Source organism: Echeneis naucrates, chromosome 21 (assembly GCF_900963305.1).
Source record: "Echeneis naucrates chromosome 21, fEcheNa1.1, whole genome shotgun sequence".
NCBI classification, from domain to species: domain Eukaryota; kingdom Metazoa; phylum Chordata; class Actinopteri; order Carangiformes; family Echeneidae; genus Echeneis; species Echeneis naucrates.
The window spans coordinates 18,415,972-18,560,150 of record NC_042531.1 but is presented as its reverse complement, the minus strand read 5'-3'; the positions used below and the strand labels follow the sequence as shown (position 1 = coordinate 18,560,150).

At 40.2% G+C, this 144,179-nt stretch overlaps 3 protein-coding genes across 4 annotated transcripts in view; 2 read left to right on the top strand and 1 right to left on the bottom strand.

Moving 5' to 3' along the window:
• The first annotated feature begins 47,625 nt into the window (after positions 1 to 47,625).
• Positions 47,626 to 85,854, top strand: tfpia (tissue factor pathway inhibitor a). 2 transcript variants are annotated; one of them, XM_029530733.1, is made up of 7 exons: positions 47,626 to 47,808; positions 68,717 to 68,920; positions 79,536 to 79,712; positions 80,404 to 80,484; positions 81,224 to 81,277; positions 84,446 to 84,634; positions 85,063 to 85,854. In XM_029530733.1, exons 1-7 carry the CDS (start codon positions 47,721 to 47,723, stop codon positions 85,143 to 85,145), a joined length of 876 nt encoding a protein of 291 aa, XP_029386593.1. In that variant the 5' UTR covers positions 47,626 to 47,720; the 3' UTR covers positions 85,146 to 85,854. The 2 variants fall into 2 exon arrangements, with proteins under 2 accessions (XP_029386593.1, XP_029386594.1); XM_029530734.1 differs by having other exon boundaries at positions 47,627 to 47,808; positions 80,407 to 80,484.
• Positions 85,855 to 86,993: 1,139 nt separating this feature from the next.
• On the top strand, positions 86,994 to 115,371 carry calcrla (calcitonin receptor-like a). The gene is made up of 13 exons (XM_029530710.1): positions 86,994 to 87,146; positions 102,728 to 102,828; positions 104,172 to 104,325; positions 104,694 to 104,804; positions 105,008 to 105,120; positions 105,711 to 105,802; positions 105,896 to 106,022; positions 106,225 to 106,378; positions 106,498 to 106,558; positions 107,632 to 107,698; positions 108,168 to 108,386; positions 109,064 to 109,105; positions 111,460 to 115,371. Exons 2-13 carry the CDS (start codon positions 102,754 to 102,756, stop codon positions 111,679 to 111,681), a joined length of 1,437 nt encoding a protein of 478 aa, XP_029386570.1. The 5' UTR covers positions 86,994 to 87,146; positions 102,728 to 102,753; the 3' UTR covers positions 111,682 to 115,371.
• Positions 115,372 to 142,393: 27,022 nt separating this feature from the next.
• Positions 142,394 to 144,179, bottom strand: part of LOC115062285 (uncharacterized) — a 3,513-nt gene continuing 1,727 nt past the window's right edge. The window contains exon 5 of the mRNA XM_029530915.1: positions 142,394 to 143,422. Within this exon, the coding sequence (XP_029386775.1) occupies positions 143,141 to 143,422 (282 nt within the window). The 3' untranslated portion in view covers positions 142,394 to 143,140. The remainder of the gene's footprint in view (positions 143,423 to 144,179) is intronic.

Here is a 144,179-nt window from a genome sequence, read left to right as displayed (position 1 = left end):
AGTGTTGCAGCTTGGAACTGTCATTGGCAATAATGCTGATGCCACAGTTGGAGTGCTGAAGGGAAACTGGCTTTGTCGTCACCTGGTCGCTCGTCACTGTACGTGGGGTTTGGGGAGACCGGAGACATCAATCTGCACAAAACAAGTTTCTACTGTTCACTGTGGGTGGTGCTTTTAATCCAGGAACACGGAGGCAAACTGAGCCCTAAAAGCCATCAGTCAGGTCAAAGCTGACGTGGTCTGAAACATGCACTTCACGGGTCTCGTGAGTCTGTAGCCAAAAAAAAAAAAAAAAAAAAAAAAGCTTCATTTTATCCTAACACCTTCTAGTTTGCTCTCAACTCAAGAGACAAATGAAAGGGCAAGCCACAAATATTCATTATTCCCCCGCCTGCCTACCATTTCAAACTCTCCACATTTAAATGGATGGAAGATGAATTATATATTTTACAGAGTTGTGTATTGACACTATCGAAATATATCTATTACTAGAGAAGTGATTTGCATTACTAAGGTCTGTTTCATTGGATTGCCTGTCATTGATGTCATATTGTCTATACTCATGTGTTGTAATTGCAGCTGCCTGCCAGAAACTCAAAATTAATTTTTATCCAGTTATTTATTTATTTTTTTTTATTTGTTTACTGGGCAATTATATGTGATTACTGTGCATCGTATATATTTATATACGAATATATTATATGTGATTACTGTGCATCGTATATATTTATATACGATGCACAGTAATGAGAAACAAATTAACGTATTGCGTGTGCCCCTCACTGTCCTTGGCCCTGTTTAATCATACTTTGTTCACATCTGTGTTGCAAATGTAATCCTGTCCCCGGCCAAATTACATGCAATATCGTCTCAAAACGGCATGGTAATAAGTCACTGCGCATTTGGAAACAGGACAAATACTGTACACACCATGCAAAGAGCAGTTATTTTAAACTGTCGCGCTGTGTAATCTATTAGGTTTACACAGCGTGAGACGTATTTGAACAATACAGAAGTTAAACAATACTGGAACCAAATCCTCACTTTTTCTAATGCACATTAATGTAAATCACAGTGCACACAGACTAATCAACCATACTGTAAGAGTGTGACTGCCTGCTTAAATTTGCGTAGGTACCTTGTTTGCCTTAAACATCCCTGACCTGCCAAGAACTCCACTCGCCCTGTGAATCTGAATCCAGCCCATTCCACAGATGCTGGACTTGATTGAGATCTGGAAAATTTGGAGCCACGTCAGCACCTTGAGCTGTTTGTTTTTCCTCAGATCATTCCTGAAGTGTTGTGGCTGGGAGCATTATCCTGCTGAAAGAGGCCATTAGGGAATTCTTTTTCCATGAAGGGCTGGATTTGGAGAGAGCCAGTTGTAGGTCTACACTATGTCTCAAAGCAACAATCACATGAATGGCAGGACCCAAGTTTTCCCAGCATATTATCATTACGCTGTTGCCAGCAATTTGTCTTCTTGGTGCTATGTCTTCCCTGGCTAAGAGACAAACACACACACATTCGCATGATGCTGAAGAAAACCTGATCCGTCAGATGTCTTTGGTTCAGCGTTTTTCTTTCCTTGGACCACTTCTGGCAGACCAGGAACATTTCACAGAGCTGCTGTGTATGAGATGTGCTCATGCTGTGGTGAAAAGAGGTGTTTTAAAAGAATCAGGTAATCCAGACACAGGTGTCGGATAGGGAATGTAGAACCAGAAAAACAACACAACAACACACAATGTGACATGTTTCTTATACCCAAGACGTGCTACGTGTGTGCGTTGTGTGGATAGCCTTCGCCCTTATCTTGAACTTCAGCCATTTGATTGTCAGCACTATGTGCGTGTGTTGTGTTGTAGTTCTCTTCCCTGGCACTGAAGATTTCTTCTACTTATTGTTTTGACTTGTTTGGCACCAGAGCAGGTCCTGATGACCTTACTCTCATATTGACGCATGATCAGAGACAAGGCCTCCGGACCTTGTCTTTCCCCGACACTCACTCAGTGACCTACAAATCACCATTTGCTTCTTGCCAGAGTCGATCTCATCCTCACACTTTACCGTTATCCGACTTCAACATCAACTTCAGGACTAAATGTTCCCATGCTGCCTGATATACCCACCCACAGACAAGGTGCCCTTGTAACTACATAACCAATGTTCATCACTTTATCTGCCAATGGTCATAATTTTATGGCTTAAATGTATATCTGCGCACAATGCACACAGACATCATTATACACTATCTGGACACAGTGCTGGACTCCACAACTCATCACGGGTGCATCGCTGATGAATTGGCGTGGACTCAAAACTCCCAGTGGCATTTAGCTCCTACCTCCAAGAGAGGGCGGCCCTGAGCCAATTCACATGCCTGGTGAGAAAATCATTACAAACTTAGTAGCAGTGGAATAACATGCTAAACATGCACTAGTACTTAAGTGCTTAGGCCTAGATGTAATACAGGGAAAATTATGACAAAGCGGAGATAAATGTAAATGAAATGTGTTTCAAAATGTACTCATTGATATCAATTAATGAATAAATGACCATGATGACAAATACATCTCCCATGTATGTTAAACAACCTTATGAATGCATGCAACAATATATTTCCAATATATTTTTGCCATGAAATCTGTAATATTGACTCGTGCGGATGACATGTTTTAAGACACAGAGTCTGCAATGACACTTGTCATACACTGGACTATAATTTTGTATTAATAGTTAGAATTCATGCTTCCAATATGCAGGACTTTAATGTAAATGCAACAGTCATGCGACATGTTGAAAAATTAAGAATAAATAGTGAACCTCTATTGCATGCTGTACAGGAATCTGAGTGTCGGTGGCAGTAAGTAAGTGGCTGATTTTCAAATTCAGCCCCTTTAAATTCATGTTGCATTTAGGTGCCGGGCTAAAACTCTGCCACGCAGCTTTTAAGTGCATTTAAAGAGTGTTTCTTGACCTCGGAGACAACAAGCTTGAAGATCTCAACAAACCAACACGAGGTTTCACATCTTGTTGCCCTCATCAGTAAACTGAGTCATCATCCTTTCTCTTTCTCTGTGTCCCTTCCCTGACAAGTTCTGCCTTGACACCTATAAGATATATGGCCATACGGAAACAACTTAAAGGGCCCTATAATCACTGTTTCATAAGACCAATAAATCAAGTGAGACTGAGAAAACAGAGTAAGTGATTGGGCTGTTTCTCGGTGTAGTCGGCGAGACTGTGATTGATGTGTGGCAGATATCAGGTTGTGTGTAATGCTGTCATTATCTCACTGCGGTGCTCGACAGCTGTCAATGACTGCTGAGTTTGATACCTGATACTTTGAAACTTGGAACTGCCGTTTGTAAAAGCACAAGGAACAGACTCATGACCAAACTACAGAGGTAAGAAGAGCATCAATAATGCCAGTCATACACATGAGAGTAGAAAACATCTCTATTACTGACTCCTCACCAACAAGTGGATGGACATTCTAGCAAAAGCTGCCCGACTCCCCCACTGTGGAAGAGAATTACCGAAAAATGAAAACGGATAGCAACAAGCTGGTAAATATGGTGAGTCTTCTGGCGGCCGAAGAGCCAGTAGTTTGCCTCTCGCGAAAATTTTGGTGACGCTGGACTTCGGTTCATCAGGTTGTCATAAGCAGTCCACATGTCGTTGCTTTATCAATGCCATATTTGTAAGTGGTGACTGTTTGTGACAGTTATATGTATATTTTTTAAGCCTTACGATGCTGTGTCGCTGACTCCTTCTCTGTTGGTTCATTATTTGAACCATCCTGATTATCATTGTTTTGTTATTGCAATGTGTTATAATGTTATTGTCATTAGTATCATATATTATTCAGCCCTCAACCCACACGATGTCACCCATTGGTGAGCCATCAGCACCAGAGCCTACAGAATGCAGATTTATATGTAGAGTCTGTGATTTTGTTATGTTATTACTGCTCCATGTATATGCCTGTGAATACATAATTAGATAACACTTGGCTTTTATCATCATTTATTTAAAACATTGTTATTAATTCAATGTACAGCAGATTTACATAATCACCATAATGTTTTGTTTTGGTTTTTTTTTTATCGTGTAGCACATATCTGTTTTTATATGGATCATCTCTGCTTCACTGACTAGTTTATGTGAAGAAGTTTATGGGGTTATAATGGAGTTTGTATTCAACGTACTCAGTACAGGGTTTTCACAACATTTTGACAAGGAGTCACAAGTAGTGACAGTGAGTGTCCAAAATGAAACAACATAGCATTATCTTCAGTGGATACACCTGTGTCTGAGGAGTCCAAAAGTTTTGAAGTTTCCAAGTGCAGTGTACAGCTCCCCGATGCCGGCCCACACAAACAAAGTTGTGACAACAGCAGCTTCAAGGTGTAAATTATCTCCACACCAATGAGAGACTCACAGCGCAGCCCACGAGCCGCTGGTGCCGTAATACCTGCCAGTCACTTGACGCAACCAATCACACTGCCTACAATCCATCACACCCACACACACACACACACGCTAAACAAGTAATGGGACTTCAACTTGGCAGACACCACCACAAATATGAAGGATTCAACACAGGACTGTCAGATCAAAAGATGTTTGTTTTTTTTCTCATAAAACTCATATGAAGTAGAAATACAAAACAACAACAGCAACAAAAACTGGAAAAAAAGAGTTGACTGTGCATTGTCCTGACTGGAGTCATACATATGGAATAGTGTTTCCATGCATATAGATGCTACTCTTCCCTCGGGGGACAGAGGGAGTTCAGTGATGCAGATACAGGAAATCGATGCAAGTGAGACGCCGCATCATGATGATGTGTTAGAAAGGTCCTCATTTACATACTGTACAACCATGTAGGGTTCTCCATTTGTATGTGTCGTGTGACAATGTTTTTTATCCACTAATTCTTTGTATTTCTACGCCTCACAGCTTCGACATGAAGCATAGAAGATAAAAGTAATGGGCATTTGACTAATTAATAGATGAATAAATTATGTAAAATGTTCAGTTTTGTGTCAGTAAATATTTGATGAACCTGCAGAGTTTCTCTCTGTTTGGTGCTCAGCCACTTGTGTGTGCATTTATTATCTTTTAAGTGCACAAGAGTGCAGCTTGTCCTCAAAGATCATTTAAGTAAATTCAGATGTAAGTGCATCCTGGCCTGTGTTTAGAAGGGCCGCAGCAAATCTGCCTTGACCCAGGAGATTTAAATAATGAAGAGAGAGAGAGAGAGAGAGAGAAACAGAGAGAGAGCGTGTCCTTTCAACAGTTGCCATCAACAATAACACGTAGCAGCTAGCAAGAGTGCACTTGTTATTCAAAGGAAGTACGCTATTGGACACAGGTATAAAAAAAAAGCCCAGCATCTGCCTGCCAAATCCAACACTCAGCGTGACACTACAACTAACAAAGAGGCCTTATTTCTGTTTACACACTATCATGTGGTGCCGCAACATATTTGTGGTGTTAAGACACACATCACTCCGGGCTTCCGCATCATAGCAATTCACGATCAACATACTCATGAGGAGCCTACTGCTGAGCTCAGAAATGCACAATCTAATCTTTGCCAAGAACAAAGTGCATCGTTAATTTGGGGATTTCCTGGAAGAATAATAAGAAACATCGGAGCTTCTGAATTCTTTTCAGCTTTTGTACCACTTTGATTTGGAGTGTATTTTAGAGTCAAAGCTCTTCGTGTTGGATGTATACCATCTGGTAGTCCAACGTGACATTAACCTTCCGTTTATGACATGCTTGAACTTTTAGCAATTTAGCTGGTGCCATTGTGAATCCAGAAGAAACCATATTTGGAAGAGTGAGTGTTGGATCCTCGTGTGGGTGCAGTCAGGCATGTTTTACAGGGAAGGGGTTGGCAGCATTATGTTTTGGTGGTTACTTTTTATGTGCAGATGTGTTGAGATATTTTGTGTGGGTCAAGCTTTCTGTTGTTTAATATCAGATATGTTGGGTTGTATAAACCTCATTCACTGTTAGTGCAGCAAAGACTGAGCGAATGAAACCTGGTGTGTAATTGAATAAAGCCTTGTTGTTGAGAGGGAGAGACCTGTTTCATTAAAACGACCGCGTTTTAATGAAACATCTTCAGTCTGGAACCTTATGTTGACATTTATTGATATATTAGTATTCGGGTATAAGACTCAGCCATTATGAATTAATGAATGCTAATGAAGACAGAAAAATAAGACCTCCTGCAGTCTAGATACACACTGGTGGAGAAAAACAGGCCAGTGGAAGATGGAAGCTAACTCTCCCGGACAATCTGAAGGTCATGATTGTGATGCAGAAAGTTTATAAAATAGTGGGCAGGGAATATTTAATTAAAGGATGAAGGTGAGGACACCACCCAACAAACGTCTGGTCTGAGAAGCAAAGGCAGGATGATGATGATGATGATGATGATGATGAAGCTTTGTGAATGGAAGGGTCAGTGCGGCTTCATGGAGAATTTAAAGTCAAGACAGGAAGAGACATGACACAGAAAGCAGCAGACTTTAAAGTTAAATGACTTTTCTCTTCAGTAGTTGTGTTTTATTGAAACTGAAATGCTGCTGCATAATGAACACCACAGTGAAAGAGTGGGAAGCGCACATACATTCCCCACTGTGGATTTCCATTTCAAAGTTTTGCCGTTTTCTTTCTTTGACTCATGTAATGGAAATTCACCGCAGGACTTGGGGCTACAATCAGTTTATGTTATTGTGGTCCCTTTTAATTATTTCCCCAATATTATCAAGTTTTACTATTTACATTGTTTTTTTGTTTTTGGGTTTTTTTTAGGAAATAAGAGCTGTTCCTGCTTTTGTAGTGTTGCTGTTATGTAAATATGAGCCTCTGCACATGCAAGCCAGGTTTGCCTAATCAACCTAGAATAAACCTTCAACTCACAAAACAGCTGTTAATTCTGTTATTTTTCTATTTGTTTTTGTAAAAACCGACTGGGAGTTTTATTCTGCAGGAGAACAGAACAGAACATTTTCTAACTTCAATGATTGAAACGTCCTCCTATTTTTTACAATAGTATACACTTAAGCTGTATTCCTGTTGAGGGGGCTGCAGCCTTCGGAGGTTGCCTTTGAAGAGACTTCATCACAGTCAGCTTGACAAGGCTGTCCCGTTTCAAAAGCTCCCTGCTACCCAAACTGACAAATGTGTCATCCTTTTCCTGGCTGGATCCTTTGCAGCTCAGCCTGCTCGAAAACACAGTCAGCATTAACCCCAGGACCATAAAGAAAAAAAAAAAAAGTGTTGTCAGGGTTGCTTGGTGTTTGTAATGCTAAGGTAAAGGCAGGAATTGACGGCGGTGGAAACCCCGCCGTAGACCATCCATGGTGTTTCAATTTGGCATTCACATTTTACAGTGGTTAAACTCACGACTTGGTTTAAATTCAGCTTTTTTTTTTCTGTTCGAGCTGTTTTGTATGTCATATGTTTGATTATGATCAAATATAATTGTGTTTCTTGTTTTACTCACTGCATGCTGTGCAAGTGTTAAAAGCGGTTGAATGAAAGTTCAGGTTGGGCTCCAGGACAGATTGAAGATGTCCTTTTATGTCTCAGCTGAAGACACATTTTTAATTGTAATTAAAAACATGTGATAAGGTTCATGACTGTTGTTTCCCAGCTGCTTCAGGCCAAAAATCTGCAGGGGCATTTGAACGAGGTGACTATAGATCAGTCGCGTCTGGTCACGTGTGAATCACATACATGATGTCAGAATGTCTCATCCTGTGGACGCACTCAAGTAGTTTCTATGTTGCAATGTGTAGCGACTGAAAGAGTCGTCACAATTACTAGGGAGAGTTGAAGGAATTTCACACTGGCCGGACATAATGAGCTGTGTCTCCTAAAAGTTAAAAAAAGCGAAACAGATGGAAAACAGCCAAAGCTAATTGAACTTATACTGACTGAATATGATATTTTATTAGGCAATGAAGAATTTCATCAGCTCTTTGACCTACACTGCTGCCTATTCAGACAAACCAATCTATATCATCAGTCCTCAAATGAACCTTCTTATCCCTGTCATCCGTCAGCATTGTTTAAACAGATGAAATATGCACCATTTCCCAAAAATAAACAAAGCTGAGGTTCACTGGGGACACAGTAATTTTTCTGAAATATCAGCTCCACACTATCAGGGGATGACTCTGGCTCATAACAAACTTTAGTTTTAGTTTGTTGCTTTGGCCATCATTTCTGTCTGTTCAGCTTTTCATCCCCAGGCAATAAGTCAATCCTAGACAGATCCATAAATAATGATCACATCAAGTGTTAATGTTCAGCATCTTTTATGTAGGCTTTACAGAGCTGCAATTTGAGTTTATCTTTTTCTTAAACCAGGTTCTCGATCTTAAAACAAACTGTTAGTTGTCCACCTGCACTGTGTCTATCTACCAGTGTTTTCCATAAGCAAAATGGTCATAAAACTTCAATTACACTGTTGAAAGTACTCATTGAAGAAATGACCAATATCACCACTTTGCATGGCGATAGGTTTGTCCCCGCTGTATAGCAGTTAAAGCAAAGTTGTTTACCTTCTTGTAAAAGACAGCAAAGAGAAATGGTACATCCATGAACCAGATGGTTTGTTAAATCCATCAGAATTTACAGATTATTGCCGCACCAGCTGTATTTATGCACACAGCTTTGCTCTTGTGCAAAGAGAGACTATTGGCATCCTCTGAGTTGTATTCATTCTGTTCTATCTCAAGATAAACTGGCACTCTTGGCTAATTACAACATTGCCTTCATTACAGTGATGTGAATACATCTCCTGCCATTAGAATCAATTTGTTAAGCACCAATCGGAATGAACAAAACGCACTTATCTTTAAACGTTAAAACGTGACCTGACTGAGCATCCAGGAATAAGTACTTTTGTTATTAAGTTTAATTTTATTAAGTGATCAAGATTGGAGAGTAAAGCTCAGTTGTTTAAAGAAGCTTTCAGCTTTCAAAGAAAGTTGAGTTGAGCAGCTAACTTCCTTCCTTCAGACCAGGAGCAAAACTTGTACCGGACCTGCATCCAGACCTGTATCCAAACCTGTCTCCAGACCTTTAGAGAGATACAAAAGTCACTTTTCAACGACCTGTCGGACCTGTCTCCAGACCCGTATCCAGATGTGGAATGAAACCCTCTTGTATTGCTTCTATTTCTATCGCTTCTTTTCCTCTGCTGAAGTTAATATGCTGACCAGCTAGCCCTGGTCTCGCCACTCTCATAATGGCCTTCCCTGCATTAAGCCCTGAAGGAGCAGCCCTACTCGGCAGCCATTGTCTGTTCTCGTGAAAACATTAGCTGTAATTCTGGGGAAGACTATTCAGTGAACAGCCTTTAATGTTAATGCTGGCTGTTGCTTTTTGTAAAAGAACTGAGTATGACTCACCACAACAATCTGAGCAGAGTCTTTTAAAACTATTTTGTTTGGTGCGTTTTCTGAACAATGGCTTTTCTGTGATCTTATTTTTGCCTATGTATGTTTACGTTCATGTAGAAAATCAATGGTAATAACAACGCTCCATGTGCATGAAGTGTATTCCACTGAGTGCAATTAGAGTCTTTTAAGTGTTCTGGATTTAATGTGCTGTCAAACACATTAATTACACATTGCCAACAAAGTGTTCCAGCCCTTACAGCCTCAACGTCTGGCTGGTGATGTCAGGACGAGCGCAAGGCAACAGCTCAGACCTGCTGGTGTCAGAGGTGTTTGGAGGTTAACACGGAGGCTCTGGCACTGCATTAATCACTGAAAGGTCAGCTGGGGAAAGGCCATACCGAGCAAATCACTCCTGGCTGGACTTCATGTGATCTGAATACCCATGAACCTCAGTACCAAATCGATAGGAAAATGATATGACTGTGATGAACAATTTGTTGCTGTGCATTAGCTACATTGTTCACTCACTGATTTAATGATGGATTAGGACAAGGGCAAGTGTATATGATTATATCTTGGCTTTTTACGGTGTAAGGATTTCTTTACAGATACGGGACAGCAGTTGTTTGATCAAATACTGAACAACACACAGCGCGATACATTTTCAAATCTAGGGGTTGGTCAAAGTAAGAGGAAGGAGGTCTTCTTGGTTGAACAGCAGCGGTAAAACTCAGGCAGTAAAACACAGATGTCACATGTGCCAATCACATTCATGTGCACTTCAGGGACTGGTCAGAAAACATATTCCATCCATCTTCTACCGCTTTTCCGTAATTCCAGCCAACGTTCCAGGAGAGAGGCGGAGTTCACCCTGGACAGGTCACCAGCCCATCACAGGGCCAACACACAAAGACGAACAACCACCCATGCAGACCTATGGACAATTTAGAACCACAACTTAACCATGCATGTCTTTGGACAGTGGGAGGAAACGAGAGTACCAGGAGGAAACCCACGCAAACGTGCAACATGCAAACTCTGCACAGAAAGGACCCAAGCCCGGAATCGAACCTGCGACCTTATTGTGGAGCGACAGCCCTAACCACTACGCTGCCGCGCTGCCCCAGAAAACATATTGTCTGAGAATATTACAGGGAGAATATGCAAAGTCCGCACAGAAAGGACCCAGGCCGGGAACCCAACCCGCAACCCCTGCAGCAACATCTCCTCCAAAAATGGTTTCTTAATGGCAATGGACAAATGACAATATATAGTCTCTCAGACCACTGGCTAACTTCACTGTAGATTGCCACATGAGTTGCGCCAGGTTAGGACACTGCTGCAGGTAATAAGACAGCGAGTCAGACAAGCAAATGCTTGCAGCTAATGTTCAATATTTGATTCCTTACATGTGTGCTCAATTTGTTTTTGACACCACTCATCAAACTTTTATAGAACAACCAGTGCAGCCTAGTAAATGTTCTCTTTACAGGAGAGGTGGTGAGATGACATTATATGGAACATATTAATTTAACAATTTAAAGTCATTCACGGCTGCTTGGTGGTAAAGTGAAAAAGGCAGATTACTTTAATATGAGTATGATGGCCTTTTGATGGACTGGTGACCGGCCCAGGGTATACCCTACCCTCACCCAATGGGACCGGGGATCGGCTCCAGCACCCACCACAATCAGGAAAAGGATAAGTGGTAGAGGGTGAATGAACTCTCCTATGAGAAACCGCGCTTTGTGTCCCATCACCAATTTTTCTTTTCACTGTGACTATAATATGTTCCTCAGCTTGAGAAAGCAATTGCCAAATTCAGTTTTTTCATATTTTATACGCTGTGGCTCGATAGTGAGAGGGGCTTCGGTGATTCCTGCTCAGCCAAACATTTTAAATTCTCCAATAGATTAAGAGGCCACTTGATTCTGCACGTGAACTTCAGGCAATATATAATATTATAATGGAACTCTATTATAAGCCATTCAGCCTCATGAAAAGAGTAAAAGATTTTGCAAATTTTGAAGCAGAAAGATTGTGTACCAGTTGAAGTCTAATATTGACCAATCACTTAGAATAACTCAAAGTTTGATAAGTCAGTTTGGAAGGAAATTTTCCGTTAAGTCATTTCTCTAGAGAAATGATTCTTCTGGGATAATAGAAGGAGATTTTTTTGTGTGTTTTCTTATTCAGCACATCTGCTCTATGTCTGGAAATGAGCATCATGATTTTGCGGTGAACCTGAGGTACAGGTGCATGTGTGTTTCGAAAAAAAAAAAAAATGTAAAATTAAAACTTATTACTTTGACATTTAGATTTTCTTCAACCATACCTTTCTTGGTGATTGAAGCTGCTCACAACTCCAGACCTGACAGAGGAAACCTTTCGTAAAGTTAACTGTTGTGAAGATATATGCATATTTGACTGCAATCTTTTTCTTATTATTTCCAAATGTCACCATCTGGGAGAAAACGACAAAAAAACAGCCTTTACCTGAGGACATTGCCATAAGGTAGAGAAAGTCACCTGAAGGGACAGAAGCACTGAGGAGAAAACCTGTGAAAATATTTGGCATTTCCCATGGCCAAAAAGGGCACCATTATCCTTCAGAACTATAAAACCTCTGAAGCCACTCATAGCAACACTGCAATAAACTGCTTCCACAACAGCAGTCTCTGATCACGTGTGCTGTAGCTTGTCCCTTCTTCTTATCTATGTGAGGTGTTTCAGACAAAAAAACAAAAAAACAAAAAACAAACACAAATATTAAATACAGGCTTTAATACCCTAAATCAATTTCCCTGCTGTAACATCAAGAACAAGTAAGTTGACAGCATAAAAAATCACTTACCACTTAATGTAACTATCATAAAGTTACAATTCATAAAGAGGAGTCATAAAGAACAACCTCATAATCTAATATAAATATAAAAATGGCATGAATAATGTCATACTTATTTTCAATGTTAGAAACAGCGGCTTGGATTAGTGCATGTGAGTGAGGCTTTGAGCGCACCCCTCCAAATTGCGACGTCTATTCTAATCTCCCATACTTTTTAATTCATATCAATTTCACTTTGTTCTCTCTGTTAAACGTCGGAGTGTAGATAAACATTATGACTGGTCAGCAAACTGTCTATCAGGTTTGTGTCACACAAAAGCAACAGAAGAAAAAGGCATCACTAATCATTGTGGACAGATGATGCTTATCTCTCTAACTGCCGTGCTCACTGTTTGTGTGTCTCTTTTGTTTACCTGGCTGCCTGAGACTTGGGACGTGGATTTAAATGGCCCCTATAACTGACTGAGACATTAACCAGGAGGCTTAAATGTCAGATGAGACATGCCAGCCAGCGAGATAAATGGATTTCCACTACATTGAAGCTTTTTCTTGTTTTTTCACATGATGTAATCTTTGATCAGCTCAAGGACACATCTTGGAATGGAATGTGAACTCACAAGGTACTCAATCACTGCAGAAAATGAGTCTTTCAGTTCACCCTAAGGGGACTGCCATTTCCAGTTAAGATCTCATTGTTCAGCTCTGAACTCCTCAGAATCTAGTCGACTTTTGCCTCCAGATAAGCTGTGTTTTTCTATTTTCTTTACAGGAGCATTGTTGATGAACATGCTATTAAATATACGTAAACGCCTTTTGATTGTTTGATCGACATCCCTTTAAGTTGATGACAGGGCTTGCTTAGAAATACCTGTTGCAGTTGTGGTGCTAATCAATTTTCTTATTTTGCACGCACCAGTTTTGTGTGAGTAATGTTGTGGACACTGAGCAGCTCAGTGTTTCAGGGAATACAACATTACGTTGCAGTTGTTTTGGCTTCCTCTCTCCACCAGCCACCTCCTCTGTATAATTTTTGTGGCTGTAGCGCACAATGCAAGCATTGAGAGTTCAGGTTGCAGACTAAACACATGAAAAAACTCCAACAAAGCAAAAAAAGTGAAAAAACACTTTCAACCATAAACACTGTGTAAACAAAGTGTAGAGTCCCGCCTTGTGAAATGTAAAACAAAAAGGTACAAAAATGCAGTGACACATTTTAACTCCCAACCATTTGGATGTTGCACTGATTAGGCAACCTAAACTTAAAGGTGCAAATGTACGTTCAGACATAAAAGACATGAATGGAATGGAACTGACTAACTCTCCATCATGGCACCTGTTCGTGGATGGGGTATACTAAACAGGAAGTGAACATTTTGTACTCAAACTTAATGTGTTAGAAGCAGGAAAAACGCGCAAGCATAAGCATTTGGGTGAGTTTGACAAGGTCACCAGTCAGAGAATCTCTGAAACTTCAGCTCTTGTGGGGTGTTCCCGGGCCGCAGTGATCATTATCTATGCAGGAAGGAACAGCAGTGAACAGACGACAAAGCTCACTGATGCTCGTGGGGAACGGACGCTAGCCTGTGTGGTCTGATGAGGAAGTTAATGCTGGTTCTGTTAGAATGGTTCAGGAATTGATTGAGGAGCACAACAACAAGTTTGAGTTGTTGACTTGGCCTCCAAATTCCTCAGATCTCAATCAAATTACATTTCTTTGGGAAGAGCTGAACAAACAAATCTGATCCATGGAGGCCCCAACTCACAGGATTTAAAGGATCTGCTGCTCACCTCTTGGCAGCAGACAGCACAGTACACCTTTAGGGGTGTCCAGGCCTTGACGAGTGAGGGCAGCAAAAGGCGGATCAGCACAATACAACACAACACAACGGTGTATGAACTCTCCATACAACAGCGATACACAACAGAAAGCGTTAAGTGAGGTGACAATGGGAAGGACTGCAGGAGGGTGCAAAATATATATATATATATACAAAAAAAAAAAAACTTCACTAGCCTCACTACAGCAGCTGAAATAAAACTAAATCTCTCAACATCACCAAAATGTTTGCTTCAGTTGGGTTACTGTTGTCTTTGGTGATATGAGCTGAATCCAACACAGACCACACAAGGTTAGGGTTAGGGTTAGAGACGGACATGGAGTTGCATGAAATCACGGTCGCAGTTTCACAGTGGCAGCTTGTGATTGGTGGCTGGGACCTGCAAAAGAAAACAAAATGAGAAATAAACACAGAGGGATGAAGGTGCTGTGACTAGGGAGAAATCCCCCTGGAGGACCAGGAGACGTGTGGTCCAGGCCTAATTAGCAAGGAAAAAGACCAAAACCACATTTAAAACAACAGAACATTTTCTGTCAGCCCACCCTGCTCAGAAACGTCTTTCGTCTCTTGCCAGATTTGTGAGTCATTTTCATGTTGGTTTTTGTGGATTGTGACTGCGCACTAAGGTTTTAGCCTATTACTGTTTGTCTTTAGCCCTGCTACAGACTCGCAACTGTTCGGGGTCTAGCCCGATCTCGCTCCTGTGATGGGCTCCAGCATCCCCTGTGACCAGTACATATAAGGGATAGAAGATGAGTTAGTGGCTGAGTGAGTGCTTGTCTTCAGTCAAGTAAAGGCATCACATAACTTAAGGCTCTGGGCTGAATTTCTTTGCCAATGAGTTTCAGTTCTTAGCAGAATTGCCGTGAGGATTTTTTAAAACCACTTCAAGGTTTTTTCAAAGTCTTTTAGTGAAAACGGACCTTATTGTCGTTGGCTCGTTTTATGTGCAGGAGCGTGATAGGGGGTTCAGTTGTGCGTACAGTGGCCACAGCAGAGCATCCACCCTGTTAGCTGGATGAGAAACTACATTTGCGGAGGAAATAAGTTGCTGTTCTGCGGTGAAACTTACAGATGCGACAGTTGCTGGTTACATGCTGAATGAAGACAGACTGAGCTGCCAGCTGCCCAGCTAGCTGGATAAATTTAACGTGTCCTGTCTCATCCCTGAGTTGATGATCCTGTTAGAGTGTCCGTGTCGGCTGTGATACTGTGTTTTTAAACAGGACTGTAGCTGCAGTTATTCCCAGGCTCAGTGTCGCCATGCTGTCACCGGGGTGGACTGGTGTGTTTACAGTGTCTGCGTTACAGTACAGAAAAGAATGGCAATGATAATACTGCGTTTGCTATTCCCTTGGTCACATAGATGTGTTTTTAATGTTTTCGAGGCAAAAAATAAATGAAGAAGTGCTACAAAGGTGGTATTCTAAAACTTGGAGCAGCAGAGTGATCCAGGGTGGTGCCTGAGTGAGTTTCATCCAACTTCCCCTCGCAGTCCAAAGACGTGTTGCTAATGGTTGGCTATAAATTAAACGAGGGCATGAATGGTTGTCTTTTTTTATCAGTCTGGCCACAGACTGGTCCTTGTCCAATGTCAGTTGGCATTAGCTTCGTCCCCCCATAGTTAATTTCTATGGCAAAAGGATGACGGATTAAAAGACCTTGCAATATTTCTTGTAATTAAAACTTTCCTTCTGAATTGTTTTAGAATTTCTTAACATTTTGGGATTAGTAGTTATCTTTGTACTCTTTCACTGTGTGTAATAAGAACAATGAGTGATTCTGAGCGTGTCTCTAAACCAATACAGTTAGTTGTGTCAGTTCAGTTAGTCTCAACTGAAGATAGAAGGTATTCCTTTCCTCTACGGGTTCTCGCTGGAGTAATCCCACCCACTTATGAGTATTAAGGCACAATTACCTACGGCAGCTCTGTTGGTGAATCTTTATGTGGAGACAACAGTCACATCAAAAGAGCCCCATTCAAAATAGCATAAACGCCGCGAGAGCTCCACTCCAGATAAGACAATCACGAGAGCCCCACTCAAGATAAGTCAAACCTCTGAATTTTCACAAATTTTTCTGCAGTTTCTGCTGCATATTGTTCGGCATGTTGGATCCTGACACATCGAGAAACCCTTCACACTTTATCAATTCAAAAAAGTTGCTGAACAGGTGACAGTGTTTTTCCCAAGAGACGTCACAGCGGGGGAGGAGGTATGTAACACATGCCTTGGACAGTGGTACAAACTCAGGAGAGCCACCCTCGATCTGGACAGTAAATCCAAGATGCTGTGTTCATCCAGCTCCACACTTTGCATACAAACAGCGAGCTTCCTCTGACAAAATCTTGATTCCTAGTGGAGGTGACGGAGGCAAAAACGTAAGCGTGATCGGCTGTGATGTTCAACAGCTCAAACACGCCCACCTCAGCTGTGACCTGTGCCTAAATGCCAGGTTCACAACCCCGAATGGACATTTACATTTTTCCATGTAATTATTGAGAGATTGCATTTATCCAACGCAATTTACAATTCTGACATCACAAAATCAGTACAGCAATAAGAAACATGGGTAATGAGTATTACTCAGTAATGCAAGAAGTGAAGTGAAAGTTCATAGGTCTGAAGAGGAAAGTGACTTTGTGAAGGGTGGGTCAACGTATCGCATTGTTAATACAGGAGACTGCCACAATGCTTGCCTCTTGCCTTGGCCCCATATTTTAGCAGCTTAGCCTGAACAAAAGCTGATTTTTCATCGCCGTGGAACCCAGCTGTAACCACAGCGTAGCTCTCATTCGATGGCATTTTTCAGACAAATCACTACAAAAACACCGGATACCGCAGAACATTTCCCATAGCTGAAGCTCGCTCCCTCTGAACTCTGCTGGCCTGGGGGTCACAACAATATGTGGAGGCTGCAAAAGCTATGATCTGTTTCAGCTGTGTTTTCTTCCACCAGTTGATGTCGGATGCTGGTGGAGGTTGTTTATGGAAGGGTCAGCGAGTTTTCTCTCTCGCGCTCTCTCTCAGTGGCCCTTTCCTTCATTTCCATGAACCAAACCATGTGCAGGGTCAGTCCTCCTATAGTGAACACACATGTAGTGTGATTACTTGTTTAGTCCTCGACGCTCTAAATCACAAAATGAAAAACCATGCGCTGGGATCACACCAACCCTAATACCTGTTGATATTGTAATCAGTCTGAGCAACAAGTACTTGTGTGATAAAATGGTGATAATTATGAATACTCAGCACTCAATCTGTAACTTTTGGTTAGATTGGTTACAAAATCTTCAATGATTGAATCACAAAATCAGACCACAGACGCAAAACCTCAAAGCCATCTCCTGTAGATCTTAGCCGAGCCGCATCTTGGCATGGTGACACACGCAAACAGGCGCACACAAACACACATAGACACACAATTGCACAGATTTTTGAGGTGGTTGTCCATGGGTCTGAGTGTGAGTGTGAGGGGTTGTTGGTCTCTGTCTGTCTCTGTGTGTTGGCCCTGTGAAGGACTGGTGACCTGTCCGGGGTGTACCCTGCCCTCACCCAGTGTGAGCTGGGATTGGCTCCAAACCCACAACCCGGAAACAAATAAGTGGCAGAAGATGAATGGATTAAACAAAAAAAAAAAAAAAAAAAATTGTTTCACTGAAGAGTTTTACCTGATTGCTCACACACATACAAACCTATTAGCTAGAAAACATCATGTATGGTGCTGGACCTTCTGCTTACTAAATCTGTTTTAATAGTATGGTATGACTCTAAGGGAGGTCGTCCTGGCCACCACCACGGCTGTCATCTATTAAATCAAATTTAATAAACAATCTGTGGTCAAAAGTTTGGTTGTTTTATTTTTCATTTTCAGGATTTTTTTTTGTCCCAAAGATACTTTTGTATCTAATTCATTGTTTTAATTATATTTTCCAACATGTTTAGAATTTGATTTGAGATTTTGGATGATCTCTTTCAGACGGCAAAGCACTGAACAGTTTACTATCAAAGTTTTCTGTCAAAGTACAAATCAAAGGGAAAACCTTTTGTTTTAAGAGACGATTCACTGTAGCAAACTGTGTAAACTCCTTTTCATAAAGGTTATAGCAAGAACTTCAGTACTGACCTTTTCAAACATGCTGCTATCCAGCAGGACATGTTGCCAACCTGTCAGCCAGCCCGAAAGCAAGTAAATAAAAAAAAAAAAAAAGAAGTACTCAAAAACAAGACTCACTTACATTTGGCTACTTTCTCTTTTCCCACTTCTGATGCAGAAGTGGGAGAAGAGAACATTTCTAAACATTCTCCCCAGCTCTCTTAATGCTACTGAATCCTGCTAATGTGTATAAGAGATGGAGCCCTGAGAATCTCATTACATTCACTGTCACTTCTCTCAGGTGTGGTGAGTAATGACGCCTCAACCACTGACACTGCAGAATCCACTGCTGCCCATTAAAACTGGCCCAAGTGAGAAATTGATTCCTAAGCTCAGGTTTGGAGCCGTTCCCATCTTAATTGAGATAAAGGCCGACGCATCTATGTCCTGCCTCATGGCATCCCTGATACATGAACCTCACTGAAGTTTAGACGTGTCCTGTCCTTTAATGGTTAGAGGATAGACCTGTCAGCCAAAGAGACGTCTCACGGTTTCCCAAGACTGTCACATTGTGACCCAGATAAAAAAATATTATTTTCAGTAATTTTTTTAACATAAAAAAATTTGAGTTAATAGTGGGAAGGCGGTTAATACTTATATGTATCAAATATACTGTGACAAATTCGATCCCCTGGAAACGCCTCATATCTTAAATACGATTTTTGTGATTTGATGGTTGATGATTTGATGATTTAATGTGCATTAGCCACGCTTCTTCCTCTGCACTGTCTTCAAGTGTTTGCTCACTGATCCGCTTTCGGGTCGCTGTAATTCTGAGTGCCATAAGATTGTGTATGTTATACCACGAAATTAAAATTTTACTCAGCTGACTTCATGATGATTGACGGCTAGGCTGGCTGTAGGTAAATTGTCAGCATCATCCCCAGTTTATGAACCAGGTAGACACGTGCTTGTTAGTTAGCACTGTAGCAAGGTCAGCCCCCTTATTGCTTGCCCACTTGTGTGCAGGGCAGCTGGGCTGGGCAGACGTGCTGGCGGAGTGGAGGGACTTGGGTTAAGCCTCAACACCAGAGTGTCAGACTGCAGGCCTGCTGCAAGTGATACTGGATGCCAGCTAATGGCTCTCCAGAATTTTAACCCTGTGCTTCAGCTCCTGCACAGCCTCTGACCGACTACTCTGATTGCTGTGTGTTTGTGTGTGTGTGGTTGGTGTGAGCTTGCATTAAGAAAGATGAAAAGACTTCCTTTACAAATGGGCAATTGCTTTTTATTTAAACATGTTTCCACAAGCTGATGGATGGGGAAAATGTTTAAGAATTCAAACGGTACATTTCATCACATTCTCAAGTCGCTAAGAAATCTGAATTAATGTTATTATGTAGGGAAGCCCACGTGGCTAATTAGCAGGAATAAAGAAAGCTTTGGCAAATGGAACAATTCAATCAACTTCACATTTTCAACAGCTCTTTGATGTTGATACTTGAAGGGCTTGGTGTATGCCGCACAACATATTCCACATGAGAGCAAACTTTTCAAAAATGAAATGTGCTTCTTTCATTTTATGTGTCTACGAGCATAAATTTGTATGCAAACAAAGGGATCAGTCAAATCCCAAATGTATAAAAGGTAAAGCCAAAAGTCAAATACTGAAAAACTAAGGTTTGTTTTTTAATTCAAACTTTTCCAAATGCTTCTAAAGTATAACAACATGAAACATGTGCTAGGGGCCAGGTCTGGTCTTCCCTTTACCTTATTTCTTGCATTTCCTCTTCCTTGTGTTTCTGTTTGTCCCTGTTATTTGTTTTTTATCAGTGTGTGTGTGTGTGTGTGTGTGTGTGTGTTTGTGTGTGGTCATCTTCCAGGATCATCTGGTTCCAATCAACTGATCAACCGCGCAGCGCTGCAGGATAAAGACCCTGGGGTTTCCATCCTGACTTCAGCAGTTTGCTCTGTTTTCCTATAAGGTGACACACTCTGGGCCCACTTCCCTTTTCTTTTTTAACTCCTTGTCTACTTACCTCATCGGAGACCTATATTTTACTTCTAGTCATCAGTTGGTCTGCCTTACATTGTTTCTGTCTCTCGCCTTGGCAACTCTCCTGATTCATGGAGGCTTGGCCCCGACCATTCACCCTGCACACTGGAACCAGCTGTGCTCACCAACTGTCTCATCCCGTACCGCTCTCCTTTTCCCTGCGAAGTCACGTTGTCAAATGAATCCTCCTGTCAGCTTCTACCTCGTCTGTGTTCCTTTTCTGCAGTTAAAAACCTTTGAGTTGCATTCATTACAACAACATGATTTAATAAGCTGTTGCATTCCAGCAATATTTGTGTGTGGCAGAGAGGAGCTGATTTAACATTCGCTTGATTTTGACTTTATGAAGGAAAGGTCCCCACGCAGGGGCAACTAAATGGGAAATTATGTGAGAGACAAACGACGAAAGGAACGAACAAAGAACTTTCAGATTCTGTTGCAAAACTTTTACGATCTGACCGTCTAATGAATCATCCAAACTATATTTAAACATATTTACATAACATATGTGGCAAAGTATTCAATATTTAATAGGGAACATATTTCATTTGCTTTAGTGACTACAGCTTTGTTAAATTGTGTTGTGATTGGTGCTGCTTCCCTTGCTTTGTTTTTGTTTCTTTTGGCTGCAAGTATTTTGTTGTTATGAAAGGGCCTCCCTTTTGGTTTAACTGCTCGTGACAGTTAATTATCTTTGAGGGCCATCAATCTGGTACAAGTCAGAAAAGGTTCACACACAGCAGCCTTATTCATAAGACCAAGTGTGCTTGTTTTTTTTTATTATTATTATTTTTATCTCATCTACATTCAACCACAACCGCAGCCTGTGATATACTTATACCAAATGAGGCTTGACAAAAACTTAGTCAGGGAGATGACTTTGCTTTATGTCTTAAACTTCACGTCCTTGTTTTCAGCCAATCACAACTTGAGATGATTTGCAATCACGCTCTTGCGAAGACATCACATCCCAAGCTCTATTCCTCATCAGCGCCACCAGTGTCCAAGCTCAGTACTTCCACTGTGATCTGCTTCTGCTAGGTTGTAACTTCCAAAGTGAGAAGTAGATATTCCTTTTCACAGGAAATTAATTCACTGAACTTAAATTTCCAACATTGTCTTGTTCTGCTAATCACTCTGTCTGGGAGACCCAATGCCCTTCACAAATCAATCCTGCCCTTTGAATGGCCACTGTCATATGTTGACTCTCTGTTCTTTCGGGATGTCAAAAACAACATAAACAGGCTACAATTTAGACAGCGTGACAGAATTGGGAAAACAACCAGTTCATACATAAATAAGACTGATGATGACAGGGTTGCCACATATACGACATGAGATGAATAGTCTGGAATAATTCAGGGTGCACAGGAAGAAGCCTGGCATTCAGTGCTGACAGCCCGCAGTTTGTTCACAGATATAAAATCTCTTGTCCTTTGTCCTTGTTTCTTCACTCCTGCTGGCAGGTGACAAGAAGCGACAAGTGATACACTGAGGCGGTGATACATGGCCTCGGCAGGACAAAAGCAGAGTGAGTGGCAAGGAGAAAGGCAGTGCACAGTCCGCTCTTAACAGGGGAAATAAAGAATTCTTCTTCATGCATTTCACGGTGCTGGGTTGTGTATCACTTCCTCTCAGAAAGCACAGTGTGTGTCCGCAGACTCAAGCTGTTTCAACACTGCAGGATTTCACTATCCTACTGTTCCCCTGTGACACAAATAAATCAATTACTTTCTCTATATTTATTTCAAATTGTGAATCCTCCACAGAACTATGACCACTACACACATCAAACCGGAGGGGGATAACTGTGAGATGACGGCTCTTCTTCAGCCTTAAGCTTCTGAAGCCCGGGGTGCTGGTCCGGAGGAGCGAGATCCAGGAGCATTACTATCTACAGTTAGCATCACTTTTAATTCGCCAGATACTCCGAGTAACTTTGAATCTGAATTACGAGGCTGTAGGTACGAAAGATAGTAGGCACGCACAGATCCACCAGGATCAGAAGAGTGCACATGTTGAGGTTGATTGTTTGAAGTTTTCCCATTCACTTTAAATGATGGTTTTAATTGAAACCACAGTCTGCAACTGAACAGGGCAAAAGAGAGCTGGGGAGGAAAATTCTATCAAAAAAAAAACAAAAAAAAAAAACACATGGGATCCAAAGGACTGTCTCCTGAAACAGTGCCATAAGGGCAGCTGGTGAACAAGACCTTGTAACGGTTGTAATGATAAACTCACAGAATGTGCCAAGAGCCATTTACCTGCCATCACCATCATGGTTACTATCGCCAAGTTCAACGCTTGGTTAGGTCAGAGTGAAAATCATGGTGATTTGGTTTTAAATAAAATACTTTCTCACTATAAGAAAATCTCCGTTGTCATTGGACGAAAGCTCTCCTGCGCATCCATGTATCCGTACGTCCTCCTGATGTCGACTTTGTTGCTCTTTAAACTACATCACCACACTCTCATCAGTACAACTGCTACATGTTGCCTAGCAGCAAAACCTCCAAGTAACCAGGGAAACGCCTCCATCTTCCTGCTTCACAATCCCGCCTTCTCTTGCCAGTGTTTTCTGTGATATGAATTTGTTTTATTGCCATATTCTCTTCACTTGAGTGAATTCAAATAAATGTATATAGGGTACAAAGTGGTAGCAAGTTATAACTACAAGTGTATTATTTACAGTTCATAATAATTGCTTTTCGTTTTACAAAAATTTTAATTACATTTCATCCAGAATCATGTGCTTTCAATGGCTTTGGCATCCAGATTGATTGAATGTAAGAAAGTACTGATAGTATGTATTAATGCAAAGGGTTTTGAATGGCTTTTCACTGGAATCTCCTCTTTGCTGCATTTCCAGAGAAAATGAGCCGATGGGATTCATTTGTTTGTCTCATTGTTTTGATGGAAATAGTGTTCATAGAATTCTGCAGCCTTTGTCAAAGTCACTGTATCTTATTGTCCCTTGTTGTAAAAAGCACATTGTTTGGCTCCAGGGCACACAGAAGCTGTCAGCCAACCTTAGAAAGAAAACATAGACTGAAGTCGTCAATTTGAACATGTCCCCCTTTCCAACTGAACAGCACGGTGTCAAATGTGTTAATGAAGTCTAGCATCAGTTTCCGTTGCCCAGTGGCAACATGGTGTTCACACAAACAAACACACACACGCGCACAGCAGATGGCATTTACTGACTTTAATCACAGTCCCCAGTTTTACATAAGACTATAGGTGGGTATTAAATTTGAAACTTGGCACTTTTAAAAGACAAGCATGTTATTAGCAGAAAGTATTTAAAGTGTCCATGTAAAAAAAAAAAAAGTATGTCATGGTCTGTTTCTTGTTTTTGTTTTGCTTTTTCCTACTGTGTTGTGATCCTCACCTTAGTCTCGTTTTCAGGTGTCTTCACCTCCTGGTCTTCCCCAGTGTGCGATTGTCTGCCCCATCCTAATGTGTCATCTGTCTCTGATTATCTCTCCTGTCTGTGTGTGTACAGGCCGGTGACTTTCCTTTGCTTTGTGCCGGATTGTCTCTTCCTTTGTGCGAGTGTTCTGGTATAATTCCATCTGTGTTTTGCCCGTGGATTCTGACTGGCGTTTCACGTGCCAAACTTTTTGCTTGCTTTAGGAGCCTTGGGCCTTAAAACTCCTGACTGAAAAAGTGCTTATTTAGTGCAAATGCTGTCATGTTGGCAGCTGGTTGATCACTATGATCTTTTGATTGCAACAATCTTGTCCAAGAATATTTTATGAATAGCATTTCAGATATGACAGGAAAATATCCTGGCACGCCCAGATATGCTTATTTCAAGGTTAAGTGACTAAAATGCACTAACTTTCGGACTGAGGTACAGGCAGACAAATGACCAAAGGAAAAGGATGAACAGCTGGCATCCCAGTGGCTGATTCTGTCTCATCAGTGCAGGTTAGACAAAGAGCTTGTGTTTGGCATGACCTCTCACTCTTCATGTTGGGCAGACAGCCACAAAGAAATGTACTCTGACAACAAAAAAGACAAACTGACCACCTAGCAAGATGTAAAAAAAAAAAAGAGAATCAAAACAAGGGAGACAGAATGACCATAAAAAGAGAGAACGCAACCAGAGAGACTAAATGATCACAAAGAGGCAAAAGAGAGGTTGTTTTGCCTCCCAGCAAGGCAAAATTACCATGAAAAGACAGTCACCACAGAGACAAAATGAAAACAAAGAGATACAAAATGACTATAAAGATACAAAATTAACACCAAGAGACACCATGATCACGGAGACAAAATCACCATTAAAAAAAAAAAAAAGTTACCACGGAGACAAAATGCACAGAAAGGGATACATAATGACCACACAAAGAGAGAGAATGACCACAAAAAAGATATAATGACCACAAAGAGAAACAAAATGATCAAAGAGAGCCTAAGCTACCACAAAAGGAGATAAAAATGACTACAAAAGGAGACAAAATAAGTCCAAACTTGTTTTGCATTGGTTAGACTGCAGGAGTTTTGTCGCACTGTAAGAGGGGGTCTCAGAACTTTCACTGGTAAATAGGAGAAGAAGGTATGACTGGACAACACAGTGATAATATTCAGTCTTAAATGCCAGCATTAGTCTCTCGTTAATCCAAAATGATCGGGTTTTAGGGGCCAAATAATGGCCTTGGATTCTGGTTTAGATGAAGCAGAAATATCTACTCTGGTCATTTTGTCTAGCCTGTGTCACACTGTGAGCTGTGTGGGTCGTATTAGGTACGTTACATTAGTATATGGTGATCTCAAATGTCTATAACCATTGACTCGAACGTGATTGAAGATTTCCACAGAGACTTGGAATGAATCAGTCAGTCTAATATATGGTGTGGATGTGTCCTCCCACGGCCAGTTCCATTTATATATTAAGTCACTTATGGCAGCCGTCATGTTTAGGACGTCATTCGTTTTAAATATGAGCTGCGTTTCATAGACTGCAGTTTTCCCTTTCACTCCCCAGCTACTAATGCATCGTGATGAGGCCTGGCTGATACGTTTAGGAGGCATAACCTCAAAATGGAGCTTGCAGCAGCTGAGCAGCTTTTCATTTAGCAGAAAAGACAGGGAGCGCTGGGAGGGGGGGGTTAAAAGAGGAGGGAAGGGGCTAATTTATTGACTTCATTAGTCATGTTGTTGAGGATGCTGACAGTTAGCAAACAAGGGATCTAGCAGAGTATTGACAGCGCGTGTACACAAGATCCCATCAGAACACTTCCAGGAGCAATCCATGAAACATGTCAAAAAGAAAAGAGAATGCAACCCCGGGTGGATGAGCACGGCATTACATCAACTCTGTAATACCATGAGAAATGTGTGCATTCAGGTACATATTTAACTAATGGCAGCGCTGAGTGATGGATCGATGCGTCTTTTCAAGTTTCTAGCCATGCTTCCAGCAGTCGCGCTGACAAACACACTGTGTCCTCCCTGCCTAGCAGCATAAGGGAGACAGGAAATCAACAGCAGGCTGGTGAGCATAGCGGAGCATTTAGCGGCTAAATGGCCAAATATTTGTCGCGGGAGCCGATGCATCAGGTGTTAAGGCTGCTGAATTTGTTGCAATTATTCATCAACCAATTGCTTGTTTGTGCAGTGCAGTGTAGTGATTATTTTTTATTCTTACTGAACAATTAAATGAATGAAAAAAAATTGTAAAAAAGAAAATCAACATCGTAGCTTTTCAAAGAGTGATGTATAAAACAATATGCTTCAAGGAAACCTCTGACCTCTTCTGACTTAGAGTCTAATATTCCACCTGGCATTTACAATTTTCAGATATTCCAAGTGCGAATCAGAGAGTACATGTGCATTGTGTGCATGTAGCATGCTATACACTAAGTTTATGTGTTTCGCCACATGCATATCGAAATTTAGTGTCAACCGTCCATGACAGCTCCCGTTCCCATTTTGCAGAATGTAATTTGGCTGATGCCACGCTGGTTTATTGACAGCAGAAGAAACCATATTTGGAGGAAAAGGTGGAGCTGAGGAGGAGTGAGGGCTGGATCTGACCTGGTCTCCACTCTTTCCTGACTATGAGGCAGGTTGCTGTGTTTGGTGCAGTCTGTAAATCATACATCAGCCACACCCCAATGTCCTGCATCCGTCTATGGTTTATTTTATCATCAACTAGTAAATGGAGATGGAAATCAAGTGAAATGTAAGGAAAATTTCACATAAATTCAATACCATCTGACTTATTTTTACAACCAGTGAAGTCACCCCCTGATGGTCACAATCACCTTCCAAATCTGGAGTCTACATTCTCTTTAATATAGTCTTTGACTTTAGCTAACTAGATCACCCACTCACTCACTCATCCTCATGGAGACAATCCCAGCTCACATCAGGGGAGGGGCAGGGTACACCCAGGACAGGTCGCCAGTCCATTGCAGGGCCAACACACAAAGACAGAGACAAACAACCACTCACGCTCACATTCACACCTATGGTCAACTTAGAGTTAACCGCATGTCTTTGGACGGTGGGAGGAAACCCACGCAGACACGGGGGAGAACAAGACCTAGGCCAGGAACCGACCTTCTTATTGTGGGGCAACAGGGCTAACCACACTAACTACGCTGACCTGCTGCCCTAGCTAACTGCTGACAGTAGAGCTGCGTCAGTGCAATTTCAAATATGAGGCAATATATTCAAGTTGACACACGGTCAACTGCGTTCTGAGCTAAAAAAAAAAAAAAACACTTTTCCAGGAGGAGACATTATATCATGTGCTGTTTGTTGAAATAGATCTTATCTAAAATTAATTTCATGGCAATAAAAATGGTGTTTCTCACCAACATTTTGTTACCCTGCGCATCTTTTTCTCACTGGCGATGTTCATCCAACAGTAGCAGCCGGTTTCTTCGGCTCAGTGGATTTTTCAGCAGCATCAAGAGATTTCCACTTTTTTTTTTCTTCTCCGCACACACACACACACACACAGTTTAGTCTGCAAAGGATATCATAACAAGTTATTGACATTTCAGACATCCTTCAATCTGTACAGCTCTGGGTATGTAATAACTGTATTGTCTGTGGCAGACGAGCCCCTATGTGCAGTACACAGTGTACCACGGTTAAAGAGAAACAGCTACCACACAACCCAGCAAGAAGCCCAAAGGACAGCAAAGAATTTAATTTAACTCTATTTACTGGATAGGTCACAGTCCATCTCATCATCTTGCATTAGGTCTAAGCAGAGAGGGCTTAGGTAGTAAAGAAGGAAATGATTTAGATGTGAGTTGCCGTTCCAGTGCATGCGATGATTTCATCATTTCAGGAGAAGCCTGTTTTACGTGCAGCTGAGCAGATTTGCTTTCAACAGGGAAAATCCCTGCCATTTCTGCCGATGTCTGTGAAGAGGATAGACTTGATTGACTCAGCCTTATTAGGATATCCTGCCTCGCTGAAAGGCAAACTGCGGTGATGCACATTCCCACACTAACCGGTGTCATCAAGTTTGTCATTTATGAGTCTGACATATGGGAAAGGTCAAAGAAGGACAAGGTGCTTAAGGATCTGCCAACAGAGAAATAAAAAAAGGCCGGCCAATAGTTCTTTCCACTGTACCTGTTAAGAGGATGAGATGAGTTGATTTAATTGTCAGCAGCGGTTGCAAACGACAGGAAGACAATATAACAAATTCATTGAAAAACAAAAACAAACTTGAAAAAAAAAAAAAACACAACTCGTTTTTGCCGTCGTAGCTTCTGCATCACAAACAGTCGTTGTTAGGCCTGAATGTTTTCTAAACAGCCCCCCCCGATGAAGAAAAAAATTATAATGGCTAGTCTTTAAAATAACAGTCCTGGAGAGGGAGATGAACAACCACTCACACCAACACAATTTAGAGTCACCGAACAACCCAAACATGATATCATTGAAGAAAGGCCCCAGGCTGAGAACCAAACCTACAACCTTCTTATTGGTGGGCAACAGCACTAACCATGATGCCACAGTGCTGCCACTAACAAATTACTGTTGAGCAAAAATATCAGCATGTTCCGATTCCTCTGTTAGGTCTAATTATCTAAAATAAACAACGCATTTGTGTCAGATACTAAGTGTGTCTGTCTGTGTGTGTCTTTGTGCGTCTTTGCAAAAGAGTTTGTGCTCATTAGAAGTATGACAACAGGGAAGATCCTGTGAAGATTAAAATATCATGTTGTTTTGCTTCTTTGTTGTGCCACCTCTATAGGTTAGTGCATTTACCTGCACCAGCTGCAGCTCATCTCCCAGTGAGAAAACGAGCGGGAGCAAAAATAAGTTGCTCTGTTAGCTACTTAAAAAATCTCCACAAATCCATTTTCGGTGTAAATGTTTGCTCTAATTTGAAAATCTTCAGAGAATTATCTTTCTCTCAAAATACATAGGAACACTTTGTGTTATGCTGCAGCTCTTCTGTTTGAATCTGACAGAGCTATGGTTCAGTGGGCCTGCGCCTGGCAACACAGTACTTCAGCAGTCGAGAGGAGGAGGACATTTGACTATTTGACTGCAAGATGACAGTGGAAATATTCAAAATCAAGCAAGCACTAAAAACTGAACCTGATATGTGCCTTGACTTGACCCAATGTCAGGTAACCCAAAGCTAGCAGCTAACGGTCTTCCATACCTCAGTCAGTGTTCAAAAGGGTTGAAATCAGAGTCTGTGCTTGGACTATAGTATGTAAAATCAAACTAGAATAAGAATAAGAAAAAACGTTTCATGAAACTCAGTGTTTTCTGTTCAAGCAGTGTTACAGAACATATTTTCCTCTGTGCTTGACTACAGTTATTGTGTGTTGGGCTTTAACCACTTCCAAAACCAGTATTGCCCCAAAAGCGTTAGGAAATAACATGATGGAACGCAGATGTGCTGTGGGAGAATAAACGACTTGTCCTATATCTGTTGTATTGTTTAATCTTCACTTCCCTACATTTTTCTGAGTGATGCTTTTTCCCCACAAAAACAAAACCATATGTGACATGAATTGTTTATGAAGTTGGTGTGAAATCCTTGTCACCCTATTTCCACTCAAGAAGCGGTTAACACTGGAAATTAGAACCAATTTAAGAGATATTGACATATGTGATGAGATTATAAATGAAAGCAAACTGCAAATCAGATTAGAGTTGCAAGAAAAGTTCTGCTGCAGCAGAACATCAGATAAATGATGTAATATTAATATCACATTGGCATGTACAGGCTATGAAGATGTATTGAAAATTATAGCAAACAAAACCTCTGCCAGCTTTATTCTTGGCATTGCAGCAGCAGCAGATATGAAAGGACAAAAAAAAAAAAACAAAACATAATAGGATTAAACATTCAAATCAAAGGCAAATAACAAGGTCAAAATACACTGCTGAGCACCACTGCAAATTTCCTATTGACCTTGACACTGGATTAATATAATTGAAAAAAATAGTAATATTCTCAAGTCAGATGTTATTGGATCAATACTCAAAATAGTCAAAATGGTGGAGGATTTTTGCTTTTTTTTTCATGCCCAAACGCTCGCTTATCAACAAAAGTTCTAGTATTCAAGCAGAGAGAAATTTCTCTTCTTTTTGATTCGGCCCTGATATTTAGTCTTGCTCATCCTAACCCTGTCAGATACATTCTGTGCCACAACATTGTTGTGCTACAGAGATGGAAAACTCCGGACATAAAGGATTGTGCCTGTCCGGTACAAGACACAACACAAATCAGATTACAAATGCTCATTCATTGGGGTCTCAGGGGCCCGAGCCAATCCCAGCTGAGACTGAACAAGAGCAAGGGGACATCCTGGACAGTTAAGCTGGACAAACTCATCTGACAGCCAAAACTGAGCCACAGTGACCTGAGTGGCCAGACAGGTCGCTCAGTGTCTCCTCCTACAGTGGCTTATATGGAGGAACTTTGTTGTTCCAAAAATAAACACGTGGGCAAATCCATTCCAAGGACGAGTTGCTGTTTTGACTCCCAGCCAGCTGTGAGCCAACCCCCTTTTTCTCCATCTGACTTCCCATCAACTAATAAGATCATCAAATAGCCAAAATTGTTATTTCTGTTTTAGGCACAAAATTACTTGGCTATTTGAAAAGGAGTTGTTGAGCAGCTGAAGAGTTTAAAGAAACAAAAGTAACCATTGGGAACTAACCTTCATCAGGTGTGACACTTTTTATGCTGGTAATAGGTAAACAAACAACATTCTCCTCATTCACTGGATTGAAAAAGTTATGCCAAAAGATTGTCACATTGCTGAAAGGTTGATGTGCCGGCTCGCTGCCGAGGTTTCCCAGACTCTCAGGATGAAAACAATATAGAAGGAAGTCATTTTCTTAGAAGAGCAGATGCCCAGAGGCACTAAAACAGAGACGGTGTTTGTCCGTGTTGTGCTATTGAGGGATGTTTTTTCAAAGTGAGACTTTTATGAGACTCCTAAAACACAGATGAAGCAAAAATAATTCACCAACTTCATCAGTGCTTTCATGCATGAATTTTAATCTTGAACTTTTAGTGTTGACCCATAGCCACGGTGACATTCTTACGTCAGGACAGAGAAAGGACGCTAATTGTAGAGCAAAGCCGTTGTGCTCTTATTTCTGTATGAACTAGGAGCTAATAATATAATTCTGTGGGGGGGAAATGCCTGTTGGCGCGTTTCTTTGAAAATCCATTTTAATCAAGTCTCATTAGACTTTCATTGTGCGCACACCTTATCACCCATTCACGCTGAAAGAGAGGGATTTTTAGGAGAATGTGTCCTTCCTTGTAGCTGGTCCAGATGCAGCTACAGATGTTTCTGTTGAAAAGCGCTGCATGGTAAGATGACTCTCCCTCAGGAGATGTCTCACTCAATGTGCAATGAGGGAAGACTGCGGAACTGCTGGACTGATTGAAAATTGTTTGATTGGCTGCTTTGATTGTTTGATTTAAAAAGTACCACACATTCTGTATTATTATTTCTTGAAGCCTGGAACTCATGCCTACATTGATGAGGAGACCATCAACGAGGGCATGAGGAGATTCAGGACTTTCTTCAAAGTCCTGCGTCAATACTGAAGTCCTCCACTTTTAGTGTTGAGTCTAGAACAATCACAAAACGGTGTGTGTCAGACATAATGCCATTAACATAAATACATAAAACAAAACACAGCTTGAACATCAGCTCGAAGTACAACAGCAACAGTACTATTTTGAATTAATCATAATACAGCAGCACGGTGGCATAGTGGTTAGCATTGGCCACAGTAAGGGTTAGGGGGTTAGGTTAGGTTAGGTTAGGTTAGGTTGTGGGTACAGGTAGGTACAGATAAGTACTTGAAGATGAATGAATGAATAAATAATATTGAATAATTTCGAATAATTCAATTTATAATAGTCATCCACTGAGGTCTTCCTACATTGAATGCTTTTCATTTTTATACATTCAGTACATTGCCTGCAAGCATTACTTTACTTCGGTGACATTTTCATTCTATACGCTATTTTCATAATGTGGTGTTCGTACATTTACTTTATCAAGAGCTCTGAATACCTTCCCACTACATAGTGCCCATGCTTATATATGAACTGGAGTTGAAACTTGTGTGAGTATGTACTTTATACACATTATTAATTTCATTATCAACTGACAACTCTCCATATCTCTCTGTCTTGCTCCCTCTGTGGGTGAGTGATTGTGCTACCGTGTAAAGCAGTAAAATTCCACTAATGCTGGCCATCCATCACCAACAGATAACACGAGGCATTTCTAATTGTATATTGATTTTATACATCAAGATTAAGACAACCAACCAACTGCCCGGCCAGCTGTCTGCCAGTCCACAGCTACAGCTCAAAACCAAGGCATTCAGGGGTTTTTGGGAGCCATATGCAAAACACAGCAAATTTTAAGATTAGTCAAGTCTTTAGGAAAGACAATCCTTCAGTTTAATGGTGCAAAGCTTCACTACTAACCCTCACCATTTAACTCCATTAATCAGCAGTTAATAGCCACAATTCTGGCATTCACTTCATTTTTCATTAACCAGGGACACATACAATACTTCTGTCATATTTACCCGTGGGCCATAGTGGTTGTCACTTCACAATAAGAAGGTTGCGCAGTGCAGAGTTTGCATGTTCTCCCCGTGTCTGCATGGGTTTCCTCCCGCCGTCCAACGGCATCACGTTTTGGTTAACTGGTGACTCTAAACTGTCTGTAGGTCTGAGTGTGAGTGTGAGTGGTTGTTGGTCTCTGTCTGTCTCTGTGTGTTGGCCCTGTGAAGGACTGGTGACCTGTCCAGGGTGAACCCCACCCTCACCCTCAACACCTGGACACGAATAAGTGGTAGAGGATGAATGATTAAATATTTGCCAGCATCAAAAACCAACCAATAGAGATATGCAGTAGAAGGGTTATGATGGTTTTATAGCTCTTGTATAAAGTGTAATCTTAGCAACTATAACCTTTATAACTTTTCTATTATCAGCTTTTTTATTGGAATACACACATGAATGCATATTTCAACAATGGTGGCTATGAAGGGATTCTGTCCAGCCATACAGAGGACAGAATTAAATAATATACTTTGTGTCATTGGTACTGAAGCCCAAGTCAAATAATTTTTAATTTCATCAAGTCGCGTCAGCCCTAAGTCTCCGGCTTTGAATATACATGACACTTGCATTCCATTTATATTCTGCCTGTTGTCAGCTGCTTATCTCTTACTCGCTGTACGAACCCAGCTGCTCTCATTTGCATCTTTTTCTTGTTTCTGCTGTCAGACAGCAAAACAAGTTTGAAATTGTGACAGAACCGAGGTCCATTAACACCGTATGTTAACCAGGATGAGAGGAAATAAAAGACCCACCATGAGAATATTATACATCAGTCTGGGTTTTTTTTTTTTTTATCACAAAAATCACACATTCATTTTCTTAACATGAACAAATGATGAGGATGTGAATATTGTAAAAATGGGAAATTAGAAATCAAGAATTCAACAGAACACACACACAAAAAAAAATACAAATGGCGGGAACCAACCTGTACTCAAGTTGTTTTTCTCTTTTTCTGACAAATAGTGTGTATTTCAGAGCAACATACTGCGAATGAGAATTGATTTATTTATGCTTGTGATTCAAAGTCCATTGCTCTGTAAACGCTGCTTTGAAAACTTTTTTTTAATTCCCACCAGTTCTGTTCAGGTCACACGTGTTGTTGTTGATGTTTTTTAATGATAGGCAAGATATTTTGATAAAATGGTGTTCTCTTTTAAACTAATTTTGATCATTTTAAAAATGAGCAGCAAACAGGTGACTAAAGTGCAGCTGGAAGGCAAAGTGTACACAGAGAATCAGGAAGATAAGCACAGAATTAAAAGAAAAAAAAAAAAAAAGCACAACAAAGTCATGGGCCGGTTCTTCCACTGTCTGGGGGCCATGATAGGGAAAAACTCCGCCTCTGTATTCAAGGTGAGACCTTGTCTGACAATCTAAGGGCCGTGAATGTAGCGTATTGGATTGTAAGGTCTATACTCTTTGGGAGGGATGATGCGTTAAGGTTTCGAAAACAAACAAATCAATCTCAAAATATATCTAAAAGAGAATTTGCAATGAATCAGGAGAGGCCAGGAATGGCGAAATATGAATCCCCCCAATGGAACCAGTCAGAAGCCGAGCCACACTGTCTCTGACCCAGAATGAGGCCGGCTTACTTCAAGCAAACAGTGATTTAAAGTAGCAGAGGTTTGAGGATTTACAGTGAGAGTATGCATGACATTAGCATAGATGGTCAGCATGAAGTGAAGTGAAGCATCCCCTCCACTTTACACACAATGGGAGCACCACGAGGACGGCGTCCTCACCTCCCTATTGTACGGCATCTCCCGTGGGAGCGTAATCTATTTGGTCTGACTGTGGAGTACTAATAAAACACAAAAAAAATGGCACAATGTGTTTTAAAGGTAAACATAAAATACCGTTTGTGGTAAAATACCACATCTCATTTGGGCACAGTATCTTTTCTGTTCAGATCATTTCCAGTACTAACTACTTTGCTCACTAAATGGTCTCAGCAGCCAGTGTGCACAGCTATGATAATTCCCATTCTGAATACATGACAGGCAATCAATACCTGCGCCGCTTAGTGCAAACAAGTTTTCTGACGCAGCAATTAAAAGAGTAATAACATAGTTTTAAGTGGCACATGCTTTATATGGCTCTTTACATTTGACTTCTGACCTCATGCTTATGGTTGCTTTCTGGAGAGTGTGTACATCAATGCTTGGATGACTCTGCCTAAGCAAAGCCTTGGGAGTCATCATGGACTTCTTTCCGAACGTTGTTGTTTATCTCTTGTACTCATGATTTACCTTGGAGCTCCATTTGTCATTCAGGCATTATTACCTCCTGCCTAAGTGCGTCCTCAATGGCACAGGACTGTATGACTTCATCTGAGTTCATGTGCTTACGACAAACACAACCCACTCTACCAGAAAATACTGAAAAACAAAACTGCTACCTCTTTAGAAAATCTAAATGAGGTTGATATTATTAAGGTTTCATTAAAAAGTAACATCAGAAGAAGGGGAAGAAATGTTCCCTTTCTTTTCACTCACTTGAGTGAAGAAATAATAGATCTTGTTACAATGGTTTTTTTATTTTTTAATTATTATTATTTACAGAGACCCAACATTACCCTCAGGGCAAGTTCTCAGTGACTGTGTTAAGGATCAAAACCTTATAGTCTCGACCTTTTCTGTTTAAGAAAAATACTGCACTGTTATAGTCATGAAATATGCAATTATTGTGTGTTCGCCGTGGTCCAACTGGTCGTATGCAGCAAACCCCGCCCCTTTTATATGAATGCGCACGGATCTAGACAGGAAAACCTTAGTGAGTTCATAACCTGCATCATGATCTTATCTTATCTTATCTTATCTTACCTTATCAGGATCTGGATCTCTCGGTAAGTGAAGGCAGATAACCAAAAGAGATCCAGCCATCCATCTATCTTCTACCGCATATCTGGGACCAGGTTGCTGTTGGGATGTCTGACCTTATGCTACTTACACACTTTTGTACGGTTGATAATCAGGCTGTTTTAACCTAATGAATCACATATTGTTTTAATATCTGATTTTATACCTCTTATATGTTTTTATGCTTTTATTATGCTGTTTGGATTTAACTACTACTTATGATAGATTAAGTAGTATACACTGGGGTTGTGGACTTTGTGGTTTGTGTCTGTTCTCCTTTCGCTTGTACAAAAAACAGGGACCTGCAACAGCTGCTAGGGGCTGATTGTGGGAATGGAGCCAGATAATACGAAGAAGAATGGTGCACTCTGAGGAGGACTACAACCAATACCTCATTTCCTTTGTGTAAACATACCAAAAGCTGGACCATTGAAAGATAGAGCATCAGACTTCATGAACTGATGCTGGAGTTGCCTGCTGGTCAGGGAAACATCTCAACAATCTATTTTTTAAAGTATAATTTACTGTTAGTGTTCAAATAAAATATATGGAATTGATTTGGGGTGTGAGTGCGAGCATGAGTGGTTGTTTGTCCCTGTCCTTGTGTGTTGGCCCTGCAATGGACTCGCGACCTGTCCAGGGTGAACCCCGCCCCTCGCCCAATGTGAGCTGGGATTGGCTCCAGTAGCCCCGTGACCCAGATACGGATGAAGATGAGTGAGTGAGTGAGTGAAATTGATTTGGACGTCTCTTGCATCGTTCATCAAACGAATGCGCGAGTTCACTTCGGGAACTCAACAAGCAGAGAAGGCCAGACTTCCCTCTCCCTGGACATCTCCTCCAGCTCCCTCCAGTGTGTCCTGGGTTTTCCAAAGGGCCTCCTTCCGATACGGACGCCCAGCTGGCTCCTTTCAATGTGGAGGAGTAGCAGTTCAAATACTGTGGTACAGGCTTTAACACAATATGGGGACTCACATCTAGACATAAAACGACACAAAACAGCAAATAAAATAAATTCATACTCAAACTAACACAAATCATCATAAATATGTTTTGATTTATGGTGAGAATTGCAGTTTCCTCAAAAGTCCTAAACGACAAGGACACTAACATCTTTCACAATCCTCAAATATGGGCTCAGGTGGCCGGGGGACTACTTTAGCCTGAAAACCCTGGAGAGGAGACACAACAGAGGTGAGTGACTTAAAACACACACCTACCAACTACAGCATTACAAAATCCAACAGCCTGCTTTTACTCCACAATGAGCACCTGATTCGTTATCACAAGGTAGCAAACAAAGTGTCTGATTACCTTCAAATCAACACTCCTCAGTGCACTACCTGATCTGCAATATATAAGACACAGCAAGCTACTGAAATAATATGTAATATAAAATAATATAAACTAAAATAATTTTGTTCTTCTACTTTTTGTATTAGTTCTCTTACTATTATTGTGCGGTAGACCAATTTCTCTTTCTGCGCAAAATCAGGAAGTGTAGAGAACCTTCATTACACACACGCACACATTAAAAAAAACACAGTCTGCATGGTTAGGCGAAAAAAACGATAGCAGAGATTTTTTCTTAAACATTAAAGAAGACATGGCTTCGACCCGGAATCTTGGTGCTGGCCTTATCCTTGTTGATACTCAGATATACTTAAAGTTGGGAATTCCTTTAGTGTGAACTTGTGGCTTGTCACACTGTAGGCCACTCACATGCACAACCAGCTATATAAAAGGAAGAGAGGGAACTGAGAAAAGCACAGTAGGTTCTCTTTAACCCTCGTGTTCTCCTGCGGGTCAAAAATAACCCACCACCATGTTTAGCTGAACACTTTTTTTTTTCAACTTGAAATTTTATGACTTAAAGGGACCCCAACATTAGAAAAAGTGAAACTCTGGTTTTGTTTACATTTCCATATGGGCTGTGCACCACTAGGGTCCTAAGATTGTCTAATGGGCCATTTTTGACATGTGTGTTATAAAAGCATTTACATGACAGAAAAAAGTTCAAAGGCCACATGCACAAATTCTCTAACACACACACAGACACGACAAAGAAATGAGTTGAACTTGAATTTGCACCTGCGCCTGCACCTCTGACCTGCAGCTAACCCCTCACATCACACAAGGTCCCAGACAAAACAAAAAAACATAATGTAAAACATATTCAGTGGAGAGGATATAAAGATACCCCTGACCGAAGAAAACCTCAGTTGGTTCCTTGCTGAAGCCATGAGTGGAAATTTCACTGTCCAGCAGGTCCTGGACCAGATTTTTTCAGAGGTTCAGGATGAGCAAGAACACTATGATGTGGAAGACGAGGTATCTGAAGAAGAAGATGAGGAGGAATACAGCACAGACCATGAAGGCTCTTCAGATGAAGAAGAAATGACCCAAGCTGACAGAGAGACATTTTTATCCAAGAACAGCAAAATAACTTGTCCTCATCAAACATGGACGGCACCCCAGAAAGAGCTGCAGCACAAAACATCATTAGGATGACCCCAGGGCCAACGAGATATTCAGCTGCCCATGCCAAGGGCATCTCCTCCACTTTCCTCCTGTTCGTCGTACCAGCCATCGAAAAGATCATACTGGAAATGATAAATTCGGAGGGTTCCCGTAACTATGGAGACAACTGGAAAAATATGGATCAGACTGACCTGCGTGGCTACATAGGGCTGATCTTAGCAGGTGTCTGTAGGTCTTGTGGTGAGGCTACATCTAGTCTCTGGGATGCAGAGAGTGGAAGGGCAATTTATTGTGCCACAATGCCGCTGAAAGTCTTCCACACGAGAATGCTAAGATTTGACAATTATGAGTCAAGACCAGCGAGGCGATTTTTTTCTGACACTCACACTCACTACTGATTGTAATCTTTGTCTTTTTTTTTATCAGGTCGCTGTCCTTTCCGGCAGTATATGCCAAGCAAGCCAGCAAAATATGGCATCAAAATATGGGTGATGGGCGATGCAAAATATAGAATATGCAAGTCTACACCAGGAAGCTGCCCAGTGGAGCACCAGAGAAGAACCCGGGGATGCGTGTTGTAGTTGATTTGACGGTTGGACTGAGGGGGCACAATGTCACATGTGACAACTTTTTCACCCCCTATGAACTCGGCCAACAGCTCCCGAAAAGGAAAATGACCATGGTTGGCACTGTTCGCAAAACCAAGCCTGAACTCCCCCCTGCACTCCTCGAAACAAGAGGGAGAGCGGTCTTCTCGACAAAGTTTGCCTTCACCCCCACCACCACTCTTCGTTCTTACCTCCCAAAAAAGAACAACAACGTAGTTCTGCTGAGTACACTGCACAAGGCAGCTGGAATCACTGATCGTGAAGACAGGAAGCCAGCCATCATCCTGGACTACAACCGCACTAAACGGGGAGTACAGCTGCAGAAGGACGACTGCACGCTGGCCCCTGGTCATCTTCCACAACACCCTTGATGTCTCATCATACAATGCCTTTGTGATATGGCAGACGATCCACCCAAATTGGATGGCTGAGAGGAAGAACAGGAGGAGGATCTTCCTGGAGCAGTCGGGAAAGGCTCTTGTCACCCCATGCATCGCAACCCTAACCTCCCCCCGCACAGAAGCCTCTGCAGCAATTGTGAGAGCTGCTCAGGGAGCTGAATCTTGTCCTGAGCCACCTGAGGCTGCAGCTGGGTCAGGCAAGAGAAAAAGAGAAAAAGATTTCTGCCCCTGGAAGAAGCACGTGTGAGAAATACTTCTGCAAAGCCCATGCTCACCTTTGCACATAGTCCCACATGTGCTAATGTTTAATGTTACGCAACCTTTTGCCGTTTTGTTATTCGACAAGAGAAGAGAAGAGAGAAGAGATGTATTTGATAATTCACTCCCTAAAGAATATTAACAAAGAATGAACTGTTGGAAAAGTTCCATACTGTTGACTGTTATTTTTCCTTTCAATAAAATATATTCAATAGTAATAGTAATCGTAAAAAAAAATAATAATCACCAAATAATAATTCACTGGTGAACGTCTTTTTTTACTGTTAGAGAAAAAAAAACATTTGATAAAATTGAATAAAATTGAGTTGATTTGATGTTGAAACGGGATGTTTCATCATACAAAATAGATATTGGATTTAAAATTCAATTAAGCTGCTTTATTTTTGGGCTTTGGTGAAGGCGGGTCATTTTTGGAACCGCACAAGGGCTAAGGTCAGTGAATTGTTGGATTGTGTGTCAGTAACACACTGTCCTCTCAGTGTGTTTGCTCTGGCTCAGCTCCACCAATGTCATGTCATGTAATCTGGATAGAAGCTGTCTCTGCTGCTGAGGCCTCAGAAGTTACCAGTGCAATCAAAACAACCCGCAGGAAATATGTTGGTTCCCTAAGGATAGAGGAAATGACTAAGAATGAATGTCTATGATAAAAACAATAAATGTTACTTATTAATTTCTTATTCGGAGTTTAAACTATACTTGAACGTGTTTACTGTTAATGAATATTTTTCTTCACTCTGAAGGTAGCCGACTGACGGACACAAAAATGAATGAATTCATTTGAAAGTGAAGAGAGAACAAGTGACCAATTACAGTAACAGACAAAAGACTGCTAGGTTAAAAAAGGAACCCAACGCTGACCCCACTGCAGAGGGATTATTGGACAGAACATGGGCTGGGTGCTATTATGGAACCTCGACCCCACCCTAATTACTGGGTTACATATTAACCATACACGGGGTTCTTTCTTGTCTCATTACCTGATCATGTTTACACTGGAGCTCCTCTGGTTTTAACCACTGTGCTTCCATTCCTCTTGTGATGCTGTTACCTAGAATTTGAGTTTTGCTTTCTGCTCAGTGATCTAGTGTGAATCATCTTTGTTGTAAGTTGATTTTGTTTTTCAATAACCCCCCCTGTGCATGGCTGCATTTGGGACCACAAATCCTACCCTTTTGAACTAACCCCAAGTTTGAGAAACTCCCAAATGGGGAGCCGTGATTGGTGCAACTGATGTCAAAATCTACTGTCACCAAAGAGGAGTCTGTTTACATGATGTGGAATAAAATAACAGCAATGAGCTCCAACTCAAACTGACTATTTTCTGCATTTTGTAAACAATAGACCACATCTTTCCCCATCTGCCAACTACATATCCCTGACTAGATTAGCAACAGCATTCGTTATTCATTCGTCCATCCATCTTCTACCACTCCATTTACCACTACCACTGGAGCCAATCCCAGCTCACTCTGGGTGAGGGCAGGGTTCACCCTGGACAGGTCACCAGTCCATCACACAGAGACAGACAGAGGCCCACAACCACTCACGCTCACACTCAGACCTACAGACAGTTTAGAGTCACCAGTTAACCCAAACATGATGTCTTTGGAAGGTGGGAGGAAACCCACACAGACACGGGGAGAACATGCAAACTCAGCACAGAAAGGCCGGGGACTGAACCCACAACCTTCTTCTTGTGGGGTGACAGCGTTTAGCACTATGCTGCCGTGCTGCCTTATTGCATATTATTATTATTATTGTTGTTGTTATAGTAATAATCATAATAATTCCTCATTTCAGTTCCCTTCAAGATTAGCTGAATGTGACAAAAGCTAGAAATAGAACATTTTCTGAAAATAAAAATTTAAAACAAAATGCATAAAATAAATAAATAAATGCATTTATATTCAAAATCAGACTTTGTCAAAATTATTTTGAAATGGCACTTTGGATTATTTTCCGATCATTTTAATTTCATTAATATTGAAAGAGAACCCTAACTAACCCTGCTATAGGAATGATTGATGATTACAGCTCTTACTGATGAGTTCAGATGATCTGATGCAGCTGCATGTTAGTGGACCTCCTTAGTGGTGGATCTGAACTTTACCTTGCAAAGGGATAGGAGAAGCAGAACTTGAAGGAAGATCCTAGCTTTCTCAAAACAATCTGAGTGTTTCATTAACACTTAAAGAGTCTGCTTCATATGTCCAATCATACTGATATTTGTCTTTCTTGTCTTGCATTTGTACATATAGTTTTATTTAATAGATTGTGATATTAAAATAATTCACAGACCTGATCTTCCAGCTACTCACGCAGCACAAAATCTTCTAAGGAGTCTGTCGTTGATAGCAGCCCAGTTTTTAGCCTCGGGGTAAATCTGCAGGAGTTCCTGTTAAGAACTTTGGAAACAAGTAAAACAAATGAACTTAAGTGTTGAGATGAGCCTGGAAGGAAGCACCTGTTGGGAAGGAATAATAAGATGTCTGTTTTATAGTTTAGTCACACATAGAGTGCATTTACAAGTATTTGATTTCCTTTTTTGTGATGCAAAATTTTGTCAGTTCAGATTTCATCAATCTTTTGTCGCTACCAGCTTGATTCCAGCTGGATTTTAGCATACAATCCTCTCTGAAGCTTCTTCTCAGTGTTTCTATAAAAATACAAAGGAGAAGACAAATCAGCAGGACGCAGTAAAACCTCTATCAAACAAATCAAGCCAGGCTGCTGGATTTTGGAAGTCATATACAGTAGCTGTGACAAATGGGTGCTTATGGTTTTTTGATTTTCCTCTTTCCCATGAAATCATTTCAAAATAATTTTACGATAAAAATCCTCGGTTTATTTATTCATTTATTTATTTTTGGCTGTATTCATGTTAAAATGTTCATGGTTTGGGTTCCTTTGAATGGAAAAACTGAAATAGCTAAAATGGATAGATAGATGATAGATAGATTTATATTGACCTGATCTTTCCAGAGGGAAATCAGCAAATGTGCTTTGTTTCGAATATACGCAAGACTTTTCATTGAATGAACATTTACAACAGGTAGGTCAGCTATGACTTCCTTCAATGGACATTTTTGATTGTCCTAAACATTTTTCATACTAATTTAAAATAGAATAACAAGAAAACAGTGTAGAAGATATCCTTGAAAATTTGCTGCATTTCATACAGCTATAGAATAGTATGAGATAAAAAGAATTAATGATGGGAGAAGATGGTTAAAAATAGGAATTACTTAAGAGTTCGTAAGTGCTTGGATATACCACGTTAGCGAGAGGGAGAAAGCAGTTTTTCTTTTTCAAGGACAGATCCATAGTGAACTCAATGCCACAGTTTATCTTTTGTGTTCAAATGACTTCCCAGCCCAATAAGCCTTTGAAAACCATATATGTTCCTTCACAGGGTGGTGAAGGTGTTAATATGACTGATTCTTCATGGCTTTGCAGATGCTATACTTACTATCAGTGTTTGAGTTTGCAAGTTTTCACTTGCATAACTTCAATGTTAATTGTGCAAAAGAAAGAAAATCTAATTAAAATAGCCTCATCCATCTTTGCACTTCAATCTGTCGACTTGTGACATTTTGCACAGGAAGCATTATCGTTTTTTTATTTTTTACATTTTTTATTTATTTTATTGTTTATATTCTGGAGTGCAAATACAATATTAGTTAATCTCCTTGCAGATATAATATGACTCATCACCTTCTGGAGATGCAATTAAAGCAACTCATATATTCAACTGAGACTCGAGAGTAATCTAAGCAGGTTTCAGATGATGTACAGGGAACGGATGTACTGGGATATAAATGTGCTCTATGTGTTATGTTAATTCTCCCAAAATATCCAAACAACGATATTTGTGTTTCAGCTCCAGGTGGGGGAACTTCTGTGTATCTTTTTGTGAGGAGCAAAGAAAACACGGAGATGGATGGTGTGAATTGTTTAGACCGTAATCATTGCACCATTTCACATCAAAGAGAGCCATTTATTCTCTGGCCCCCGGGCGTCCAAGAAGTTAGAGAGATTACATTCAGACAGGTAATGATGTGCACCAGGTAGTTACAAAATCCAGAGGGAGGTTCAAATTAAAACCAGTAGGTGCTACAGCTGTGAGTCATGTTCTGTGCTCAAACTGTATACTATTGTAAAATGGGGCAGCTGGGTGGCAGAGTGGTTAGCGCTGTTGCACCACAATAAGAGGGTGGCGAGTTTGGTTTCTGTGCGTAGTTTGCCTGTCCTCCCCGTGCCTGTGTGGGTTTCCTCCAACCATCCAAAGACATCATGTTTGGGTTAACTGGTGACTCTAAACTGTCTGTAGGTCTGAGTGTGAGTGGTTGTTGGTCTCTGTCTGTCTCTGTGTGTCGGCCCTGTGATGGACTGGTGACCTGTCCAGGGTGAATCCCGCCCTCAGCCAGTGTGAGCTGGGATTGGCTCCAGCACCTGCGACCTGGAAATGGATAAGCTTTCGAAAATGAATGAATGAATGAATTTCTGTATTCAACCCACACATTGCTACTCAAGGACCATTCTTCATATCATATCACACTCAATCAAATGAAGAGTTCTAATGAATCATCCATCCATCTATCTTCCACCACTTTTCTGTTTCCTGGTTGTGGGGGGTACTGGATCCAGTCCCAGCTTACACTGGTTGAGGGCGGGGTACATCCTGGACAGGTCACCAGTACATCACAGGGCCCTACTGAATCATTAAATAGTTCATTGACCTGAAGGTTAACTCACTGTAAATCGTTGGCTGCTTTGTTTCACTTTACCATGGGGACCATTTTTAATTTGAACGCTGGTGAAAGAGTCATTATTCTCCTTTCTGAATCACCCACCATCCTCTGACTACTTTTAACCTTCCATTACAACTTGAAACAGTGAAGGCTCCAGTGGAGGATTTCTTATGGAGCTGAAGGACTGCAAATGTTATCTGAGCTAAACAGGGCATCCAGAAATGAAATGGTCTTCAGTAGGGCTTAATCCAAGTCTGTTGGGTAGAGCTGCAGTAAGACAGAGAGGGATGGCTGTAGGGCTTACTCCTGCCAGAGGAGAAGAAGCAGAATTACAATTACTGTATATGTGCAGGGGGAAATAAGAAAAAAAAAAAAAATCTATCACCACATTTCAAGCATAAACTTCAGGGAATTGGCTTGGAACTCCCATTGCCTGGAACTCCTCACAAGGGGCATTATGTTGGATTTTATCATATTGGCCACCCCTTTGAAAGGAAAGTATGTAAATTCCTCATGCCCATCACCTCTTGTACTTTTTTCATTTGGAAATCTGGAAACCCAGGAGTACCATGTCTCTGTGAAGTAACCAGGAGCAGTCAATGGAAAGACAAACAGTGAGGTCACTTTACTCTCTGTAACACACAGAGTGTCCCACTCCACTCCAACACACTGTTTTGAGTCAGAAATATTCAGGTCATGATATCGTGGGAAAATTACTGCATAGGAATTTCCATCAGTGCGGATTTGACCATGTAACTTTTACTTTCTCCCCCTCTGCAACTCTCCACTCTGGAGCTGGTGGGGGGAACCACAGATGCATGGTTTCCCTGAATAGAGTGAGTAATGGTTCTACAAGATTAGTCTCACAGACGAACACATTCTTGCCAGTTGACATCCCACAAAAGGGCACAATTGTACCACCAAGCATTCATGCTAAGAAACACAGAGACACACCATGACACACCACTAGGACTCTGGTGTGTTTTGCAAGTCATTCAGTCTAATTTCCAGCCCTCAAGACCAACTTTCTCTAAGGTGGTGAGATTATTCTGACTAAGTACTAAAGACAGAACACCATTCAAGTGTACATTTACCTATTTTTTAATTGTGATTTTTTTTTTTCATTAGATTTAAATTACGTCCTATTACTGCATACATACATACACCAGAGTAATACAGTTTAAAAGAAATATCCCAATAAAAATATTGTGCAAACACTGCACCTTTGTAGCCAGCTCATTTGAAAAATAATTGACAGGGGCATATATAGACTGTTTATAGAGTGAAGAGTTTGGGTCTCTAAAGTGAACCAATGGTGAAGAGCTTTAAATCTTCATTTCATTTAATAACCATCAGGGGCAACACCACGGGCAAAAAACACACATCCAAAAATAAAACCAATAATTGCTTTCACACAATTGATTACTTCATTTTTGTGATGGCTAGTGCACCTGCATCAGAATATGAATCAGAATATGACTCAATAAAAAGGTAACAGTCATAGTTTACCCAGGGTGGTTGATCTGATTCAACTGAATCACACCATCTACATAAAACTATCACATTCAATTATCTTAAAACCATCTACATGTTTTATTATTTTATTGTACACCTTTATTTGCTAAAGGGAGGTGGACCAAGTCTTTGCCCTCTCCCTCTTCCCTATCGCACTCACATTGATACCTCCTCGGAACTCACCAGTCCTGCATGACCGCCGTCTTTTTCTCCTGGCCGTTAAGTTGTATGAGTTCCATGAGAGCAGTTGTGGTTGGGGATGCTGGCTTGATGGTACCTCAGCTTCCCTCTTGAGAAAAGAAACAAATATTAACCTTCCCTGCGCAGATTTTCCCAGCTGTTCTGGGGAACTGAACCAGGACCCCCCTGTCACAGTCTTGTCTGGAATGACAGGTTGTCTTGGCAACAGAGCATGGTTATTACTTTCTGAGCTATTTCCAATATCTTTCACTTTCCTTGACAGCATTTGGAGTTTGTACGGAATATAAATACACATTTTTTTTAACAGCTTTACAATTAAAAGAGACACTGTTGAGGACCAAGCAGTTAAAGAAAAGAGAGGACAAAGGATTTTATTTCACTCAAAATACAGTAGAAAAGAAACAGTTGTATATAACTGGAACTTTTAACTGAGCTCAGAGGGACAGAAGTCTACTCAAAAATTACGCCCAAGAAATCAGAATCTTAATTTCATTAAACTCAAGATGTTAAGCTAAACATACATACTGGCTGATCAGCATGTTAGAAACACAAAAGGGAAAACAACCCTGTCTTTGATTCAATCCATTTATTGGGTCTCTATATTTAATTTGGCTGCACCATCAAACATTAGTTTGGACCGAAGCAGGAAGAACTAAAACAGCAGCCGTGGTAGTTCAAAGAGAAGCAAAGACAAACAAAATAACTTGAATAATCCAAATTGATGATGATCCAATTTGTTCACCACATTTATTATGTAACAACAAATGCAAATCTAAACCCAACCAAATTCCTCTGCTCTGTGTAGAGACTGCAAAGAAAACAACAAAGCCTGCGGTGATGCTGTGTTGGTCTGCAATAGTTGGAAATGACAACTCGTCATTATGCTGGTGTAGTTCTGAAATGAAAAGAAAATGGTTTGAAAGAAAGCTGTTCAAACCTAGATATGTGCTGGAGGGGGTCTCCCCAGACTGTGGAACTGTGACTGTAAACCTCCAAATATCCCAATACAGTACTTTCACGCTTTTGGCCTGATTTTCTTTTGTTCCATAAATCATATCAGAAAACGGATGCAGACCTTAATCCTGTGTTATATAAAGGAAGTGGCCAGGTTTTCAAAACCTTGTACTGTTTGTAGCTATGTGGAGGCTCCGGCATGAGACAAAGCCCTGTTTACTGAGGCTGCTATGGCACTGAAAACCTGAACACCAGTCAAGTACATTTTATTTTTAAATCGTCAAATTACACATTTGTTTCCGAAGGCACTATGGTCTGTTCAACAGATGAAACCCACCTTTAAACCTTGATAGAGAATAAGACTTCAGCGCAGCCATACATGAAGATGAAAGCATTTTTTCTTATTCAAATTGACCTACAGTGAATGTAATCCTCAGCTTTGGCAGCAGTGCAGCCATTTCTACTTAACATAGTGTGTTACCACAGAGAAATTCAACGTGGTATTTAACACAGTGTAATGGACTCATTTAAATTATGACAATGTGAGGTGCAAAGGTCATGGCAGAGTACAATTTCAGTGTGTAGCCTATGTGGCGAGCAGAAATGAAATTGCTCTGTGTGTCACCTCAGCAGAGGTCTGGAGGAGCTGAGAGACCTTTCAGACCTTTCCCAAAGCCCATTACTCAGGTACGAAGTTTCCTGAATGAAGAAGACAGCTGAGTCCCACTAATGGGCTTCAGATGAAAATTTCCCTTCACTCTGAGATGAATTGCTATGGATCAAAGTGTTGCTGAGAGCCCGAAAAGATGCAACCTGGGGCCAACACTGCACAGTTCATCAACTCCCAACAGAGACGGAGAGATGATGTGTGGATGCTTAGCAGCGGGATCAATTACCCCATGGGATGTCTTTGTTTTCTCCAGCTATTATTACTTTCATTGTTGTCATAATTGTTATATCAGCATTCCGCCTTATGCTCATTTGGAAAGAATGTAAACATGTAATGTGATAAAATAACATCTATACAGATCTTTTGTTGTTGTTGTTGTTGTTTGTTTTGGTTTTTTTTTTTTTTTTTTCATTTTCAGTCAACGTTCTGACTCAGGGGAAATTTGATTGCCCATCCAGGAAATTACTGGGAATATCAATTTCACTGTTATCAGACGGAAGTACGCACCCACACATACACTGTCACGCAGTTTCACTCCTGCAGCTTGATAAGTTGAAGGCTTCAGTTTCACTCCAGGCTTTACATTGAGCGGACCGGTCCTCCCTTCAGCGCCATGATTCTGCCCAGTTACCGGTGGCTCCTGTGCGCCTTCTCGCTTTCCTGCGTCGCTCTTTTGGGGACGTGTAGAAGACATGGACAAGGTAGGAAGAGTGTGGAAACAACATGTTATTGGGTTTCTTGGGCAGTGAGAGCCTGCCGTGGTGCGGCGGTGGGGCGAAGTTCTCCACCCCGCAACTCGTGCGTAAAGTTCAACCGAGTCCAAATGTTGCGCTTCTACACACTGCAACACCCTCAAGATTCAGTTTAATGTGCTTTGAACGGTTCATTTGGTGTGTCAGCCGACAGTATGGGTTATTTTTGCTGCTATATTGGTATAATGCCTACCCCTCGTTCTTCAGTTGCGCTTCGGAGGGATTCGTGAAACTGGCTAAAAGTAAAAAACCTACTGTTTTCTGCAGCTTTGTTCAAGAGCTGCCTTATATCCCATAAACTAATAACGCATGTTCTTCTACTTTAACTTGTGTTTTTTAACGGAAATTCCTCTCTGTATCAACACCACAGCTGATTTACGACTTAGTTTGTTTTGTTGTGTTTGGAGGCCTTTCAAGTTCTTGTTACTGTGTAGAAGGATGTGGCGTCATTCAGGGCCAAAGTCCAGATTCACAGCAGTTCTGACACTAAGACTGGACCACCTGACACCTCCTCCCCTTCTGCCATGCTATAACCACAGCCTGCAGGCAGTAATGAGGCTCCTGGAAATGGGTGTCACACAGCCAACACACTGCAAAAGGTCTCAGGAGAGGCAGGTCTGCTCCAAAGTTGAGGAGAAGCTGTAATATTCCCTTCTGACATCCCTAACAGCAAACACTGTCCAGGTCTGACTTCGCTAATGATAGCCGTGCGGCTGGGAGGAAAGTACAGAGAGGTTGTTGTGAAAGTTTGAAGGTCATGTTTTGGATTCAGGTCTGGTTGACGAACTGTAGCTTTCACTGTACGCCTTCAGGGACAATGTGTGCCGGGTTTTATGTTTCATTGTGCATTAGGCTTTACAGTCTATGAGCAGGATTTGTAATCATGAAACTCTTTATCGAGGCAAAATGCGATATGTCATTGTCTCTAGCAAGAATTTCCAAATAATTCATGTAAGCATTGTCCTGTAATCTTCTCAGTAATTCCATATTCCATAATAAGGACCATTGTATCCAACTGAATGCATAAAGTACAGTCAAGCATGTTAACATTTATTTTCCCCTTGGTCAGGCCAGCTTTTAACTCCTGTTAGCCCCCCTGGACCCAAACTTATGAGTGGGCCTTTTTTCCCACAAATTGCATGTCAGAATGTGGCACAGTCTTGATGTGCTAAAAGACCCATTAGATCCAGTGCACAATGCAGAATAATAAAGCAGGCTTATCATACTGTCGCCAAAGGCCAGGAACCAACTGCTATCTCAGAAATAATCAAGATGATCCGCATTGTCAAAGTCATCAAAATACCACAATAACATTTCCAAAGCTAAATACCTAATAAAAACTAATGACAAAATAATGATTGTAACAATAGTAAGTATATAATTGTCAGATCGTTGTTCATGTATAGAGTTCTTTGGTAGAAAGAATAGGGGCAAGCTGTTTGTCGGCTCCTCCTGTTTGTGTACATATGCAATCATATTTCTAAAATAATTCCAGCTGCCAGTGCAGTGAAGATAGTGCTGCTGTGATGTGTTTGTTGTGGTGTGTATTATGGCTACTGAACAGTTAAGAGCTGCACAAATTGAATTAGGAGGACATAAAACGTGTTATTTTCTGTTACTAAGTGATTTGATCCAACTTTGAAAAAAACTCTCCAGGGCAGATAACAACATGACAGGACACATTTCTTAATATTATGCTTCAGGCCAAACTACTGTTTGAAATAACTGCCAAATTTTTCGAGGGCTGATGTAATGGTGGGCCTTAGGGGCAAAGGAGTGGCTGTCAATAATTGCTAACACTGTTATTTAAATGGTACAATACATGCAGTATTGGAAATGATTTTGATTTAATTAAAGTTTTAACTGGCACTACTCAAAGAAACTTTACTTTTTGCTGCATGTAGTTGCTGCTACTTCTTTTTTCCATTGTATTGCACTGACAAATAAATCTTGAAAATTTTAGTGCAGCCAATACTGGACTGTTGATATCAATATTAGGATTTTAAAAAATGCTAAAATGGTTAGCTGCCTCACTGGATAATATCCCGTAAAAACACATTAACACATTTTCTGTATGGATTCCTCACATCTATACGAGTTTGAAACATAAGCAGTGCTCTCCACTGTAAATATTACGTAATGCAAACACTGTTTCTGCAGGAGTTTAAACATGATTTGGTAATCTCATTCTCGCTCTCTCCCTGACTTCTAGGCTAACACACACACTAATAATGAATCTGCAATGAGCAGGTTGTGTGTATTAATATGTACATATTTATGAGTGTCATAAATACAATGAATAATAATAATAACAACAAAAACAACAACAACAATGCAACAGTTGGGCTGTAGGAGCCATGTATTTGGTTTGTCCTCTTCTGAGTGGACGGAGTTGCATGCAGGCATGCATTGAGAGATGTTTTAGTTGATTTGGTAAAAAAAAAAAAAAAGAAAAGAAAAGAAGAGAAGCAAAGTTTTCGAGTGCTCCGTCTTCCCTTGAGTATACAGGGACATAGCCAAAACACCTACATTCCATTCATCTCCTGTTTCGTCCTCAGAGCTAACAGCAAATGGTCAAACATGGTGTGAATATATTTGAATTTGAATGTATCTTAGTTGTATAAGTTAAAGGATTTAACATCTTTATCCCCTCTCCTCGATCAAGCATTCTCCGCCTTTGCTTCTAAAAAAAGGCAGCCATTTTCCACAAGCCGCGATTCCCATTTATTGATGGCTTAACATTTGCAAACGGCACACATTTTCCACCTTAACTTTACAGCAGAAGAGGACAAATATGCTCAGTGCTTAAATACTAGAAGGGAAAATTTTAGCCTTGTGGCCTTAAGACAAAAACATTAACATTTTCCTGTTATATTTGTCAGCAATCAGATATAAGAGAAGACAAGCTTTAGATAAATACATTTGGGGCATGTACACTACAGTGGCCTTCAACGAGGTTTTGCTCAAAGTGGAAAATTAGGTTTTAGTATTTGCATATGTTTTGGGGGCTGCGGAGATGTACAACAGAAAGGGGACTGGCTGAGCCTTTTGGAAATTTAGCATCAGTATCATTGGTGCACGGTTCTGGTTGCTTCACTAATTGTCTCATGGAGGCGTAAACATTGTATCTCATTAATTTGTGGAGAAATTTAATTAGATGCTCACTTTCTGTTTGAAGTAATCCTTTTATTAGGGTGCCTCAGGCCATAGAGAGAGAGAAAAAAGTGCTTAGCATGTGCCATCTTAATTAGCGTTTGCAAAAAGAGCCAGACTTCAGAAAAGTACTGACCTACACTACCGCTAAAAACTGTGAAGCTGGACACTTCTCCGTCTTGTCCATTATAAGGTGAAGCTTAACGGTGTTTTTGTATTTTCTGCAGGAAAATGTGTGTTTGGTTTTCGACATGAATGTCACAGAGAAGCAGTCTCACTGCAGCAGAAGCATCAGCTCCATCTGGGAGCCACTCCGCCATTATTAGTTTGGGTGTTCACTGAAAAACATGGCAGGAACTTCATTCTGAGCTAAACTTTGCGCTTTAGCTCAGGCTGTGTCTTTGGCGTGTGGCGTTTGTTGAGTTGCGTTAGGCTTCTTGTTGGCTGAAGTTAGTTGAGTTATTTATCTTTGTGCTGTTGAAGACTGACCGGACTGCGGATTGGATTAATCTGCTGTGAAACTTGATGTTTTTGACTCGTGTTGATTATTAGACTAGACTTTCTGAATATGGATGTGTGAACATGCTGTACAGTGTGTTGTGTTGTACCATTTATATTCAGGTCTATGGGCATTAAAAATTAGCCCAATGTGTATGTCTTTGTGGAAAGAAGTACACATGCAGGCACATGTAAAGCCTGTAAACCTCACACAGAAAGGCCCAAGGGGCCCCTCAGGCCTTAGAATTAAACTCAGAACCTTCTTGCTAACCACCAGACCACTGTGTTTGGAGAGTGATGAATAATTGAAAACATAGCAGGGATTGGGCAGCCTGGCGGCATAGTGGTTAGCGCCAATAAGAAGAAGATTGCGGATTCAGTTCCCTGGCCTGGGGCTTTCTGTTTAGAGCTTTAATGTTCTTCCTTTGCCTGTGTGGGTTTCCTCCCACCGTCTAAAGACATCATGTTTGGGTTAACTGGTGACTCTTAATTTGTCCGTAGGTCTGAGTTTGAGTGTGAGTGGTTGTTCTCTGTCTGGCTCTGTGATGGACTGGTGACCTGTCCATTATTGTCCTCACCCAGAGTGAGCTGTGATTGGCTCCAGCATTCCCTGTGATAAATGAATAAATTCATAAAATAAATAAATAATAAATAAATTAATAAAAGGGATATCCTGAACTGATATCAAACATTCTCTGCTATAAAACATCTTCAAACTAAAAATCAGTTGGGGGTAGGGGATCCGATTTGTTTAGATTTGGAAGAACCTCTGCTTTATGGATAAACTTTTGGATGCACAAAGAAAAAAACAAGCAAATGACATATGCATGCAATGCTCTTTCAACACCAGAATTGCTTGTGTTGTAAATGTGGGTAAACCTGCAAAAAACGCTATTGACTCATTTTATATGGCCAGCTGAGTTTGCCCTTCTGAGACACAGGTACACAGATCCGTTGTCAGACTCCTGTAAGTGTCAAAGCCTCCATACGAGACAATTGTGTGCTTTTGAAACTAATCTTGGGGCTGCCGTGGTTCATTCAATCTTGTGAGGTAACTCACGTTTGTTGTTACAAGACACCTCAGCACGAGAAGCAGTGAAGCTTGTGCTCACCAAAATGTTTTCTTTACATCTCTGGTGATCTGGCGTGTTTTCTGTTGCATCTATGTCTTTGAAATTCTTCTGTAATTGAATCGTGGCTGAGTACTGTAGTCAACTGTACACACTATTACCATGTGTTGGTATGGTTAGTGTGTAATAGGGTTCAAAGGTTTCATTCACTGCTGTCAGTGTTCCCGCACATGAGCTGAACCTGAAATATGAATTTCCAAATTTGGCAAGAATATGCAAATACCGTTTTGTTGTCCTAAACTTATAGTCCCAGTGCTTATGGTTTTGTGTTTGCTTTTTAGGAATGCCTGATGTTTTCCGCATTGAGCAACAATAATCTGTTGCAGAAATGAGAAGGCGTGATCCATAATGACGGCAATAAACCCATAAACTTTGCTGTAATGAATCAATTTTCTTTTTGCTAATCATCAATCCCTCGTACATCAGCATAAATCTCTAAAGGTGACATCGCTCTGATGTGGAAAAACAGGCTTGATTGAATCCCACTGGTGCATGTGACCTATTTTTGACATTCCCCGCTAGCTCCCAGACAGTATCACTGTAAGTTACTGTACTTCTCAGAGGCAGAATATTAAATCTTGCTGCAGGTGAAGCCTCCAGGTAAAACACTGCTTGTTCAGTCACATGCTTGTTGTCTCAGCCCTAGAACTCAACTAGAATGATTGTGAATTTCAATAGCTTTATGTATTATTTGAACCAGTGCTGCCTATTGGTACACAATAGGACGAAGAGGGGGGAGACTGGGAAGATGTTCCGACACTTACATTGCATATTTGATTTGGGAAAATGTGTGACTTTTGTTCGTCTTACGCTGATTAAAAACGCCCACATATTGTTAAGATCAAGAGATACTGATTTGTCTGCTGCAGAGGTTAAAATCAAAGGCCCTTTGGTGTAAAACATGACAAAGAAAGAAAGCTACCGCAAATATGAGGAGAGTGAATTGTCAGACATGAGTGGGAGTGATGAAAGACAAGAATACCGGGAGGACCCTAACCCTAACCCACTCATGAATGAATTCGAAAAATCCAGCTAACAATTAACGTGAGCACGAAGTTCGAAGTTTCAGTTTCTCCAGTTTACAACACAGATTCTCTAACAGAAAACCTTGTCCCAGAGAAATTGTTTCTGACGGTCAGAAAGGCTGATTATATTGCAATGGTGAAAGAGCATGTAAGAGTAAATGGCGGTCAGGTCAAGCACAACACAACCGTGTTGTCTTCTGTCTTCTGTAGGAATAGGAGGAATACTTACTTGGCTCCGTGTTTAGCGAGAATATGCTGTTTCTTCGGCCAGTTTTTTATTTTTTTATTTTTTTCATTATTATTTCTTTCTTTATATTTTTCCAGTTATATCAGGGGAGCAGCTGGAGAGCAGACTTGTTTCCAAAACCAACAAGCAAGACATCTCTTTGCCATCTTATTTGCTCACTAGTAAGGTGATGATATCTTAGCTGACAGGCAATCAGAGCAAGTGGATAAAATGAGTTTCATGATGCAATGTTACAGCTGGAATCGTATGGCTTCAGCTTTCCGGTGAAAGATACAACTATTGAGCTTGTGTTTACTCTGATAAATAGCTAATGTTAGTAGCATTGAATGTGTTATTTATTCTGTATTGACCTCTCTTTCTGAGGACGCATTGTGCCCAAAAACTCAATCAGCAGTCATTTGGATAGTAAATTAATTGCTTTATTAGACAAAATAAGACAAATGTTCTCTGGTTCCAGCTAATGCGTGTACTGCTCTTGTCTGTTTTGCACCATTCTAAACTGAATATCTTTGGGCTGTTGACTGTTGGCTGAGTAAAATAAAGCATTTGGGAAATTTTAAGTGACAATTTTTTTTTTGCAGTTCAGCATTTTCTTGTATTAATGATTTTGTGATAGGTTAATCATTAGCTGAGACCATCGACCGCATGTTAAAGTATGTGGACAGCAGAGTCTGCAGCTGGAGACTCATAATTAGTGTCTGTCTGCAGCTCACAGTACATGGAGCTGTAATCTATTCAATGTTGACACAAAGTTGGATAAATAGTTCATATTTTGCACTGAGGGTGAATGTCACCAACAAGGAGACTAATTAGGAATGTGGTTCTGTGTTCATGCTTTCATGACTCACTCCCTTTGTTTTGTTTAAAAAGATAATGCTATCTTTCCAAGCCTGCAAAGTTTATGTGGAAGGGTTCAACTGGCCATCTGCAAATGGATAAGGCCATGGTAGAGTTTCCTGTAAGAGCCGGAGTGACAATTATTGTCAGGGGGGTTTATTATAAGGAGGGGAGTTCAGGAAGTGATGTGTCTTGTACACTGAGCTTGTGGCTGATAACAGCTGATGAGCAATGTACAGATGCCTCATTGGAAATATAGTGTGTTGAAAAAGTCTTCATGCCCCTTTGCTTTGTATACGCTGTGCTGTGGAGTAGATTTAACTGGAAGTGGATACAATTTGCTTCCACATCGATCTACACTGAAATCACCTTTTATCATTGATCAAACTCTGAAATCTTTCTATGTCAAACAAGTTCATTTTGCCTTCTGAGATCTTTGATACAGACCCCTTAATAAATACTTCTCAGAAGCACGTTCTTGAGTCTTTGTGGGCAGGTCTCTACAAGCCCTGCAGAGCTGGGTTTGGGCAGTTTCTCCCTTTCGCCCTGGCAGATCTTCCAGATCTCCCTCAGACTGGGTGGCAACTCCCACATTCAGGCCTCTCCACAGATGGTTTAAGGAAAGTATTGGTTTTGGTTGGGCCCAAAATTAACAGACAGTGTCTTGTCCCAAAGTCACTGGAGCATCCTCTCGTGTGTTTTAGGTCAGTGTCATGCTAAAAGGTGAACCATGCAGTCTCGGGTCATCTTCATTTTAACACAGATTTTACTCAAAGACCTCTCTGTGCCTTGTCCTTGTATTTTAATTAATATGTATTGTATTCTTAGAAAACTCGAGGAAGAGTTTTGATCCTGGCCTGCAGAATGAATTGTGGGACGTTATATTTAATATGTTCAATTAGCTCAATGTGACACATTTCGAAATTGACATGTTATGAGGATAATTGGCACAGACAGGCTGCACCTGATCACAGTCATACTGTAAATCATCCATCTATCCATCATCATTTACAACCCTTATCCGTGGAGGATCGTGAGCCCGTACCAGCTGACAGTGGTTGTTGGGGGCGACACCCTGGACAGCTGACCAGTTTATCGTTGGATCAACGTGTAGGGACCGTCACACTCAGGCCTACAGGAAATTTAAAGTTAGTGATGATGATGTTCTTTAGTGTAGTAGTACCATAAGTGGCCTGTGATTCGAACCCAGAACCTTCTCACTGTGAGGTGACAGCTCGAACATATACAACTTTTTGATTTGTTTTTTTATAAATTTGCACAAATGTCTGCAACGTGTTTTTATTTCCATGTAGTTTTATTGACTGCAGATTCATCTGGAACTTTTTATCCATTGAATGAAATTTGTAGCTTGAAGGGGTCTGAGTTGTCTAATAAACTGAATTATCACATTTTTCACTTTAAATGCATGTTGCAAGGACTATAAACATTTATCTCAGTTTTCCCTAATATGCTATTACATATTGGAAAAACCTACATCGTCTCACAAGAAGTAGTGCAGACTAATTATGAGCTTTTCACTCAACTATAGCTGTAGATATGAGTAAGGCATACAAAAGGTTTAGCAAGTAAAAAAGGTGGACTAAGCCTGAACTTGCTTAAGTGGCACTCAATGATAATACGTCTTCATCCTGTGCCAGTTCAGACAAGGAGGGAGTGAATGCTGGATGTTATTGACAGCTTGATGTTGATTCCCATTGAAACTGAGCTTTTTCAGCAGCACCCTGAAGCTGTTCACTTGTATGAACTTGCAATACGTGTCTAATTGGCAAAGCTAGCCATGAAAAGGGGACAGATCTGAATTGAATTGATATCAATTTTTCAGGTAGAACGGGAGAGGCTCCAACGGCTAAGTCGTGGCAGGGTGTCTCTTTTTGCCACCCCCGCCCCCCCAAAGAGCGTTGTCAGGTTCAATGAAGGTCTCGAGCAAACACAGCATAGCTCTTCCTCAGCATACAATGATTTATTTACTAAATGTTCTCCTATCTTGTCTTTATCCGAAAGAGATGCACCGGACCGTGACCCACAAAGAATGGGACATTCTGTACCCATTCTATAAGTCATTTAAATTCTTAGAGTATGAGACTGGCAGTTTTGTGTTAACAGCAATGTTTTACCACTTGCAGGAAAAAAATGCTAATTTGTGAATGTGTTATCAGATTTAAAAAAAAAAAAAAAAAAAAACTAATAAAGAAGGAAACAGCGGATTACTGACATGTAAGATGAGTCGTTTTTTAATGGAATAAATTTGTTTGTGAGCACTCTTGCTTGGATCCCATTCTCTGCATTTGTTTGTAGTAGTCAGTAGTCGTGGCTACCTGAGTATGAATCTGTATGTACCTGCTTTTGTCGCCATGGTTACTATAATCACAGTCATGTCTCGTTAGTTGTCAGAAATCAAATCAAATCAGATTTATTTGTATAGTGCCAAATCATAACAAAGTTACATCAAGGCACTAGATCGAACTCTTTATAAAATGATTTAAAGAGACCCAACAGATCCCCCGATGAGCACTTGGCGACAGTGGCAAGAAAAAACTTCCTTTAAGAGGCAGAAACCTTGGTCAGAACCAGGCTCAGGGGGGGCGGCTATCTGCCTCGACCAGTTGGGTAGAGAGAGAGAGAGAGAGGCATGGGAGGAGGCAAAGTTAGGTAGAGTAGAAATGAATGATGAGGATGAACACTTGGTTAACTTTGTTGAACTGTCATGGATAATAGTCGCAGCTGCTACTTTCACGTGGGAATTGAATATCGCTCTCCTGTGTTACATACCTTTTTTTTTTTTAATCCATCCATCAACCCCAGCCTCCTCTTGACTTTGACTTTGTAATTTTATGAATTGCTTCGCTGCGTTTAATTACTGCGACCATTGACAAACGGAAAGGAAGACAGAGCGTCAGTCGGAATGACTATGATGAGCCCTTATGTAATCTAACTATGCCATTGTTTTTTCTTTGTTTTGCAGTTGCGCTGCCTCTAATATTCATTTTGCCTGAAAACAGTGCTATTTAAAGAGCGAATCGACGGTTCAAACATGTAGATCAATGACAGGGCCGACAAGTCTGCAGACGGTCCCAGCAGCAGCAGGGTTAATCCCTCACAAGAAAAAAACAAAAAAAACAAAACACTTTCAGTCTCAGCGGCGCACGCCAACTGCCAATAAAAGAAGCATTACATTTTTTTTCCTCATTTGTATTGTCTCAGTGAGAAGGTGCTCTGCAGAAAAGAACTGCTATATATCGATCCTGTCATTTCATCTACAGCGTATCTGCTGTACAGTACCATTGGTTGTGGATGTAATTTGTGCAGATGGGGAGCAAGGTTTTGCTCTTGCCTTCTGTCTGTCGCATTGATCCAACTGTGTAATCAGATCCCCATCAAATGAGCCTAATACACAAACTTAGGAGTCCTCTGGGATCCATGCAGTGTTTGACAAATGACAGCTTCCAGGCTTGAAATTACGCTGTCTGGTTCGGGCAGATCTCCTCGCTCAGTGGTGGGGTGGTGCCTTATAGGACCATTTGTGCCACTTTGTGGACAAATTGCTGTGAAAGGTTATTGATGGGAGGAGAGAGAGGCTGCTGGACTGTCAAGAGGTGTTTTTCCAGCAGTTTGAGGCAAACCGGCACTAAATCTAAGCACAAAACTACACATGAAGGCAGCCCAAAACCTATGACAATTATAAATACCTTGCACAATTCAAGTTACAGGCATCACTCAGGGAAGGGCAGAGCTGGACATCACAAGACATTGGATTTGCGCAACACTCTAATGACCTCAATATTGTGCTTTGCTTGCTGTGGCGGATGTGGCGTGCTTGGCTTCATCACAGACAGCCTCAAGTGCTCATTGGAGCGGTTTGCAGCCCAACGTGATGAGTGTCAGCCTGACCCGAGTCTGAGGCCATGGTTCTCAAGATAGGAAAAACCGGGAGTGCTCCCTCTGTTTGGGAAGTGTCCCAAGTGACGGTGCTGGAGTTTCTGTGGGTCTTGTTCATGGCTGAGGGCAAATTGTAGCTGACAGATTAGAGTAGCTTCAGCAGCAGTCTGATTCTCGTACTGGGCCGTCAAGGGGGAGAAGGAGCCGAGCTGGAAGGCTTAGTTAGGCGCATGAGCTTTTTGCAATGAGACTGCAGACACAATTGGTTGAAATGTGCATTGTAAGGGGTCATCTGATCAGGATGTCTCCTTGGTGCAGAGACGCTGGATGCTTTCCAATTTACTGGGAAGAAACAGGCACACCCAGACCTTGTTTGTGGGACGTACTCCAGGTCTGGGGAAATCTTGGAGTCCCTTAGGAGGAAGTGGAAAGCATTTCAGGGGAGAGGAATATCTCTCAATGGTTATTTATCATCTTTTTCAAGACTCAAAAAAGACCACAGGAAGTTCTGGCTGACAAACTCTCCTTTATACTCCATATGTTGCACATGCAGCGAGCCTTCGGGGCGGCTACGCTGAAGCAGAGTACCCCTCCTGGCCTCAACACATGTCATATTTCAAATTTATTCAGAAATTATGCGTGAGAAAAACACAATATTTAAGTTGTATAGAGCATGTAAACATTTCAGCTGCAACATTGAAGATGCATGCAGGAAAACAGGTACTCTTAAGGTTGGTATAATGATATGACGGGTTTTTGACTAAATGTGATTGAGCTACTTGGTGGCTGTTTTTCAGAAACCTGTTGCATGTTACAGCACATTTTATAAACACGACTTGACAAAAGAGATGGGGCGCAAGCTCACATTGAATATTCAGTTCATATTGCAGTTATAAAACACTGTATGAGACCAAGACTCAATAATGAGGTGTTAAAAAGTTTGAAATTATAAGATAAACAGTAAAATAAATAAATAAATATCAATAAATACCCTGAAAAACTGAACAATACATTCTGATTTTCCAGCACTTCCAAAGTAACTCAAATATTGTGTTTTATCTGTTGCTGTGGACATGCAAAAAAGGTTTAAATAACAGTTTAGGCAGGTGTTTCTTGTTAAATAACAATACATATTCATGGCTGGAATGATTCTATAATGTTTGTTTCTAACAATTGTCATAAGTCACAGTTTTACTTAGGGTTAGCTGACACATTCTTTCTTTTCTGCTGTTGAGTCAGGCATTGTTAAAATAAAAATAAACTGGATTAAACATAATGTGGCCTCGGGCATCAAGTGTTATGTCTTTAATGGCATCTGATAACGTACTTATGTTTGAGCTGAGTTAAGAACCAACAAGATTGCATGATGTGGCTACGTCTCTCTTCAGGTTCATATTTACAGAGTTAGTAATCGGTCTACATTGTATGTTGCTGACTTGGTTTATTGTAATTAGTGCTCATCTACAATTAAATGAGGCCAATTACAAGTTTTCCTTCGGGGACAATGAACAATGTCAGAATCAGACTTTGCCAGTCCTGAGATAACAAGACATTGCCTTTCTGTTTCAACTTTGATCATGCTCTGATAGCTTCACTTGGTATGAATGAATAAGCTGCACATCATATTTATTGACAATAAACCCACAACAAATTTGCAATGTGACTGGCTGCTATATATATACATATATATATATATATATATATATATATATTTATTTTATTTATTTTTTTTTTTCACTCTAACCTCTGCACTGCCTGTTTTATACGTACCCATTTTGACAACTATATTCCCATGTTATTATCTGTCAACTGACCTTTGGAGAGAGACAACGGGGTCATGACCAATCTGGTAGCATCTACTGACATGTTGTCTCTGTTTTGCACATGGCTAAAACAGCAGCTTCAGGTTTGGCTGATCTTCCAGTTTCAGTCAACACCCCTTTATGTTAGATAAATGGTGTTATAGCCAGATGCCAGGTCATTTTCTTTAAATGCTGCATTAGCATGCCATATAAAATGGGTTTATGTAGGACCAGCATTGTGACAAGACGCACAATTAAGTGGCCCACATTTGCTATAAATATGCCAGTAATTATCTTTCTTTCCCAGAAATGTGCTTTTTCTATGTAGAATCAAAAGACACGGTAGAACGTTCCTGCTACTGAAACTCCATGTATATATTCATTATCTTTAGATTGAAGTCATTTTCAACCTTGCAGCTTTTAACTCAGGCATTAAACAGTGCCATTGTTACTCTGCATTGTAGAGATTAGAAATAATAGAGTTGGATTTAATGGAATATAAGAATTCTGTCGATTAAAGTTGGTCAGCTCTGTGTTTCACTTCAAATCGCAAGACACGAGAATCTAATCACATTAGAGTAGCCTAGTAAAAGCTGTTGATTTATTTCATTTTTATTTATTTATTTTTTTATTTATTTTTTATCACATTTAAACTTTTTCTATTACTGGTCTGAACATCTTCTGAATCATTTCCTTGCAGAGTATAATGAGTAGTTCACCAATAATTCACACTTTTGCTTCATAAGAAGGTAGATGCTCTGGTAGTTTCTCTCCTGCAAGTCTGTGCAGCTTATGGCAAGATTGCTTCATGCCCACATGTCACATGTCCACATCACTATTTGCCAAATGCTTCCTGCTGGACAAAGAGGCTTTCCGTCTCCTATCAAATTAAAAAAGGCCAAGACAGCAATTTTTGCTCCTACAGCTGCATGCTTGATTTGTTGAAAATCCATGAGTGAATTTGAGGATCTCTGTCACCAACCTGTGTAATCACACAATAGCCCGTTGGTGTGCAGTCCAGGAAACACACTTTGTCCAATTGATTGGCTGAGAACCAGCAGAGACAGGCTCTAATTGGCATTGAGTGGGATTGCTCGGCTCGGCAGCGCTCACGCTTTGCAAATGTCAGAGCCTGGATTTCAAAGAGTCAGTGGTCCACGATTGTTTTCTTATCGAGACCCAGTGGGAAACAGGTAGAAGTTCAACTTAGATATCACCAGGAAAAGATAATGGAGAGGGAGCGGAGAATTCAACTGCTGACTTCAGAGATAAGTTGGTTGGATTGATATATAGAAACATCTACATAAGTTTGTGCCTACTGAGAGTTGAACCCAGGAAAAGACAGACAAAAAGTTCAATTTTTTTTACTAGTACTGTGTCTCATGTTTGAATAAGCAGGAGAAAAAAAGTACCTCAGTGGTAGTGGGTGGAAATGGCAAGCTGAGATGAATGTTGAATCTGACCTGACATGGACAAATGGGTCGGCAATAGCTATCGAGCTCAATGCATCCCTCCTCCCTCACCACTTGGCATACTAACGTGCAGGCTCTGATTAAAAATGCATGGGTCTCACAAGCCTTTAAGATAATTAAAGTTCCCCTGAAGCGCTCCTAGTTTGAGCAAATGAAGAAGCTCACCAGAAAGCAATGGCAACCAAAGTACATAAAGACTTTTCTAACTGAAACTTGGAGCAGAAGATATTGTATGTTTTTTTTTTGGGGAGGAGAATGTGGCTGCCCAGCAACCAACCAACTCCTGGCAGCATTTGGGCCATGCACCGTGTAATGAGGCATTTAGGACCAGGCCTGGCTATCGTCATGCTTAATTTAAGCCTTGTTAGAAGAACTTCGGCACAAAGAAACAAAAATTGTTTCAAGTAGAAGGTAACCAATAAGAAGTTGGTTGGGCGGTTGGTGCCAGTAGATTGGATTTGGGTGAGGGCACAAATTTCCAGAAGTCCTGACAACTGTCTCATAGGGTTCATTTGTGGCCAGTTTGGCCTTTAACAAGATACTCATACATTACTTCGCTGCTTGCCAGCCGACTGAATATCTGCACTAAATATGTTGGGATATAATTTTCATTTGTGAGGAATTTTAACAATTTACAACATGTAGCCTCAATCAGCTGAAACATACTTCACTAGTGGTCACTTTTGGTGCTGGTGAGTTGTGGCAGACATGCGGCTGTTTAACAGATGGCAACGTTTAGGCTATAAATGACAGATATTGTAGTGCTTTTAAAGAAACTCAAAAAATATGTTTGGCTACATATGTGTCATATATTTCTGATCTTTGAATTAAGTATAGTCCCTTTATTTTAAACTGAACTCCACAGATATATTTTGGAGCTGCTTTTGTGACAACACTGAAATCTAATGAAAGACAAATAAAATGTCCGCTTTAAAATGTACACAAACACAGCCAGACACATGCTGTATTGTGTAAAATGATTTGCTCTGGGTTTAGCCTGGGTTTAGCTTGGGCAGGCCATGCTCAGCCTTTGGTCTGCTGGCGTCAGGGCTCGGCTCTGATAAGCAGCTATCTTCAGTAGTACTGTCGATGAGCCCTGTTGGTTTATTCACAAAAGCACATGCACATTGCTCTGACCAAGTGTTGCAATCCAGCCTGACTCTTATTGCCTGGAATTTGAGCTCTTTGCTTCATTGACCATTTAGCAAAGTGAGTCAGTAAAGAAACTAACTGGACTTAGTCCAGTTAGTCACTGGTTAGTGATAACTGACTTCACTTCACTCGATCTTTCTCTAGCGTTTCATTTTTTTATCTTTATTTTATTTTTGTTTTACTATTCCCATAATGCCATGGAAACAGGAGACAGGAGGCTGCTACACACAGTATCCTGAGAACATAATGACTGCGTTGCATGTGTGTAATGAGTTGCTGAACTGCTATAGCTTGCTCGTGTGTGTAGCGTCAATGGCCACTACCGGTTTTGTTTTTCTGCACAGTTGACAGAGTTGTGGCTCAGGAGATAAAACGGGTCCTCCATTAATTAGAAGGTCTGTGGTTCAATCCCGGCTCTTAAAATTTGCATGATGAGATATCCTTGGGCGAGATATTAAACCAAAAAATTTCCTCTTATGGCTCCCCCATCAGTGTACGAATGCGGATGTGTTTCGTAGAAGCACTATTTGAAAAATACCCAAATACAGAAGGCGGAGCAGCTACTTGTAATTTCCTTCTCTCTGAGATTAAGAGAGCCCTTCCTTGACTTGGTTCCTGTAGCAGCATTTATAATATTGCCATAACTCCTGACTGGACTTCATCTCGTTGCTGTGTTTTGTCATTTAATGTAAGAATGATGTGATATTTCAACTATAATTTATATCAGAGAAAACAAAAAGCCCCATCTAAGCTATTCAAACATCATTATTTCTGCTCCCTATTATTTTGATCAATATCATTATACTCCACTGCGTTAGTACTATATCAGACACAATAAATACTTAAACAGATGTTTCCCCGCAGTGCCTTTTTCTTAATTAGATCATAAAAGGGTTATACACTTTAAAGATTACAATGTATTCTCATTCATGTCTAATCATTTTTGCTGATAAAACTCTGAATGGGGTTATGCTTTAGACATATTGAAGTCAGCAGTAAATGTTTTATGCATACACTTTAACTTTCAGAGTTTCTTAAGAAAACATAGAGTCTATTTTCTTGAATAATGAAAGACAATACTAAAACCAGCAGGTGTGGCATTGTTGTTTTTCTCCAACTACGGCTTTTTCACTTGCTCCAGCTGTTTTTCATCATACTTTGCTACCATTCCGATAACAGCCTGAGCTCTGGGGTTTTGTCTCATATGGACTTATCAATAATGGGCAGTTTTCTTCATTGTCTGCTCAATGGTAGCTGCTGCACAATTGCTGAAGTGCTTTTGTCCCCTTTGCTATCGAGCAACCACAACTGAAGATCTAGGATAATCCTCTGGTTCACTAAACAAGCTGGGACTGGGCCGCAAAGCAATTCAACCTTCCCATATTGGGAATTAAACCGGTGCTCATGTTGAGCAACTCTGATCTTTATCAAAGTTTTTGTGTGTGTGTGACAATCCTGATCATGCTAAGCCTGTCAGCAGAATAACTGCCAATGGAAAGTTTAGGTGTATAAAAATCCATTTCCCTATTCAGTGTGATCTATGCTTGAATGAGCAGGCTTGCTTGGTTGGCTTCCAGGGGTTTTACTTATGAATTGTGTGTGAGGAGGGCCGTATTTACTTAGTTTCTGTTCAACAATGTGGAGGATTTGTGACGACTGGTCTGGAGATTCTGGTGGATTTGTAGCTTTCTCATAAAGGTTGTTTGCATTAGGAGCCTCTGCGAGGGTGGGAGGATCCCCTCTCTTCAATAATAATTAATTTCTGGTGCAACTGCAAAACTCATAATAACATAATAATACTAATAACATAATGCATAATCAATTAATTATTTGTTGTATTTAAATACTCTTACTGCTTTTTCACTTCTTAGGGACCAACACAAAAGTAGTAAAAGTAAAATAACAGCTCATTTTGTCCATTCCTGCTGTTTAAATGTTTAATCACTGTGTAGCAGCAGGAGCAGTTTGGATTAAATAATGGGCAATTTGCTTTGGGGCCAACACAAACAAATAAAAGCCCGTCTCCAAAAAGGGCTCCATAAAAAAAAGCATTGAAGTATTTTATTACAGGAACTCTTTCAGTAAATTTAGTGTAAAGCAGTAATTCCACCATTAACATAAATTAAGCAGATATTTCCAACACTAATTAATTCCAGTCATATACTCCCTATTGATGTCAAAGCACTGTTCAGAAATTCGATACCCTCATAGCAGCAGGGCTCTTAATGTGTAACTGAAGAGCCCTGCTCTTGCTGTACTGAGGGAATTAGCACTATGAAAGTAGACATTATGGATGTATGAAGGCAATAGTTCATAAACAAATAAGCAACAACAATTAAAAAGCTAGAAAAAACAAACTATATGTACATGCACTGGAATTACAGTATAACACAACTCCCTAATGGGCTAACCAACCACAGATGTTGGTGCCGGTAACTGATCAGGTCTACAGGTCTTTACAACCTGTTACAGCACGTCCCACATAAAAAAAGATATTCACTTTTGTAGAATTTACTCTGCTGTGGTGTCGAGGATAACATCAAGATAGTTAAACACCAAGATACTACAAGATTCTACCCCCTCCTTGTTTTTACCTGGGCATTTGCCCAAAAAGCACCCGAGCTTGTGATTTCCCAAAGAATTTTTTGTGTGTTGCAACGTGGTTCATTGAATGCATTTGACTGTGTGGGTGCACATGTTTGCATTTTTTACTATTCTCCTCGAAACATGTCTGGTTTTCTCGCAGAAAAAACGTTTTATATCTGCTTCCTAACACTGTCTCCTTCCCTTGTTGAATTGCTCTGCCTCACAATGGCTCTGTCTGGACATGAGTAATTGAAGAACACACTGCTTATTATGCTTTGGTCAGCCTCAGACAAGAGCAGCAGAAATCAATAAAAATAACCTTTTTCATTCCCTCCTTGGGCGGCCAAATTCTGTTTTATTGAACATTGTTCTTTGGTTTAGACTGTCATTCACAAAGAATAATGTGAACTACGTATCTCCTTTTTCCTTTTCTCCAGAAGGAAAGATGCCGTGGCAAGCCAGTGTAATTTGAACCATCCAGTGACAAAAATGGCGCAAACAACTCCAACTTTTCATTATTTCTCTGGTTAGTTGAGGGAGGCTCTGTAATGAGCAGGCATGTAGCGGTGAGGGGAACAGTGGAACTAAGTACTCAGTGCCTCAACAGAGGGATGGAAGGGCTGTCGAAAAGTCTGGAATGAGAAGTGTGTTTTTGTTTGGAGGTTTTAGATGAAAAGGTATTAACATTATCAATAAACTGCCCATGTTGGCTGAGCAAACAGCCAACAGTAGTTTTAGAGAGGAGACTTTCAAAAATAGTCTCACCTTTAAGTTCCAATTTTATTATCTAAGAACTAAATGGTTATGTATGATCAATGTTGGTGAGCCTATAAGAATACACAAACATTTTATATAGCGTCAAAAAAGTAAATCATTTGTATTGTTAATATCTGAAAGATGGATGTGACGTGACCGACAAGTTCCTGGTTTTGAAGCTGGCAGCTGTTTCACTGTGGTCATGGCCGTGCCAGACTACCAGCATGTGCAACTGAAGCATACCTACTGTTAAAATTGTAAGCACAACTGGGCTGGTCCAAATTCTAATCTGCATGGTAAAAAGCTGGAAAAGTCCAAGTCAAGAAACACTACTGAAGTCAAGGCATTGGCTTTAGTGCTCGTGAACATTGTTTTTATATGACGTATGTCATGTTGTGCTGCTGCAGAGACGGGCCAGCGCTTGATGTACGATAATTAACATTAACTTTGCTGATGTTGTGTTCAAAGTAATAACAGAAATAATGGGTACGTTCTTCTGAAAACTCTAAGTGAAGCGACACAAGGTAATTACAGTGTGCTGAATGAAGGGGAGTGAAATACTGGAACAGTCTAGAACTGCTCTTTTATGCATGCGTCGACTCTGCTGATTCAATTATTTGTACAGGTGTCACAATGAAACATATTAAAAGGGAAAGCGGGCCCGCTGAGGCTACATGAGCACAAAACCCGGAGTTGTTTGCAGTATTTTTGGCAGTGAGGTGTGATTACATAGCCAAAAGTAAATTGAGTGCCTGACAGTTGCTTCTTGCCAGTGTCCATGTTTGGATGTCCTGCTAGAAGACCTGGTCTGGTTTGGCCTAAGAGCCAGCATTAGGAGAATGTAGATACCAATGCCACAGCTAACATGGAAGGAAGGACATTGGGAGTTGATTTGTGTCCTCCCTAATGCCTGGCCATAAATTAGGGATTGGACAGGTGAAGGAGGGGCAGTTTGTAGTGGTTAGCTGCTGCCCTCAGTACCTCGTCTGGCAGGGGCAACGTTTGCTGACTGCTCTGCTCATTGGACAGGGCAGGGCGGTTCCCATTAGAGGATGTGCTTAGTTGGAACTTTGAATCTTTCGGCATGGGAAATTCGGGAAATTCGCTTCCCTGTGTTTTCCATGCTGAGGGTTAAAAGAATTGGGATAAGTATTGAACTACATAAAATGTGAGCTGAATGACAGCACTTAACACAAAGTGCTACAACGAGACTGATAAATAGTCCCAGGTGTATTATGTAGATATTATATATAGGTATTTGTACATATTTTGGTTGATAAGCACCAAGAAACTGTCCAACTACTGTCAAATTTAGAAAAATAAATGTGACTTTAAATGTGAGGTTATCTAATAGTGAGGTTATAATATATTAGTATATGCGAATTCAGAATGACATTTTTTAAAACTGTCCCTGCTGATTAGACCATCTGCAAATGGCTTTAGACAAACATCCTGCTCTTCTCGGCAAGTCTTTCCAGTAACTACATGGCTACAGCCAGACATAACAGAGACCTGACCTAAAAACAGCAGGGATGAGGGGCAGCGACAGCCATTTCCCAGCAGCACACCGAGATAGTGAATTAACATTGATAACGGTGGTTAGCAGAGCTCAGAGCGTTTCATGTCACCACTTTCCTGGCTCTGACAGACCCAGCCTTCATGAATGATAATGAATGTAAGGAAGCATGTCTGCGTAGAGTTAATCACTCACAACAGTAGCTGATCTTGACAGTTATGAATAATATGACCTCAGTCTCTGTCTAATGCAATATTGGCCTTACTGTTAGTTATCAAACATGCAAAAAAAGGCGGATTATTTTTAAACGCACGCAGATCTGCTCTCTCAGTCTGTGCAGGGGGGCTTGATCTGCTGCAGTGAAATTTCTACTGCTCCCTGGTGTCCTACTCGCAGTACAAGTACAGCAAAAGCCTGCGTAGGCCTGTACCTGAAACAGGAAGTGTGTTTGGAGGTGTATATATTAGTATATGAGTGCCCTTTCTGACATATATCGTTTTTTTCATATTTTTAATGATTCATCAGTCCGGTCACACTGCTCAGTGTTTTGTGAGGTTAATTATACCCCACACAGCCCATCACTGAAGCCCCGTGTGAAAAGAGTCAAACCATTTAACGCGCGGCCTTTAGAAAATGATACCATTGTGCGACTGCACCTTATCTTCAAAAATTTACAGTTTGATCTTATGACCTAATTTTGTTTTCTCACATGCATTAAAAAAAGTCCTCCACACATTTTGCCACACCAAGCAGAACACTAAAGTTTATATTTCTGTCCCATCACAGCACATGGAGCCCAGCCTGAGCTCCTCATCTTCAATGAGCTGTGCGCCTTGAAAGACGAGCCGGGGCCTTGCAAGGCCATCAAGGATCGATTCTTCTTCAATGTGGACACGGGGAGCTGTGAGCTCTTTGAATACGGAGGCTGTGGTGGAAACGCCAACAACTTTGAAACCTTGGAGGCCTGTGAGGAAATGTGTTTTGTCTCAGGTGAGTCTGACAAATGTTTTGCACATCCATACAAAATAATTATATTTTACACAAAACATACGGTATTATAGCTTTGCATTGTTATGTGGCTGTTAGCAAAAGGATCAGTTTTGTTTTTTAAGGACTTTTCCTCATTAGACTTTATTGCCACCTTGGGCATAAAATCCTATTACAAAGTCATTTTGTAGGAATGGATACATGGAACATTGCCAGCACATTAATTCTCTGTGGTTTTCTTGAAGCCATCTGGTAAAAAAAAAAAAAAAGAAAGAAAAGGTCCACTTTGGCATTACTTATGCATTACACATGATAAATTGATTATAAACCTGAATTGACTGATCAAATACAAACTATGAACAACAAGGATCACCTAAGGATCTCATGCCATGTGGTCAAAGTTAGAAAAGATCCTCTGGAGAAGCCAACAGCACCACTGTGTGTCCTACTGACTCACTGAAACCTCACCAGATGTGTCACAAATTCAAGGGCCCGTTCCTTTGAAGGCATAATTTGTCATAGCTGTGCAACAAGTCTGTCCAATTTCGAGGGCTCCTCCAAGCACAGCCTGCCTTTTCCTGGGCATATCCTCCAACATTCATTTTGCACCGGTTATGAAAATGATCAGGCAGCAAACAATGCCAACAGAGCCAGGGGATTTCACTTTTAATTATGTATATTGCCTTTCAGGCTCAGCTAAATATCTAAGGACTCACGCGCTAAAAAGGACACAAATAAATAAATAAAATAACAATACATGGAAATCCTCCACAGGCCAGATTGTTTCATACTCATTTGCAACCTCTGAATTGGGACAGGCAGCACGGCAGCGTAGTGGTTAGCACTGCTGCTCCACAATAAGAAGGTTGTTGGTTCGGTTCCCGGCCTGGGTGCCTGTGTCTGTGTGGGTTTCCTCCCATGTCTAGGACTAAATTGTCTGAAGGTCTAATTGCAAGTATCAGTGGTTGTTGGTCTCTGCGTGATGGGTGACCAGGGTGACCCCTTGCCCAGGAACGTTGGCTGGTATCGACTCCAGTGACCCGGAAACAGAGAAGTGTTAGAAGATGGATGAATTGGGACAAAGCTACATTCTGTCCAGCCTTTCACAGTCACTGCTGTTTGGGCTGCAAAATATTAATCTCAATTCAAACTTTGCAATTTTATAGAACAATGACAAAACAATAAAATATGAATACCTCAAAGAAATACGGAAAAATATTAAATGTACCTCTACATATGCATGTACTATATGTAGCTATGCATATATTCATGAGGATACGCCAGAGTGATGTGGGCTGATATTTGTTTGGCCCTGTTAGAACTCGTTCAGCTCCAGTCAGATTGGGTTTTTTGAACAGTGGTAAATTTGCTTCAAAAAACATTTTTCATACTTTTACAAAGTTTGCTTCACCGTTCGAACTGAAGACACACACAGTTGCGGCAAGCATTATCATCACATGTAGTCACAGAGAACATACCCAGGAGAGTAAGAGTGAAGTGAAGCGTGACAGAGATAGAGAACTGTATCCCCGGGATGAAGCTCCAAAGATTTGGATCCTCCACGTGACACGCTTGTGGGTACTTGTGTGTGTGTGTTGTTGTTTTTTTTGTTTGTTTTTTTTTTTATTTTGAGCAGCAGCTGACACTAGTAGGACACAGAGTAGGGTAGCCACTCTGTTTCTGTTGCAATGGTAGCAGGTTGGATAGGTGACAGGTCTGTTGATGGGGTTTCTACTCACATTCACATCGGAATATTTTTCTTTACATGTCTGCATTTAATGCATTGGACATTTCTTAAAAACATAGAACAAAATAAAATCAGATGAAAGCGATGTGCATCAACACACATGGCAAACCAGTTTTAGATGTAGGACATTGGCAGCCGCAGAGCTCTTAATTTCACCTAGATATCTGATTCTAAGTCATCCTGGAATACTGAGATTAAAAAAGTTGTGTGCTACCTGCCTCAATACTAACAAACTAATGTTTTCCAATGTTTCCTAGGTGAACTTTATTAAGTTGTGGCCCAGAACATAACTTAATGTCATCTCCCAATATAGTGATAAAATGACAGATATGGAGATAAGTTTTAAATGTAACGTATAAGGAATCCGCCCACATCAGCAAACAGGGTGCTTCATTCTAGGCAATATCATGTTTATTGGTGGTTGGATTAGATAAAAAATTATTACTGGGAAATAGTTCTTCGTCCAACTCTGCAACTGTAGCAATAAGGAGGGAGTAGAGTGTATGAAAAAGGGAAGGTGAAAATAATGTTAAAATGATTTTGGCAGCAGCACAATACTTGCCTGTGTTTTCATCTGTCGTGCTGTTGTGCATGTATTTATTAGTTGTTTTTTTGTTGTAGCTTTTTTTGTATGTGTGTAATTGGAGTAAATAGAAAAAGTAGTTTTCCCCCGCTGGATGCGAGGTGTCTGGGGAGAATAGCTTCTGTATGGCAGTGTTCCCAGGTAAGTGACGAGTTCAAAATGCAGCCAAAAACGTGGAGGTATTTGCAGGGATTCTGTTTATTTCATCTGACAACACATTAAAACGACGTGGTCAGTAGGCCTTGGTTGCCACACGCATTCTATCTAATTTAAGTTAGGTCCATGATTTGTATGTTGTTTTTGAATCATTATCTTACCTCCCAATGTGACGTCCTGATGTCAGTTACATCTGTTGAATCAAAGCTTCAACAGCTGTCAGAGATCAGTATACACATGAGCATGGAAAATAAAACACGTTTACTCCTCCTTTTTGCTGATGAATAGAAGGATTCTTTCTTAGCCGATCACCATCATCATCTTCTGTCCTTCTCCTTCGCGCAGAACGGAGCTGAATGCCGCAAGTCCAAGCATGTCATGTTTTTGTTTTTGGCTGGAGTAAAAGGATATGCACACTCACACACGAAGGTGAATTACAAAACTCTGCATGACACACGTAGCATTTAAATCTGATGTATTGTAATAAAGCCTAAACCCCCGAGGAAATGACTAAAAGCAAAGGGGGAAATGTCACTGTAAACGGTGTGTGTCTGCAAATGACTAAAAGGCAGACACATTCATTGATCTTTGCTTGGTGAAAGGTGCTACAGGTGAGTGTGGTTCTCAACGGTGCATGAATAAAATGTGCCATGTTTAGTGGGATGTCAGCGACTTACCATAAAACTGCTCCTCATGAGAGGCAAATCGAGTTGCACCAATTACACCTTTGACACGGAGGAGGTTGGTTTTTCCACAGAAAAACCAAATTGTCCTGGTTGAAAAGCTCATCAGGTAACTGGAGGAGTGCTGAGATGAGCTCTGAAAAGCAAAAACTTGAGAACAGCAGTGGAAAGACACCGCTGTGTGCATTATGTAATGCTCTCTGTCTGTCTATAGCAGGCGAACAACACACCTTAAAAATAACTAATGCTGGAAAAGTCCCTTGGTATTTGAACCAAACATCAACCCAGCATGACGTCAACTATTCACTTTTGAGCTGCTGTTTTGAAACCTTTAGTTTGTAGACCAATGAAATCACATTTGTAGAGGAAGGTGGAGCTGTGGAGGACTGAGGGCTGGATCTGACCTGCTTTGTACTCTATCCAGATCGGGTGGTACAGTCTGTTAATCATACAGTAGCCACGCCCCCTAATTCACCGCTTGTCTTGTTGGTTTTTTCCTTCGAAATGAGACCATCATTTTTAAACTGAACATTTACTGACCCACTAAATCAAAGGAGAAGAAGTGGCATTTTCACATACACTTCAATACAATGCAGTCCGACTTCTGTCAACAACCAATGGAATCGCCACCTGATTTTCATTAGATAGAATGAAAATTTAAGAAAGTTCAGCATTGGCTTCACTTTTCAGACCGCGAGTCTGCATTCACTTTTCTACACATACAGTTGCTACTGTTGAATCTCGGGATAAATAAAGTGTATCTAGCTATCGATCTTGTTAGCCACCAAAGCTGGCTGTAGCGAATCAGTTTCCTTCTGAAAATAGAAGACAGATTGTTTTGGAAATATTTCTGGAAATGCAAACAATTTAAAATATCCATAGGTGACTATCCGAATGCCAGCTGCTAATACGAGTACCTGCAGAGATACAAGAGCTTTAGTTTATTTCTGGCAGCAAACACAGCGCGTGGGGCTGCACACTATTCATGGAGATACTTCAGGCCTGAGAACAGTATGTTAACTCATCTGTGATAAACCGGCACAGACTGAAGCAGAGTGGAGAAGGATTTTAGGAAAGATTCAGGCCCAGCTGCAACCAAAACAGAAACCCTCCCAAAGGGCCAAAAATGTGCTTCTTATGACTGTGGAAGCGCCGGCAGACTCCCTGTTGTCGGCAGCCCAACTCTATCTGCTTGTGGCTGGTTTTCATCTGTTTACCAGCACTGTAGTTTGTTCTCCAGCAGTTTGCCTTATACCTCTGTTTAATTTGTCACATAGACTCTGAGGAATGGGTTTTTGCACTAAAACGGCCTGAGTTTATTTTTCTTCTTATAAAGAAGAAATTTAAAGTGGTTTTGAGCCTTCAACAGGACTTTTGGTAATAAATAAATAAATAAATAAAGTTTTCTTATTAAGTTTAATGCCATGGCTCAAAACTCAATTGATCGCTCACTACACACACGTATATGAGACTTAACGGCGAAGACGCTATTTTACATTGGACTCACTGGCGTAGTCGTGAAATGACAAAAAGTCCTAGATTCGGATGAGTTATTCAGTGTAAATGTCATAGAGCTTGAAGTTACAGCTGCAGTGTAGCAGCTGGTGTATATGACGACACGGTCAAATAGTGTGGAATAAGATCATTTTTTTCCAACCCATATTGAATGACCTGTTTCTGTATTTTACCAACAACAGAAATTAGTCTTATCGATGCAAAAAAAAAAAAAACTACGACATTAATATCAAATAAAATTAGGAAGCCTCTGCTTAATGAATCTGCTGTTGATCCTATATGGATGATTAAACGTAATGTAACTGTAAAGTAATATTAAATGAAACTAAATTAGGAGCAGCCTAATTTTCACTGATCAACACCACACAGAAATAGATTTCAGTGAGCTGTGAGCAGGTTCACTTGCATCACTTTTACAATATAATATCCAATGTTACTTTGTAGAGATACGTTCTGTTTAAAGCTTCATCTAGCAGCTCGGTGTTGTCACACAAGCAAGGGGGTGCGGTTGGACCTTTCCAAGAGGGATTAATGGTTAACAGCTCCAGACGTTTGAAAATGTCACCGCACTTCTAATTTACAGAAAAGAAGGTCTCCTGGGTTAATGTGATTTTTGTCATTTCGCCGATCTTGGGCGACAGACATTGTAATTCTCCCAAACAGCATGCACTACAAAAAAAAAAAAAAAAAAAAGAAAAATCAAACAAAAAACAACAGCGAGTGAGAAATAACTCCAGCGATCAGTTCAGCTATGTCTTTTCATGTTTCTTGCGAGTGCTGACACAGCAGTTGAGGACGGCTCAGCAAGACTGTTCTTGTCAAGGTCAAAACCCAATAGGAGGAACATTGTGGCTGAATGTGTCAGATCGTTGGACTTTTCCTTACTAGCCTCGGCCTTTTACTGAGACCACAATGATTCAGTCATTAAGCTCTTTCCTTTGCTTTGGCTGCTTAAAGCTCCGCATTAAGAGTTCAATGGCACAAACAGTGTTTTTCCCTGACAGATGAATTGTTGTGGTCCTTGGCTCAGGGTTTATACTCAGTATGTGAACACGAATGTTGCTAAAATAATGTGAAGAAACTTGCAGTTTTTTTTGTTTTTTTGTTTTTTTTTTGGAGAAAAACAGTTTCTCTTCTACCAACATGTACTCATCAGAAATGGATGAAAATGAAATGAAAGCATTTCCTCTAGGCAATCTGATAGTGAAATGCTAATGGTTTGGGACTATTATCTGTTCAATACAAACATTTCCCTTAATCTGTTATAGACTCTGAACTGATTTATCTAGAAAATGAATGTCTGTTGCAGCCCTATTACGGATGAGTGCAATCTCAATAATAACTCAGCCCGCTCTATTTATTTTGATGCTGTTGTACATGTCATTTCTCTTCCCACATAATTCGCACAATCCCCCGTGAGGGCTTAGCTTTCAGTCAAGGACCTTTAACTTCCTGTGACACTGCTGCTTCCCACAAACTAGATTTATACAGCACTTAGCCACATGCAAAAATAATGTAATAGTAATCATTTTTTTGGCACTGGGTTGCCTGACATTGATGCTGAGACCAGGATTGGATTACGTCTGTCTCCATCCAGTGGCTGCTGCTTTTTTCTGTCTGACAAAGCTTCTACTCCATTAAAGTCTATGTTTTGTTTTTTTTTTTTTCCCATAAATAATATTGCCAAGTTTGTGCCAACACATTTAGAGGCGGAATAATAACAACCTTTCAAAAATATTTTGAAATATATGGATGAAAATTGAATGGAGAAACTCAAGCAGAGAAAATAGGAGGGGGGCATCATGTGAAATGAGGTGTGGTCTAAATATTGTTTGCCTTCAATAGATTCATCGTGCAAAATCTTTTCCACCTCATCTTTCTGGCTCATCACTCAAAGGGGCCAAAATATTGGAGCAAGCATGAAAATATATGGGTTTTTTCTTTCTTTCCATTTAATTCACACACCAAAAAGAAAATTCTTCATTCATTCATATGAAAGGTGGGAGTCCGTTTTAATGAAATGTTGTGGGGCACTTTCTAGAGTAGCCAAACCCTTCTGGAACGATGGGCTGTATGATTCATACCACACACTTAAAAAAAAAAAGAAAAAGCTAAGGGACAGATAATTCTCCTCAAAACACAAATCACCTGTTCCACCTTCACAGCTTAAGTAGGGAATTTTGTTTCTGAATAATTCATCATCACTTTGCTTGAAAGACGCTACTAGACTACCCTTCGACACATATCGTTCCCTGCGCTTTTAAGTCAAAGTCACCTCATGAAATGTATTTAGATGTTACAACGATAACATTTTAATCACATCCGGCTCTCAGTAGAGCGTGCTTATAAAAAGGACTTTGCAGATAAATCAAGCAGAGTGTGTAACCGGTGCGAGCTACTGTATACTCTTAGCTGAGAAGCCCTCACAGTGGATTTCTAATTTGGCTTCAAGCAAGTGTGACTGCATTTTGTGTTCTGTCAGCTTGTTAACCATTAAATCTCTCTGTCTGGTCTAATTGTGAGCATATGACAACTTTGTGTCTCAAAGGACATAGTGAATGACGCGCAGCTTAAACTTTATGCAGTTTCGGAAATATGCTTATCTTTTTTGAAATTCCGTAACCTTTGTACCAGTTTGCTAACTTTACAGCTACAGCCAGCGACTGTGAGTATGTGATTCTAATCTAATGCACTTTGTTCACATTCAGTCAATATCTTGTCATGCTCCACCAGCTGTCTGTGTCCGGAGATAAGACCTGGTGTTTCAAAACAGCCCCTCCACTTTAAATAAGAAACAAGCAAATGGGCTTAACCCGAGTAACACGACACTAGTAGAGCCACAATGAGAGGAGTGGTCAGGGGATAAGGGGACACGGGGGGGGGGGGGCAAATCTGGCATCTGATAATGGACAGTGTCAATTAAACGATTACCAGGGGAAGACGGAGCTGTGGAAGCTTCTGTCACCACAAGGCCATGTTGATCGATTGAGACTACAGACAAGGGGCCGGTGGTATAAGGTGATAGTTTGGGTTATTCGACATGGGGTTTTGTAAAGCACTTATCTGTAGTCAGCGTAATACTGCAGTAGAGTCGATCGACACAGTCCAATTTTCCAGAGGCTTCAGGTGCTGGCACATAAACTGAGTGATGTGTTGCTATGGACAAAGCCATCAGCAAAAATGGATTTTACCTACTTTAAAAAAATGTCCACAAACTTGCCATCAAACTGCCCTTTGTCTTGGAGCTACAGTTTGTGAACCATTGAGCTTGAAGTACAACTACGGAGTGCATTGTGTTACACCACAGATCTAAAGGCGTGAAGCATTTGTACGTAGGAATAATAATTCAGTGGTTAGAAAAATTTTGTTCAAAGTTTGACAATGCAGTGAAGACATTCAACACAAGGCTTATACTTCATGTGTCTCTTCATGTTTTTGCTGTTAGCCTCATCCAAGGCATTGGCTTCAATGCCTTCCTCTGTCCACAAATAACAAAATCCAAATCTCATCAATTTAATAATGAATTAATTGTAATAGAGGTGTCTCAACTAGCTGCTGGCTGAAGCGTCACATTTAGCTCATGGCAAGAAAGAAAATATGTGGTGAAATATTTCTTGCCTTCCTAAATCAGCCAGGTGATGTGTACTGTAAACCAAAAATCTACATTTTTGAAGTCTTTTTGAAGTTTTGCTGAATGTTGAGGTTGTCTTTGATGAACAGCCAAAGACCCTCTGGAACCGTTTCATGGGCAACTGTTCATTCAGGACTTTTAGATTGGTAAAGCCAACTTTGGGGAAAATGCAATAATTACATTCTATGTGGAAAAAACTAACCTTACTCCTCCTTAGGTGGGAAAGTACATTTATGATGAAGCTGCAAAGCATACTAATTCAGCAGCATGCATACGAGAACTGGATATATTTATTTTTCTATGGTCTGTGCCGGAATATTAGAGTATCAGGCCTTTATTAATGAATATTAATGAACCTACCGGTCAACATTTCACATGATGGTCGTACTTCTTCTTCTTCTTATCTTTATTAGGGTTAGGGATTCAGTAAAAATAACCTAAGTAATGCAGTGTGAGTGGGCTGGTGATTTAGATGAAAGTGAGCATCTAAGTGAAATCAATGTACCGACGTAGATTTAAGGTTATTAAAATCAAAATTAGTACATTCTGTCAGCGTTATTGTCACCCTTCATCGTTTTGGTTCAGCTCTACATTGAAGTTGAAACATTATTCAATCCTCAAGCTTTCCACTTACACTTTGTTTACTGTGGATCATTTTCAACACACGAGCTGTGCACATTCGGTGTTTTTGGAAACCGTTAGAATTTAAAATAAAGTTTACATGGTTTGATCAAAGTGTTGATTTCACAGCTTGGGTTTGTACTGACTAGTCCACTGGTGGCTTAGGGGTTTTATTTCAACTGGCTCAACAACTTTTGGATTGCACATTTAGAAAATGGATCATTGTTTTTATTTGAAACATGAAGATGTTTTATTCATGTAATCATGAAAACAGCTTTTTAGCATCTGGCTAAGGTAGTTGTTTTTCCCACATTGTAAATCATCCATCTCTGTGTGAACCATTCAACCCAGAGCACATGATACTGGCGAAGACATTCTCTACTCTGCTGTTGAAAAATGTTGATAAGCTAGTCAGAGCTTGTTGGCTTGCACCTGTGTTAGCTGACAATAACAGTGGTCTGTTGTGATCCAAGGCGGTCCACTGGAAGTGATGCCACTACACGCCAGTGCAGTGGTGATGTCACAGACATGAAGTCCAACTTTTTTTTTTGTTGTTGTTTTGTGAGAGTTTATTAACATAAAGAAGCAAGGTTCCACCAAACTCTACTCAACAACTCTGATACTTTTACAGTCGAGTGCTTCACGCTGCAGAACTAACACAATTTCAGATTAAAGCAGAATCCATGTTTCATTCTGAGATCTGTTATGGAAATAACTTTGCTTTAAAAATACAAGGCAGCCGAATTAAACACAGAAAAAAAAACAACAACAAAAATCCCAAAGTAACAATCTGTTGTTTAGAACTGTGTTTAAAACTCCCAAGAGCCGTGGTGATAAAATGATAAAATATGCAATTACTGTAGAGAAGGGAAGGAGAGGGGGGCTGGGAGCCGAGGTAACAGGTTGAGAAGATATGACAGGAAAAAGCAAAGACATGGCAGAGGAGGACATGTGGTCCATTGGGGACAAGTCACAGTAAGGAAGTAGATGAATCTCAGTACCCCGCTGGAATAGAAATGTCACACAACCTCTGGGGAGACAGGAAATAGGCGGGTTGTGATCCAATGGGCAGTGATGGCCTGCAGTCTGTTTCATGCACCTTATGCTGGACAGACTGACGGTGGGTATGTCTTCCCACCTTTTGTTTTTATTTTCAAAACACGTCTCACTTGGCTGCACTGTCTTTATTGTTCTCTTTCAAACGTGTCATGTACTGCTCAGGGCTAATTCGTCATATGTTCTCTACATGTGCAAAAAGCTACCACTGCCTTTGTTGAGGGGAATTGTATATTTTCAAAAAGTACAATTTTCATACATTTTTAAAAAAGAAAAAGAGGAAGTAGGAACAAAAACTGAAGAGTAACACTGTTCAATTCAAACACAGTGAGGATGATGCTAAATAATGTAGAGTCTTGTGTCTGGGTGGTCCTGGTTTGACTCTGTCTTTATGTCTCGATCAAACAAACCCACCAAAAGCTGCATTCTCATGTTCGATAACTGAGGAGTAAAAGTCATAAATGTTGAATTTCAGGTCATAATTAAATACAGAGAAAAACTGCTGACTGCAAGGAAACACACATTTGCTGTTCATTATAGAAACAGACTTGTTAATTATGTAGTCCTTTCTTGATGTCTTATGTTTTATGTTTTGTTTCCCTTCCTCTTTTTTTTTTCCCCCGCAGAGGACAAGAACCCGTGTCATTTACCAGAAGCTCCTGGTCCCTGTCGAGGGCTGGTGACTCGCTACTTCTTTGACAACAGGAGTAAGCAGTGCAAGCAGTTCTTTTACGGCGGCTGCTTTGGCAATGCGAACAACTTCAGGAGCTTGTCGGAGTGCCAGGCTAAATGTCACAACCCTGGTAGGCCAAGTTGAAGTATTGAACTTTTTACATGAAGGCTGTAAATAGCCCAAACTGTTATGCCAGCTGGGTTGTTTGGTTCTGGTCAAAATCCTGCTAAAACTGAAAGGTTGTTGTGTTCTGCCACTGCGAATGCTCCCAAGATGTCATCATTTGGCGGAAATGAATTTGAGCTATAAAACTAACCAAACAAACTAAGTGAAAAGAAGAGTGTACAAGTGAAAATGGAAAAAGCAATATCTGAGCTAGAACCATTTAACGTCCAACTGGGACGTCACACGTTTTTTGAGGTGCTTGTTTTAATGCCTCGCGTTTCTCATTTTTCTATCGCGATCTTGGTTTTCTGAAATCAGAAGAAAACATACTTGCAGGAGGTGGAGTTGAAATGAGTTAGAAAATGGATCTGACCTGCCATGCCCTAATCCATACTTTGCTTTATGCTCCGTTTTCCTCTAAATAAGACCATAATTTAAAGAATAAATAACATGTTGAAATGGGTGTCCTTATGTTGTTGTTTTTTTTTTAGTTTTTTTTCTGCCACTTACATACTAACCCAGTAGCCCTGGCCATATGTTAGTATGCCACTGAAGCATCCCCATTGGTTCAGAGAAAAATCTACAGTTAGCACCTAAACAGAGAAATGGATGTAAACAGCAACCACATGCTATGTTTCTAATTATCATTTTTCCAGCAGCAAAACCCACAAGGACACCAGAGGTCTACACACAGCCTGCTAAGAAACTTGTTGCTGTGCAGCCGACCTTACAAACTGGTAAGCACTCAGCTCAACTGTAATACTGTACATTTTTGTCTCATCTTATTTGTCAAATAGAAACGGACATGAATCACTTCTCATTACATCCGGGCCCCTGCAGCTGTTCAAAGGTTTCAAGCAAATGAAAAAAACTGGAAATTCTCTTTTTCACTTATTTTTTCTTCCTGAGAGTGAAATGAAAAGATTGATGCCACTCACACATCTACACGTTCGGTGAAAGCTAGAGCTGTGTGCAAACAAAGCTCTCTGAAAACAGATCATTTTAGTTAATTCGTGTTGTAGAAACTTTTGAGAGGTAAGGTATTATTTGCCCACCTGCCACACTGTCCGTTTTAATAGACTTCAGACTGATTGGTTTTGATAGACCCCGTCTTCATCAAAGAAAAAAGGAAAAAAAGTAAAATGCTAGTTTCCGATAACTAGACATATGTAATGATAACCTGGAAGTGTGGCATCAGTGTAAGTCTTACCACATGATTAGAGAGGAGTTAGTCATGGATGAATTTGATTTTAAAACAAAAAGGCAAAGTATCTTCTCGGCAATATTTACAGATCTTGAATTACTATCTACAGTAAGATTTACTTTAGAGTTGTCACAAGCTTATGCTGTCTAAATGTTCTCTATTCTGAGCTTACACAAAAATGTGTTATTAATTGTGTGTTCTCATTTCTCTCTGGAAAATAAATCTTCTTCCGACACCTCATGTAATGAGCTTTTTATGTATGTATTTTTCAGCTGATGTGATTGTGAGAGACCCTCAAGTACAAGTGAACAACCAAGAAGTAAAAGGTAAGACGTTTACACTCTAAAGTTCAGTCACTCAGAAGTAGCCCAGAAATAGTTCAGGAACTAATTTGGTTTTTTGGCACATCCAAATTCATAATTCTCATGTTTAAAAACGTGAGGTGAGTCTGCCTCTGCCTATGGTGTTACCAAAGACTGACATTCTGTCTGATCCCAGCACAAGGGGGCTGTTTTCAGTCTTAATAACAACATCAGAAATGAACATTCTCCACGGCAGAAAGCCAAGCCAGTGTATTACAGTTTATTACTGAAATCAGAACACCAGAATGAAGAATATGAGACAGATGAACTGACGTGAGGCATAATTGAATTGATTGTCCTGTCGTCAGAGCGGGAGCCAATCTGCACTGAATTCTGAAATATACCTAAACCTCAATGTAAGCAAATCTAGTTTCATTCATTAAACCAAGACGATTTAACAATTTTTTTTTTTTTTTTTTTTTTTTTTTTAATAACGAAAAAAAGTCAAGATTCAGTGATGCATAGATGGTAGATAGCTTGCAAAATTGATTCTGTCTGAAAAAGCAATGGGCAGAGACTAAGAGCATCAGTATCTCTCTGCCCTGGTCCATCTGTCACATATTCCCACCCACTAATTTTTCACGTATTAGCAGCAAGGGGACATACATCATGGCTGTCATGTTCCAAGGCTGTTATGTGCTGTGCTCAGAGAGCTGAGGTTTGAGTCCCTCCACTAACTCAAAGAGGTATAAGTTTAAAAATTAAATTTCATTCTTGTCAGAAAACATCAAGAGATGAAGATTCAGGATGAGCTGGCCTCATTCGCTCTGCTTCTTTATCCATCTATATTTTCCCATGTAGTTCTGCAACAGGAGCTCCAGCATGTCACAATACTGGTGTGAAAGTAAGAACTTTTAGAAAATGAATTATTCAAGTCTTGAATTAGACAGATTTGGAAAGAAGCATTTGGTTAATGTTCCATGTCAACAATAAATATCAGGTGGTGGCTGTTTTTCATCCTTGGGGTGAAATAAAACATTTGAGTTTCTAAGATGCAGAGGGTGTGAAATGAGCTTTGTAGAACTGTTATGAACCTTAAAACCCATCTATGGAACAGAAGATGCTATGGTGTTACCAAAGACTGACATCTTGTGGTGAAATGGTGATGTGCACACAGGACAGTGGGACAGGCTGCATTATGGAGGTTAGCAAATATTCCAATACAGCTGTTTTATAGCCAGTGTGCATTATTATCATCGTCATTGGTGACGCCATCCATTGTCTATACCACTTATCTGTACAGGGTTAGCGACCTGGGGTCAATCCCAGCCGACAGTGGGTTGCCAGTCTAACACAGTATCGACAGACAGAGACAAACGACCATTCACACACACCAAGTTAGAATCACAAATTAACCTGGAGAGCCTGGCACAGGGAGAACCTGTACAGGAATTAAACCCAGAGCCTTCTTTCTGTCAGGTAAAAGAGCTAAAAACAATCATCAGCGATGTCAGTTATGTCATTTTACTGTCAATATTATCAAATGAAAATCTGACCCTTGTCTAACTGACCCCAGATAACGCCACCAAGATGTAACAGTGACGTGGAGGCTGTGAATCCACAATGTTCATCAGTGAAAATCACTGTCCATCATTTGCGTGGAAGACCTCTCATGGTTGCTAACAAGCTCGCCCGCTGTTTGAATTAGATCTATTCCCACCAAGACAGAGAGCTGCTGAATAAATCAAAGAGGATTAGTCACACAGGCCTGTGGGGAGCCATTACAGCAACTCTTAACTTTTCAAATCTGTCCATTGAAGTCAGACCGCCTGCAGACACTGGGTGGAGTTTGTGACTCCATGCTGAGTGTGAAGCCAAGAAGCTGTTGATGAAATACTAACAAGCATCCTTTGTGTCCTTTGTCCTCTTTACTGACCCTGCAAAGTGGATATTTGGAAATTTCTATAGACCAAAATGCTTTGTTTAAAGGCAGAGGGACAGGATGACGTGTGTCAGGTGTCCCAACCAGACGATCATAGTCAGAGGCGGATGAAGGGCACAGTTCCTTTACATGAGTCAAAGTACATATACTCTGGGTCAAGTAAGACTCCAATACAAGTATTTAAGTATCGATGTACTTGCTTTGAAAACAATTTCAACCCATCACCGCCTTCATCTGTTCATTGCTTTCCTCTGCCTCGCTTTAGTTTGTAGGGCACACATCCCAAAATAATTTGCGTTAATATGCAGTGATTTAGTGTTTAAATTCTGTTACGTCTGCTACTGTACTCACTTACTCGCTTCATCAGTTAGAGACAATGAGAGATAAGACATTTTCATAAATTCTTTTGGTTTTACTGTGGTTACGGTTATGTTGTCATTGTGCTGCTGGTCAGTAAACACCATAGCACGTCAGTTTACAATAAATACTGCCTGCCTGAGATGAGTGAGCTCCTGGCCCTTGGTATCCTCCACAGCTCACAAGAATTGAACACCATGACTGTGAAACAACTGACTGGCTGTAGACCATGGAGAATAAAAGACCGAAGGCTATGAGTAAGGCAGCACAGCAGCATAGTGGTTCACGTTGTTGCCCCACAATAAGAAGGTTGTGAGTTCAGTTCCTATTTTGGATTAATTGGTGACTCTAAATTGTCCGTAGGTTCGTCTCTGTGTGTTGGCGCCGTGATTGGCTGGTGTCCAGGGTGATCCCGCCCTCATCCAGTGTGAGCTGGGAATGGCTCCAGCACGCAACCCAAAACGGATTAAGCAGTTGAATGATATAAATAACCATAAAAACAGTACAGAATCCCCAAAGGGTAGCCTTTTCTTGCAAAGTTTTTTGATTGTTCGCACAGCCATCATCTCTTTCTGATGCAAAAATCACTATGACACTGTTAGCTTCAAACTGAGATGTGCAGAAAGGTTGTGATTGGTTTCTCTCCTGTGATGAACGCAGTGTGCGCTGTGATGGCATTTTTCAAAATGCAGGGTAATTTCTTCTGAACACTTAAAACTTTGTGTGGTAATATCAAGCACTTCACAGGAATGTGGTGGAGTCCAAAGTACGTTTCTTGCATTTAAAGTGTAGTGAAGTAAAAGTCTTCAGTTTGCAAAACGATAACGCAAGCAAGTAATTGTAACCCCAATGTAAAGCTTTGCTGTTATGCGCTTCCTTCCTGTGATTAACAGAGTTTAAGCCCAAGGAGGTTTGCTTCAGCCGTGTGGACAGAGGAACGTGCGACGGCACAGAGAAGAGGTTTGCGTACAACCCCGTGACCAAGAGATGCCACGTGTTTCACTACACCGGATGTGGCGGAAACGAGAATAACTTCACATCACGGAGACTCTGTATCAAAAAGTGCATTAGGAGCGGCAATGGTATGATTATTTTAACGAGACTATTTCCAAACACAGGTTTCATTACTTGGCGTTGCTAAGTCTGGAAAAGTTTAATTCGTTTATGAAGTGTGACATCATGTGAATCATTTTTAGAAATACTGAGCTCAGATTAATCTGCGATCTTGCCTCCTAAACCCATCTTCACAGGTGTTATTGACATGTTACTGGTGAAAGGGGCTTAAATATTGGTTGTAAATGGTAATAACTCATTAGGAGTATGAAAGAATAGTCAGGGTTAACTTGATCTTGCCAAATATTGAGTTTGCATCATATATGAAATCTGGTGTTTATTTATGATTTATACATTTACCAACTGAATTAAGAACAAATTATAAACCATGTCGTTTTTACAAAAACCTGAAGTCAAGAAATAAGAAAGAATTTTCCTTTCCATTGCTTTGCTTCAGTGAAAAGGATGAAGATGGTTCGAATAAGGAGGAAAAACCTGGACCACATCACGAATCGCTCAGTCGGAAGACCCTCTGCATGACATCCTGCACTGCTGAGAACTCGCTTGTATTTATGTCCATATTTTATTCTCAGCTTCGCTCATACTGTGTAGTGTAAAAACACTTGCTGTGTAGTGTAAAGACTGCTTGTAGTGTGTCTCTATTAACACTGTAGTGACTGAATCATTATCCTCACTGTTTCAAATATCTCATTAACAAAAAAAAAATAAATAAAGTAAAATGTTTTTCTGATGTCTAATACAGAAGCTTTCTACACTGATGATTTACTAATCTTTTTTTTTTCATACTAATAGCTTTATAACGTAAACATTTCTTTTTTTATATACTGTAACTGAAAAACCAAAATTAAAATATGCTTTTGCTCTGAATCTACTGCCTTTGTAAGTACAGTAACTGATGCCATCAGTAGTAATGCTAAATGCTTTGCTGTTGTTCAGCAATGTGACTAATAGCATTAGCAGATTAAAGGGGTGAAAGAATGTTCTAAAGCAAACACATTAATCACAAAGAGCATATCCTTGCAGCTCTAAGTCAATGTGAACAAGGTAATGACTGCTTTATTCTCTCAATTTATAGGTAAGCACTTTCTTGTGTTGTTATTAAGGAAAACTGTAGGGGGCAGTTTTGTGTAAGGTAAATTTTCATCACTGGTCCTTCAAAGTCTTTTTTGTGTCTATGAACAAGTGGAGTGTTGTTTTTTTATATAATAAATTTCCTTCAATGACTGCCTTCTTTTCTTCTCTCTCTAATAATTCCCTCTGTGTCTTTTGTGTAGAACAACTGAGAAGTGCCTTATTAAAAACAACAAAGAAAACTTTCAAAATTGCACAGAGATTTGATGCCATGTGGAGGCCTGACAAGTAAAGGAGTGTAACATCCCTGATTCTACCTGTTCAAAACCTGTCTGGATGGCAGCATGTAAAATCATGAAAGATGTTTTTAAATGAAATTGCAGTAATTATCATATCATCCCTGAAAAAAGACACATGTTGAGCTTAGTCCAGCTGTCACTGGAAAATACCGAGGCATGTTGTATTGGAGAGGACATGAAGCAAGAGACCATAAACCTGTTCAGAAGACGTTAAATCAAGTGGAACGTAGGCTCATTTTCCAATAGACTTCAATAGAATCTGACAAAGATAGCTGGTTAAATGAATTGCGCGAACAATAATGACACGTCTTGTTGCTTTGGCTGAATATATATGTTGTAAGGAAGCCATGAGCCACTATTGGACCATTGGACTAATATGTGGGCCAAGGGATGAATACCCAGACAGTGACCCAACAGGTTAAAACTGTTTCTCTGCCGAAGCGACCTATAGAAAGACACCGTGTGCTCAGCAGCTGCTCTGAGAGGAAAATGGATTTGCATGGTGAAGCACATTTAACAGCACAAGGTGCAGTCAGGAGTGAGTTTCAGAGTGTTGGAGCTAAGTGAACTGACCGCAGCTCTCAGCTCCCAGGTCCTGATCTCTCAGGTCCCCAGATCTGAAGTCCTGATCTCTCAGGTCCTCAGATCTCAGGTCCCCAGATCTGAAGTCCTGATCTCTCAGGTCCCCAGATCTGAAGTCCTGATCTCTCAGGTCCTCAGATCTCAGGTCCCCAGATCTGACGTCCTGATCTCTCAGGTCTCCAGATCTCATGTCCTCAGATCTGAGGTCCTGATCTCTCAGGTCCTCAGATCTCAGGTCCCCAGATCTCATGTCCTCAGATCTCAGGTCCTGATCTCTCAGGTCTCCAGATCTCATGTCCTCAGATCTCAGGTCCTGATCTCTCAGGTCCCCAGCCCTCAGCTCCACAGCTCTCAGCTGTAGGCTACACTGTGATGTAACAGGAAGTAGTGGGTTGACTCTCAACATCAACTTGACAGCCGCCGGAGCAGCTCTCAGTGAGCGGCGGAGGTCTGCCGGGTCTGCTGGATCTACCGGGTCTTCTGGGTCTGCCGAAGCCGAGGAGTGAGGACACTGTAGAGGGACCGCCTGACGCCGCTGCCGGACTTCACCTTGTGGTAGGACAGGACGGTGAGGCTGTGTGCGCGCGGTGCGTTGAGTTGTATCGTGTTGTGTTGCTGCCATGCTTTGTGGTCGGTGTGGAGCGGCTCAGAGTTGACTCAGCTCTAACATCGTGTGCATGGAGGTGGTTTGTGTTGCATGTGGATTATTGTGCATCATCTAATCAACCATTAGAGCAGGACAGTGTCTGTTTAATGCGCTCTGTTCGGGCTGGATTATGGATGCGGTGACACATTTGTCTATCTTTCAGCCACTAACACTCACCTCTTGTGTTTCGTCACGATGTGTGTGTGTGTGTGTGTGTGTGTGTGTGTGATCGAGTGATGCACCGGGTGCTAACCAGCCCGCGGTGTGTGTTCTCGCTGTGCCGAGGTGTGTGAAAGGCTTCAGGATCGAGATGAAATCGCAGCGCACAGATTTGAGCCCATTAGTGCCCGTGTCCGACATCACAGCGCACTAATGGCACTCAGCTCGGAGTGCAGGACTCGACATTCATTTGAACTGATTTGACTTTGTAACATGTAATAATGAAGGGATGAGGTGCATTCGGATCGATCGGGTGACCGTGATCGACCTCCACCCAGTCCGGGCTTTGATGTGAGCAGAGATGGGGGGGGGGGGGGGTTGGAGGGTCGCCGCTTTGTTGAACCATCTGCACGGTTACATAAGCAGCACATTTGGACATGCTGGAAGTTTGTGGGCTGGACTGTTGAAACCATAGGGGCGATGATGATGATGATGATGTGTAGGAGGAGGATATGATGACGATGGTCCCCACCGGCTGCTCTCGGTGCAGAGGAGTCACTGTGAGGGAGGTGGCAGCAGAGGTGGGTACTCAGAGCACAGGAGTGAAGTGTTTACACTGCTTATTATGTTTATTGACCACAGTTTAATGACTCACTTTCCTGTGAACGACCTAGAAGAGAGCTGAGAGGAACAGGCGGAATCAGCTGGTTTATGTGTTTCTGTTTGCTGGTGTGCCTTTTAAACCTGTTTCTGGGTTTGAAACACCACACAGACCTCGGTCGGTGGCCTGGTGGCTGTTTGGTTGTTGTTATTTATGGATTTGTTTATTTATTTATTATTATTTTATTTTTGCAAGACACATATATTTCCCGTTATTTCATCTACTACATCTGCATCTGTATGTCAGTGTTCGGCTGCTGGTGTTCAGCTGGAAGTGGAGCTCCCCCAACTGCGCTTGAGCTTCCGTTGGAAGACAATTACATGTTAGTTAGAGGATGTGCAAATAATTGGAGGAAAAGACGAAGTCAGTTACAGCAAAAGCTGTGTCATGTCAGGTTACCAATCACATTCAGCATTACACTGACGCATTCAGTGCCAATAATACAGAGTATGCCTCTCTTACTTGATACTTCCTCCTACTCTTAATCTCAGAATAACAAATAATAATATTAGAACAATATTTTACATCAAGAGAAGGATGCCCTGCTATTTTTGCTTGAGCACCTGTTTGTGTGGCCCTGAGTAAGACTTATGATCTCCCCAAACAGAAGAGCAGACGTGCTCAGTTTGGGAGACTACCATCTCTTTCTACACTGACATTGAATGTTTTCAGCAAATAATCAGTTTTGAGCATTCTTGAATCCCAAAACAAAAGGGTGCAAACGATCGTTGGCACCTCTCAGTCAGTCAGCCTGAGAAGACTGGGCTCTTACCTTGCTGTCTGTGCACATCGGCTCTCGGGACACTTTGCTCACCGAACATGTCAGTTGGCCGCATTGTCAAATGAGTCTGTGAAGCCTGTTTTTTTTTTTTGTTTGTTTGTTTGTTTGTTTGTTCTTTTTTTTTTCTCTCTGGCATCTTCCAACTGTCGGGTGTTTACTGCCTGGTCAAACATACAACCATTAAATGGCATAGCTCCCAGTGCCCAGGCTATCTCCACGGTGCAGTAGCTGTGTTTCTAATTTGGCATTAAAAGTTGCACCAGATAAACCTCATGGTCGACACAGTTGTAAGATCACCTCGTTACAGCTAAGCAGGAAAAAGTGATTTTCTCTCTACCTTTTACTGAGTGGTTTAACATATTAAAAAATGACTGTGGTTACACTGTGTACCATTGTAAGCTGAGGCTACTGTGAGGCACAACCACATTACTGAGTGCAAAGACCACCAGATTTGCTGCAACAGCACTAATGACATTGCTGATGAAACTTAGCCTCTCATAAATCAGTTCAGCACAGTAGGCTCCTTATTGATTTTTGTTTCTCTGTCCCGTTGCAGACACTGTGAATATACCTCCGCCATACTCACCTCAGTCTTTTACTGTCCTTCAAAGTTTCATTGGGTTTCAACTAATATAAGCAGACTTACCTCAGGCTGAGGCTATCGTGTTGCACTAAAGAACAATGACGTACATATGGGCCTGTCTCAGCATTGCGCTCAGGTTCTGGATTCAGTTTCGGGGATGTGAAACCTTTTGAGGTAATTTTTCCGCTCATTCATTATGTAGGGTTTTTTTCCTTTCCAGTTTTTAATTTCAGTCCGCCAGGTGCCTGGCGACACCCCTCATGTGTTTAACAGCAGCATCTGAGCAGCTTTTGTGAGCGCGCAAGGGTCGGCAGCGCTTTGTTGAGGATAGAGGAGAGCGGAAAGAGGTGGTGCAGTTTCTAAAGGTGTTTTGTGTTTGTGTGAGCTAAGCAAACTGTCAGTGACACAAGCTTCCTGATTTACAGTGTGGGAGGGGGCTACTGGCATATGGGATAGAGGAAATAGTCCCTGGGAAGCTCTCTCTATTTATGTCTGTCTTCCAGAGGTGAACATGCAGCACTGTATAATTGCCCTCACAAAGGAATAGCGAAGCAGTATCATTTTGTAGTCTACTATCCAATTATACAATATTACCAAACCCTACTCTTGGGGATTTTGCAGAACGTTGCATTAATGAGTCATTTGTTACAGTCAGTGCAGAGATGTCTGAGTCCCTGTCCAGCCAGGACACACTACGCTTTGGACCCATCTCCAGCTGTGCATTTTCTGCTGCTATGAGCAAATGTCCGCAGCAAACATTTCTGTTAGATCTCCAATTAGCCAGCTTACTCTAGTGTGAAAATGCAGCTGTTATTAACGTCAATCCCCGGCTGCTGGAAGCTGTGCCAACATCCTCTCCATGTAAGTACATTTAATTGGTCTTGATGAAACTCCCAAATTGCTCTGTTCCATTATTTAAAAAAAAAAATAAAGTTTTTTTTTTTTTTTTTTTTGTCTGGTACTACTCTCACTGGCTGGAGGGTCTTTGATCGTTGTTGTCGTTTTTTCATGAAACATGTCAAGGAAAAAGTTTTAACCAGCCATTTGTCAGAAACACCTGTGACATATATTATCTTCACATCGTTTTAACTATTATGTCACTGCATTCATTTCACTGTCAAGCGAAAACAGGGCTGATATAAATGAATTGCTTCATCTTTATTGTTTTTTTCGTCACATTAACATATCGTCATGTGTTGCCAACCTTAAAATGAACCACCACATGAGATTCAGATAACACAAAGGCAAAATGAAGTGACATTTTTGTTCACCTTCTCAAAATGAAAAAAACAACCTGGCACTGTCACGCTTTGAGACAGACAAGGTTACAAACTGAGAACGAGAGAGTGTTTTCTTCAGTCCATCACTTTTTAGACTGATGTATAAAGAGCATTCAGGGGCTAAATGCCGGTACGGTCTGGCAGAACGAGCTTTCCTCTGCTAATGAAAGCAGTTGACTGCTCACATTACCGAACATCATATCAGCCAATGAGGCTAGCTTTTCTGATGCCTAGTAAGGATTTATCATCGCTGTCTGCAGCAACACCAGAACACACATTCACATCAACACAGACTCATATCTCAATTGAATATGCTGCTTTATTCTTAGTGCCCTGGGCCCTCCCAGTTCTTTGCCTTCTTGGTAAAGCGCGTCAATATGACTCAGCCACTATGTGTGTCACTGAAACCTGTTAACGTGGGGACTGGAAATGCCACACAGCTAGTTTGGTCAAAATTCACATCTTTTTCTTTTTTGTTTGAAAATCTTTTGCCCTTTTTTGTATCGGTCAACTGGAAGGCCATTTGTTCTGCATCTTGGAAACCTTTTCATTTCAAACTGCACTTGCATGAAGGAGTATTGTTTTATCTGGAGCTGGAGGTATTCAACTAACCACATTAGCGCTCCTGCTGATGTCCTCTTGTCTCATCTAAAATAAACCAAAATGACAATGTTTCATTTAGACATCAGCAGGCCCTCCAGCCCCCCCCAGCCCCCAATGTGCAATGTGCAGCCAAAGATGGAAATTGAGCTTTTCTAATAAAGTAAATATTAGGTTTTCTCTGAACCTTACCAATTTATTACACCCTGCCCAAGCAAGAAAATCATCCCACCTGCCTTAATGTGTGTGAATGTGTGATTGTGAATAGTTTGTTGTTTGTTGTTGATGTTTATTTCAGCAGCTCAGATGTAGACCGTTGGTGTTCTCTGTCTGCAATTTTAACACAAAAAATAAAACGTTAACTGAGCATGAAAATTCCCAATCTGGTTTCATGTGTTTTATGTATTTTTTGGATCAAATTTTCTGAGTTATACAGAAACAGTTGAACTATGTGAAGACTCTAAGGGGGTTAGTAAGGAAGTAAGTGAGGAATATTAAATATAACAATAATTTCGCTGAAATTGATGATTATTTCATTTGTATTTTTTGTGCCTGTTCATTCGGTAAATAGCTGATTTATATTCTCAGCCATCATCACTCATGGATGCATTTTCATTACATGGAGATGCCTGCTGCTATGAGTGATGGCAGCGGTAAGTGGAATTATAAAAGATTAAACATTAAGAGAAATAAAATGTCTATTTTTTCTTTATCACATATCGCTTGATCACATATTTTTTTCCTTTAAGTTTTCTGGTTTCAGCTTCTTGGCTGTCCTATTTTTCTTGTTTTTCCTCATCATATTTGACAGTTCATTTATTTAAAATTTTTGGATAATTGATAATACTACTGTCGCTTCTGAGAGCTTGTGATTTCTTAACATTCGCTCAACAATCTTCTGAGAAAATAATCAGCAGATGAATCAATCATTAACATAAATCATAAGCAGCCCTACTACTATCATATGCTAGCCATGGCAGTTTTCATCAACAGTCAATCCACATCCACAGATTGTTATGAAACCCTTGATATTTCTGTTCTGCATACTGATATTATCATCTTAGCTAACACATGTTAGCAGTTAAATGTTTTTGCCGTGGCATACGGCGCAACTTGACCCTGTTAGTATTGACGTGAATAACTCCCTTGGAGGTCAGGTCTCGGGCCCACAGCAGGCACATGGAGGATTTTCCTTGGCTTCTTTAGAGCCGTCTTAAAACAGCTGTGAATTTGACCGAGCTCCAGGGCTATTTCTGTCAAGGCGATACAAGTAGGGAACCACACATACATACATAACATGCATAACAGCAGGCGAGCCTGTGGTCACTGCTGATCTTGTCAGAATCCAGTGAACGACATGAGATAAACCTCTTTGTTTCTTGAATATATGTTCTATGGACATAATGAAATATTTTATTGCATTTGATTACCAGTTTTTTAACCAAAAAATAATGATGTCTGTGATGCATGAATGGCACAAATGCAGCCATTGCGCTACCTTGCTGCTATTCCATCACTATAATTTTCTTTACTATCAGTATCCGTTGCAAACTATGTCACATGTATTTGTGATTGTTAGTGTGACATGGAATGACATGGAGCTATGGTGAAAGGATGAGTGAGGGCTTCTTGACTTTCCCAAAGGGATCCCAAAGGGCATCTTTTTGGGTTCATCATGTTTCCGTGCATAAACAGAAGGGGAAAAATCGAATTAGGCTGAAACATCATTGATGAAATTCACAACTATGAATCAAATTTTTGCTCATCCCAGAATAAAATCACACGAGTATATAGACACCTATTAAAACTCTTAGCGCCAGTTTTTTGGTCTGAAAGCCCTCAACCGGCCAACTTCATGACTACTAATTGCTACTACTGACAGCCATGAGACTAAAATCTGTGAAAAGCCCCAGACAATATATGATGCACGACTATCACACAGAGAGGAAAAGAGGCCACCCAAAACCAGCCTGTCAATGCACTTAGGGTGTTTGACAAGGAAAAATCTAGTGACCTGTATAAATGTGGCTCCATGTAGTGGAAAGAATGGGCAGAATTTGCCACTCTTCCACAAGGCTGTACTATACGCCTCAGGTTAAACACTCAGCACATGCTCAGCAGACCAGACTGTTTTAAACCCAGCCCAGGAGTACTCAAGCTCCATCGGAACATTTAAGAGAATTACTAGCAGACGTGCAGGTGTAGCGCACGATGGAGCTTGGTCTAATTTTAGCGCAGTATTTGCACCATTTTTTTCCTTTGCATAGATGCGAGGCCTGTGGAACGGGATCGTTTTCTGGGATGATACGTCCAGGTGTTAAGACACTACGTAAGAGATGTGTTCGTCATGTTCAAATAACGATGGCATGGCGCAACACCATTTCATGTTTGCGAGGGGATTTAACATTACCTTTTCAGCAACTGATGGCAGCCTGTTATCTCCACCTGGCATCTGCTCCTTGCATGTACACTTTAGTGCAGATGAGAAGATTGATGCCAAATTGACTGCAGACTGTAAATATTTAGCTGCCACCTAGAGATGGTTAGCTTTGCGCAGTACCAAGACTGTAAACTGGGGAAACAGGTAGCCTGGCTCTGTCCAAAGATAAAACAACCAACCTATCAGAACCTCTTCAGCTACATAAAAGAGTATATAAGCATTAAGTTCTCATAGTCATTTTTGCACTTAGATTTCTATGGATCAAAACAAATCAAGTTAATGCATTGATATGACAAAGTCATCTATCCATGGTTAAGGTGAGGGAGTTGTGTTTTGCTCAGAATCGTGTTCTGTGACTGATATGTGAAATCACATCCATTTACACTGAATGTGTTTTATTTTAGTAGCGCTTCCAGATGAAATAAGTTTCCACAGCTTATCCTTCTATAATTTGGAAGTTGCAATTCAGTGGAACAAAATGAATCTGAAATGATAAGATTATTGGGGTAGGAACATTGTTTCTCTCTCTGTCTCTCTCTTTGGTTTCTTCCAAAACTTGTTAAGTGTGAGTCCCAGCCAGACACTGTAAAGACACTGTAAAGATTCACAGGCCAAAAAAACGCTAAAAAGGCAACCCATCTAAAGCCATCAGATGAATGAAGTGAGGTACAACATTTCACTGGCATCAAGTAAAAATGTAGAAGTACAATTGCCTGACTATTGAGGAGTAAGCTACAGCTCAATTCTTGGTGTGTGTGTAAGCAGTAACATCCAAGGCCATCCCATTTCCAGTCTTTGTGCTAAGCCAAGAAATTCTTAGTTTTGCTAAAGAAGCATATTTCTCATGTCAAACTGTTTCCTTTGGACATGTTTTTGATAGCTGCAACCTGTTTAAATGCATGCTTAAAATAACAGTCTGATAATGTTTAAAGTCATCTTAAAGAGCCAAGTTTTTATAGCACCCATTTCCTCTGTGATAAGTTTTCATGACACCTTTCCGTGTTGCCGTACTTGCTCCAAAATTGGCTGGAACTCTCCATTGACTAACCCCTCTCTGTACACAGGTGCCAAAATATTAACTGAATTATATGAATCAGTGAAATACAAGAGGCCCGGTAACAGTTTCGCAGAGACATGCTCAGAATTATTGGAATTTCTAGTGTTAAAATGTACCACTGCCCTCTGTATTCTCTGCTATGTAAATTCAGGCTTTTTATCAGGCTTTATTTGTACAGTTGCACCATTGATTTCAGTCCAGGTACTTGTCGGTTAGTCAGTCGACTCACCCATGGGCGCTCAGATGGTCGCAGGTAACTTTTCTATTGAAGAAACATTGGCATTGAACAGGAAAACAAGCGCTGTGGTCTGAAAGTAGCTGGAACACTCAATTTGTGTTTTGAGCGGCGTGTTCAACTGTGCCCTTGAAGTTAAACCCCAAATAAAAATTCAAAGGTCAAGTGTGACCAGATAGAAGTTCAGGCTGAAAAAATAAACAAACAACAAAAACCAAAGTCTAGTATTCATAATCCAAACTTTAGCCAGACGGAAAATTTATATTGGTGGTGTTTGTCAAACCGTAAATTACACAAAGGACAGACATTAACTTGAAATGTGTTCCTCAAAAAACTGTCGACATGTAGCAGCTGTCCATGCCATCTACCATTCAGCCTCAAGGACTTTGAATCACCAGAGGCTCCTGTATGAACCAATCTTTTCTTTATTTCTCCATCAGATATATTGACACTCTGCAGTATTATACATAGGGGTACATCTGTGTCGTTGCCCTGACTGCAATGATAAGGATGAGGGAGTACATGAAATGACATGAACATTAGCTTTTGGATTATTGTGGACTCCAACACTTTTGGAAGACCACCAACCCGTTGCCATGTTAATGCAGGGAACATTGCATCACTCAGGCTGGGTGGACTGAGTGCTGAGGAGGTCTTTTCATGCAACAAAGTCAACTCCTCCTTCACATCTGTGTCGGATTGTTATTGTTTTCCCTGACATCTGGCAATGCCCTTGGCAATGAGGTTTGTATGAGGTCTGCTCTCGCGTCCTGGACTTGGTAACATGAATGGCTAACAGAATTAAACGCGATCCCATACTTTTCAGTTCCATGGGAAAGAGTTGTTCACTGTTCATCTGCCTATTTTTAGCTTTTTCATCAGGATATGAAATTCTCAAAGGGACTGACTTTTGCTTTTTGAGGGGTGTTTTTGTTGTACAAAATTGCCAGAAGATTGTGGGTGGCCAATCTGACACTGAACACTCCACATCAACAGTTCTCTGTCTGAACCACGATCATATTTGATAGATTTTTCACAGAATATGTACAGATCTTTTCTTTTATTGGAGAATATACATCTATCAATGAAGCAAACGTGAATGTATGAGCAGCTCAGCATGATATCATGTTGCTCATTAAGTGCATCGGGATGTACTGCAGACAGACTACAGAAAGAAAGTTAGAGACATGTAATGATGCAATGTACATACATGGGAGAGAGAGAGAGAGAGAGAGAGAGAAAGGGTGAGAGAGCCACGCGGCGGGGGGTGGGGGGGCGTTGTTCAGTTCAACCTCCAGCAGTGTAGGCCTATAGCAGCTGATAATGTTCCTTTAAGGTGCTTCATTGGCAAACATAACTGAGTATCATCTGCATAACAGTGAAAACCGATGCTGTGGTTCCACATAATATTGCCTGAAGAATATATAGGGTGAAAAGACTGGTCCGAGGACAGAACCCTGTGGAACTCCATGATTAACTTAAGTGGGTGAACATGAAATTTGAAAAAAGTGATATCTGATGAATATGATCTAAACCAGCTTAGTGTGGCTCCTTTGGCTCTAATTTCATGTTACAGCCTTTATAACGGAATATTCTGTTCGGTGGTGTCCAAAGCAGAGGAAGAAGTATGGAGGCCAATCCGTTGTCTGAAGCCATTAGAATGTTGGTAACTTTTACTGTACCAGTGCTGTTTCTGTGCTATGATGTACTATGTGTCTCAGAAGTTAAGGAGGCTAGAAAAATGTTCCAAAAACAAAATGGTAGAGAGTCACCTCATGGGATGGAGTGCCCATACGCAGAGTTTATTTAAATATCTAAGTGGGAGTCCACTGTACTGTGACACTGCCAAAGGGCTGATGTAAAGTCTTAACTCAGCATATTTTATTTTGCTGATCTTTTTTTTTTTTTCTCACAGGAAAAGGTTTCCCTTGTTCTTTTTTTTAGTTGTTATGTAACCACTCTTTGTACTTCTATTAAAGATATATGTGTGGCCATGCCTGGTTTCAGTTAGATGGAGACCCGTTCACCAGCAGAAAATCTCAGGTACTGGACTGTTGCCAGGCTGTTGGTCTACTCAGCAATCTAATGTCACTCAAACTGGATTTCTGATATCAATGCAATGCTATTTATATAGAATTTGCTAATAGAATAGAGGAAATGTACCTGTCTGGGTTACTATGTAAATTACCTCACAATGTAACTGTGTCTGCAATAAGCTAATATCGGCGCTGACATTTGATCGTTTATTCAAAATCCCCAATCTTCTTACAGGCTGATGGCTGATCAGCTATGATCTGTACAAAAGATATATATATATATATTACATTTAAAGTTAAAGCAGTCAGAAAAGTCCTGTGTATCTTAGAGGCTTTCCCACAGCACTCTTCTCCAGGTGTATTAATGCTATAGGCCCAGTATACATTCTCATTTACTATAAGTCTGTCATGACTCTGCACCAGAGATTTGCACGACTCCTACTGACTCCTACTCCTACTACTAAAATGATGTAAGACTACAATTCATTTAAAATCATCTCCAGAAGTCACAGCTGCGCTGATTCCCATGGTGGGAATTTTCTTCTCTCATTTTTACATAACAAACAAAAGATACTGGCCAGGGTATTCGAGTGTCCAGTTTCGTGTTTGACCTTCTAATAACAAAAAGTGCTTAGCGGGGTTTAGTGTGGATGTTTGTCTTACCATCAGGTATCATCGATACCTCAGAAATGTGCTTTCTTCTAAGATTAATTCACCTTTTACTGAGTGGGAATATTTTTTCTTTGGATTAAAAAAAAAAAAAAAAATTTTGGTTTCCATGCGAAGAAATTAACATTGAACTTGGCATAGTTCTTCATGTCTTTAACTGTAATTACTTGGGCCCACTGCCACCATTATATAATAATGGACCATTGCATATTCAGAGATGTTTAATACTACCTTTGAAGAAAGATTACATTGTTCCTAACTCTTTTTTGAATCGGGCCTCCTGGCAAATCTGGCTCAGCAGTTGAACATGAAGCGTTGTAACAGTCAGTGAAAAACCGACACACTGCTCATTTTATGATTGTCGTGCTTGTGCATGCGGGGACTTCATGGTCTCCCCCTTCTCTAGTTAGCTCTGTATCCTGCTATAGAACAAGGCAGTAATGATGTTATAGCCACTCGCCAGCCTAATTGACATGTGAATACCACTGAGGGGAATTCATGGTATGGGGATGGCCAAGCATCCTGTGAGGGCAAAAGGATGTTTACACCACCGCACAGCAACTCTGCTGGGACGGCGGAAGTTGATAAGTACAGGCAGAGCTCTGGCACTGCGCTGGGAATACAACAGCTGCTCTGCACAAGCTGTTTTTCAAGGTACCTCTCTGTACGCTGGAAGATGTAATAGGTGATGTCAGCCCTTGTGCAAAGTGTACATGACGAACCTCTTATGTGAAACACTCTGAGGCACTACAGATAATAGCGGACCACCCACAGTTTCGCTGTTCTCTGGTTAGTTTGAGTTGACCCAAACAAATCAATAATCGTGTTGTGCATCTGTGATGGTTGCTCTTGTAGCTTTGGGTCACAATTAGCAAAAGATAGAGATTTGATCTATTTACAAAGTTTATGATCAGTCACTTTTATTTCTTTTCTTGGTCCTATTTTGCATTGTTGTGTGACGTGTATAATTTGTGTAGCAGTAGGAGAAACAAAGTATGGCAGTAATGATCTGTTGCAGCTCTGACAAAATCAGTGACTAACCTCACTCTACTGTGGAAAATAATAGTGGGACATAGAGTAGAAGAGGAGTGTCCTGCTATGAATTATAGAAATTGCTCTGTAGCCACCCAGGGAGATGCAGCAGAGCATATCTGCTACACGTCCAGGAAGCTGCCAACAGCATAAGTTGCAGTCATGTCTCATTGGTTGTGTATTTTAGGAACAACAGGTGCCAACTTTCTGACTCTGTCTTTGGAAAATATTTCTGATAACTTTAAACAAGTGACAAATTAAGCTACTGTTACAGATAATGAAGAATAAACATGTTGAGGTGGTAGCGAATGTAGGATGACTGCAGATGGGGGAAAAAAAAAATGTAAGATATTACACAAAAAAAAAAATCTGGACTTTATTTTTGGAAGCTGTAAAATTGCCAAACACATGGAAGCCTTTCAAACATTACAGGGCAGAACTCTTTACATGATAAGTTGCAGAAATGTTATTCCCTTTTATTTCTCATATAGAATTTCACAATTTAACAAATCTGCAAAATGTCCAGTGCTGACACTTATTATTTATTTACAATAAATATTTCTACATTATTCTGTTCGCATGGACCGAACCAGTCAACTGGTACTGATTTGTCCGATAGGAATTTGAATCTTTTAACAACATATTATTGTGTTATTCTCTGGTGTGAAGTTTTAGGACTGGAAGTTTGTTTTAGAGCTCCATCTCCCCATAGCGCCTGAAAATATTTCAAAGGGAAGAGACATGTTTTTTTTCCTTTTGATTAAAGCTAAAGCAACCATCTGGATGGAGACTGTGCTCTTTTTTTTTTTTAAATCTGTGGGTTTGCAATAAGAGCAGCAATCATTGTTAAGTTACAGAATTTGTTACATTGTTTTTCAATCCTCATTTACATGGATTTCTCCAAACTTCTTTAAAACATATTATTTCTTCATTGTTTCTATTTCATGACAGAAATGAGAAAAAAAAAAGGTCTCGCTGGAAATCCCCATCATGACAATCATATTCCATTTAGCCAGAAGGTCAGGACATTTTTTTATTCAACACCACCTGTAGGATTTGTGAAGAAAAAAAAAAAGGAAGCTGGATGAGAGACAAACCACAACTACTGAAGCTATTTAGATCCACTGGGAAAGCATTCTGCTCCGTCTGGTCATTGTTGACATCTGACAGATCCCCTGTATCACTCTGCTAATGTATGAAGCACGTTTCTTGCCAAGGAACACGTGGGAAACTTGGCAAAGTGCAGCACCGCGTGTTTATCTGTGTGTGCCTGCATTATTGTGCGTTTGCATTCATACACGTGTAGCAAATCAGCTGATCCATTGTTGGTTGTTTCTAGTTTGCATATCATTATAATGTTTTACAGTCCCGCTTTCAGTAAGCCCTTCCTCCTCCTGGCTGTTTTCTTTCCCCCAGTTGATGCTGTTTTAAATCAGGGCAGGCTTTTGGGGCCATGAGGCCAGTCCCTCTGGTGACAGATCTGCAGAGACGCTTGTGGGAACCAACTGGGTCAGTGATGTCCGACAGGCTGTTGGCCTCCTGCTTTACCAGTTCATTAGTTTTCCATCTGTCATTGTTGAAGTTGCATTTAAAGTCCAATTAGGGGGGAAAAAAGACTCCTGGACAGGTTTCTAGGTTTACAAGCAGTGTAGGACAGGTGCACAACAACAGAGTTGAAAGGATATTACCACAATATCATGATATTTTAAACGGGCGTTAGGGTTAGGGTTAGGGGAAAGATTTCAAGTCATATGCAGCAGGGGAGGCATAGCAAGTAGGAGTAATGACAACGCAACAGAAGCCAGTTTGCTTTTGTATTTAATGTGTTGTCTGTGCTCTTTAACACAAACTCACTATGACAGTGTGTATTATATTGATCTCTAGATGTAACTAGCCAATTGTGCAGTCTGAACTAATAGTGACGTTTCACTCTTGGCATATCTCATATTTCCATCACATAACCTTGAGCCTATAGAGTCATGCAGTTTATGGCAGAAAGACGGATCTTCATGTTGATCTTTTGAGTTACTATGGTCTCCTTTCTTACTCCCAACGTGGACGCAATGACAAGATAAATGAATCAATACTACTCACAGCACCAAAGGCTTTTTTGGATTTATTGAATAGGCCATGGGTGGATCTGCAGCATCTCTTCTGTGTTTTTTTCCTCATATGTCTCACTTTCTCTCTGCAGATTCATATTCTATAATGCAACAGGCTGTTAAAAAATGTTTCTTCCAAACTCCAATGATTACTAATGGTCACGTGCAGCAGAAAAAAAAGCTCTAAAACACGACACCTACTTCCTGGTCAATTTATCATCAGTGCTTGAAAATAAGCTCTTTGTATCAAGAATTTAATTTTCTTCCTATTTCTTCTTCTTCTTGGAATGTTCTTGCGCATTTTAGCCCTTCTATTCCACCACATATAATTAGACTTCAATTTAAGCTGAAGCAAATACAAGCAACAATCAGGTTCTCTGAGGTGTGAAAGATGTTATTAAATCGTGCTTTAGATAGAGATGTAGTCCACTCCTCTGTGCTGATGACGTACATGCATGTCATTTAGGGTTCAAGCTCTCTGTCACTCTTTTTATCTTGCTGACTTTCATCCCTCCTGGGTTGTTTTATTTCTCCTCTACTCATTAGTTTCCTGGGGACAACATCGCTGTCACATGAACCCAGCTTAGTCATTTTTAATGAGCGTATCACTACAATTTATTCTTCACAAAAATAACACGTAAATAAGCCAAGAGAGCATGGGCCTTCACTTTGCTGGCACTCAGAGACTCTTTGATTATGGAACATCAGCATTGGCAGGCAGACTTTAACGAAAGCTAGCAGAGCATTAGAACAGCTTCTGCGTTGAAAAGCAGATTCCAGCAATCTGAGGGGTGTGTCTCCAATTGAAATTTGTCTCATCTGCTATGCAGCAGTCGTGACATGAAATCCCAGTGGCCTGCAGCTCTGTGGCAAAAAATTATCTCAGGTTCTGCTTTGATGAGACACCATCATCACCATTTAAAAGAACAAAACTGCGTGACACACACATTAACTGATTCAAAACTACTGTAACAAATGAGAATGTGTGAATTTTGCAAAAGATATATGGCTCCCAAAACACACAACCGCACTGACATGGGTTTCAGATGTGTTTACACAAATCCTATCAGAGAATGGGAACTTTCCGAGGTCATTGGGTTTTGATTAGGCCAAGTCCAATGACTTATTCAGCTGTGTTGCCGTTTGGTCAACAGGCAAAAATTATTGTGGCTGAGGGGCTATTTCCCTCCAAACTCGCCTCACTTGAATATTAACTGAATGCATATATAGATCAGAGCAGCTAGTTGTTTTCTTTCTGTTTCAGTTACTGGTGTCCCCATTAAGAATGTTTATACCAAGTTTAACTTTCATGAGTAGAATCAAAAGACGAAAGAATCAGCTTTGAACAAATGATAAAAACTCCATTAACACCCAGCAAATGAAAAAGGCCCGGAGCAGAGTGAGAACTCTGTTGAAGTTAAGTACCAGTCCAAGTATTTCTCAATTTTCTTCCATTACTTTTTTTCGGTGGTCATCGCATGTGCTTTTGGAGGTTGCTTGGCAACGTGACTCTTAAATTAATCTGTGCAATCTGTTTTCCTCTGCAAGTTCTCATTCAGTCATTCAGTATTTGTTTTGTTCTTGTTGTCGACACTCACTGAAGGGCACTTTAATTGAACAAAAAAGAGCTGTTAATCCATTGAGAACAAGTGACAATGGATGGTGCCTTTTGTTTCTAAATCCTTCATAGTCTTTGATGTGTGTCAGTCAGAAACACTGTCTACTGCTTTAGGTCACTCACTATTTGGTCAGTGGTAGTTCCCCAGCAGTAAGACTGCATGTGATTGAAGTGGCTGGTAAAATGTAGTGCTATAGAGAAGTTCTCTTTTTCTAATGAGCGAATGATGTTCTCCCTCTTACATCTGCAGCCGGACAATTGTCAAGCAGCTCCACCATGGCCAAAAGGAGGATGGAGAGCGTTGGGCAGAGTTGGATTGTAGCCCTTGTACTGCTTTGTCATCTAACAAAGGTAGCACAGCCTACAGACACACAGGCGAACAAGAAAATACTGAAAAGAGAAACACAGGAAATTCATAGGTTGTGTGGATATATAATGTAGAGACAGCTACAGAGTAAGCACACAAGTCATATTTCTGTACCAATAGACATTGTATATTTTCCTTAATTATTATTTAGTCCAACATATTTAGGCTTATTTGCAGTATGTTGATTTTCTAAAGGGATAAAAAGCTACTTCCAGTAGGAATCAGCTGCGCATTAAAATGCTGGATACATCTGGTTAACAATGACTCTGCATAGATGTCATATTTTCCAGCGCAAATGGATTTAATAGAAGCTTGTGTATGTTAGACTCCCTTCCCAGGCATTAGGAATGGAGAAGGAGTGAAGACTCTTACTTTAATACATCCCCACTGAGTCAGAATACGGAGCCAAAAGTGAGTCAGACACATAAATAATGTGAAGACAGTGGTTTTGTCTGTTCTCATCAGACATGCAAACAACACTGGAGAAATGTATTCAACAAAAACTGCAACAACGTAAGAAATTGTATTTACTCCAGTAAAAGCTTTCAGTTAAAATATTATTAGGATATATTTTTAAATGGGCAAAAGAGGAAAGGTGAAAAATGCAATGTATTGTACCACCGCAGCAGGTGTCCGTAGACATGTTGGGGAAACGACATAAATCCAAAAGATGCAGGTTCTTATAGAAAGAACAACAGGATAAAATTGGCGTCAGCAGCGGCATCCAATGAACAAAGACAAAACTCTGCGTTGCTAGGCAACAGAATAGTTGGCGATGCTCCCCTCTGTAAAACGAGAAGCAACAAACAGCCATTCATTGCGCTCACCTTTCTGAAAACCACTGTGAGGCTTGTGCACAGTGAAGTCCTCCACATCTGCTTCACATCCAACATTTCCACTCGTTCACTCCTATTCTACAAAATGACCTTGATAATGATAGTAATTATGTAAGAGTAAAACTACTGATAAAAAAAAATGCCCAACCAAAACCAGCTTTGTTATGGTGGCATTTTATTTATTTATTTATTTTCCATTTTACTCTTGGTTCTTACCTGTTAATAAAAGATATGAAGCATAACAAATAAACCAAAAGCAGAAAGCATCACTGCACTTCTGTTGTCAATCTGCAGCAAAATTTCTGACTAGCTTTGGTAAGTTAAATTTACAAAGGAAAAAAATGTCCAAATAGCATCTATACTAAATTACTCATATACATTATATACATTATATCTTCTGTGTGATATTTCCAGGACCTCTTCAGAAGAATAGCTCCTCATCAAAAGAGGCCGAAAAGTTGATTTGCATTGTTTCCTTTCTTCCTTTGCAGTTTTCAGTGAAGGCTAGTCTGGAGGTCAATAAAACCCAACAGCAGCATCCAACCAATGTCTACCATGACATGGGACTGACCAGGAACAAGATCGTAACTGCACAGTTTGAGTGCTATCAAAAGATAATGAAGGATAATAACCAGAACAGAGAAGGTAGCTGTGGTGTTTCATTTTCTTTAAACTTCAATTTTCATTGCAGAAAAAATGACGAGAAAACACCATTAGTAGGAAATTGTGTAATTTATTAAATATTGCTCAGTTCCTAAAAATAGTTTTCAAATAGTGAACAGCACATTTTCATTCTGAACTTTTTGAAATTAGTTATCAAAGATAACATGGTCTGCAGAAGTGACCGACTAATTGAACTGAAATTGAATTCACTGAAACACTGAACATTTTCGCTCTTTGCAGAGACCTCATTGTAAAGTTTGTGTTTTACTGGAAAATGCCTAATGAATGATACCATTCAATCGGTGCAAAGTTTGATGCATTTTAGTGTCTAACAATCTCTATGGTTTTAGAGCCCATGTGTAACCGCACTTGGGATGGCTGGCTCTGCTGGGACGACACTAAGGCAGGAGTCGTCTCAGAGCAGCACTGCCCGGACTATTTCCAAGATTTTGATCCCTCAGGTGAGATCATTCATCCAGAAGAAAAGTACATATCCGGGCTCATTGTCCTTTTGACTTTTTTTAGCCATTAGCTCCCGCAATAATGCCCAAATGTTTTCCTACATGCAATGATGACAAAAACAATATTGAAACTACTATATATTGGGAAGTTTTCTCATCTCAACTTTGCTGATTTCTTTTCTTTTTTTTTTTTTTTTCTGCAGAGATGGTCACAAAGATTTGCACTGAGAGTGGTCATTGGTTCTTGCATCCTGAGAGCAACCGGACTTGGAGCAATTTCACCCGCTGCAATGAACACACCAATGAAGGCAGAGTGGTTGGTCATAACAAGACAATAAAATTATAAATTATATGCAGTAGTGCAGGATTAATTACAAAGCAATGAGTTGTGGTTATTGTTGACCTTTAACAGATCTCTGAACAGATATGCCATTTTATGGATGCTTCTGAGAGCCCTGGGTTATTAATGGCAATCCCTTTATAATATTGAGTGTGAGGATGTTTGGGTGTTAAAGCGTTAAAATTCATCATGTGGTTTTTTGAATTAGCTTCAGTAAATGTAAACCCAAAGTTTGTGGGAAAAGGGCCAGTGGGAAGAAAAACTGGGGTCACCAGTTGTAATAACATTCCAGTGTCCTCTGGGAACCATGAAAAACAAGTGAAAGTTCTCCCTTATTCCATTAAAGGTAAATTCCATTAAGTAGACTTTCCATGATTTGTCAACTTGACCTGATCTAACTCAAGTAAATTAAGTATTTATCAAAACAGGAAAGGGCGCGAGTTTATTTATGGAGAGATGTAGATGTATGGACACAATGCTGGCACTGAGTGATGTATTATCTCTCAACACCAGTAGTCATTAGGATATCTAGATAATCGAATTTGTTTTCTCTTGCTTCCCACCAGACGGCAATGAATCTTTTCTACTTAGCCCTCATAGGTCACGGATTGTCCTTGACCTCCCTCTTCATCTCCCTTGGGATATTCTTTCATTTCAAGTGAGCCAACAACTTTACCTAATGGCAGATAATCATCATCCCTGGTATAAATCGCCGCGATTGAGATGAAATGTCATCTTTGTCATTTTACAGGAGTTTAAGTTGCCAAAGGATCACCCTTCACAAAAACCTCTTCTTTTCCTTTGTTCTCAACTCCGTGATCACTATCATTTGGTTGACAGCCGTGGCAAACAACCAGGAGTTGGTGCAGAGGAATCCAGTGAGTTTTATTTTGAATATTCATATTAATTCAAAGTTTAATTTCAGCTTTGTGTCATCCAAGTTTCATTATTTAATGATAATAAATGCTCCAGAAACTGCACTCTTTACTCATTTAGCGTGACTGCAAATGAAAGCTACAGCAAGCAGAGAAAATACTGTCACACGTTCATGATGATCATAATGCTCCTCTTCCTCTTCAGACAAGCTGCAAAGTGTCCCAGTTCATCCACCTCTACCTGTTTGGCTGCAATTACTTCTGGATGCTGTGTGAGGGAATATACCTGCACACGCTCATCGTGGTGGCCGTGTTTGCTGAAAAGCAGCACCTGATGTGGTACTATCTGCTGGGCTGGGGTATGTAGGAGATGGTGCCTTGTTGACTGTATATTCCACAATCGGCATAAACTGCGTTTGTTTTTAAAGCCAGGCGAGGTTTCCGACGTGAAGTGTGTTTTTTCTCACTCCCCTCGCAGGATTTCCTCTCATCCCTGCCTGCATACACGCCGTCGCCCGAAGCTACTACTACAATGACAAGTAAGCGATCGAGGGGGTTGAACTGTATCTATAAAATGACAGCCAAACCTAGTAAATAAGATACAAATAAAAGTAGTAGTCGGCTAAGAGCTTGGCGACGTTACTACTCGTTGCCTGCCCCCGCTAGTTAAGATAAAGGTTAGCTTGCTAGCGTTCTGCCCAGTGTTAATGTCTCTGATGAACTCTGATCCCTGTGATTTTACCCTCCACTGCAAACCATTTTATCTAATAGAAAAAAATCCTTAAGATATAATTGGGCTTTGGAGTCATGTTTTTAGCCATAAACTCAAATAAACTTGCTTATTCGCAGCAATTTTCCAGTTAACAATCTCACCTGTGCTCACTTTGTAAGCTAAAAGTTAAGCAAACAGCCTGTTAGCTTAGCTCGTTAGCTAATGAGCTTATTCACAGATAACTCGTAAGATTGTTAACTCAGTTTATTCACGATTCTGACAATAACAATAGTTTATTTGCAGTTCACAATTGGACAATTTAGAACATGGGCTGGGTAAATTACCATGTTTACCCAGTGAATTCTGCACATTTATTTTTGTTTTTTTGTTTATGAGATAATGATCTTACCCATAGCCACTAGCTAAATCGTTAGCTTGTTGGTGAAATAATTGCACTTAATGTCCCAGAGCAGTTCATTCAGAAGACCTTTATATCTTCTGCTGTTTTACATGTATTACATGCTCTGGTGATTGAATTTAGACAAATAGGCATTCATATAAATCCTGGCGGTGCCATGCTTTAAAGTAAATATTCTCCAAAGTTATCCTAAAGTTAGCCTGAATTTGTTGTTGATGCAGTTAACAAGGCCACAAGAAAGTAATGTATAACAGAAGTATTTCCCAGTTTGGGATCAATAAACCTATCTGCTACTTGTGTGTCTGAAACTTTGCAGAAAACTTTTTTTTTTTTTTTTTTTTTTTGCAAGAATACTCCCAAACTGTTCATGCAGATTCATTTCTCAGCATATCCATTGATCTGTATCGTGGGTCAGCCATCATGTGATTCACTGACCCTGTTGTGAAAAACCTTTTTCTCTTTTGTCCTCTGCTCCGCTGTAGCTGTTGGATTAGCTCCAATACGTCACTACTCTACATCATCCATGGTCCAATCTGTGCTGCTCTTTTGGTAAGAAGCAATTACAGCAAAGTAAATCACAACAACTAAACCACATGGTTTGTTCCATTCGGCTTGGTGGACTGTTTTCACTGTGCAATGAGCAGCTATAGGCTGCTTTTGTTTCTCCTTTCAGTGGACTGAAAGCAACACACAGTCTCATAGCATGTATAATTGTGTTGATCTTAGGAAATCAATGCATCTGCCCCTTTGACTATCTTCCCAGGTCCCCAGGCCCATGTGCAATTGTAGGAATTCACCTAATCAGCACAGCTAGACATATTACGGAGAAATCTGGTTGGTTGGCTCTTTTAGGACTTAATATTTCAGCCCCCGACGCATGTTAATTGTTTTGTTAATATTTACATACAAAAAGAGCGAGAAGTTAAGTGTAATTTTGCTTGTCCTGGATTTTCTGTTTCAACCTTATACAATATTATGTAACTGTATTTGTATGTCCTGTGTGCTACTTTTTCCCCAGGTCAATTTGTTTTTTCTGTTGAACATTGTTCGAGTGCTCATCACCAAACTGAAGGTGACCCATCAGGCAGAGTCGAGTCTCTATATGAAAGCAGTGAGAGCCACCCTTATCCTGGTGCCTCTCCTGGGAATTCAGTATGTCCTACTTCCCTACAAGCCAGAGGGACGGGTCTCCTCTGAAATATACGACTACATCATGCACATACTAATGCATTACCAGGTGAGATGGTGGCCACTGGTGTGCCATTTTGATTTGATTGTCAAATGTGGCTGAGTGAGAGAAACCAGCTTCCTTGAACATTTAAAAACAAAGATAATAAAAATCATTAAATCTCACACACTCAAATGCATGTGCAGTTTATATTTTTAGAATGGTATTCAAAGTTTGCTCTCCATTGCTTGCCCTATAAAAGCTCCCGTGCTCTGTTTCAGTAATGTTGTCATTTCGTAACATATATCTCATTTAGTGTCTCTCTCTAAATGTTGTCACATAAAAAAATGAACTGTTGTCTAGACATAACCCGAGTTGTTGTCTGTAGTGGAAGCTAAACATCCTCATTACTCTCTGACAAGACATTATTTTTGTTGTAAGGCCAGTTAAAAACAGCAGGAAGGAAGGCATGAATTATCTGAGCTGAGAGGGACTGGAATCAGTATGATAGTGAGGTGATATCTGATCATCCTGTGCTGTCCCAGTGTGGGCAGAACAGTCAGAGGGTCTTGAGCAATAGGCTGAATAAACTCTCCAAATTAATTCAATTTGACCCTCCCATTTTTTTTAAGCTTCATCATTTCAAAGCACAAGATTTAATATATAAACAGCTAACAACAGATATTAGCATTTACTAAGGTTTGTTCTATTTCTTTTTCATGTGATACATATTGTTTTTATTCCAGGGTCTCCTGGTGGCCACTATCTTCTGTTTCTTCAACGGAGAAGTAAGACTGGGCTATGTCCTTTCCCTTTTATTTTTAGACCTGTTTATGTACATACACACTTTTCCACATTTCCCCTTTTTGTCAGGCTAAGACTAGGGAAATCCGTCTGCATTACTATTAGAGCAGAATGGTTTAAAAAGCTTAAGTCTTGACGATATCAGGCTCCAAAGACTGCAAAGTTAGAAATATTTACTGTTGGCAAGCAGCCATGCATGGACTGTGCACTTCTATCAATGATCTGCATATGAAACAGTTCATTTTTTGCCAAAGTAAATGTCTTACAGGAGCTGTCGTGTTAGCCTTTTTTTAACCAAGGTAAACAAAGAGTTTAAAATGTAGAATTATGTGTTGTGATGCTGAGCTCATTATTTGCTGGAAAAATCTTACAGTTGGTGTCAAACATTTACATACACTTACCATGGACATGAATGTCATACCAATGTTGGCTTTCAATGATTTCTTTGAACTGTTTATCACTTGATCAGAGTATGATTGTACAACATATATATTAGAAAAAGATGCAAAGGTTTTCATTTATTTAGGGTTTTCTTAAATGAATACAGTCAAAATTATACATTCAGGGTCAAAAAAATACATAGGCTACACCTAGTATTTAGTTTAATGTCCCTTAATAAGTTTGACTTTGACCAAATTTTATTGGTTTCCTTTCACAGACTCGGCTTTTAAACATGATCCATGTATACTGTGGGGCATTGACTTCAGGATTTTGGAAAGTCTATTCCAAAAGCTTCATGTTAACATGCTTTCTCCACTCCACAGCCATCTTAGATGTATGCTTGTGGTAATTGCCCAGTTGGCTTCAACCATCTAGCTGATGGTTTCAGATTATGCTGATGAATTCTGAAGTAATCTACACTCATTATTCCCTCAACTTCCTGACAGCAAAACAATCCAAGAGCATGATGGTACTGTCAGCATGCTAACCAGCTGGTACAGTGTTTTTGCCTCACCTTTCTCCTCCAGACATTTCTCTGGTCATTGTGGCCAACCAACTCATGACCATAAAACCTTCCCTCTGAAAGATTTTTCATTGTCCATGTGGTCAGCTACAAACTTTAGTCATGTTTGAAGATGTTGATTCTTGAACAGCAGCCTCTCAGTCCATCTCAATCTGCATCTAAGAGGTCTTGGCAAGTTGTACAACATTTTGTTGTTGTTATGTTTGTCCCTTTATTTATTTATTAATTTATTTAAACCTTCTCTGTTCATTAGCTGGGGCAGGCAGCATGAATACTCCTGGTGCCTTGTTGTGCTGAAACAGTTTTACTCTGCGAAGGAGTCTGACATACTGTCGGTTAATTGGCCCAGTTTTGATTTCAGAAAACCAATGATTAGTTAAAACTTGTGCACCAAATTCTTGTTTTGTTTTGTTTTTGTTTTTTTTTTGTTTTTTTATTACCACTAAAAAAGGTACGCTTTGTACAATCATTCTGTCGGTGAAAAAGAACAGTCAAAAAGCTCAATATTCCCATGACATTTCTCTCCATGTTGAGTTTATGTACCAACTATGGATCAAATCAAAACCATAGTCCAAAAGCTTTAATTGGAATAATATACAGTTTGCAAATTGTTTTGTAGGGCACAGTCTCCTTAAAAACTTAATGTGACAGGAGATTTTGATTGATCCAAAAAAAAAAAAAAAATCCCTGTTTAAAGTATGGGGTGTAGGAATTTGGAATACCTGTTGGCAACTGTGGTATGGCATGATGATACCATGAATGAGAATCCACAGAACTTGATTAAATAGAATTAATGTTGTTGGTATTCTTAATGCTGTTAGGCATAAGGCTAACATGGCACTCAGGGACTGAGATGGCAGCATAGGCACATGTGTTTTAATCACACAAATGGAAACAGGACTTTCAGCTTGTCAGGATTGCTTTGAGATTGGAAATGAGGGAAACAGCTAACCTGGCTCTATTCAAAGTTCAAAAAGTTGCTTGGCGACTGTTAATGGGTTCTTGTCATCACAACGAAATTTTCAGGCAAACAGCCGAGACACTTCACAGATACCCTGGGTGGGTGAAAACCTGCCAAGAAATAGTTCCACTACACAAATACTTTTTTGTTTTTTGATTTTTAAAAAAAAAAAAAAAAAAAGTTGCAATAAGTGTAAGTGAGGTTTTTTAGGGTTATGAAGCTTTTTTACTTTTTCTAGTTCGTATACGGGGCCAAAACATCTCTCATTATCTCATCTTATCACTGAAGAATAAACAATATGTAGTTTCCACATTGTTGACCTTCATTTTCAATGCACAAATTGTATTTGTACATCAACTAATTATTCCAATTTCATCCTATTAATATCTGAAATTTGTTTTTGTTTTTGTTAGGTTCAAGCAGTTCTAAGGAGGCACTGGAACCAGTATAATATCCAGTTTGGCAACAGTGTAGGGAATCACTCAGATACCATGCGCTCAGCCTCCTACACGGCTTCCTCTATCACAGAGGTACAGGGCTGCTACAGCATTGACAGCCACACAGAACACATGAATGGCAAGGGCTACTATGACACAGACACCTCCATGTTAAAGTCAGACAGCCCCTTCGCCTGACAGCAACACTCCTCTCAAACTTTGTCCATCCTACCCCCTCCCTTATAAAAACTGCAGCATGTTTGGAACTCCTTGGCAACTAGGGAATCTCACTTCTTCCTAAAATAAGGTGTCTGAAGAAACGAAAAGGGGAGGAAGGTGTGACCTGAAGATAAATGTTGCTTCTCTGTCACAGGCCCTTTGGCAGCACTGTGTGGGTGCAGTACTGATGTCCAGATTATTGTTCAGGTAATCACAATATTGCTGCAATTTTTCTGCCAGGGGCAGGGGGGTCATGTCGTGCACAAAAAGCCTTTGGTTACAAAATTCAATATGTTAATTGCCAAACCAAGAGATCCCACCTGTCTTGTATATTTTTTTTTATTTTTCATTACAGAATCAGAACAGGGTCAAGACATCTAACTCTTGCATAATAATATATTAGCCCTTTATTGTTCAATATGTAAAACTTAATTTATCTGAACACATTCTTGTTTATTAGATGGAAATAGGATAAATACCATACAGTATTTATTAAAATGTGCAGCACATGTTTTACTGCATTTTGTCAAACTTGCAAGCTTCACATAAACTTTAAAGGCTTTTTTTTTTTCCCCTTTCTTTTTTGTGTGTGTAATTCTGTCTGTGCAGTTATTGCAGACGATGGTATGCGTTATACTGTTAGCTTGCACGCTTCATTCTTAGGCTTCATGTTGCTAATGTTTAAGCATTTGTTCACTGTAAGTGATCCTTACTGACGTGTATCCTTTAAATCGGTAGGTTGTAATGTGACTTATCAGAAGAATATTATCACAGCAAAGCCATCTTGAAATCACATGTACTCTAATATCTGCTCATTATACTTGAATGTAACAGTTAAAAGACCTGGCTCTATTGAACATAAACGCATCACATTCCCATTCACTGTTGTCTTTAGTTTTATTTCTCTCATTTAAGATCTCAGATTTAAATATGACTGTGTGTTCAGACCAAAAACAGCACTGTGTTTTAAAAAGTATATTCATATATATATACGCGCACACATGCGCTTCAGGAGTGTTTCTCATGTTTTGGTGGTCCTAACAGGATTCTTTAGGACCAATTAGCGAATGAACTATTGATTGATTAATGAAATGATTTCAGTGATCGGAAACTGATTTATGGAGAGGGAGAATGAAGCCTTTTTCATACAAATAGTGTTCTCAGGTTTTGTTTTTGTTTTTTTCTTATCAGATGACACTACGTTATCATCCCAACATCATACAACATTGCATTAAATTAATTCAAATGAAAGAGAGAACTGTAGTCTTTGGTTCTTTTTGTTTTTCCCCATGTCGTGCTGCTATCAATCTGAATGCAGCCTTATCCAGATGTACACATGCAAAAGCTATTCTCTGTAGAGCATTCAGTGAAAGCAAGCTTTATTCAGACCATAACAACCTCTGCAGTTATGTTGATTTAACCCATTCACACCCCTAAACCTTTACTGTTTTTTTTTTTTCAATTTAGAAACCTATTCATCAATCCGTCCACAAAATCGGGAACATGACTCATTCTCAAATGTAAATAAGTTTGTAGCTCTAGCATTTCTGCACATGTAAGTTTGCTTATGTGTCAGCATGGTTTATATATATATATTATATATAATGCCACTAATATTTATAAGGACATCATACTCTAAACTCCATTGAATCGTGAAACAACCTTCTAATGTGACAGTGTGCAGGACATTGATGAAAACACTGTTCTATTCTTATGTTTATCAAAAGTTAGGGGTGGGGTCCAGGATTTCTAACTGAGAGCTTTCCACAGGCTACTGTATTTGTGTCTGTATTTTTTTGTCATCATCTTTCATATATTCTCTCATCTCTTTTTTTCCTGTATTTGAAAGTAAAGAAAGAAAAGAACTGCTACCTTCTGTGCGAGTTGTTCACAACTCAGACATAAGTGAAACAAACGTAGTGCCAGCCTTCAAAAGGATGTGTTTTCTTTGCTATGTCATTGAAGAGTATTGGAGAAAAAAAAGTGTACCCTCTGTGTCACAATATTTGTGTGTTTGGAGTGGATAACCTGGTGGGGAAATTCATGTACACGGTCAGAAACAAAACCAACAAAACATTCAACTTAGGTGAATGATAAATTCTGAACATCTTTATTTTTCCAGTAGTCTCTGAATCTAATGTTAAAATCTAAAGCAAGTGACTGCACATAGACTAACAGTTTAACATTTACCTGTAATCCTTCACATTGGAAGCATTCATGTTTTTCTTGTTCAAAGTGAGAGGTATCAAGCACCACGATCACAAATACGGTTTTGTACTTTTTATCTCAGATCATCAGCACACTTGATCAGTTTAATCATAAACTGCACTGGCTGCATTTATCACTGCCGGAACCGCTTTACAGAAATTTAGTAGTGTGCGACAACATCATGAAGTCTTGGTAATTCAAGTAATTTACGGTGTAATGATGCATCATGGTCAATAAGGAATCCATAGTAATTCCATCACAATGGAGCTGTTTGACACATGTGCTAACTCCTGTGTACCATTTATGTTGTGTATTTATGTGTGAATTCTTTTCATATGACTCTCCAAAGGGTTTGCAAAGACCCAAGTGACTCTTTGGTGTAATGTTAAGTATGGCAAAAACACTGACGGCAATATCTGTAGTTTTTGTTTATACTGTACTGTATTGAAGAAAAGGTAGTCTTGACACATTGACTCCACACTGCTGTTTGAATGTAACTGGTGTTTTATTCTCTGGATGTGTAAAAGTATATAGACACATGTATATTTATAAATATCGTCTCTTTTTTTTTTTTTATTATTTAGCTGTCAAAAGTGAGGTCCACCAAATCTTTAAGAACACATTGTACCTCTGTGGTGAGCTGTTGTGATGAGTAACATCTGCTGGGTTGGAAAAAAAGTCTTTACAGTCACTGTCAAAAGGAACAAACAAGCTTTGTTTTATGTCATTGAGCTCCTCAGTCCACTGAAGCTCAGTTGAAACAACTGCTTCACCAACTGAAATTTGTGTTCTATATATTAATTCTATGCTGAAACATTGAAAATATCATGCATTGAAAGCCCCAAGTTGAGCCCACCAGCCACCATCCAACCTTCTATTATGTAGTTTTTCGGGGTATTTATCTAAACTTGCTATATTGGTATTCATTAAATCAGAAAACATTCACCTTATCAGTGCAGAGGCTTTAATATCGTCTTCTGATTGGTTGACTGGCCTGTTGTACTAGAGATTCAGAGAGATCAAGTCAAATTGTGTCATGTTGACTCATATATATTTACAGCACAACACAACCTAAATATTGCTTGTGAGAATACTATATTTTTAATGACTACTTTTCTCCCATTGTGTTTGACTTCACTCATGGGGTTTAATGAAAAGTCTCCCATGTGATTTCTTAATAGTGATGAAATATTGAATGAACTTCACCATTTTCTCTGCATTAGCCATTTATAGCCTTGACATAGAATAGCATTTCTTCTTCTTGTACCTAATTTTCATACATGTAAAATGGTGTGTGTAGAGATTAACATGTAATATAATACACCAATCATGATGGTACAGTAGTGAATAAATTGAGTGTGATCTTATTGATGTACAATTCTTCGTGAGATTATGAGACCAATCGACTGCTTGATTATGCGGCAGTGGCAGATGAGCCTGCCGAAGCACCACAAGCACATTCATAAAAACACCCTGACGAGCTGTTGTGTTTGTCTTTGTTTGTTTTGGGTTTTTTTTTTTCCCCCCCCCCACTGTTTGCTTTAAAACAAAGAAATTCACTCGAACATGAAAAGACGAGCTCCTCCTTAATGTGGTATTGTCTCACCACAAGAATGCATTCATACTGTCATTTTGCATGCTGCTCTCAGATAAGTTCAAAAGTTCATTCACAATTCTCTAACCGAAAATGAGCAGAGGGATAAAGGCGTGCTTCCGCCACTAGCCTCCTCTGTGTGCCGCTCCGTCCAATTACAGCTCCCTGTACCACTCATTTAATGCCACCCCACTGACTCCAAGCAGCTTGAGCTGACGTTAGGAATTACTTGTGATCCTTATCTAGCCTTTTCAGCATGCGGCAGGCGAGGCTTTGGCCTAAGTCACAACATGTCACCTTGGTAAAAGTTTTAAAAGATGGAACGATTTCATTCAGTGATGAAAATGGTTAAGGCACGCTTTTCCTGTAGTTTTATGTCAACAGACAGTTCATGTCTTCTTCTGCGCTGCTGCTGGCTTGTCTCCCCCTAAAGTGACCTGAATAAGTAAGGCTGCAGACCGCTGGCTGGTAAACAGCGAGGAGAAGCTGCTTTAGGGCGCTGTCGCCTGCACTTAGCCTCAAACACAGTGATACTTTTATACACTGTACAAAACGCAATACAGGAGTTCTGTATTGTGCCATCCTTTTCACTTTCTGACTGGAGTGAGGTCATGGTTCCTGCACAGATATCAGAATGAGAAAAGTATGTTCCACCAAATTTAAACTGCACCCTTTTTGTCTATTGTGTTTTGTGATTTGAATAAATATAATATATGTGTGTATACATATATATGGCATGCAATGTGAAAAAGGGTGCTTCCAAATAGAAATATTTGGAACATGGACTGTGCTTAATCAGAAAATAATAGAACGCTGAATGGATAATGTATTTATATAGGCTAACCCAAATGTTAGCATTGCCTTTGGTACCTCTCAACAAAACACAGATGGATTTGGGACTGCAGAAATGAAAGCTCTTTCAAATTTTGGATTTCTTTCAGTAGGGATTGTCAGAAATCACGATACATTTATGAATTCTGGCAGCATGGTGGCAGTGGTAAGCACTGTTGTCTCACAACAAAAAGGGCATGCGTGTTTAGGCTAAGTTGTGCCAGTAGGTCTGAGTCAGAGTGTGAGTGGTTGTTGGCCCTGTGATGGACTGGTGAGCTGGGATTGGCTCCAGCACCCCCTGCGACCCAGAAACAGATGAGATGTAGAAAATGAATGAAATCATTAAATGTAAGAAGCTAAGAGCTCTATACAAACTATATCAATGGTAACATGACTTTAATGTCAGAAAGCTTAACTTCCACGTTGTAGTTTGTTTTTGCTCTGACCTTTTGTGCAAAAGCTTTCCATCTAACCAAGTAAAGACAGGTAGAGTAGATGGGTTATCACGTCCAGCATGAAAACTAGACAATTTCCTGTTCATGCTGCTTTACATTCAGTTACATTTAGAGATTATAAAGAAGAGGGAAAGTGAAGTACTTTCTGCTCCACTACATATATTTGACAGCTGTATTTAACAAAGCAGTTACTGAAGGGACAATAACACAAACTGTAACAGCTCACTGAAGCATGCGCATGCACTGTCACTGTATAATTCACATTCTTAATGCAGCCAGACTCCTAACATTGGCTCCGATGCAAATACATATGACTAGCGCTTTTCTGAATAGCAGTTTTGACACATCACACATAATAAGTTTCGTGTATGTGATCCCCAGCTAACAAATCTGGGAAGATGCAGCTAAGATATGCAGGTTTTCAAATACTGCTTTCCTCACAACCACACCTATGACAGCAGATGTTCACTGGCTTAAACTGAACTTTTATTACCAAAGACTGTCATTAAGCCAGGCAGACCCAGATGGAGGCCTGGCTCACTGGAAACCAGTTGCAGATCCATACAAGGGAAGGATAAGATTTTTGCAGCTGCAGTACTTAATTAGATTCAACTCTTGTGCACAAGAGCTGCTGCATTCCAGAGAGTGTGTGATTACAGCATTTCTGCATAAGCTGTCCACTGAGGGAGAAACATCCGGCCTTACTCGGGAGTGAGACAGGTTTGATTAATTGCAAAGTGACAATGTCCTCTCAACCCTTCACTGCACCAGATCAAGAAAGGATCACAAGATGAGAGTGGCCTGACGCTATCTAATCATCCCCATCCTGTAGCCAACCCCTCCATGACAAGAGAGGAAATGGGGAAAAGGGGAGGCCCCTCGCTTCATAAAAATATTTAGCCTGTCTTGAACTGATAGCCACTGTTGTTTTTATGCAGAAGAACAGCCAGCTTCGCAAATAAGCTGAGCAAGATTGTTTACCTTTGGGAAAACTCGGAAATCAAGCAGGATTTTCAAAATGTAGCTTGAACCTAAGGCAGATCGGTCAGAAGACTAAGTCTAATTGCTCCCCGATGGATAATTTTTCTGTCAAGCCCATTTTGTCAAGCCCTCAGCTGTTGACATCGATATTTAAAGATTATTCATCCGTTTCAAATAAAGTTTTCAAGTTGTAATTTTGAAGAATATGAACTTGGATTCTAATAAAAATTTTATTTTTTAAATGGCTTTCCTGAGAGTCACAATGTTTACATTGTTTCTTCATATTCCTTGATTTGGCTTTTTGGGGATTTTTTGAAGTCCATATTTGATTGTGGACTTAGCTGCAGATACTTCTAATTATTGATCCAAGATTGTTATTTTAATCTATTTTTTATGCAATAATCTAGATAAATGTAAGGACTTGGATCCGGCTCTGAGGGGAGGAAATCTTAGCCCACTTAATACTAGTACTGGCTAACACTTTATATTACACTAAACCAAAAATTTTAATTTATTTGACAATTCAAATGAATCTTCACAAAACAACATTGATTTCTCCACAGCACACAGAAAAGTGAAGAACCTGGCTCAGGATGCAATGATTTCTAAGTTAAATACGTCGAACAAGTGCACACAAATGGATGACAGCTTCGTATAACATGCAATAGCAGAGAAAACGCAGCAGTGTCATCTCTCGTATGCATTGATGCATCACTCACACAACAGGCCACTAAAATCATACAGCTGTTAAATAAACACAGCCTTATTTGAAGACAAGAGGCAGACAAGGCAGAAGCGTTCGCTCTACTGAACACCATCATCATTTCCAACATTATGCCACTTCCATATTTTTTGTGGAATCATAAAAAAAAAAACAAAGAAACAAAAACCAGACAAAATTTGTTTGGAATTGCTGTCATCTTTTGTTTCTATTCTCTTCTCCCGTGTTTGTGCTTAGTTTATCCTCTGAATTTGAATTTGTTTCTCTGGATGGGCCTGGCTGCTGCAGAAATATCTGGTCTGCTACTCCAGTTTCCTGCACTTCAGCTTTCCTGATACTCACCTGCTCCAGCTCAGCCCCAGCAACATTTACCCTTTTCACTTCCACACAGTAGATTCACTTCTACTGTGAGTCTTTCTCTGCATTTTGGATCCACTAACATCTACTACTAACTTTATTGTATTTACATTGCGGACACCTGTGAGTCTGCACCTCTACTGCGCCGTCCCAGTTTAATGCCAAATTAGTAAATGATCCATTATTTCTGATGGACTAAATCCTTGTTGTTATTGTTATATAGCACAGAATCGTTTTTACAAAATACTTAACAGAGTAAGTAAAAATATTGGAAGAGCAGCAACAAAAACTTATAATAATAGAGGTTAAAGGAGGGGTAATAGCTTACATAAAAACATACACATTGATTTTGAAAGACACATTTCAAACATCACCAATATACAGTACAGGCCAAAAGTTTGGACACACTTTCCTATTCATTTGAATGAGAAGGTGTGTCCAAACTTTTGGCCTGTACTGTATAAAGACATCTGTTTCAAAGAAGAGATTTAAAAGAAGCTAAGTTAGTGTCTAGTGATGCTTATAGCCGATTGTGAGTGCTCCCATTAAAATGGCTCATACTCGCTGTAAGCAAGTAAAGAGATAACACAGAGTCTCTGTGTAATCTCCTGGCTTATTCCCATTGCTGAGGGTTTGTTAATGAGCATATTAGTTTTAGGTTATGTGTCAGTGTTTTGCTCATTGCATGCCACTGTTTATCTAACCTTATCGGAACCTGGCGTCAGTAGCTGGTTCGACTGACTTAAAGAAAAGATGCTATCAGGGCTATTTCTTACTTGAGCAACATAATGTGACAGGAAATTCAGCCTGGCTCTGTCTGACCTCTTCCCAGCATTCTTTCTGCGCTTCCTGTTTATCTCTCCGTGGCTCTTTGCTCTGACAAAAACTCCTCCTTATACCAGCAGCTTCCCAGCAGGGACCTCCTTTGGACAGGTGCAGAAATCTGAGAGTGTTGCTGATGCCTTTCCCTCTGACCGAGAGCTCAATGAGGGATTCACCAAGCAAGGAAATGCCTGGGGAACCACCCGGGGGACGTAGGTCTACAAGGTGTGTCAGAAGAAAATTAATTGACATGGTCTTGGAAGACTCTTACTTTTTTATTCATGAAGTGTCTAAAAGCTCAAGGCACAGAGCCATTGTGAGGTTAAGGTTTAGGGCCTGGTGCTCGCTGGAGATAGAGCAGATCAGTAAGAAGAGAACATTGCATTGAGTGGTGTTTGGCTGGTGAGAAGAAATTTGACCTGATTTTTTTTCTTTCGAGGAGGATTGGTAGACTGGGAGTGAAAGTCAGCGATCAAACACGCAGCATAGATCTTATTTCTTAGGAGACTACTTTTGCAGCAGCGGAGACCCATAATTCTCTGTTTGGGTTGAGAGGTAAAAAGAATATCACCCAACAAGGAATTCCATTCTAAATGCTACATTATTTCTCAATGCTGGTTGCCCAAATGCTAGAAGGCAAGGCACTCTAGGTCATTCTTTAAAACAGTGTCTCTCAGTCTATATCCAGCTTAGAGTGCTTCCAGGAAGCAGCTAATTTCCATCAGCCAGAAGCTGTTCGACAGCTGACGCCGGGGAGTTTGATGACAGGTGTGTTGTAACAGTGGCATTGACCCGGCTGAAAGTGAAAATGGAATGATAGGCCATGACAGTCTTTTTTCATGAGTGTAATAAGAGCTGCGTGTTTGTTTATTTCTGTGTGAATACAGTTTTGTGGGTGTGTGTTGGGAATGGTGAGTGTCTGTGCAAGCGAAACAAGTCGAACTGTAAAAGCAACGAAGAAAGAAATGTTTGTTTACCAATGTGCAAAAGTGCACATTGGTAAACAAACACACGCCATGGTAACAAACACACACTGGGCGCTGTAACAGTCATACTTCCTGTGCCCTTGGATTTGACACCACAGGTTTAGGGATCTAACTGCTTGCTAAATATGTCTCCTGGATCCTGGAAGAGCTCAGCAGTTCAACTGGCACCAACTGCATCAGCACTAGGTCCAATTATGAGAGATGTAAAATCACCCCTAAAGCTGCTTTGAATGTAGTAAATCAAATCAGTATAATCCAGTCTCCTGTTGTCTGTGTCAGACCAGGGCTGCTGCAGTCAGGGTTAGGGTTAGCCTGCGTGGTAGCGCTCTACCAGGTTTACCAGAGCTCCCCAGGGATTTGGCTTTTTAACAGTTTGAGCATTATTTTACTGAGCTGTGAGTACTTAAAGTGAAAACAAAAACAAACAAACAAAAAAACAAACAAACAAACAAACAAAAAAATATGTATATTTAAAAGTCACAGAGTGGACTTGCTGTGGCAACCCCGAATAAGGAAAAGCCAAAGTAAGAAGAAAAAAACAAAACCGCAGGGATCTTTTCCTCAAGGCATAACTCAACAAATGTGTGATCAGTGTTTTTGTTGGGTTTTTTTTTAACAGTTTAACAGTTTTCCTCTTCCTTAGTGAAGACAAAACAAATAAGGGTTGCCATTCAGCAGGTCACACTGGAATGTTCAACAATTTCCACAAATCCAGTGGGTTAAGTGGAGAAAAGGGAAAGAGATGGTTTGTTTGTGGAGCCGACTGTTCAGGACATCTGCTAACAAGCCAAACTGTTCAGTGGAGCTCTACTCTCACGTGAGGAAATGTCTGCCCAGGTTGTTCACTTCTGAAAGGATTCTTCCTGTGATTGTGAGAAACTGCTGGCCACAACTGTGAATGCTTGCTTTGCTTGCGGTGGGCAAGATATATATGCTTCTCCAGCCAAATGTAACTTAGTGTGTAGTCAGTGTGGCAGCTTGGGGGAAAAAACACATTAGGGAAAGCAAACAACACATAACTTTTAAAAGTCTTATGCTCTGGGTGAGGATAATCTATCGTCAGCTATTTGGTGGTGTTTTTTTTTTTTTTTTTTTTTTTTGCTTTTTTTTTTAAAGTAGCTTCCTGCCTGTGAGTAGGAGTCTCAGATCAAGGGCCATGTTTAAGCATCCTGTTAACTTTGTGAACTCACTTTATTTGTCTGAATAGTCTGGTTTTTACGACTTAAGATCAAGCCATCAATACGAATCCAGTCCGGAAGACTTTATTGGTCTGATACGTTCACAACAAAGGTTAATATGTTATTCATGACTCTCCACCACACACCACAGAGCCAAATATATAAAAAAAAGGAAATGCCTCCCAGTAAAGTATGGACGGATCAGTTAGAGCAATCAGTATATTCCAACCTGTTTATTGTGCTCTTCAAATATTCACATGAGTCATGCACAGCTGTAGACCAGGGTGGTGTTGGGTTGTTTTTTTCTGGAATTGCAGCATGGCGCTGTATATGCATCGCTACAGTCTGAAAAGGCAACATCTCTCTGTGGACTTTGAAAGTCAGCAGTAGGTTTGCCTCCCTGGATTTCTCTTTTATCTGATCACATGTGAGAAGTCAGCAGTGGCAAAAAAAATATAAAAATATACATATACCATATAAATTATATGCTTAAGAAATATGTACCTGTTTCATGACCATGACCAAATTGTCCGCAGGTCTGAATGCGAGCGTGAGTGGTTGTTGGTCTCTGTCTGTTTCTGTGTGTTGGCCCAGGTTGGCTGGTATTGGCTCGGGCAGTAAACTGTGGACTGAGTGTATTAAATGTCCTGGAAGAATCGGGGTTGCAGAAGATCAAGTAAATCCACAGCAGCGTGGACACACTGTTTTTCCTTCATTCATAGCATGATATCCCTTTCTGTACCAACACACAAACCCATTGCTTTATAAGGTTTATATATATATATACCCGACACTCAGCTTGGAAACCTAAGTCCTAATTTAAAAAGTGTCAGACAGAGCAATAGGTGCAATATTCCAGTAATGGCTTTAACTCAGCCAGACCTCCAACCTGAACTACCATATCAGTCATGTGTCCTGACCCTTTGATACCACCCAAGGGAGTGTTTCTGAATTAGCATGCAACAGTTTGCAAAAACTGTTCAAAGACACACAAAGATAACCCCCCCTCCTCCAGGATGCACTTAAAATAAGTGCATCCTTAAGGTTAGGTTCAGGTTAAGGTTAAAGATGGTGGATGGTGGGTTTATGGAAGCTGAAGGAAGGTTCCAAGAGCCAACGCACTTGTCATTACAAAACTTTTAACTAGTAAAAATGTAACTATTGTAAGCAGTTCTGATAAACAGATAATGGGGCTTATTTATGAGGACTGTATCCTTTAGTTTCTACATAACCTCGTACTTTAATCATTATGAAAACCAGGGTTTCAAATTCATATTCATGGACGTGCAACTAGCATCATGCACCACAATATTATCTCTTTTTCCTCCCCAAAACCCAAAAGACAGGACAAAAAATGTAAGGAGAGATAAGAAATTTCTGGAAAGAAGGGTTGGGCTGTTTATAAAAGGCCCTCTCTGTTTCTACACACACACAGCACAATAAATCATCTTAGGCTGTATACAGAAGTGAGAAAACTTCTCTCTATAGTATGAGGTCAGCAAATGTTCAAGCTCATGTCTATGACTGAAAGTAATAAACATCATCTTTGATGTTTTTGAATCATCATTTGATCGAAGAATTGATTGTGTTCTAAAAGTATCATTTTCTCATAGTACATGTGTTATAAATGTGTGATGTGGCAATGTCTTGGGTACCAAGTGTGTGTCCTTTTCCTTCAGTCCGTGCATTTCACAATTAAAAGATTAATCCCATAATCAGGCTTGTCATGAACATGTTTGATCACATTGTGGTATGACGGAAAATGAATTTTTGCGGTTAAGTATTTTCTTCTGTTGATGTAGTACCAAAAGTGACATGAAAGAAAGTATAATATACTACTGAACTTGACAAATATGTCAAGAGATACATCTGTTTCTGTGCCAACGAGACTCCATCGCCCAATGGAGCCCATGTGATTCAACTGAAAGCTCCAGAGAAAAGATAATTATTCTGTCAAAATTTGTGAGTCATTAAAAACAAAACAGTCGGACTAGGTGGATGCGTTGTTGTAGATTTTAAGATATCGTAGATAAACTCTGGAGCTGACACAAACTTTTTTTGTCCCTTTTGTTTCAGTACTCCAGCATGAATGACTCATCATCACAATGACTAATATGACCTGTGAGCCCACTTGAAGTGACAGTCAACTCATACAAAATAGAATTTGCTCTCACACTTCTGCATTACGGGAAAAAAAAAAAAAACAGAAGCAAAACCGAACACCCACAATTTCAAGTACTCAACAGGCAGGTTTTGATGGGTTTCAGGAATAGTTCAGCCACCCCCTCTGAGTGCTCATGCACATTGATTTCCCATGTGTCTGACCAGTTGATAGTTGGCCTTTCACAAAAGCAGTCGATATGTCACAATATGAAAATATGAAAATAGGAAAATAAATATGAAACAGGCTTTTTGATGGGCTTTGAGTTTCTTGTTTCATTTAGTTAAGTTTCTGATTTTCCTTATGCCCTGTTAATGAAGGAACTGGGAGTTAGGGTTAGACCATTAATGTTTTGGAAAAGAGGAATAAAAGGTATGACATTATCGAGGAGTAGGTAAATAATTTTGATGTAGCGCCTGCTAAAATATTGCTAATGTGATGCTTTATGAATATTTGCATATATTTTTATGCGTTACATTATCACATTACAAAACATTTAGCTCGCCCTTTAAAAAAACAAAAACAAACCGAGGACTGTGTAAGGGAACCAAACTTAATAGTAAAGGCTATAAAACTAATATGTAAAAGAGCACAGTCACAGATTTTGCTGTTCTTTGTCTAATTTAAGCTGAGAACAAGAAAGGCCTGATAATGTTTCCCTTGATTTCCAGCCAGAAAACTAATAACGATATCTGGAGGACCTGGAGCTAAAGTCAGGCTAATCTGGAGTTTAACCATCTGCCCAATCATATTACACAGCTGCTCCACGAAACAAAAGGGATCTCTTTCAAGAGCGAGCTGGCCCGGGGCACTGACGAATTGAAAGCAGCAGGTTTGAGCCATTTAGTCATCTCAAGGAACCAACAGAGGCTACAGACATATTTCATTGCGTAAATGTGCATTGTGTGGTTTAAAAAAAATACACATGCTGCTGTAAAACCTATGACGCTTGTTCTGTCCTTTCCTGGGAAATCTAGATTTTGACTTCACTGACACAACCAAGAATTCACTTTTTTTCTTAATGGTGTCCAAGGGCCATCATTGTCTCATACCCTGGCTTGTATTTAACTACCTTCTAGTTCCTAGGAGTGATATTTTAGCCCTATTTTTGGCCCGTTCTACATATTCAAGGAAAATATTCAGCGACCTCATGCGAGTTGCGATGTTTGTCTGTTGTGTTTTCGCTGGAGACACTGAAATAGCTCGTTCTATGACTGGAAAATTAAGCAAACACAGATCTGCCTCTAACTCCCATAGAACAAACAAATTTATGGTGAATTAAATTATAATACTATTTGATTTATGCTATAGCATTAGCTGCACTCGCCATTACTGATTTGTAAGCTTTGTCACTTAAAAGGCTCATGAGCCATCAAATGAAATTAGCCAAGGGTCAGCTTTCAAGCAAGATGCCCAGCTGTGCTTACAATGCCCCAATTAGCAGTGCACCTCAGTCTTTGTCTCAACAGGTCCATTCCTGCATACAGTCTGCTGATGCTGTACTTGGAAAGCATTCTGATAATGCAGCGATTATTAATCAAAAGTGAAGTTGTCCTCTGTGAAAATCAAAACAAAGCACTTAAATATGCTAAAATGTGCCATAAAGCTGACAAGTCTTTGTGGGTCTGTCACTGCAGGCCTTCCCTCCTTGCGCACACACGCTGCCATTTAAGCTATTGTTTTCTTGAAATATTTATTATGGCGAGGCGCAGATCAGATAATGCCTATACAAATGGGTCATGACAGTAGATTCATCTAAACTGAATTTAACCCAAAAGACAAACACACTATTCATGCATTTTCTGTCCCAAATTGTTACAATGATAAGATTTACATTACACGCCATTGTCTTTGTCACAATCTGTTTCCTGCGTTTGTGATTACTGATTGTTTGAATCTTGTTTATTTTGGTGATTGTACATTGTTTTGCCTTATAATGTCATCTAAATGCTGAAATATTAAGTTTTAATGTATCGTAAAAAAAAAAAAAAAAAAATCAACAAAATTTAATAAGTTATTATTAAAGTAGGTTTATATAAGTATGACACTAATATCCTAATGTTATAAATAAACTGGTAATACACAGTATCTCTTTTATTCCCATGCATGCAGCCTCTAAAGAATTTACAGTATTGCACGTTGCCCCCTCCCTCCCTGCTGCTCTGCCTAATTTAACCATAGTATGCCTCTCTGTCTGCAGAGGCACAGCTGGTGTGTTCTGAGTTTAGCTTACACTCAAAACTGTTTCATTATCAGAGCCTCAAATAGCAGCGCTGTGTCTTATGCTGTCCTCATTTATAGTACACAAGAAGAGTACAATTGGGCTGGGTTCAAACCCCAGCCACAAGGCAGACCAGCACTAGGCTTGCACTGGTCCCGGACACAATTTGGGGGGGACTGTGGCAATAAGTAAAAACTGTGGCTAAATCAATCATGCAAGTCACAGGGCTGACTTACTGTGGTGACCAAAGTAGGGAAGAGTCGAAAGAGAGAGAGAGGAAAAAAAGAGCCAGCATCCAAACAAAGATATATACAGAATATATATATAAATACATCATTACCCAACCCTGAGGCTATGAAACCAGGAGGAAAGACACAAATATACAATATATCCATCCTTTTCCACTTCCATTCCTTTTCTGTTTCTGGGTCACAGGGGTTGCTGGAGCCAATCCCAGGTCACACTGGGTGAGGGCGGGGTCACCCTGGACAGGTCAGCAGTCCATCACAGGGCCGACACACAGAGACAGACAGAGACCAACAACCACTCACACTCACACAACTGACCTAAGGACAGTTTAGAGTCACGAGTTAACCCAAACATGATGTCTTTGGACATCTTTGGACTTCTTTGGACAAACTGCGCACAGAAAGGCCCCAGGCCGGGAACCGAACCTACAACCTTCTTTTTGTGGGGCAACAGCGCTAACCACTATGCCTGTGCTGCCTTGTCAGCCGTATAACAGCAAGAATGCAAATGTGTAGAGGGAAGAGAAAGAGCGTGAGAGCCTGAAGGGACAGTTTCTTCAATGGTGGGAACCCAAGTGCACAGGTGCTTCCAACTGCACTGATCTGTTGCAAGACTCCACCCTCCTGGTGCATGCTGCTCAACGGAGAAGAAAAATCACCATGCGTAGAAAGCACTCGTCAGGAAATAGCATGAAAAACTTTGGAATGAGACAACAGTCTCATCTAGTGTTCTGGATTATGGATTAGCATCCTCACAAATTCGTCCTAACATTTTCACCATTGAACTAATTCAGTGTTATTTTTGACGTTTATTTGAATGTTCAGAGAAATAATAAGGTGTTTCTATTTTGTATGATTGAATTTCTAGAAAATGCATTCATTCACATTTGAACTAAAGCTACTCCGACCTGCATCTTAACAGTAAGGTGAAGAGAAATAGCTTTAATTTGCAATAGCATCTAAAATTAAACAGAAGAAAAACATTCGTGGGTTTGTCCGAGAAGAAAGACATAGATATAAAGATCGGATACAAAAGATTTCTTGTCCGGAGATATTTATCTTGGTGTCTTTGAACAACAGTGGTTGATGGGTGTTGTCTCTAGTGTCTGCACCATTTTGTTCGGTGCTGCCAGCTGTGGCTAAACAATGATCCCTGGAGGTGGTTGGTGTCTTGGATGCTGCTGTCGTGGTGGATTTTAGAGTAGATATGCAGATGTTCTGCTCGTGTGCTTGATGAAGGTTGGAAAGACCAAAACACGATGAACAAATTTTTCAGAAGAAAGGAAGACAACTGGTTTCAAGTTACCAATTCAGGTGTTTGTTTGTTTTATTATTTGAGATTGGTTTGCAATGGAAAATCTGAACAATCCTGCAACACAGTGGCTCTTAAAAGATGAAAAGCTTTTGGCTGTGAAATGTAACTTGAGAGCGAGAAGATGAGAACATCATGTGTCTTCAAAGTAATAGATAGGATGAGCAGAAAGGATGCGGTGGAGAGAGGTCAAAAACAAACAAGTCCCGTGGGGGTTCATCAGCTTCTTTTCATGATGACAGACGAACAGCACATTCATACAGTTAGCTATCACAAGTTGATTTTTGGATGTAAAATGATGTGAGGATACACTTTCTTGATAAGTGCACATACGAGCACTGTCACCTAAATCCTTTGGCTTTCCTCATCGCTGCAGTCTGTATCTGAAGAGGTTGCTCTTCCGTCACTCTAATTCTCTCTCTGTCTCTCATTTCCTTCAGCATAAAAATGACCTAAGCCCTGAATAAAGGTTGGAATGAATAGCATTTTCTTAAGAATTTGTCACATTTCAACAGATCCCATTTAACATTCAACACTGAAACAAAATGTTCCGATATTCTCCACTCAGCCGCTTTCCGCAGCTTTTTTGTGCACCATCTACAATGAACAGCATTCCCAAGTGCCCAATAAGTGTCATATGAATCAAGATACTGCCAACCAGCCCAACCTCTAAAACACACCAACAGCAAGTGTTGAGAGGAAATGGGAGTTGGTGCTGGTATCACATGGAATTAACAGCCGTAACAACAAATAAAAGGTCTCGTAGAGGGCATTGAACCCGTGTTTCATAACAAGCCCCAGCCTCTGTTTTTGTAGTTCTGGAACTATTGTTTTCCAAATTCTCACTTTCTACACTCTTTGGACATTGTTGGCACTGCACTGAAATTTTTTGTGTACATGTAGTCATATTTGGAATTGGCATAGAAAATGTATCAAAAGAGCTATTTCTCATTTATACAGCAAGAAATTACAGAGCTAATTACGAGCTAAAGTAAAAAAAAAAAGAAAAGAAAAGAAAAATAAAGAAAAGAACCAAACTACCAATTGCATAAAGCCGAGTGTAGCTAGGACACCCATCATATTGTCATGTCATTGTCAAAATAAGAATCTGAAAAGAAATGAGATCTTACCTATACAAAAGGCTGCAGTATATGTTAATATCATGCTAGATAAAGGTAATGTTTGATTAGCTGGTCCATTTGCTTTTGGGGAAAATCACCACAGACTGAGAAACTGTCTACCTGTTATATTTGTCCAAATAATAAAATTCATAAAAATGTAATTATTTATGAATATGTGCACACTTCTTTATCGTCCTCCTGCTGGGTATTACCAGCATCTACGTATCGGACTTTGTGTAGTTTCATCTCTGGGAATGCTTTTTCCCCTTTTTTCCTGCGTGGTTTGTCTTCATTGGATATTCTATGCTAAAATTCTCCTGGACTGTTTCAGTTCAGACAAAGTGGGTCAGTGTTAATCCAGTTAATGCTGTGAGTTAACGATATGAGTAACAGATGTGGTAAATTCAGTCACACCACAGCTGTAATGTTCGTCAGAGTTGTCTGCTCGTGCGAAAAAGAAGAGAAGACAGGGAAAACTGTTCTGATGGAGTGATAGCAGGCCACCGATGGGGCCATCTTTCCTCTGCAGGAATTCCCACTTGAGGAGACATTAAGTGACTTCCTTCGAGAAAATTGCCCAACATTCAGCCAGTATCCAGCCAGACTCTGAGCTGAGCCTTTTGTTGTTTAACTTCACTGGAACATCGCATATTTCCTTTAAAACCACAGTTTTTTGGTTTTTTTTTTTATTACTCACAAGTTAAAGATGTGCTCAATCACAGATCAGTGGTTCTCACATTCTTCCTTTCATGTGTTACAGCTCTAACCTTTACTTTCTGGCAAAGGATGAAGGTTTTCAGAGAGGTAAACAGCCGTGCTTACGAGTGGTGATATAGACTCTTATCATTTCCTCTAATCTTCAGCCGGAAGAATCTGAAAGTCAATACGCATCATAAATACATCTGCCAGGCGGCACGTATACTTCACTACGCCAGATAAAAAGTACATTGCAAATTTAATTGTTGTGATTATCAAAGGATGCGCTTGTCTGCCCGACAGGCCGTCACTGTCACTAGGCATCTTTGGACAAATGTGGGCGACGACATAAACATCAGGACAACATATAGTGGCAACGCCAGTTTCATGTAGACAACAGCTGACATCGGCCATCTTGACATATGAAGTACGAACATTCTGGTATTGAGAAAAATCCATCAACTGCTAAATATTACAACGCCTGTTAGTCAGCAGTGGGATTTGGCATCAAACTTTCACCAACAAAGAGCTGTTGGAGCCCAACATCTTTCTGACGTAAGACTGACGTCTGATGGCTGCTGGGGGTGCGTCCAGGGTATGAATTTCCTTATCCTTTGTCTATCCGTCTGTTTGAACAGCGACTGACAGCAAAGTTCCCCTCCTTTACTGCCGTGAAATGTGCCCTGTTTCCATTAATGCTCATTTAGTTCAAGCAGTGTCCGAATGAAAATTGATGCCTCAAGCATAAGCTACAAATTTGTGTTTTGTCTCCTGGGTAATAAGGCGCAGTTTGACAGTTTGTTGTGCAACATACTCTCTGCAGCTGAGACATTTGATGATCCTACTAATGATCTGTGATGTTCATAATTTCAAAAAATTCAATTCTTGGCTTTTTTTTTTTTTTTTTTTTTTTTTTTTTTGATTTGTTTTTTAAAAGCCCAAAAACTCCACCAATGTTTCATCAATGTTTCTGTTCTCAGCAAACTGAAAAAGGCTTAAAAACTGGTGGACGGAATAATAACTTTAAAGGTCTCAGAAAGCCATATCCATGAGTCATTTAATAAGTCATTTCAATATAAAATTTTCACTGTCATAAGGATGGATATGTCGGTTTATACTTTGTGCTATTACATATTAGTCCTGTTACGCCATCTTGACAAATACTTCTAGTTCTTTGTGAAATTGTGTTTGGATGATCGTGGTTTACACCCTCACATCCCTATCAGCCTAGTTCTTTTAGCTTTTATGTATTAAGTTTCTATGCTGAGTTTTGCTGAAGTTTTCAGTGTTTGTGTGCCATTATTTGTTTATTTGTAAATTTCACAGTGTACATAAAGAATCCTCTCTGCAGCTTTGAGATGGGGTGACCTCTGACCTCAGAGCTGTCAGGCCTCCAGATGTCTGCACTGCTCCTCATCATCGTTTTCATGAAGCGGTGACCTCCTGCAGGCCTGGATGTGTGATTTAAGACATGTGTCAAAACTGTATCACCAAGAGCTCTTCCAGCTGTTACTGGTTTGATGAGCCATCCCAACTAATTTTTGCATCTCAGATAATAAATGAATCTTTCAAAAGGCCACTGCTGGAGCTTATTGGCGTGCAGCAAGTCATAACATACAATGCAAAAAAATTAAACAAATAAGCAGTACGTAAAAGTATATGAACTGTAGGAGCAAAATTTTTCATTAATATATTAGCGCAGGTTAATCATTGAAATGTAGTTCAGAAGTGTATCACTCTGGCATGCCTTGCAGACATTATTTGGAAAGGAAATATTGGCTTACAGCAATCAGAATAATAATTGCAAAGGCAGGTAATGGCATTTTACTTGAGAAGTAAAGTAATAATCTTTAATTACTGAATACTAGCAAAGCAGTTTTATTCAAGCATGAAATGAGGAAATGAAACAGAACACAATGACTTCATTTATTAGGCAAGCAGCTTCCATTTGTCCCACAAGGCCAAACTGGCACTCCTCTCATTCAGCCAGCTGTGATTTCATGACACAAGATGTCAAAAATAGACAGTAATTATCCCAGAGGAGGCTTTTAGGAAACCACTGTCTCTCTCGTTATTTATGTTACCGCACTCCATTAATATCTGCAGCTTCCTCAGACACCAACAGGTGTGATCCTGCTGGTCCAAACACACAGATGTTATTGGGAATATTTTTGGAAGAGAAAGTGGAGAAAGCCTGAGATATATAGATTTTCCGTCCAGGAAGAAAGCAATTAAAAAACAGGTTTCAACTGATCTGCTCTGCATGCAAGAAGCTTTTATGACAAAAGGATTACTGAACCATCACTGGCACAATATTTCAAATGCTAAATTATCACTTACACATCAAAACCATGTCATCAAAATCAAAAATTCTCCATGTATTCATGACAAAAATTGCAAAAGCAATTTTTGCAAGAGCAATTTTTGACTGATTTCTGCCAATCCAAATTTGTATTTAAGTGACCAGCGCTCAGGGTGCAGTGTGCATTATTATTACAAGCAGCCAAAAGACATAACACGACAGAACAATAGAAATAGAAAGTGTGGGAGTTAAAGTCCTTCCTGTTCTGTTGTTGTCTGCACAGAGTAAGAGAGAGGATGGCGGGAGCGGGCTAAAAATGGGAAATGGGATCTGGGGGCACTGAAGACCCACACTTTGTAGTGTTGACAACACAGGAAATGGAGATGAAAAGAAGGAAGTGGCCACAGATTTTTGCAAGCAAGACACTGTCAGCTTACCAGGCTGAGCTTCAGCATGTTTTCCCACTTTAGAAGACGTGTAGTCAAAACCACCTGGTGGATATATGTCGCAGACGGCTTCAGCCAGGAGCCTGGACGGAGGGGAGCGGTCGAAACAGGAAGTACGTCTTTGTGGCAATGACTGTCTGATGACAGACAGGACAGACAGGAGATACAAAGACAAATTCCATTCAACAAATAAGCCATCAACACATCCTTCATCAGCTGCACAGAATTTATTAGTCCTGAACTTCAAAGACAAAACCGAATTAAATATTAGGTAAATATTGGCTTAATGTTCATATTTAATCCATAAACTATTTAGGAGTGTGAAAGTAATTAAACACTGCAACTTTTCTCCAATTAAAATTCTTCAGGAATTTCATTGAGATGAGTCATAACTTTCTGCACATTGTCTGACACATTGCCTTCCGTAACATAGTTTTAGTCTTGTTATGTTGTCGTGTTATTTACTGTAAACCTTGGAGATGCTGGAGGGCAGTATTAGTATTCGGCATTCAGTGTTTCCTCATTCATTCATTTTAGGATTTGCTCCAAGCTAAGTGGCTCCAGCTTCTGTTTATGTTACAGAGTGGAGTCAAACATTCTCCAGGAAAGTGATGAAAGTCTCAAATGCTTCTTTAGTTTGTTTGGATGTGCAAAGTGGTTAGACGATGAAATGTTTTAAGTCACATCCTGCGTGAAATCCTTGAAAATGACAGATGCTACATACGTGGCCATGAATGTCAGACATGGAGTTTTATTCCCACACCACTGCCTTTAGCGTGATCTTTCACTTAAGAATTTGCCCTTCATCTGCATCTGCGCTGAAAAGGAAAGCAAGTCCTGCCTTTAAAGCTCCATTTAATGCAATCCAGATGTCATCCTGGAAAATTCTCACAGAAGAAAAAAAAAGTATGCATTACGAGAGGGGAGGTGGGGGGCTAAGGCATGGAGGGATATACCATAAATAATACATGCTGATGTACGAAACATGACATGGCATTAGGGTCGAGAGAAGTTTTCTTAAACAGAAACTCCAGCTTGGCGAGTGTCATACCCTGTTATTGCAGAACAAGCAAAGCCTCTGTTAACAGCGTTACAGAAATGGAAAAAGAAATTGCCTCTAGTAGGTATGCTATCAGATTTTAGGCACGTGATCACTGTAAACATTTTTCTCAAAATGGAAAGCAAATCAACAGAAAGTAAGTGAATGTCAGCACCTGGAACCTGCAGGTTGGACTCCAGGACAGCCGATGACCCGCTCACATGTGCTGCTTGAACCCTAGCTGTGCCTCTTCCTGTGAAGCCTTTCTTTTTCTTTTTCTATACACACCGCAGAATCTGAGTAATATTATGAGCAAAGAGTACAGACCTACTAACTGATTGCATGATGGGAAATATAAATGCATTATTTCACAATGATTGCGACTATTTATTTATTTTTTTTTAACATTTAGAACAAAACATACTCATTCGAGAAAGACTCATGGAAAATACTTAAAACACAACTTAAGAGATGAATTCATACGTCCTCCTGTGAGAGCAGCCAATTATCCGCTATTACACATGACTGAGCATTCTTGTCTTCGGTAAAGGAATTCTTTCTTGAATAGTTACCCTTGGTAAGGCCGGTGAAATTGGAAAAAAATGTGCATGTTAATGATGACACCATCAACAGCATCAGTAATAATAACAGTTTTGCTGGAATTGAGACGATGCGTTGTCCAAACTTTACTGTGTTTTCTCAGTGCAGTGAGTCAGTCCTAAATGCTTTTAGGGCGCTAATTTACTGTGCATGGTTCAAACGCAACATTCACACCATCACATCGGTCTGAACACCACCCCTCCAAAAGACTTTCTTCCATCTGGTGCTTTGATGATGGTGGTCAAGAGTGTTTAAATTACACATCATTTTACTCTCACCATACCATTCAGTGACCCCTCATAGCCCCTCCAGGGTTATTGTTATCCTGTTTTCCCATTCCCATTCATTTTTGAGGTTTATCCTTCACTTTGTCACACATCTGTAGTAACTTTAATTGTTTGCACGTGGAAATTTTTGCTGTGATGTCATGTCTGGACTCATTGTGGTTGTTTTTTGTTTTGAATGTTGTTTAAAATCCTGCCTTTTTCTTTCACAGCAGTTTTTTTTTTTTTTTTTTTTTTTTGGGAATTAGTCCTCTGCCTATATATGAGCCAGTCCTTGCTCTGTTCAGCCAGCAGGTTGCTCAGTGGTTGAAGCCTCTTCCTTACCTCTCACCCGCTCCACCTCTGTGTTGTTGGTTACAACCATGCTCATTCATGTTGACTGTTGAGAATGAGGATGCACATATTGAAGCTCACACCATCAGACAAGCATTTAGTTTTGGATTGGGTCACAAACAAAAAACAGGTGCTTCGACTTTTCCACAGTTACGTCGATCTGAAATTGTAGGTCAGCATTTTCTAATTTCCTTTTATGTCTTTCCTCTATCCTACAGGAAACACGATAGGAACCACTGAAGCTGTTTTCCTTATCAGCCTTTCCCAACTCACAGCCCAGTTCTCATAAACATTGGAACCCCCAAATAAATCACTTGTCAATTCCTAATCTGTCTCCTGACTCCTTTCACCTTTAGCTATTTCTGGTGATTAGCAGCTATTCTTTAAATTACTGTTTTTGCCATAGATAGATTCTTTTAGCAAACAATCAGACTGAGATGGGAAAAAAGTACAAAATATGGTCCAGCCGTTCATTCATCTTCTGTCACTTATCTGTTTCCGGATCATGGGGGGTGCCAGAGCCAGTCCCAGCTCACATTGTTATAGGACATCTGACGGTCTGCAGCAGAGCACCTTTTGTTTCTTCTTCATCAAGTGGTTTATATAGCTCGGGCTATAGCTCGGGATTTTCTGGAGTGCAACCAGTGGCAGCCATGACAAGAACCGTGATAAGAGCTGCAAATCCGCAGTACCATGTGGTACACACCTTTGGTTTTTTGAGCTGCCACTCTGAAGCCTCCAGTTTGTAACTTGGCTGTGGTGTTTTTTTGGAAACCATTCATTCATTTTTCACTGCCTATCTGGTTCTGGGTCATGAGAGGCGCTGGTTTGGTTCCAGAAGGTACACCCTGGACAGATCACCAGTCCATCACAGGGCCAACACACAGAGACAGACAGAGACCAACAACCACTCACACTCACACTCAGACCTACAGACAATTTAGAGTCACCAGTTGACCCAAGCATGGCACACTGGAAGGAAGCCGGAGTACATGCAAACTCCTTTTTGGAAACCAGAAGAAACCACATTTGGAGGAGAAGGTAGAGATCATTAGGACTGAAGGTCTGGCTATTCTGTGCGGAGTTTGCATGTTCTCCCCGTGCCTGTGTGGGTTTCCTCCGGATACTCCGGTTTCCTCCCACTATCCAAAGACATCACAAATGATGGAACAAATGATCTACAATTGCCTCAAAAATCATAATTCAAATCAATTACAGCGTCGCATTCGGAGCCGAAGTCTGAGCATGGTGTTTGTGTTGTCGATGGTGAATTTGAACAGCTGATGAACAGCATCTAACACAAATTAACAGGAGGGAGAGCGAATAATTTCAGCTCTGGAATTGTGTGTTTCATTTAATTCAGAAGGCCTTTTGTGACAAAGCTATGCATCTCTTCATCGTGCTGATTGCTGCTTTATGTCCCAGGTCCACAGGGGCTCCTGCCAGACAGTTGTAGCTAGTTCAAAGAAAATTAGCTTTGGCAGGGAAACAAAAAGAGCCGAAGGGCAGTAAAAATGCTCAACTTGCGGTTTGCTCATACTAAAGATCTTTTTTTTTCTTCTCTCAAAAAAACCCCTCCTGCCTTGAGATAACAGTGGTACAGCTCAGTCTGGGAGACAACAGAGCAATGTGGAGGGGTAAGGTCATAGAGAAAAACCCAAGATTACAAAATTTCCTGTGTGCAGTCAGCACGTCAGCGGCTGTGTAGTGGCTCACATATCGCTGTTACTGTATATATTCTATAGGGGGCTTTGATTTCACCTCAAATTGTTCTTTTGGAACACAGTTGAACAGTTGACCAGTTACAGGCAGACTGCATAAATTTTGCAAGGGGGTGGGGGGCTGGTAACTGCAGGGGAAAAGAAAACCATCCCTGGACTTTTCCAGACAGACAGGCACAGTAAAGACCTGCTGGGTTTTTGTGACGGGCCACTGGTCCACCGGTATGTCCCAGTATGCACAGTGCCCTGGATGTGACTGGAGAAGATTGCTGGGGGGCTAACATGTTTATTGACCATGGGCCATTGGCTAATATTAGCATTACATAAGAGCAACCATTTCTACAGCACAAGTGTTTCTGTGATGATACCAGACAGGAGAGGGGAGTCAGATTGTGAAATGAGCAGTGCAGCCAGGCCAACTGCTCACTTCACTTCTTGTCCGCAGGGAACTACATGTTTGGAATAATACAGAATATTACACACTTTTTTTTTTTTTTTTTTTTTTTTTAATCTTTCGTCCACCACGCTCCCTCCACCAAAGCTCCCTAAAGGGATCGTGTCAAGTACTGTTATTTTCTGTGTACTCGTAAGTTAAATTGATTTTCGGTACTGAGGCTTTTGAATCAAGATTAGGCCTTCTTCTCTTCTTTAGACATCCATGACATTTTCCAATAATCTTGAATAAAATATTAAAAACCTGGACACTGCCACCTGCGTTTCTACCACAATTACCAATTTGACAACCTCTAAACAAGTATAGTTAGATTTAAGTTGCAGTGGCATCACGAGGTATTCATAGCTCTCCACTTTTTGCAAATTGAGATGTGAAAATTGTCATATTATAAACTGTGTGTAGAGATGCTAACCTTAAAATAAGTGATTTTCACCATTTTCATTATTCATTATTTCATTATTTTCATCACAATCAAACAGTGGAAATACATTTTTTGTATGTTAATCTACTATTTCATATAAATATATTATTATTATTATTCTATAATAATAGAATAGAATAATAATAAAAGATTGGCCAGTCTTTGACAATATCCGTTTTAGGTGTCCTGCGTATGTTTGTTGAAAGTTGATGTTGGCAGGTCAGAGGAAGTCTTACAGCTTCTCATATATCTTCCTTTGAAGAAAGCTAAAATGTAAATGAAAACAATAGGTGTCATTATTTTGACAACACAGTGTGATATTGGACTCACGTGAGCTAAGATTTAGCAGCTGAAGTTGAGAAGAGCAGGTACATGCTTACTCAAATTATCACCTGGATCAAACTATGTGGAAATATCAGAAATAACAAATTCTCTCATCGGATATTGTGTTGTTTTCTGGTCCAACGTGTTTCCGAGAGGCCTCTTTGCAACATAATGGTTGTCTCAGATGTCTTTTTCTTTTTTTTCTTTTTTTCTCTTTTTTTTTTTTAAATTTCAACTCAAAGATGTTTCTCATGGGAAACTCACAAGGATTATTAGCTCTTGAGGAGCTGAACTTCTTTTAAACCCTGGCTGTTAATCAAAACCTTGATGACTCTAATGGGACCCAGTGTAAAGTTTTCCTGAAACTGAACGAAGAAAAAAGTTTGTAAATTGTTTCCTCTTTGCGTAATCCTGTATGCTTTTTGTACGCTGTTCCCGCTACTCTGACAGAATTGCATGTAACTCTATATATACATCTAGATTTCCAAGGATATCATGACTTCATTTAGGAAATAAACTTAAGGTTCAAAAGGCAGGATGGAGACCTACAGGAAGATGAATACAGTATCTCATAGTTTATCAGAGTGATTTGCATGATGAGAAATGATTGCTCTTTAGAAACAGCTATCCCCTGCAGGGCCCTCCAGCAAAAAGGCAACAATTTCATTTACAAAAAGGTAAAGTGAGGTTACTAAAGGGTTTACTTTTATCATATCTGCCACAGGGCCATCCTACTATCGATAGCCTCATCTCCCTGACCTCTTAGTGTAACCCCCTAACAACATTATATGGCTCAATTGAACTGACATTTAAAACTTTGCCTCAGTCTCCCATTATCCCATTTTGAGCCAGAGCGGCACGTACACACAATCATCTGTGTGCAGCCGCCAATTTACTATTCAGCCCTATCGCTGTAGCTAGGAGGAATGATTTATTTCATTATTTTCAAAGTCAAATGCAGCCTCTCTGCTCATTGTTTTGCCGATAAAGAGCTGGCTTGCCCTCAAAAGACTGTTAACTGTTTGGACATTTTTTTTATTTTTTTAGACTTTCATCATTGGTGCTATATTATTTCCTTCAACCATTAAAAAAGGAGACACACGTTGTTAGAGTTCATATCCAGGAACCACACAATGGTCATGTGATTTAACTGTGAGCTGTGCTTTTCTGACCCTTATCTCCAGCCATACAGGTGTCAGACCACAAACATGGCAATTACAGCAGCATGGGACCTGTTTCCTTTTATTTGTACAGCTGAAGCCCTGATCGCCTTGGTTTAAAGGCATTGATGATGCACTTGTATCACAGACCAGATGACAGATCTTAGTGGTCAGATGGTCATGAGAAAATCAAGTAAAACAAACTTTAATGTCCTTGTCTTGACCGGTCTTGTTTTCACTCATTAACTGCTGTTATATCTTTAGGCTCGGGCTGTTTGGTTTCCAGATTCAGCTCATGGTGTATGTCATCAGTACTAATTTCCATGAATTGAAATGCACTTCTCTTGCAGAAGTAAAGCAAATTGGGAACTCCAGTGAATTTTTGCATGTTAGCTATCTCAGCTGATGACGATGTCGCGTTGTGAAAGAGGAAGAGCAAACTTTGACTTGGAAAGATTACTGTCACATTAAACAGCAGATTTTTTTTTTTTTTTTTGACCACTTGATGGCAACAGATACACACGTTTTTTCTGAGGTTAGCATGCTAACTTGCTAAATGGCATAATAACTAGCACGCCAGCTAATGGCAGCGGGTCTCATCACTACAGTGTATATTGACCCGCTACAGATGCAGTGCCACACTGAACAACATAACCATTGAGCACCAGCACATAGATGAGCACCGACACCAAAACAACCGCCATCTGTGAAAGGTGTGCCCGAAACAAAGTGGAACATGAAAAACAAATTAGCCAAGAAAACACCCTCATCTTCAAAGCAGACACACATAACCGAAGGTCTGTGAAGCATTTAGGCACAACAGACCCCAGACGGGGTGAGACCTCACCACGCAATCTCTGTCACATACATCGGACCCAGTGCAGCATGAGGAACAGCTGCTCCATATTTGCACCCCAAGCCAAACAAATAATGAAAACTGTTTCAGCTAAACTATATCAGCTCCACTGGCATTCTATCCATCCAGATCCACCATCATAAATCAATTTGGCAGCTTTTGTGGCTTTAAAACTATCAACAGCCATCTTTGATCCACCCACTCTGCAGAGCATATGTCCTTCATTTTCTATTGTTCATAGTGAAACAATCAGAATCCCTTTGACTGAGGAAAATAAGATGTTGAAATCAGCACTAATGGAGGTTGGGATGGCGTAGTTATGCGATCATGTGATTCAAATAGATCTCCATATATTTATGCAGGTAGAGGCCAGTCAGTTACCACTTTGGCTCAGAAATATTGCAATGACTTCTTATCAGCTGGCATGAAATTTAGCACATCACTGCACATGAATTCAGATGACTTTGTTGATCCTCTGCTTTTCAGTCATTCATTTGAATCACACATGCACATCTAGTTAATTTCACTGATAAAGTGTTTTTATTGAACCATTTTTTCTGGATCAGGTAAATTTGCTTGTCACTCTTTGGGCTGTTTCCCGTGTCTGCCATATTGCTTCCCTATACTTAGCCAACAGACACTTCTTTTTCCTAAAAGACCAACAGTTTTGGAGATAAGTACTTTACGTATTCAAACAGTCAGTCAGTTCTTTCTAACTATATGATTAAGAGTTTAAATAACGCGGATGGCATGTGTTTCTTCCTTACAAGCACGATATGATGAATTGTTGTCTGAAAAAAAAAAAAAAAAAAAAAAATTCTGAAGCATAAATCTTAAAGTCTTAAAAATGTGGTGTAACAGTAGGAACTCAAGTCAGCCATCAAGATGTTGAAAAATGAGCCCACATGCCTGGAACTTTCATTGGGACATACTGTATCCATGTGTGACACAAACAAAATGTAGGAAGTTAGGTGACACTTGAGACTGAACAACCTCCCAGGGTATCCATATCAACATCTTTTCAACTCGAGACTATTTCTGAACCCATTTACGCCAAGCGCTGCTATTTTAAGTGGAGAGGGGAGCTGCTGTGCACACAGGGGAAGGGAGAAGTATCACAATCATCTCAATGAATTTACACTGTTTAAATCTAAGGTGCACAAGTTACTTTTTTTAAGCACGAGGCTAGGAAAATGCTCATCTTTTATACTACTGTCAACAAAGCACATTTAGAGCACACTAAATATGTACCAATCCATGGCTGAAAATAGTCCCCAACAACAGTTGTGTTAAGTCCTCATTTAGCAACTACAGCGTCTATAGTACTTTTAAAGATTTACAACTTCAGTAGCAAACAACTGGCTTGGGCCTGAGTCTCCCAGGGCGAAAAGGGAAGTGGATTTATGACACAATTCATTAAAAAAAAAAAAAAAATCATTATTGAGCAACCTACTTTGGGTTTGTCACCATGACACGCTGTGACAGTAACTACAGCAATACAGCAGGCTGCTTCGACAATAAACTCACACACATCAGTGTTTTGACTTTTTGAGCAAACGGTGAGAAAAAGTCTTGCCTCTGGAAAACTAAATAACGATAGTTCAGTACTTGACCGTAATTTTGTTAACCTTTCTTAACGCACATCGAAAACTCTGATTGTGTTTGGTTGCAAAAGTTGTAAGCGTATATTATTCTTCGATAGAAGATTAAACATTACAAATACAGACTCGGCATGTTACCTCAGAGCCTTCCAGTGATAGTTAAAATTTCCTCAAGTGCTCAACACAAACCAAAATTTTTTTAAATGGCAGATTAAGTGTATTATATTATATTTATCATATGTCTTCTTTCACTGCTCTTTGAAGAGATCACAAACATTACACATTAGGCTACACATTAACCTAACAGCTTCCATAGTTTTCTTGTTCTTCGCAATCAGTCTCAGTCTTGACACTGTTCAATCTTGAACAAGATGAAGACCCAAGCCCTCCGAATTTTTTACTACTGAGGGGGAATTCAGACATGACATGAAACCTTTGTAAAACACACAAGACAAACATTTCTGCTAATAGCCTGCTGTTAAAACAAATACCATTGAGCTGGCCTCTTGCCTGTGTAACAGACACCCTCTTTTCACTGCTGGGTTGCATTTTCTGTCAGGCCTTGGTGGAAGTGGGGTGGGGTGGGGGGGGGGGGGGGGGGTCACGTTTCGAAAGCTTGGCAGCATAGTGGCATGTAAAAGATGTCCCCTGTGCTGGAATGCTAGAAAGAGAAGCAGAACAACAGGACATGCAAAAGGATTCTGTTATCTGCTGCCATCATATTCCATGAACATCAAACCTTAGAAAGAAATCTGAGTATGTTTTGACAGGACAGTCATTTGGTAAAGTTCTGCTTGTCAAGGAAGATCAGCAAGTTGTAGTAACCCTTGCTGTCAAGATGCAGTCTGAACATTATAGTCATTATTTCCAGCAAATCATGGGGATCTTATCAAGCTGAATGTAATGTCTGTCCTGGGAGTTGCAGAAGTCTGAGAAAATTCTTCTCCAAAACCAATTGATGGCAACAAGATAAGCAGCAATTAATCTTCTCGACAACCTTGGGAAATATTAGACGACTCCTCCACACTGCCCAGAGACTTTAGGTAAAGATCCACGAATTTCATGTGAGTTTGTATTACATTGTAACTAAAAAAAAACAAACAAACAAACAAACAAAAAGCAAGAGACTTAAATCAATTATTTAACAGTCAAGCCTCAAAACTTCGCTTTGTAAAAAGTTGACAAGAAAAGAAAATGTATGCCAAGCAGTCAGGAGGTAAGGTCCATAAATATTCTAGAAATATGGCAGTGTGTTCAAGTTCATATGAGGTGTTGGAGTGTGTTTGTCATTCACTGTCCCCCATGGACCAGTGCTAATGCTGCTGGCGTTTTATGATCTACCAAGTGCGTCAGACTCTTTCCATTCCAGACGGATTCTCCAGCCACCTTGCTCCCGAAAGTCTTGCTCCACATGCCAAAGCTTGCTGGGCCTGAGCCAGGTGACCGCGGCCTTCGTCTAGGGCACAGGGAGATGCCTGCCAGGGTGAGCGGAGGAGTGGGGGAGGCAGGCTGGGTATGATCTTGTCTGCATCTGTGCAGTGTCTGGCGGGGTAAACCTCACACACCCTGATCTGGGATCAATTAAAGGTGGTGCTGACTTATTCGAAGAATCTGTCTCATATGTATTTTTTGACAGTTGAAGGAAAGAGGCACCTAAAGGAATCAAACTTTGCAATCCCGGTAGCAGGACTCTTCCAGCTGGAGGCCTGAATAAACTGGCTTGTGTGTGTATGTGTGTGAAAGTCAGAGGTCAATGGTCTGTAAATGACACTGCTTGAAAGCTACTAATACTGATTTAGCAGGTCGTAAAATTATGTAGTGTAAAAAACTCAGCGTATACATGGTCCGATATTGTATTCAGTTTCGCGATGATGGCAAACTGTAAACCTGTACAATGGCGACCCCTGGTGGTTCAGTAAGAACTGTAAGCTCATTCAGTCAGAATTCATCAGCGTTTATTTGAAAATGTGACTGGTGGAACGCACTTGGAAGTTTTGTCACTTTTTCAGTTGTTTGTAATGCCCTTGAGCTTTGGGTACGTACTGACAATCTCGCGCTCTCTCAAGAGCTCGTTGAAAGCAGAGCAGTATTCTTGACCCTTGTCAATAACTTTATCGATCAGTTTGATGACAGCTTCCTCTGGCTGATTGATACATTTCAGATTTTGATACTCTCTGTCTGTGACAATATTTCTAGCGTGAGTATGCTGCAGAATGAAGGAGGGATCGGCTCTCAGGCAGTCAATGAGCTCCGACTTGTGCTTCAGGATCAGTTTCACAGCAGGGCCCTGTCAGAGACAATACAAACAAAATATTTGTTATTTGTCTTTTCGTTTTCTTCTTCTTCTTTTTTGTTTGCTTTCTTAGTTTTTATGTGGCTATTTGCGCATTAAATTGTATTTTTTGCATAATCATTTTATTTTGACATGCAGGCTCATGCCTGTAGCGCTCCTTCTTTCTCAGTGTTTAACTGAGGTTTTATTTTTTCCTCCCTTCCTTTCCTTCCTGAGTCGAAGAATTGAATAGGTCTCATCCATCATTAAGGAAAACCAGAGGACAATTATCTAAGATGAGCATTGCATCTGTCCAGAGAGACAAAATCCACTTTTATATCTTTGAACGCTCATTTGTTTAATCCGCGCAAAAGTGAATTTCAAAGCTTCCAAGTTGTAGTTTCACAGTGAGACAGTGCGCTGTCAAATCCGAATGTGAATTTGAATATAATGTTCTTTCATATCTAATACCTGCTACTAACAGTGTCTGTTGGATACACTGATGTGATATTATCTGATCATTGATAAACTCATGAGGCAATACATTTTTAGTAGAGACTAATAGGAACTGATTCAATAATGGTTAATCACTATGATGAAGGCAGAGGCCTGTCACTGAGGTTAAAAGGGTTTTGATAGTGACTATTAATATGTGTGATTATGACTATTAATAAATATGACTTTTAATAAGTGACTATATTATCCGCTTGCCTCTGAGAAATACCTTTCAATTTGTTAGTCATGGCTGGAGAGATTTAGAGTCTTGGCAGCA

Coding starts and splice junctions, on each gene's coding strand:
- tfpia (XM_029530733.1), top strand. CDS start 47,721: ATGATTCTGCCCAGTTACCGGTGGCTCCTGTGCGCCTTCTCGCTTTCC. Junction 79,713..80,403: donor GGCTAAATGTCACAACCCTG/GTAGGCCAAGTT, acceptor TCATTTTTCCAG/CAGCAAAACCCACAAGGACA. Junction 80,485..81,223: donor GCAGCCGACCTTACAAACTG/GTAAGCACTCAG, acceptor TGTATTTTTCAG/CTGATGTGATTGTGAGAGAC.
- calcrla (XM_029530710.1), top strand. CDS start 102,754: ATGGCCAAAAGGAGGATGGAGAGCGTTGGGCAGAGTTGGATTGTAGCC. Junction 106,559..107,631: donor AGCTACTACTACAATGACAA/GTAAGCGATCGA, acceptor GCTCCGCTGTAG/CTGTTGGATTAGCTCCAATA. Junction 108,387..109,063: donor ACATACTAATGCATTACCAG/GTGAGATGGTGG, acceptor TTTTTATTCCAG/GGTCTCCTGGTGGCCACTAT.